Below are 128,966 nucleotides of genomic sequence, written 5' to 3' on the forward strand. Positions count from 1 at the left end.
TGAGTCAGTCAGTGAGAGTGAGTGAGTCAGTCAGTGAGAGTGAGTGAGTCAGTCAGTGAGAGTGAGTAAGTCAGTCAGTGAGAGTGAGTGAGTCAGCCAGTGAGTCAGCCAGTGAGTCAGCCAGTGACTCAGTCAGTGAGAGTGAACCAGTCAGTGAGAGTGAGTCAGTCAGTGAGAGTGAGTCAGTCAGTGAGAGTCAGTGAGTCAGTGAGAGTCAGTGAGTCAGTGAGAGTGAGTGAGTCAGTGAGAGTGAGTGAGTCAGTGAGAGTGAGTGAGTGAGTCAGTGAGAGTGAGTGAGTGAGTCAGTGAGAGTGAATGAGTCATTGAGAGTGAGTGAGTCAGTGAGAGTGAGTGAGTCAGTGAGAGTGAGTGAGTCAGTCAGTGAGAGTGAGTCAGTCAGTGAGTGTGAGTGAGTCAGTCAGTGAGAGAGAGAGAGAGAGAGAGAGTCAGTCAGTGAGAGTGAGTCAGTCAGTGAGAGTGAGTGAGTCAGTCAGTGAGAGTCAGTGAGTCAGTGAGAGTGAGTGAGTCAGTGAGAGTGAGTGAGTCAGTGAGAGTGAGTGAGTGAGTCAGTGAGAGTGAGTGAGTGAGTCAGTGAGAGTGAATGAGTCATTGAGAGTGAGTGAGTCAGTGAGAGTGAGTGAGTCAGTGAGAGTGAGTGAGTCAGTCAGTGAGAGTGAGTCAGTCAGTGAGTGTGAGTGAGTCAGTCAGTGAGAGAGAGAGAGAGAGAGTCAGTCAGTGAGAGTGAGTCAGTCAGTGAGAGTGAGTGAGTCAGTCAGTGAGAGTGAGTGAGTCAATCAGTGAGAGTGAGTCAGTCAGTTAGAGTGAGTGAGTCAGTGAGAGTGAGTCAGTCAGTGAGAGTGAGTGAGTCAGTGAGAGAGAGAGTGAGTCAGTGAGAGTGACTCAGTCAGTGAGAGTGAGTTTCAGTCAGTGAGAGTGAGTCTCAGTCAGTGAGAGTGAGTGAGTCAGTCAGTGAGAGTGAGTGAGTCAGTCAGTGAGAGTGAGTCAGTCAGTGAGAGTAAGTGAGTCAGTCAGTGAGAGTGAGTGAGTCAGTCAGTGAGAGTGAGTGAGTCAGTCAGTGAGAGTGAGTGAGTCAGCCAGTGAGTCAGCCAGTGAGTCATGCAGTGACTCAGTCAGTGAGAGTGAGCCAGTCAGTGAGAGTGAGTCAGTCAGTGAGAGTGAGTCAGTCAGTGAGTGAGAGTCACTGAGTCAGTGAGAGTCAGTGAGTCAGTTAGAGTGAGTGAGTCAGTGAGAGTGAGTGAGTCAGTGAGAGTGAGTGAGTGAGTCAGTGAGAGTGAGTGAGTGAGTCAGTGAGAGTGAGTAAATCATTGAGAGTGAGTGAGTCAGTGAGAGTGAGTGAGTCAGTGAGAGTGAGTGAGTCAGTCAGTGAGAGTTAGTGAGTCAGTCAGTGAGTGTGAGTGAGTCAGTCAGTGAGAGAGAGAGAGAGTCAGTCAGTGAGAGTGAGTCAGTCAGTGAGAGTGAGTGAGTCGGTCAGTGAGAGTGAGTGAGTCAGTCAGTGAGAGTGAGTCAATCAGTGAGAGTGAGTCAGTCAGTGAGAGTGAGTCAGTCAGTGAGAGTGAGTGAGTCAGTGAGAGAGAGTGAGTCAGTGAGAGTGAGTCAGTCAGTGAGAGTGAGCGAGTCAGTCAGTGAGAGTGAGTGAGTCAGTCAGTGAGAGTGAGTGAGTCAGTGAGAGTGAGTGAGTCAGTCAGGGAGACTGAGTCAGTCAGTGAGAGTGCGTGAGTCAGTCAGTGAGAGTGAGTGTCAGTCAGTGAGAGTGAGTGTCAGTCAGTGAGAGTGAGTGTCAGTCAGTGAGAGTGAGTCTCAGTCAGTGAGAGTGAGTGAGTCAGTCAGTGAGAGTAAGTGAGTCAGTCAGTGAGAGTGAGTGAGTCAGTCAGTGAGAGTGAGTGAGTCAGCCAGTGAGTCAGCCAGTGAGTCATGCAGTGACTCAGTCAGTGAGAGTGAGCCAGTCAGTGAGAGTGAGTCAGTCAGTGAGAGTGAGTCAGTCAGTGAGTGAGAGTCAGTGAGTCAGTGAGAGTCAGTGAGTCAGTTAGAGTGAGTGAGTCAGTGAGAGTGAGTGAGTCAGTGAGAGTGAGTGAGTCAGTGAGAGTGAGTGAGTGAGTCAGTGAGAGTGAGTAAATCATTGAGAGTGAGTGAGTCAGTGGGAGTGAGTGAGTCAGTGAGAGTGAGTGAGTCAGTCAGTGAGAGTGAGTGAGTCAGTCAGTGAGTGTGAGTGAGTCAGTCAGTGAGAGAGAGAGAGAGTCAGTCAGTGAGAGTGAGTGAGTCAGTCAGTGAGAGTGAGTGAGTCAGTCAGTGAGAGTGAGTCAATCAGTGAGAGTGAGTCAGTCAGTGAGAGTGAGTCAGTCAGTGAGAGTGAGTGAGTCAGTGAGAGAGAGTGAGTCAGTGAGAGTGAGTCAGTCAGTGAGAGTGAGCGAGTCAGTCAGTGAGAGTGAGTGAGTCAGTCAGTGAGAGTGAGTGAGTCAGTGAGAGTGAGTGAGTCAGTCAGGGAGACTGAGTCAGTCAGTGAGAGTGCGTGAGTCAGTTAGTGAGAGTGAGTGTCAGTCAGTGAGAGTGAGTGTCAGTCAGTGAGAGTTAGTGTCAGTCAGTGAGAGTGAGTCTCAGTCAGTGAGAGTGAGTCAGTCAGTCAGTGAGAGTGAGTGAGTCAGTCAGTGAGAGTGAGTGAGTCAGTCAGTGAGAGAGAGAGAGTCAGTCAGTGAGAGTGAGTCAGTCAGTGAGAGTGAGTGAGTCAGTCAGTGAGAGTGAGTGAGTCAGTCAGTGAGAGTGAGTCAGTCAGTGAGAGTGAGTCAGCCAGTGAGAGTGAGTGAATCAGTGAGAGAGAGAGTGAGTCAGTGAGAGTGAGTCAGTCAGTGAGAGTGAGCGAGTCAGTCAGTGAGAGTGAGTGAGTCAGTCAGTGAGAGTGAGTGAGTCAGTGAGAGTGAGTGAGTCAGTCAGAGAGACTGAGTCAGTCAGTGAGAGTGCATGAGTCAGTCAGTGAGAGTGAGTGTCAGTCAGTGAGAGTGAGTGTCAGTCAGTGAGAGTGAGTGTCAGTCAGTGAGAGTGAGTCTCAGTCAGTGAGAGTGAGTGAGTCAGTCAGTGAGAGTGAGTGAGTCAGTGAGAGTGAGTGAGTCAGTCAGTGAGAGTGAGTCAGTCAGTGAGAGTGAGTGAGTCAGTCAGTGAGAGTGAGTGTCAGTCAGTGAGAGTGAGTCTCAGTCAGTGAGAGTGAGTGAGTCAGTCAGTGAGAGTGAGTGAGTCAGTCAGTGAGAGTGAGTGAGTCAGTCAGTGAGAGTGAGTCAGTCAGTGAGAGTGAGTGAGTCAGTGAGAGAGAGAGTGAGTCAGTGAGAGTGAGTCAGTCAGTGAGAGTGAGCAAGTCAGTCAGTGAGAGTGAATGAGTCAGTCAGTGAGAGTGAGTGAGTCAGTGAGAGTGAGTGAGTCAGTCAGTGAGAGTTAGTGAGTCAGTCAGTGAGTGTGAGTGAGTCAGTCAGTGAGAGAGAGAGAGAGTCAGTCAGTGAGAGTGAGTCAGTCAGTGAGAGTGAGTGAGTCAGTCAGTGAGAGTGAGTGAGTCAGTCAGTGAGAGTGAGTCAATCAGTGAGAGTGAGTCAGTCAGTGAGAGTGAGTCAGTAAGTGAGAGTGAGTGAGTCAGTGAGAGAGAGAGTGAGTCAGTGAGAGTGAGTCAGTCAGTGAGAGTGAGCGAGTCAGTCAGGGAGACTGAGTCAGTCAGTGAGAGTGCGTGAGTCAGTCAGTGAGAGTGAGTGAGTCAGTGAGAGTGAGTGAGTCAGTGAGAGTGAGTGAGTGAGTCAGTGAGAGTGAGTAAATCATTGAGAGTGAGTGAGTCAGTGAGAGTGAGTGAGTCAGTGAGAGTGAGTGAGTGAGTCAGTGAGAGTGAGTGAGTCAGTCAGTGAGTGTGAGTGAGTCAGTCAGTGAGAGAGAGAGAGAGTCAGTCAGTGAGAGTGAGTCAGTCAGTGAGAGTGAGTGAGTCAGTCAGTGAGAGTGAGTGAGTCAGTCAGTGAGAGTGAGTCAATCAGTGAGAGTGAGTCAGTCAGTGAGAGTGAGTCAGTCAGTGAGAGTGAGTGAGTCAGTGAGAGAGAGTGAGTCAGTGAGAGTGAGTCAGTCAGTGAGAGTGAGCGAGTCAGTCAGTGAGAGTGAGTGAGTCAGTCAGTGAGAGTGAGTGAGTCAGTGAGAGTGAGTGAGTCAGTCAGGGAGACTGAGTCAGTCAGTGAGAGTGCGTGAGTCAGTCAGTGAGAGTGAGTGTCAGTCAGTGAGAGTGAGTGTCAGTCAGTGAGAGTTAGTGTCAGTCAGTGAGAGTGAGTCTCAGTCAGTGAGAGTGAGTGAGTCAGTCAGTGAGAGTGAGTGAGTCAGTCAGTGAGAGTGAGTGAGTCAGTCAGTGAGAGAGAGAGAGTCAGTCAATGAGAGTGAGTCAGTCAGTGAGTGAGAGTCAGTGAGTCAGTGAGAGTCAGTGAGTCAGTTAGAGTGAGTGAGTCAGTGAGAGTGAGTGAGTCAGTGAGAGTGAGTGAGTCAGTGAGAGTGAGTGAGTGAGTCAGTGAGAGTGAGTAAATCATTGAGAGTGAGTGAGTCAGTGAGAGTGAGTGAGTCAGTGAGAGTGAGTGTGTCAGTCAGTGAGAGTGAGTGTCAGTCAGTGAGAGTGAGTCTCAGTCAGTGAGAGTGAGTGAGTCAGTCAGTGAGAGTGAGTGAGTCAGTGAGAGTGAGTGAGTCAGTCAGTGAGAGTGAGTCAGTTAGTGAGAGTGAGTGAGTCAGTCAGTGAGAGTGAGTGTCAGTCAGTGAGAGTGAGTGTCAGTCAGTGAGAGTGAGTCTCAGTCAGTGAGAGTGAGTGAGTCAGTCAGTGAGAGTGAGTGAATCAGTCAGTGAGAGTGAGTGAGTCAGTCAGTGAGAGTGAGTGAGTCAGTCAGTGAGAGTGAGTCAGTCAGTGAGAGTGAGTCAGTCAGTGAGAGTGAGTCAGTCAGTGAGAGAGAGAGTGAGTCAGTGAGAGTGAGTCAGTCAGTGAAAGTGAGCAAGTCAGTCAGTGAGAGTGAATGAGTCAGTCAGTGAGAGTGAGTGAGTCAGTGAGAGTGAGTGAGTCAGTCAGGGAGACTGAGTCAGTCAGTGAGAGTGCGTGAGTCAGTCAGTGAGAGTGAGTGTCAGTCAGTGAGAGTGAGTGTCAGTCAGTGAGAGTGAGTGTCAGTCAGTGAGAGTGAGTCTCAGTCAGTGAGAGTGAGTGAGTCAGTCAGTGAGAGTGAGTGAGTCAATGAGAGTGAGTGAGTCAGTCAGTGAGAGTGAGTCAGTCAGTGAGAGTGAGTGAGTCAGTCAGTGAGAGTGAGTGTCAGTCAGTGAGAGTGAGTGTCAGTCAGTGAGAGTGAGTGTCAGTCAGTGAGAGTGAGTCTCAGTCAGTGAGAGTGAGTGAGTCAGTCAGTGAGAGTGAGTGAGTCAGTCAGTGAGAGTGAGTGAGTCAGTCAGTGAGAGTGAGTCAGTCAGTGAGAGTAAGTGAGTCAGTCAGTGAGAGTGAGTGAGTCAGTCAGTGAGAGTGAGTGAGTCAGTCAGTGAGAGTGAGTAAGTCAGTCAGTGAGAGTGAGTGAGTCAGCCAGTGAGTCAGTCAGTGAGAGTGAACCAGTCAGTGAGAGTGAGTCAGTCAGTGAGAGTGAGTCAGTCAGTGAGAGTGAGTGAGTCAGTGAGAGTGAGTGAGTCAGTGAGAGTGAGTGAGTCAGTGAGAGTGAGTGAGTCAGTGAGAGTGAGTGAGTTAGTCAGTGAGAGTGAATGAGTCATTGAGAGTGAGTGAGTCAGTGAGAGTGAGTGAGTCAGTGAGTGTGAGTGAGTCAGTCAGTGAGAGAGAGAGAGAGAGTCAGTCAGTGAGAGTGAGTCAGTCAGTGAGAGTGAGTGAGTCAGTCAGTGAGAGTGAGTGAGTCAATCAGTGAGAGTGAGTCAGTCAGTTAGAGTGAGTGAGTCAGTGAGAGTGAGTCAGTCAGTGAGAGTGAGTGAGTCAGTGAGAGAGAGAGTGAGTCAGTGAGAGTGACTCAGTCAGTGAGAGTGAGTTTCAGTCAGTGAGAGTGAGTCTCAGTCAGTGAGAGTGAGTGAGTCAGTCAGTGAGAGTGAGTGAGTCAGTCAGTGAGAGTGAGTCAGTCAGTGAGAGTAAGTGAGTCAGTCAGTGAGAGTGAGTGAGTCAGTCAGTGAGAGTGAGTGAGTCAGCCAGTGAGTCAGCCAGTGAGTCATGCAGTGACTCAGTCAGTGAGAGTGAGCCAGTCAGTGAGAGTGAGTCAGTCAGTGAGAGTGAGTCAGTCAGTGAGTGAGAGTCACTGAGTCAGTGAGAGTCAGTGAGTCAGTTAGAGTGAGTGAGTCAGTGAGAGTGAGTGAGTCAGTGAGAGTGAGTGAGTGAGTCAGTGAGAGTGAGTGAGTGAGTCAGTGAGAGTGAGTAAATCATTGAGAGTGAGTGAGTCAGTGAGAGTGAGTGAGTCAGTGAGAGTGAGTGAGTCAGTCAGTGAGAGTTAGTGAGTCAGTCAGTGAGTGTGAGTGAGTCAGTCAGTGAGAGAGAGAGAGTCAGTCAGTGAGAGTGAGTCAGTCAGTGAGAGTGAGTGAGTCAGTCAGTGAGAGTGAGTGAGTCAGTCAGTGAGAGTGAGTCAATCAGTGAGAGTGAGTCAGTCAGTGAGAGTGAGTCAGTAAGTGAGAGTGAGTGAGTCAGTGAGAGAGAGAGTGAGTCAGTGAGAGTGAGTCAGTCAGTGAGAGTGAGCGAGTCAGTCAGGGAGACTGAGTCAGTCAGTGAGAGTGCGTGAGTCAGTCAGTGAGAGTGAGTGTCAGTCAGTGAGAATGAGTGTCAGTCAGTGAGAGTGAGTCTCAGTCAGTGAGAGTGAGTGAGTCAGTCAGTGAGAGTGAGTGAGTCAATGAGAGTGAGTGAGTCAGTCAGTGAGAGTGAGTCAGTCAGTGAGAGTGAGTGAGTCAGTCAGTGAGAGTGAGTGTCAGTCAGTGAGAGTGAGTGTCAGTCAGTGATAGTGAGTCTAAGTCAGTGAGAGTGAGTGAGTCAGTCAGTGAGAGTGAGTGAGTCAGTCAGTGAGAGTGAGTGAGTCAGTCAGTGAGAGTGAGTCAGTCAGTGAGAGTAAGTGAGTCAGTCAGTGAGAGTGAGTGAGTCAGTCAGTGAGAGTGAGTGAGTCAGTCAGTGAGAGTGAGTAAGTCAGTCAGTGAGAGTGAGTGAGTCAGCCAGTGAGTCAGCCAGTGAGTCAGCCAGTGACTCAGTCAGTGAGAGTGAACCAGTCAGTGAGAGTGAGTCAGTCAGTGAGAGTGAGTCAGTCAGTGAGAGTCAGTGAGTCAGTGAGAGTCAGTGAGTCAGTGAGAGTGAGTGAGTCAGTGAGAGTGAGTGAGTCAGTGAGAGTGAGTGAGTGAGTCAGTGAGAGTGAGTGAGTGAGTCAGTGAGAGTGAATGAGTCATTGAGAGTGAGTGAGTCAGTGAGAGTGAGTGAGTCAGTGAGAGTGAGTGAGTCAGTCAGTGAGAGTGAGTCAGTCAGTGAGTGTGAGTGAGTCAGTCAGTGAGAGAGAGAGAGAGAGAGAGAGTCAGTCAGTGAGAGTGAGTCAGTCAGTGAGAGTGAGTGAGTCAGTCAGTGAGAGTGAGTGAGTCAATCAGTGAGAGTGAGTCAGTCAGTTAGAGTGAGTGAGTCAGTGAGAGTGAGTCAGTCAGTGAGAGTGAGTGAGTCAGTGAGAGAGAGAGTGAGTCAGTGAGAGTGACTCAGTCAGTGAGAGTGAGTTTCAGTCAGTGAGAGTGAGTCTCAGTCAGTGAGAGTGAGTGAGTCAGTCAGTGAGAGTGAGTGAGTCAGTCAGTGAGAGTGAGTGAGTCAGTCAGTGAGAGTGAGTCAGTCAGTGAGAGTAAGTGAGTCAGTCAGTGAGAGTGAGTGAGTCAGTCAGTGAGAGTGAGTGAGTCAGTCAGTGAGAGTGAGTGAGTCAGCCAGTGAGTCAGCCAGTGAGTCATGCAGTGACTCAGTCAGTGAGAGTGAGCCAGTCAGTGAGAGTGAGTCAGTCAGTGAGAGTGAGTCAGTCAGTGAGTGAGAGTCACTGAGTCAGTGAGAGTCAGTGAGTCAGTTAGAGTGAGTGAGTCAGTGAGAGTGAGTGAGTCAGTGAGAGTGAGTGAGTGAGTCAGTGAGAGTGAGTGAGTGAGTCAGTGAGAGTGAGTAAATCATTGAGAGTGAGTGAGTCAGTGAGAGTGAGTGAGTCAGTGAGAGTGAGTGAGTCAGTCAGTGAGAGTTAGTGAGTCAGTCAGTGAGTGTGAGTGAGTCAGTCAGTGAGAGAGAGAGAGAGTCAGTCAGTGAGAGTGAGTCAGTCAGTGAGAGTGAGTGAGTCGGTCAGTGAGAGTGAGTGAGTCAGTCAGTGAGAGTGAGTCAATCAGTGAGAGTGAGTCAGTCAGTGAGAGTGAGTCAGTCAGTGAGAGTGAGTGAGTCAGTGAGAGAGAGTGAGTCAGTGAGAGTGAGTCAGTCAGTGAGAGTGAGCGAGTCAGTCAGTGAGAGTGAGTGAGTCAGTCAGTGAGAGTGAGTGAGTCAGTGAGAGTGAGTGAGTCAGTCAGGGAGACTGAGTCAGTCAGTGAGAGTGCGTGAGTCAGTCAGTGAGAGTGAGTGTCAGTCAGTGAGAGTGAGTGTCAGTCAGTGAGAGTGAGTGTCAGTCAGTGAGAGTGAGTCTCAGTCAGTGAGAGTGAGTGAGTCAGTCAGTGAGAGTAAGTGAGTCAGTCAGTGAGAGTGAGTGAGTCAGTCAGTGAGAGTGAGTGAGTCAGCCAGTGAGTCAGCCAGTGAGTCATGCAGTGACTCAGTCAGTGAGAGTGAGCCAGTCAGTGAGAGTGAGTCAGTCAGTGAGAGTGAGTCAGTCAGTGAGTGAGAGTCAGTGAGTCAGTGAGAGTCAGTGAGTCAGTTAGAGTGAGTGAGTCAGTGAGAGTGAGTGAGTCAGTGAGAGTGAGTGAGTCAGTGAGAGTGAGTGAGTGAGTCAGTGAGAGTGAGTAAATCATTGAGAGTGAGTGAGTCAGTGGGAGTGAGTGAGTCAGTGAGAGTGAGTGAGTCAGTCAGTGAGAGTGAGTGAGTCAGTCAGTGAGTGTGAGTGAGTCAGTCAGTGAGAGAGAGAGAGAGTCAGTCAGTGAGAGTGAGTCAGTCAGTGAGAGTGAGTGAGTCAGTCAGTGAGAGTGAGTGAGTCAGTCAGTGAGAGTGAGTCAATCAGTGAGAGTGAGTCAGTCAGTGAGAGTGAGTCAGTCAGTGAGAGTGAGTGAGTCAGTGAGAGAGAGTGAGTCAGTGAGAGTGAGTCAGTCAGTGAGAGTGAGCGAGTCAGTCAGTGAGAGTGAGTGAGTCAGTCAGTGAGAGTGAGTGAGTCAGTGAGAGTGAGTGAGTCAGCCAGTGAGTCAGCCAGTGAGTCATGCAGTGACTCAGTCAGTGAGAGTGAGCCAGTCAGTGAGAGTGACTCAGTCAGTGAGAGTGAGTCAGTCAGTGAGTGAGAGTCAGTGAGTCAGTGAGAGTGAGTAAATCATTGAGAGTGAGTGAGTCAGTGAGAGTGAGTGAGTCAGTGAGAGTGAGTGTGTCAGTCAGTGAGAGTGAGTGTCAGTCAGTGAGAGTGCGTCTCAGTCAGTGAGAGTGAGTGAGTCAGTCAGTGAGAGTGAGTCAATTAGTGAGAGTGAGTGAGTCAGTCAGTGAGAGTGAGTGTCAGTCAGTGAGAGTGAGTGTCAGTCAGTGAGAGTGAGTCTCAGTCAGTGAGAGTGAGTGAGTCAGTCAGTGAGAGTGAGTGAATCAGTCAGTGAGAGTGAGTGAGTCAGTCAGTGAGAGTGAGTGAGTCAGTCAGTGAGAGTGAGTCAGTCAGTGAGAGTGAGTCAGTCAGTGAGAGTGAGTCAGTCAGTGAGAGAGAGAGTGAGTCAGTGAGAGTGAGTCAGTCAGTGAGAGTGAGCAAGTCAGTCAGTGAGAGTGAATGAGTCAGTCAGTGAGAGTGAGTGAGTCAGTGAGAGTGAGTGAGTCAGTCAGGGAGACTGAGTCAGTCAGTGAGAGTGCGTGAGTCAGTCAGTGAGAGTGAGTGTTAGTCAGTGAGAGTGAGAGTCAGTCAGTGAGAGTGAGTGTCAGTCAGTGAGAGTGAGTCTCAGTCAGTGAGAGTGAGTGAGTCAGTCAGTGAGAGTGAGTGAGTCAATGAGAGTGAGTGAGTCAGTCAGTGAGAGTGAGTCAGTCAGTGAGAGTGAGTGAGTCAGTCAGTGAGAGTGAGTGTCAGTCAGTGAGAGTGAGTGTCAGTCAGTGAGAGTGAGTGTCAGTCAGTGAGAGTGAGTCTCAGTCAGTGAGAGTGAGTGAGTCAGTCAGTGAGAGTGAGTGAGTCAGTCAGTGAGAGTGAGTGAGTCAGTCAGTGAGAGTGAGTCAGTCAGTGAGAGTAAGTGAGTCAGTCAGTGAGAGTGAGTGAGTCAGTCAGTGAGAGTGAGTGAGTCAGTCAGTGAGAGTGAGTAAGTCAGTCAGTGAGAGTGAGTGAGTCAGCCAGTGAGTCAGTCAGTGAGAGTGAACCAGTCAGTGAGAGTGAGTCAGTCAGTGAGAGTGAGTGAGTCAGTGAGAGTGAGTGAGTCAGTGAGAGTGAGTGAGTCAGTGAGAGTGAGTGAGTCAGTGAGAGTGAGTGAGTCAGTGAGAGTGAGTGAGTTAGTCAGTGAGAGTGAATGAGTCATTGAGAGTGAGTGAGTCAGTGAGAGTGAGTGAGTCAGTGAGTGTGAGTGAGTCAGTCAGTGAGAGAGAGAGAGAGAGTCAGTCAGTGAGAGTGAGTCAGTCAGTGAGAGTGAGTGAGTCAGTCAGTGAGAGTGAGTGAGTCAATCAGTGAGAGTGAGTCAGTCAGTTAGAGTGAGTGAGTCAGTGAGAGTGAGTCAGTCAGTGAGAGTGAGTGAGTCAGTGAGAGAGAGAGTGAGTCAGTGAGAGTGACTCAGTCAGTGAGAGTGAGTTTCAGTCAGTGAGAGTGAGTCTCAGTCAGTGAGAGTGAGTGAGTCAGTCAGTGAGAGTGAGTGAGTCAGTCAGTGAGAGTGAGTGAGTCAGTCAGTGAGAGTGAGTCAGTCAGTGAGAGTAAGTGAGTCAGTCAGTGAGAGTGAGTGAGTCAGTCAGTGAGAGTGAGTGAGTCAGTCAGTGAGAGTGAGTAAGTCAGTCAGTGAGAGTGAGTGAGTCAGCCAGTGAGTCAGTCAGTGAGAGTGAACCAGTCAGTGAGAGTGAGTCAGTCAGTGAGAGTGAGTCAGTCAGTGAGAGTGAGTGAGTCAGTGAGAGTGAGTGAGTCAGTGAGAGTGAGTGAGTCAGTGAGAGTGAGTGAGTTAGTCAGTGAGAGTGAATGAGTCATTGAGAGTGAGTGAGTCAGTGAGAGTGAGTGAGTCAGTGAGTGTGAGTGAGTCAGTCAGTGAGAGAGAGAGAGAGAGTCAGTCAGTGAGAGTGAGTCAGTCAGTGAGAGTGAGTGAGTCAGTCAGTGAGAGTGAGTGAGTCAATCAGTGAGAGTGAGTCAGTCAGTTAGAGTGAGTGAGTCAGTGAGAGTGAGTCAGTCAGTGAGAGTGAGTGAGTCAGTGAGAGAGAGAGTGAGTCAGTGAGAGTGACTCAGTCAGTGAGAGTGAGTTTCAGTCAGTGAGAGTGAGTCTCAGTCAGTGAGAGTGAGTCAGTCAGTCAGTGAGAGTGAGTGAGTCAGTCAGTGAGAGTGAGTGAGTCAGTCAGTGAGAGTGAGTCAGTCAGTGAGAGTAAGTGAGTCAGTCAGTGAGAGTGAGTGAGTCAGTCAGTGAGAGTGAGTGAGTCAGCCAGTGAGTCAGCCAGTGAGTCATGCAGTGACTCAGTCAGTGAGAGTGAGCCAGTCAGTGAGAGTGAGTCAGTCAGTGAGAGTGAGTCAGTCAGTGAGTGAGAGTCACTGAGTCAGTGAGAGTCAGTGAGTCAGTTAGAGTGAGTGAGTCAGTGAGAGTGAGTGAGTCAGTGAGAGTGAGTGAGTGAGTCAGTGAGAGTGAGTGAGTGAGTCAGTGAGAGTGAGTAAATCATTGAGAGTGAGTGAGTCAGTGAGAGTGAGTGAGTCAGTGAGAGTGAGTGAGTCAGTCAGTGAGAGTTAGTGAGTCAGTCAGTGAGTGTGAGTGAGTCAGTCAGTGAGAGAGAGAGAGTCAGTCAGTGAGAGTGAGTCAGTCAGTGAGAGTGAGTGAGTCAGTCAGTGAGAGTGAGTGAGTCAGTCAGTGAGAGTGAGTCAATCAGTGAGAGTGAGTCAGTCAGTGAGAGTGAGTCAGTAAGTGAGAGTGAGTGAGTCAGTGAGAGAGAGAGTGAGTCAGTGAGAGTGAGTCAGTCAGTGAGAGTGAGCGAGTCAGTCAGGGAGACTGAGTCAGTCAGTGAGAGTGCGTGAGTCAGTCAGTGAGAGTGAGTGTCAGTCAGTGAGAGTGAGTGTCAGTCAGTGAGAGTGAGTCTCAGTCAGTGAGAGTGAGTGAGTCAGTCAGTGAGAGTGAGTGAGTCAATGAGAGTGAGTGAGTCAGTCAGTGAGAGTGAGTCAGTCAGTGAGAGTGAGTGAGTCAGTCAGTGAGAGTGAGTGTCAGTCAGTGAGAGTGAGTGTCAGTCAGTGATAGTGAGTCTAAGTCAGTGAGAGTGAGTGAGTCAGTCAGTGAGAGTGAGTGAGTCAGTCAGTGAGAGTGAGTGAGTCAGTCAGTGAGAGTGAGTCAGTCAGTGAGAGTAAGTGAGTCAGTCAGTGAGAGTGAGTGAGTCAGTCAGTGAGAGTGAGTGAGTCAGTCAGTGAGAGTGAGTAAGTCAGTCAGTGAGAGTGAGTGAGTCAGCCAGTGAGTCAGCCAGTGAGTCAGCCAGTGACTCAGTCAGTGAGAGTGAACCAGTCAGTGAGAGTGAGTCAGTCAGTGAGAGTGAGTCAGTCAGTGAGAGTGAGCGAGTCAGTCAGGGAGACTGAGTCAGTCAGTGAGAGTGCGTGAGTCAGTCAGTGAGAGTGAGTGTCAGTCAGTGAGAGTGAGTGAGTCAGTGAGAGTGAGTGAGTCAGTGAGAGTGAGTGAGTGAGTCAGTGAGAGTGAGTGAGTGAGTCAGTGAGAGTGAATGAGTCATTGAGAGTGAGTGAGTCAGTGAGAGTGAGTGAGTCAGTGAGAGTGAGTGAGTCAGTCAGTGAGAGTGAGTCAGTCAGTGAGTGTGAGTGAGTCAGTCAGTGAGAGAGAGAGAGAGAGAGAGAGTCAGTCAGTGAGAGTGAGTCAGTCAGTGAGAGTGAGTGAGTCAGTCAGTGAGAGTCAGTGAGTCAGTGAGAGTGAGTGAGTCAGTGAGAGTGAGTGAGTCAGTGAGAGTGAGTGAGTGAGTCAGTGAGAGTGAGTGAGTGAGTCAGTGAGAGTGAATGAGTCATTGAGAGTGAGTGAGTCAGTGAGAGTGAGTGAGTCAGTGAGAGTGAGTGAGTCAGTCAGTGAGAGTGAGTCAGTCAGTGAGTGTGAGTGAGTCAGTCAGTGAGAGAGAGAGAGAGAGAGAGAGAGAGTCAGTCAGTGAGAGTGAGTCAGTCAGTGAGAGTGAGTGAGTCAGTCAGTGAGAGTGAGTGAGTCAATCAGTGAGAGTGAGTCAGTCAGTTAGAGTGAGTGAGTCAGTGAGAGTGAGTCAGTCAGTGAGAGTGAGTGAGTCAGTGAGAGAGAGAGTGAGTCAGTGAGAGTGACTCAGTCAGTGAGAGTGAGTTTCAGTCAGTGAGAGTGAGTCTCAGTCAGTGAGAGTGAGTGAGTCAGTCAGTGAGAGTGAGTGAGTCAGTCAGTGAGAGTGAGTGAGTCAGTCAGTGAGAGTGAGTCAGTCAGTGAGAGTAAGTGAGTCAGTCAGTGAGAGTGAGTGAGTCAGTCAGTGAGAGTGAGTGAGTCAGTCAGTGAGAGTGAGTGAGTCAGCCAGTGAGTCAGCCAGTGAGTCATGCAGTGACTCAGTCAGTGAGAGTGAGCCAGTCAGTGAGAGTGAGTCAGTCAGTGAGAGTGAGTCAGTCAGTGAGTGAGAGTCACTGAGTCAGTGAGAGTCAGTGAGTCAGTTAGAGTGAGTGAGTCAGTGAGAGTGAGTGAGTCAGTGAGAGTGAGTGAGTGAGTCAGTGAGAGTGAGTGAGTGAGTCAGTGAGAGTGAGTAAATCATTGAGAGTGAGTGAGTCAGTGAGAGTGAGTGAGTCAGTGAGAGTGAGTGAGTCAGTCAGTGAGAGTTAGTGAGTCAGTCAGTGAGTGTGAGTGAGTCAGTCAGTGAGAGAGAGAGAGAGTCAGTCAGTGAGAGTGAGTCAGTCAGTGAGAGTGAGTGAGTCGGTCAGTGAGAGTGAGTGAGTCAGTCAGTGAGAGTGAGTCAATCAGTGAGAGTGAGTCAGTCAGTGAGAGTGAGTCAGTCAGTGAGAGTGAGTGAGTCAGTGAGAGAGAGTGAGTCAGTGAGAGTGAGTCAGTCAGTGAGAGTGAGCGAGTCAGTCAGTGAGAGTGAGTGAGTCAGTCAGTGAGAGTGAGTGAGTCAGTGAGAGTGAGTGAGTCAGTCAGGGAGACTGAGTCAGTCAGTGAGAGTGCGTGAGTCAGTCAGTGAGAGTGAGTGTCAGTCAGTGAGAGTGAGTGTCAGTCAGTGAGAGTGAGTGTCAGTCAGTGAGAGTGAGTCTCAGTCAGTGAGAGTGAGTGAGTCAGTCAGTGAGAGTAAGTGAGTCAGTCAGTGAGAGTGAGTGAGTCAGTCAGTGAGAGTGAGTGAGTCAGCCAGTGAGTCAGCCAGTGAGTCATGCAGTGACTCAGTCAGTGAGAGTGAGCCAGTCAGTGAGAGTGAGTCAGTCAGTGAGAGTGAGTCAGTCAGTGAGTGAGAGTCAGTGAGTCAGTGAGAGTCAGTGAGTCAGTTAGAGTGAGTGAGTCAGTGAGAGTGAGTGAGTCAGTGAGAGTGAGTGAGTCAGTGAGAGTGAGTGAGTGAGTCAGTGAGAGTGAGTAAATCATTGAGAGTGAGTGAGTCAGTGGGAGTGAGTGAGTCAGTGAGAGTGAGTGAGTCAGTCAGTGAGAGTGAGTGAGTCAGTCAGTGAGTGTGAGTGAGTCAGTCAGTGAGAGAGAGAGAGAGTCAGTCAGTGAGAGTGAGTGAGTCAGTCAGTGAGAGTGAGTGAGTCAGTCAGTGAGAGTGAGTCAATCAGTGAGAGTGAGTCAGTCAGTGAGAGTGAGTCAGTCAGTGAGAGTGAGTGAGTCAGTGAGAGAGAGTGAGTCAGTGAGAGTGAGTCAGTCAGTGAGAGTGAGCGAGTCAGTCAGTGAGAGTGAGTGAGTCAGTCAGTGAGAGTGAGTGAGTCAGTGAGAGTGAGTGAGTCAGTCAGGGAGACTGAGTCAGTCAGTGAGAGTGCGTGAGTCAGTCAGTGAGAGTGAGTGTCAGTCAGTGAGAGTGAGTGTCAGTCAGTGAGAGTTAGTGTCAGTCAGTGAGAGTGAGTCTCAGTCAGTGAGAGTGAGTCAGTCAGTCAGTGAGAGTGAGTGAGTCAGTCAGTGAGAGTGAGTGAGTCAGTCAGTGAGAGAGAGAGAGTCAGTCAGTGAGAGTGAGTCAGTCAGTGAGAGTGAGTGAGTCAGTCAGTGAGAGTGAGTGAGTCAGTCAGTGAGAGTGAGTCAGTCAGTGAGAGTGAGTCAGCCAGTGAGAGTGAGTGAATCAGTGAGAGAGAGAGTGAGTCAGTGAGAGTGAGTCAGTCAGTGAGAGTGAGCGAGTCAGTCAGTGAGAGTGAGTGAGTCAGTCAGTGAGAGTGAGTGAGTCAGTGAGAGTGAGTGAGTCAGTCAGAGAGACTGAGTCAGTCAGTGAGAGTGCATGAGTCAGTCAGTGAGAGTGAGTGTCAGTCAGTGAGAGTGAGTGTCAGTCAGTGAGAGTGAGTGTCAGTCAGTGAGAGTGAGTCTCAGTCAGTGAGAGTGAGTGAGTCAGTCAGTGAGAGTGAGTGAGTCAGTGAGAGTGAGTGAGTCAGTCAGTGAGAGTGAGTCAGTCAGTGAGAGTGAGTGAGTCAGTCAGTGAGAGTGAGTGTCAGTCAGTGAGAGTGAGTCTCAGTCAGTGAGAGTGAGTGAGTCAGTCAGTGAGAGTGAGTGAGTCAGTCAGTGAGAGTGAGTGAGTCAGTCAGTGAGAGTGAGTCAGTCAGTGAGAGTGAGTGAGTCAGTGAGAGAGAGAGTGAGTCAGTGAGAGTGAGTCAGTCAGTGAGAGTGAGCAAGTCAGTCAGTGAGAGTGAATGAGTCAGTCAGTGAGAGTGAGTGAGTCAGTGAGAGTGAGTGAGTCAGTCAGTGAGAGTTAGTGAGTCAGTCAGTGAGTGTGAGTGAGTCAGTCAGTGAGAGAGAGAGAGAGTCAGTCAGTGAGAGTGAGTCAGTCAGTGAGAGTGAGTGAGTCAGTCAGTGAGAGTGAGTGAGTCAGTCAGTGAGAGTGAGTCAATCAGTGAGAGTGAGTCAGTCAGTGAGAGTGAGTCAGTAAGTGAGAGTGAGTGAGTCAGTGAGAGAGAGAGTGAGTCAGTGAGAGTGAGTCAGTCAGTGAGAGTGAGCGAGTCAGTCAGGGAGACTGAGTCAGTCAGTGAGAGTGCATGAGTCAGTCAGTGAGAGTGAGTGAGTCAGTGAGAGTGAGTGAGTCAGTGAGAGTGAGTGAGTGAGTCAGTGAGAGTGAGTAAATCATTGAGAGTGAGTGAGTCAGTGAGAGTGAGTGAGTCAGTGAGAGTGAGTGAGTGAGTCAGTGAGAGTGAGTGAGTGAGTCAGTGAGTGTGAGTGAGTCAGTCAGTGAGAGAGAGAGAGAGTCAGTCAGTGAGAGTGAGTCAGTCAGTGAGAGTGAGTGAGTCAGTCAGTGAGAGTGAGTGAGTCAGTCAGTGAGAGTGAGTCAATCAGTGAGAGTGAGTCAGTCAGTGAGAGTGAGTCAGTCAGTGAGAGTGAGTGAGTCAGTGAGAGAGAGTGAGTCAGTGAGAGTGAGTCAGTCAGTGAGAGTGAGCGAGTCAGTCAGTGAGAGTGAGTGAGTCAGTCAGTGAGAGTGAGTGAGTCAGTGAGAGTGAGTGAGTCAGTCAGGGAGACTGAGTCAGTCAGTGAGAGTGCGTGAGTCAGTCAGTGAGAGTGAGTGTCAGTCAGTGAGAGTGAGTGTCAGTCAGTGAGAGTTAGTGTCAGTCAGTGAGAGTGAGTCTCAGTCAGTGAGAGTGAGTGAGTCAGTCAGTGAGAGTGAGTGAGTCAGTCAGTGAGAGTGAGTGAGTCAGTCAGTGAGAGAGAGAGAGTCAGTCAGTGAGAGTGAGTCAGTCAGTGAGTGAGAGTCAGTGAGTCAGTGAGAGTCAGTGAGTCAGTTAGAGTGAGTGAGTCAGTGAGAGTGAGTGAGTCAGTGAGAGTGAGTGAGTCAGTGAGAGTGAGTGAGTGAGTCAGTGAGAGTGAGTAAATCATTGAGAGTGAGTGAGTCAGTGAGAGTGAGTGAGTCAGTGAGAGTGAGTGTGTCAGTCAGTGAGAGTGAGTGTCAGTCAGTGAGAGTGAGTCTCAGTCAGTGAGAGTGAGTGAGTCAGTCAGTGAGAGTGAGTGAGTCAGTGAGAGTGAGTGAGTCAGTCAGTGAGAGTGAGTCAGTTAGTGAGAGTGAGTGAGTCAGTCAGTGAGAGTGAGTGTCAGTCAGTGAGAGTGAGTGTCAGTCAGTGAGAGTGAGTCTCAGTCAGTGAGAGTGAGTGAGTCAGTCAGTGAGAGTGAGTGAATCAGTCAGTGAGAGTGAGTGAGTCAGTCAGTGAGAGTGAGTGAGTCAGTCAGTGAGAGTGAGTCAGTCAGTGAGAGTGAGTCAGTCAGTGAGAGTGAGTCAGTCAGTGAGAGAGAGAGTGAGTCAGTGAGAGTGAGTCAGTCAGTGAGAGTGAGCAAGTCAGTCAGTGAGAGTGAATGAGTCAGTCAGTGAGAGTGAGTGAGTCAGTGAGAGTGAGTGAGTCAGTCAGGGAGACTGAGTCAGTCAGTGAGAGTGCGTGAGTCAGTCAGTGAGAGTGAGTGTCAGTCAGTGAGAGTGAGTGTCAGTCAGTGAGAGTGAGTGTCAGTCAGTGAGAGTGAGTCTCAGTCAGTGAGAGTGAGTGAGTCAGTCAGTGAGAGTGAGTGAGTCAATGAGAGTGAGTGAGTCAGTCAGTGAGAGTGAGTCAGTCAGTGAGAGTGAGTGAGTCAGTCAGTGAGAGTGAGTGTCAGTCAGTGAGAGTGAGTGTCAGTCAGTGAGAGTGAGTGTCAGTCAGTGAGAGTGAGTCTCAGTCAGTGAGAGTGAGTGAGTCAGTCAGTGAGAGTGAGTGAGTCAGTCAGTGAGAGTGAGTGAGTCAGTCAGTGAGAGTGAGTCAGTCAGTGAGAGTAAGTGAGTCAGTCAGTGAGAGTGAGTGAGTCAGTCAGTGAGAGTGAGTGAGTCAGTCAGTGAGAGTGAGTAAGTCAGTCAGTGAGAGTGAGTGAGTCAGCCAGTGAGTCAGTCAGTGAGAGTGAACCAGTCAGTGAGAGTGAGTCAGTCAGTGAGAGTGAGTCAGTCAGTGAGAGTGAGTGAGTCAGTGAGAGTGAGTGAGTCAGTGAGAGTGAGTGAGTCAGTGAGAGTGAGTGAGTCAGTGAGAGTGAGTGAGTTAGTCAGTGAGAGTGAATGAGTCATTGAGAGTGAGTGAGTCAGTGAGAGTGAGTGAGTCAGTGAGTGTGAGTGAGTCAGTCAGTGAGAGAGAGAGAGAGAGTCAGTCAGTGAGAGTGAGTCAGTCAGTGAGAGTGAGTGAGTCAGTCAGTGAGAGTGAGTGAGTCAATCAGTGAGAGTGAGTCAGTCAGTTAGAGTGAGTGAGTCAGTGAGAGTGAGTCAGTCAGTGAGAGTGAGTGAGTCAGTGAGAGAGAGAGTGAGTCAGTGAGAGTGACTCAGTCAGTGAGAGTGAGTTTCAGTCAGTGAGAGTGAGTCTCAGTCAGTGAGAGTGAGTGAGTCAGTCAGTGAGAGTGAGTGAGTCAGTCAGTGAGAGTGAGTCAGTCAGTGAGAGTAAGTGAGTCAGTCAGTGAGAGTGAGTGAGTCAGTCAGTGAGAGTGAGTGAGTCAGCCAGTGAGTCAGCCAGTGAGTCATGCAGTGACTCAGTCAGTGAGAGTGAGCCAGTCAGTGAGAGTGAGTCAGTCAGTGAGAGTGAGTCAGTCAGTGAGTGAGAGTCACTGAGTCAGTGAGAGTCAGTGAGTCAGTTAGAGTGAGTGAGTCAGTGAGAGTGAGTGAGTCAGTGAGAGTGAGTGAGTGAGTCAGTGAGAGTGAGTGAGTGAGTCAGTGAGAGTGAGTAAATCATTGAGAGTGAGTGAGTCAGTGAGAGTGAGTGAGTCAGTGAGAGTGAGTGAGTCAGTCAGTGAGAGTTAGTGAGTCAGTCAGTGAGTGTGAGTGAGTCAGTCAGTGAGAGAGAGAGAGTCAGTCAGTGAGAGTGAGTCAGTCAGTGAGAGTGAGTGAGTCAGTCAGTGAGAGTGAGTGAGTCAGTCAGTGAGAGTGAGTCAATCAGTGAGAGTGAGTCAGTCAGTGAGAGTGAGTCAGTAAGTGAGAGTGAGTGAGTCAGTGAGAGAGAGAGTGAGTCAGTGAGAGTGAGTCAGTCAGTGAGAGTGAGCGAGTCAGTCAGGGAGACTGAGTCAGTCAGTGAGAGTGCGTGAGTCAGTCAGTGAGAGTGAGTGTCAGTCAGTGAGAATGAGTGTCAGTCAGTGAGAGTGAGTCTCAGTCAGTGAGAGTGAGTGAGTCAGTCAGTGAGAGTGAGTGAGTCAATGAGAGTGAGTGAGTCAGTCAGTGAGAGTGAGTGAGTCAGTGAGAGTGAGTGAGTCAGTCAGTGAGAGTTAGTGAGTCAGTCAGTGAGTGTGAGTGAGTCAGTCAGTGAGAGAGAGAGAGAGTCAGTCAGTGAGAGTGAGTCAGTCAGTGAGAGTGAGTGAGTCGGTCAGTGAGAGTGAGTGAGTCAGTCAGTGAGAGTGAGTCAATCAGTGAGAGTGAGTCAGTCAGTGAGAGTGAGTCAGTCAGTGAGAGTGAGTGAGTCAGTGAGAGAGAGTGAGTCAGTGAGAGTGAGTCAGTCAGTGAGAGTGAGCGAGTCAGTCAGTGAGAGTGAGTGAGTCAGTCAGTGAGAGTGAGTGAGTCAGTGAGAGTGAGTGAGTCAGTCAGGGAGACTGAGTCAGTCAGTGAGAGTGCGTGAGTCAGTCAGTGAGAGTGAGTGTCAGTCAGTGAGAGTGAGTGTCAGTCAGTGAGAGTGAGTGTCAGTCAGTGAGAGTGAGTCTCAGTCAGTGAGAGTGAGTGAGTCAGTCAGTGAGAGTAAGTGAGTCAGTCAGTGAGAGTGAGTGAGTCAGTCAGTGAGAGTGAGTGAGTCAGCCAGTGAGTCAGCCAGTGAGTCATGCAGTGACTCAGTCAGTGAGAGTGAGCCAGTCAGTGAGAGTGAGTCAGTCAGTGAGAGTGAGTCAGTCAGTGAGTGAGAGTCAGTGAGTCAGTGAGAGTCAGTGAGTCAGTTAGAGTGAGTGAGTCAGTGAGAGTGAGTGAGTCAGTGAGAGTGAGTGAGTCAGTGAGAGTGAGTGAGTGAGTCAGTGAGAGTGAGTAAATCATTGAGAGTGAGTGAGTCAGTGGGAGTGAGTGAGTCAGTGAGAGTGAGTGAGTCAGTCAGTGAGAGTGAGTGAGTCAGTCAGTGAGTGTGAGTGAGTCAGTCAGTGAGAGAGAGAGAGAGTCAGTCAGTGAGAGTGAGTCAGTCAGTGAGAGTGAGTGAGTCAGTCAGTGAGAGTGAGTGAGTCAGTCAGTGAGAGTGAGTCAATCAGTGAGAGTGAGTCAGTCAGTGAGAGTGAGTCAGTCAGTGAGAGTGAGTGAGTCAGTGAGAGAGAGTGAGTCAGTGAGAGTGAGTCAGTCAGTGAGAGTGAGCGAGTCAGTCAGTGAGAGTGAGTGAGTCAGTCAGTGAGAGTGAGTGAGTCAGTGAGAGTGAGTGAGTCAGCCAGTGAGTCAGCCAGTGAGTCATGCAGTGACTCAGTCAGTGAGAGTGAGCCAGTCAGTGAGAGTGAGTCAGTCAGTGAGAGTGAGTCAGTCAGTGAGTGAGAGTCAGTGAGTCAGTGAGAGTGAGTAAATCATTGAGAGTGAGTGAGTCAGTGAGAGTGAGTGAGTCAGTGAGAGTGAGTGTGTCAGTCAGTGAGAGTGAGTGTCAGTCAGTGAGAGTGAGTCTCAGTCAGTGAGAGTGAGTGAGTCAGTCAGTGAGAGTGAGTGAGTCAGTGAGAGTGAGTGAGTCAGTCAGTGAGAGTGAGTCAGTTAGTGAGAGTGAGTGAGTCAGTCAGTGAGAGTGAGTGTCAGTCAGTGAGAGTGAGTGTCAGTCAGTGAGAGTGAGTCTCAGTCAGTGAGAGTGAGTGAGTCAGTCAGTGAGAGTGAGTGAATCAGTCAGTGAGAGTGAGTGAGTCAGTCAGTGAGAGTGAGTGAGTCAGTCAGTGAGAGTGAGTCAGTCAGTGAGAGTGAGTCAGTCAGTGAGAGTGAGTCAGTCAGTGAGAGAGAGAGTGAGTCAGTGAGAGTGAGTCAGTCAGTGAGAGTGAGCAAGTCAGTCAGTGAGAGTGAATGAGTCAGTCAGTGAGAGTGAGTGAGTCAGTGAGAGTGAGTGAGTCAGTCAGGGAGACTGAGTCAGTCAGTGAGAGTGCGTGAGTCAGTCAGTGAGAGTGAGTGTCAGTCAGTGAGAGTGAGTGTCAGTCAGTGAGAGTGAGTGTCAGTCAGTGAGAGTGAGTCTCAGTCAGTGAGAGTGAGTGAGTCAGTCAGTGAGAGTGAGTGAGTCAATGAGAGTGAGTGAGTCAGTCAGTGAGAGTGAGTCAGTCAGTGAGAGTGAGTGAGTCAGTCAGTGAGAGTGAGTGTCAGTCAGTGAGAGTGAGTGTCAGTCAGTGAGAGTGAGTGTCAGTCAGTGAGAGTGAGTCTCAGTCAGTGAGAGTGAGTGAGTCAGTCAGTGAGAGTGAGTGAGTCAGTCAGTGAGAGTGAGTGAGTCAGTCAGTGAGAGTGAGTCAGTCAGTGAGAGTAAGTGAGTCAGTCAGTGAGAGTGAGTGAGTCAGTCAGTGAGAGTGAGTGAGTCAGTCAGTGAGAGTGAGTAAGTCAGTCAGTGAGAGTGAGTGAGTCAGCCAGTGAGTCAGTCAGTGAGAGTGAACCAGTCAGTGAGAGTGAGTCAGTCAGTGAGAGTGAGTCAGTCAGTGAGAGTGAGTGAGTCAGTGAGAGTGAGTGAGTCAGTGAGAGTGAGTGAGTCAGTGAGAGTGAGTGAGTTAGTCAGTGAGAGTGAATGAGTCATTGAGAGTGAGTGAGTCAGTGAGAGTGAGTGAGTCAGTGAGTGTGAGTGAGTCAGTCAGTGAGAGAGAGAGAGAGAGTCAGTCAGTGAGAGTGAGTCAGTCAGTGAGAGTGAGTGAGTCAGTCAGTGAGAGTGAGTGAGTCAATCAGTGAGAGTGAGTCAGTCAGTTAGAGTGAGTGAGTCAGTGAGAGTGAGTCAGTCAGTGAGAGTGAGTGAGTCAGTGAGAGAGAGAGTGAGTCAGTGAGAGTGACTCAGTCAGTGAGAGTGAGTTTCAGTCAGTGAGAGTGAGTCTCAGTCAGTGAGAGTGAGTGAGTCAGTCAGTGAGAGTGAGTGAGTCAGTCAGTGAGAGTGAGTGAGTCAGTCAGTGAGAGTGAGTCAGTCAGTGAGAGTAAGTGAGTCAGTCAGTGAGAGTGAGTGAGTCAGTCAGTGAGAGTGAGTGAGTCAGCCAGTGAGTCAGCCAGTGAGTCATGCAGTGACTCAGTCAGTGAGAGTGAGCCAGTCAGTGAGAGTGAGTCAGTCAGTGAGAGTGAGTCAGTCAGTGAGTGAGAGTCACTGAGTCAGTGAGAGTCAGTGAGTCAGTTAGAGTGAGTGAGTCAGTGAGAGTGAGTGAGTCAGTGAGAGTGAGTGAGTGAGTCAGTGAGAGTGAGTGAGTGAGTCAGTGAGAGTGAGTAAATCATTGAGAGTGAGTGAGTCAGTGAGAGTGAGTGAGTCAGTGAGAGTGAGTGAGTCAGTCAGTGAGAGTTAGTGAGTCAGTCAGTGAGTGTGAGTGAGTCAGTCAGTGAGAGAGAGAGAGTCAGTCAGTGAGAGTGAGTCAGTCAGTGAGAGTGAGTGAGTCAGTCAGTGAGAGTGAGTGAGTCAGTCAGTGAGAGTGAGTCAATCAGTGAGAGTGAGTCAGTCAGTGAGAGTGAGTCAGTAAGTGAGAGTGAGTGAGTCAGTGAGAGAGAGAGTGAGTCAGTGAGAGTGAGTCAGTCAGTGAGAGTGAGCGAGTCAGTCAGGGAGACTGAGTCAGTCAGTGAGAGTGCGTGAGTCAGTCAGTGAGAGTGAGTGTCAGTCAGTGAGAGTGAGTGTCAGTCAGTGAGAGTGAGTCTCAGTCAGTGAGAGTGAGTGAGTCAGTCAGTGAGAGTGAGTGAGTCAATGAGAGTGAGTGAGTCAGTCAGTGAGAGTGAGTCAGTCAGTGAGAGTGAGTGAGTCAGTCAGTGAGAGTGAGTGTCAGTCAGTGAGAGTGAGTGTCAGTCAGTGATAGTGAGTCTAAGTCAGTGAGAGTGAGTGAGTCAGTCAGTGAGAGTGAGTGAGTCAGTCAGTGAGAGTGAGTGAGTCAGTCAGTGAGAGTGAGTCAGTCAGTGAGAGTAAGTGAGTCAGTCAGTGAGAGTGAGTGAGTCAGTCAGTGAGAGTGAGTGAGTCAGTCAGTGAGAGTGAGTAAGTCAGTCAGTGAGAGTGAGTGAGTCAGCCAGTGAGTCAGCCAGTGAGTCAGCCAGTGACTCAGTCAGTGAGAGTGAACCAGTCAGTGAGAGTGAGTCAGTCAGTGAGAGTGAGTCAGTCAGTGAGAGTCAGTGAGTCAGTGAGAGTCAGTGAGTCAGTGAGAGTGAGTGAGTCAGTGAGAGTGAGTGAGTCAGTGAGAGTGAGTGAGTGAGTCAGTGAGAGTGAGTGAGTGAGTCAGTGAGAGTGAATGAGTCATTGAGAGTGAGTGAGTCAGTGAGAGTGAGTGAGTCAGTGAGAGTGAGTGAGTCAGTCAGTGAGAGTGAGTCAGTCAGTGAGTGTGAGTGAGTCAGTCAGTGAGAGAGAGAGAGAGAGAGAGAGTCAGTCAGTGAGAGTGAGTCAGTCAGTGAGAGTGAGTGAGTCAGTCAGTGAGAGTCAGTGAGTCAGTGAGAGTGAGTGAGTCAGTGAGAGTGAGTGAGTCAGTGAGAGTGAGTGAGTGAGTCAGTGAGAGTGAGTGAGTGAGTCAGTGAGAGTGAATGAGTCATTGAGAGTGAGTGAGTCAGTGAGAGTGAGTGAGTCAGTGAGAGTGAGTGAGTCAGTCAGTGAGAGTGAGTCAGTCAGTGAGTGTGAGTGAGTCAGTCAGTGAGAGAGAGAGAGAGAGAGTCAGTCAGTGAGAGTGAGTCAGTCAGTGAGAGTGAGTGAGTCAGTCAGTGAGAGTGAGTGAGTCAATCAGTGAGAGTGAGTCAGTCAGTTAGAGTGAGTGAGTCAGTGAGAGTGAGTCAGTCAGTGAGAGTGAGTGAGTCAGTGAGAGAGAGAGTGAGTCAGTGAGAGTGACTCAGTCAGTGAGAGTGAGTTTCAGTCAGTGAGAGTGAGTCTCAGTCAGTGAGAGTGAGTGAGTCAGTCAGTGAGAGTGAGTGAGTCAGTCAGTGAGAGTGAGTCAGTCAGTGAGAGTAAGTGAGTCAGTCAGTGAGAGTGAGTGAGTCAGTCAGTGAGAGTGAGTGAGTCAGTCAGTGAGAGTGAGTGAGTCAGCCAGTGAGTCAGCCAGTGAGTCATGCAGTGACTCAGTCAGTGAGAGTGAGCCAGTCAGTGAGAGTGAGTCAGTCAGTGAGAGTGAGTCAGTCAGTGAGTGAGAGTCACTGAGTCAGTGAGAGTCAGTGAGTCAGTTAGAGTGAGTGAGTCAGTGAGAGTGAGTGAGTCAGTGAGAGTGAGTGAGTGAGTCAGTGAGAGTGAGTGAGTGAGTCAGTGAGAGTGAGTAAATCATTGAGAGTGAGTGAGTCAGTGAGAGTGAGTGAGTCAGTGAGAGTGAGTGAGTCAGTCAGTGAGAGTTAGTGAGTCAGTCAGTGAGTGTGAGTGAGTCAGTCAGTGAGAGAGAGAGAGAGTCAGTCAGTGAGAGTGAGTCAGTCAGTGAGAGTGAGTGAGTCGGTCAGTGAGAGTGAGTGAGTCAGTCAGTGAGAGTGAGTCAATCAGTGAGAGTGAGTCAGTCAGTGAGAGTGAGTCAGTCAGTGAGAGTGAGTGAGTCAGTGAGAGAGAGTGAGTCAGTGAGAGTGAGTCAGTCAGTGAGAGTGAGCGAGTCAGTCAGTGAGAGTGAGTGAGTCAGTCAGTGAGAGTGAGTGAGTCAGTGAGAGTGAGTGAGTCAGTCAGGGAGACTGAGTCAGTCAGTGAGAGTGCGTGAGTCAGTCAGTGAGAGTGAGTGTCAGTCAGTGAGAGTGAGTGTCAGTCAGTGAGAGTGAGTGTCAGTCAGTGAGAGTGAGTCTCAGTCAGTGAGAGTGAGTGAGTCAGTCAGTGAGAGTAAGTGAGTCAGTCAGTGAGAGTGAGTGAGTCAGTCAGTGAGAGTGAGTGAGTCAGCCAGTGAGTCAGCCAGTGAGTCATGCAGTGACTCAGTCAGTGAGAGTGAGCCAGTCAGTGAGAGTGAGTCAGTCAGTGAGAGTGAGTCAGTCAGTGAGTGAGAGTCAGTGAGTCAGTGAGAGTCAGTGAGTCAGTTAGAGTGAGTGAGTCAGTGAGAGTGAGTGAGTCAGTGAGAGTGAGTGAGTCAGTGAGAGTGAGTGAGTGAGTCAGTGAGAGTGAGTAAATCATTGAGAGTGAGTGAGTCAGTGGGAGTGAGTGAGTCAGTGAGAGTGAGTGAGTCAGTCAGTGAGAGTGAGTGAGTCAGTCAGTGAGTGTGAGTGAGTCAGTCAGTGAGAGAGAGAGAGAGTCAGTCAGTGAGAGTGAGTGAGTCAGTCAGTGAGAGTGAGTGAGTCAGTCAGTGAGAGTGAGTCAATCAGTGAGAGTGAGTCAGTCAGTGAGAGTGAGTCAGTCAGTGAGAGTGAGTGAGTCAGTGAGAGAGAGTGAGTCAGTGAGAGTGAGTCAGTCAGTGAGAGTGAGCGAGTCAGTCAGTGAGAGTGAGTGAGTCAGTCAGTGAGAGTGAGTGAGTCAGTGAGAGTGAGTGAGTCAGTCAGGGAGACTGAGTCAGTCAGTGAGAGTGCGTGAGTCAGTTAGTGAGAGTGAGTGTCAGTCAGTGAGAGTGAGTGTCAGTCAGTGAGAGTTAGTGTCAGTCAGTGAGAGTGAGTCTCAGTCAGTGAGAGTGAGTCAGTCAGTCAGTGAGAGTGAGTGAGTCAGTCAGTGAGAGTAAGTGAGTCAGTCAGTGAGAGAGAGAGAGTCAGTCAGTGAGAGTGAGTCAGTCAGTGAGAGTGAGTGAGTCAGTCAGTGAGAGTGAGTGAGTCAGTCAGTGAGAGTGAGTCAGTCAGTGAGAGTGAGTCAGCCAGTGAGAGTGAGTGAATCAGTGAGAGAGAGAGTGAGTCAGTGAGAGTGAGTCAGTCAGTGAGAGTGAGCGAGTCAGTCAGTGAGAGTGAGTGAGTCAGTCAGTGAGAGTGAGTGAGTCAGTGAGAGTGAGTGAGTCAGTCAGAGAGACTGAGTCAGTCAGTGAGAGTGCATGAGTCAGTCAGTGAGAGTGAGTGTCAGTCAGTGAGAGTGAGTGTCAGTCAGTGAGAGTGAGTGTCAGTCAGTGAGAGTGAGTCTCAGTCAGTGAGAGTGAGTGAGTCAGTCAGTGAGAGTGAGTGAGTCAGTGAGAGTGAGTGAGTCAGTCAGTGAGAGTGAGTCAGTCAGTGAGAGTGAGTGAGTCAGTCAGTGAGAGTGAGTGTCAGTCAGTGAGAGTGAGTCTCAGTCAGTGAGAGTGAGTGAGTCAGTCAGTGAGAGTGAGTGAGTCAGTCAGTGAGAGTGAGTGAGTCAGTCAGTGAGAGTGAGTCAGTCAGTGAGAGTGAGTGAGTCAGTGAGAGAGAGAGTGAGTCAGTGAGAGTGAGTCAGTCAGTGAGAGTGAGCAAGTCAGTCAGTGAGAGTGAATGAGTCAGTCAGTGAGAGTGAGTGAGTCAGTGAGAGTGAGTGAGTCAGTCAGTGAGAGTTAGTGAGTCAGTCAGTGAGTGTGAGTGAGTCAGTCAGTGAGAGAGAGAGAGAGTCAGTCAGTGAGAGTGAGTCAGTCAGTGAGAGTGAGTGAGTCAGTCAGTGAGAGTGAGTGAGTCAGTCAGTGAGAGTGAGTCAATCAGTGAGAGTGAGTCAGTCAGTGAGAGTGAGTCAGTAAGTGAGAGTGAGTGAGTCAGTGAGAGAGAGAGTGAGTCAGTGAGAGTGAGTCAGTCAGTGAGAGTGAGCGAGTCAGTCAGGGAGACTGAGTCAGTCAGTGAGAGTGCGTGAGTCAGTCAGTGAGAGTGAGTGAGTCAGTGAGAGTGAGTGAGTCAGTGAGAGTGAGTGAGTGAGTCAGTGAGAGTGAGTAAATCATTGAGAGTGAGTGAGTCAGTGAGAGTGAGTGAGTCAGTGAGAGTGAGTGAGTGAGTCAGTGAGAGTGAGTGAGTCAGTCAGTGAGTGTGAGTGAGTCAGTCAGTGAGAGAGAGAGAGAGTCAGTCAGTGAGAGTGAGTCAGTCAGTGAGAGTGAGTGAGTCAGTCAGTGAGAGTGAGTGAGTCAGTCAGTGAGAGTGAGTCAATCAGTGAGAGTGAGTCAGTCAGTGAGAGTGAGTCAGTCAGTGAGAGTGAGTGAGTCAGTGAGAGAGAGTGAGTCAGTGAGAGTGAGTCAGTCAGTGAGAGTGAGCGAGTCAGTCAGTGAGAGTGAGTGAGTCAGTCAGTGAGAGTGAGTGAGTCAGTGAGAGTGAGTGAGTCAGTCAGGGAGACTGAGTCAGTCAGTGAGAGTGCGTGAGTCAGTCAGTGAGAGTGAGTGTCAGTCAGTGAGAGTGAGTGTCAGTCAGTGAGAGTTAGTGTCAGTCAGTGAGAGTGAGTCTCAGTCAGTGAGAGTGAGTGAGTCAGTCAGTGAGAGTGAGTGAGTCAGTCAGTGAGAGTGAGTGAGTCAGTCAGTGAGAGAGAGAGAGTCAGTCAGTGAGAGTGAGTCAGTCAGTGAGTGAGAGTCAGTGAGTCAGTGAGAGTCAGTGAGTCAGTTAGAGTGAGTGAGTCAGTGAGAGTGAGTGAGTCAGTGAGAGTGAGTGAGTCAGTGAGAGTGAGTGAGTGAGTCAGTGAGAGTGAGTAAATCATTGAGAGTGAGTGAGTCAGTGAGAGTGAGTGAGTCAGTGAGAGTGAGTGTGTCAGTCAGTGAGAGTGAGTGTCAGTCAGTGAGAGTGAGTCTCAGTCAGTGAGAGTGAGTGAGTCAGTCAGTGAGAGTGAGTGAGTCAGTGAGAGTGAGTGAGTCAGTCAGTGAGAGTGAGTCAGTTAGTGAGAGTGAGTGAGTCAGTCAGTGAGAGTGAGTGTCAGTCAGTGAGAGTGAGTGTCAGTCAGTGAGAGTGAGTCTCAGTCAGTGAGAGTGAGTGAGTCAGTCAGTGAGAGTGAGTGAATCAGTCAGTGAGAGTGAGTGAGTCAGTCAGTGAGAGTGAGTGAGTCAGTCAGTGAGAGTGAGTCAGTCAGTGAGAGTGAGTCAGTCAGTGAGAGTGAGTCAGTCAGTGAGAGAGAGAGTGAGTCAGTGAGAGTGAGTCAGTCAGTGAAAGTGAGCAAGTCAGTCAGTGAGAGTGAATGAGTCAGTCAGTGAGAGTGAGTGAGTCAGTGAGAGTGAGTGAGTCAGTCAGGGAGACTGAGTCAGTCAGTGAGAGTGCGTGAGTCAGTCAGTGAGAGTGAGTGTCAGTCAGTGAGAGTGAGTGTCAGTCAGTGAGAGTGAGTGTCAGTCAGTGAGAGTGAGTCTCAGTCAGTGAGAGTGAGTGAGTCAGTCAGTGAGAGTGAGTGAGTCAATGAGAGTGAGTGAGTCAGTCAGTGAGAGTGAGTCAGTCAGTGAGAGTGAGTGAGTCAGTCAGTGAGAGTGAGTGTCAGTCAGTGAGAGTGAGTGTCAGTCAGTGAGAGTGAGTGTCAGTCAGTGAGAGTGAGTCTCAGTCAGTGAGAGTGAGTGAGTCAGTCAGTGAGAGTGAGTGAGTCAGTCAGTGAGAGTGAGTGAGTCAGTCAGTGAGAGTGAGTCAGTCAGTGAGAGTAAGTGAGTCAGTCAGTGAGAGTGAGTGAGTCAGTCAGTGAGAGTGAGTGAGTCAGTCAGTGAGAGTGAGTAAGTCAGTCAGTGAGAGTGAGTGAGTCAGCCAGTGAGTCAGTCAGTGAGAGTGAACCAGTCAGTGAGAGTGAGTCAGTCAGTGAGAGTGAGTCAGTCAGTGAGAGTGAGTGAGTCAGTGAGAGTGAGTGAGTCAGTGAGAGTGAGTGAGTCAGTGAGAGTGAGTGAGTCAGTGAGAGTGAGTGAGTTAGTCAGTGAGAGTGAATGAGTCATTGAGAGTGAGTGAGTCAGTGAGAGTGAGTGAGTCAGTGAGTGTGAGTGAGTCAGTCAGTGAGAGAGAGAGAGAGAGTCAGTCAGTGAGAGTGAGTCAGTCAGTGAGAGTGAGTGAGTCAGTCAGTGAGAGTGAGTGAGTCAATCAGTGAGAGTGAGTCAGTCAGTTAGAGTGAGTGAGTCAGTGAGAGTGAGTCAGTCAGTGAGAGTGAGTGAGTCAGTGAGAGAGAGAGTGAGTCAGTGAGAGTGACTCAGTCAGTGAGAGTGAGTTTCAGTCAGTGAGAGTGAGTCTCAGTCAGTGAGAGTGAGTGAGTCAGTCAGTGAGAGTGAGTGAGTCAGTCAGTGAGAGTGAGTCAGTCAGTGAGAGTAAGTGAGTCAGTCAGTGAGAGTGAGTGAGTCAGTCAGTGAGAGTGAGTGAGTCAGCCAGTGAGTCAGCCAGTGAGTCATGCAGTGACTCAGTCAGTGAGAGTGAGCCAGTCAGTGAGAGTGAGTCAGTCAGTGAGAGTGAGTCAGTCAGTGAGTGAGAGTCACTGAGTCAGTGAGAGTCAGTGAGTCAGTTAGAGTGAGTGAGTCAGTGAGAGTGAGTGAGTCAGTGAGAGTGAGTGAGTGAGTCAGTGAGAGTGAGTGAGTGAGTCAGTGAGAGTGAGTAAATCATTGAGAGTGAGTGAGTCAGTGAGAGTGAGTGAGTCAGTGAGAGTGAGTGAGTCAGTCAGTGAGAGTTAGTGAGTCAGTCAGTGAGTGTGAGTGAGTCAGTCAGTGAGAGAGAGAGAGTCAGTCAGTGAGAGTGAGTCAGTCAGTGAGAGTGAGTGAGTCAGTCAGTGAGAGTGAGTGAGTCAGTCAGTGAGAGTGAGTCAATCAGTGAGAGTGAGTCAGTCAGTGAGAGTGAGTCAGTAAGTGAGAGTGAGTGAGTCAGTGAGAGAGAGAGTGAGTCAGTGAGAGTGAGTCAGTCAGTGAGAGTGAGCGAGTCAGTCAGGGAGACTGAGTCAGTCAGTGAGAGTGCGTGAGTCAGTCAGTGAGAGTGAGTGTCAGTCAGTGAGAATGAGTGTCAGTCAGTGAGAGTGAGTCTCAGTCAGTGAGAGTGAGTGAGTCAGTCAGTGAGAGTGAGTGAGTCAATGAGAGTGAGTGAGTCAGTCAGTGAGAGTGAGTCAGTCAGTGAGAGTGAGTGAGTCAGTCAGTGAGAGTGAGTGTCAGTCAGTGAGAGTGAGTGTCAGTCAGTGATAGTGAGTCTAAGTCAGTGAGAGTGAGTGAGTCAGTCAGTGAGAGTGAGTGAGTCAGTCAGTGAGAGTGAGTGAGTCAGTCAGTGAGAGTGAGTCAGTCAGTGAGAGTAAGTGAGTCAGTCAGTGAGAGTGAGTGAGTCAGTCAGTGAGAGTGAGTGAGTCAGTCAGTGAGAGTGAGTAAGTCAGTCAGTGAGAGTGAGTGAGTCAGCCAGTGAGTCAGCCAGTGAGTCAGCCAGTGACTCAGTCAGTGAGAGTGAACCAGTCAGTGAGAGTGAGTCAGTCAGTGAGAGTGAGTCAGTCAGTGAGAGTCAGTGAGTCAGTGAGAGTCAGTGAGTCAGTGAGAGTGAGTGAGTCAGTGAGAGTGAGTGAGTCAGTGAGAGTGAGTGAGTGAGTCAGTGAGAGTGAGTGAGTGAGTCAGTGAGAGTGAATGAGTCATTGAGAGTGAGTGAGTCAGTGAGAGTGAGTGAGTCAGTGAGAGTGAGTGAGTCAGTCAGTGAGAGTGAGTCAGTCAGTGAGTGTGAGTGAGTCAGTCAGTGAGAGAGAGAGAGAGAGAGAGAGTCAGTCAGTGAGAGTGAGTCAGTCAGTGAGAGTGAGTGAGTCAGTCAGTGAGAGTGAGTGAGTCAATCAGTGAGAGTGAGTCAGTCAGTTAGAGTGAGTGAGTCAGTGAGAGTGAGTCAGTCAGTGAGAGTGAGTGAGTCAGTGAGAGAGAGAGTGAGTCAGTGAGAGTGACTCAGTCAGTGAGAGTGAGTTTCAGTCAGTGAGAGTGAGTCTCAGTCAGTGAGAGTGAGTGAGTCAGTCAGTGAGAGTGAGTGAGTCAGTCAGTGAGAGTGAGTGAGTCAGTCAGTGAGAGTGAGTCAGTCAGTGAGAGTAAGTGAGTCAGTCAGTGAGAGTGAGTGAGTCAGTCAGTGAGAGTGAGTGAGTCAGTCAGTGAGAGTGAGTGAGTCAGCCAGTGAGTCAGCCAGTGAGTCATGCAGTGACTCAGTCAGTGAGAGTGAGCCAGTCAGTGAGAGTGAGTCAGTCAGTGAGAGTGAGTCAGTCAGTGAGTGAGAGTCACTGAGTCAGTGAGAGTCAGTGAGTCAGTTAGAGTGAGTGAGTCAGTGAGAGTGAGTGAGTCAGTGAGAGTGAGTGAGTGAGTCAGTGAGAGTGAGTGAGTGAGTCAGTGAGAGTGAGTAAATCATTGAGAGTGAGTGAGTCAGTGAGAGTGAGTGAGTCAGTGAGAGTGAGTGAGTCAGTCAGTGAGAGTTAGTGAGTCAGTCAGTGAGTGTGAGTGAGTCAGTCAGTGAGAGAGAGAGAGAGTCAGTCAGTGAGAGTGAGTCAGTCAGTGAGAGTGAGTGAGTCGGTCAGTGAGAGTGAGTGAGTCAGTCAGTGAGAGTGAGTCAATCAGTGAGAGTGAGTCAGTCAGTGAGAGTGAGTCAGTCAGTGAGAGTGAGTGAGTCAGTGAGAGAGAGTGAGTCAGTGAGAGTGAGTCAGTCAGTGAGAGTGAGCGAGTCAGTCAGTGAGAGTGAGTGAGTCAGTCAGTGAGAGTGAGTGAGTCAGTGAGAGTGAGTGAGTCAGTCAGGGAGACTGAGTCAGTCAGTGAGAGTGCGTGAGTCAGTCAGTGAGAGTGAGTGTCAGTCAGTGAGAGTGAGTGTCAGTCAGTGAGAGTGAGTGTCAGTCAGTGAGAGTGAGTCTCAGTCAGTGAGAGTGAGTGAGTCAGTCAGTGAGAGTAAGTGAGTCAGTCAGTGAGAGTGAGTGAGTCAGTCAGTGAGAGTGAGTGAGTCAGCCAGTGAGTCAGCCAGTGAGTCATGCAGTGACTCAGTCAGTGAGAGTGAGCCAGTCAGTGAGAGTGAGTCAGTCAGTGAGAGTGAGTCAGTCAGTGAGTGAGAGTCAGTGAGTCAGTGAGAGTCAGTGAGTCAGTTAGAGTGAGTGAGTCAGTGAGAGTGAGTGAGTCAGTGAGAGTGAGTGAGTCAGTGAGAGTGAGTGAGTGAGTCAGTGAGAGTGAGTAAATCATTGAGAGTGAGTGAGTCAGTGGGAGTGAGTGAGTCAGTGAGAGTGAGTGAGTCAGTCAGTGAGAGTGAGTGAGTCAGTCAGTGAGTGTGAGTGAGTCAGTCAGTGAGAGTGAGTGAGTCAGTCAGTGAGAGTGAGTCAATCAGTGAGAGTGAGTCAGTCAGTGAGAGTGAGTCAGTCAGTGAGAGTGAGTGAGTCAGTGAGAGAGAGTGAGTCAGTGAGAGTGAGTCAGTCAGTGAGAGTGAGCGAGTCAGTCAGTGAGAGTGAGTGAGTCAGTCAGTGAGAGTGAGTGAGTCAGTGAGAGTGAGTGAGTCAGCCAGTGAGTCAGCCAGTGAGTCATGCAGTGACTCAGTCAGTGAGAGTGAGCCAGTCAGTGAGAGTGACTCAGTCAGTGAGAGTGAGTCAGTCAGTGAGTGAGAGTCAGTGAGTCAGTGAGAGTGAGTAAATCATTGAGAGTGAGTGAGTCAGTGAGAGTGAGTGAGTCAGTGAGAGTGAGTGTGTCAGTCAGTGAGAGTGAGTGTCAGTCAGTGAGAGTGCGTCTCAGTCAGTGAGAGTGAGTGAGTCAGTCAGTGAGAGTGAGTCAATTAGTGAGAGTGAGTGAGTCAGTCAGTGAGAGTGAGTGTCAGTCAGTGAGAGTGAGTGTCAGTCAGTGAGAGTGAGTCTCAGTCAGTGAGAGTGAGTGAGTCAGTCAGTGAGAGTGAGTGAATCAGTCAGTGAGAGTGAGTGAGTCAGTCAGTGAGAGTGAGTGAGTCAGTCAGTGAGAGTGAGTCAGTCAGTGAGAGTGAGTCAGTCAGTGAGAGTGAGTCAGTCAGTGAGAGAGAGAGTGAGTCAGTGAGAGTGAGTCAGTCAGTGAGAGTGAGCAAGTCAGTCAGTGAGAGTGAATGAGTCAGTCAGTGAGAGTGAGTGAGTCAGTGAGAGTGAGTGAGTCAGTCAGGGAGACTGAGTCAGTCAGTGAGAGTGCGTGAGTCAGTCAGTGAGAGTGAGTGTTAGTCAGTGAGAGTGAGAGTCAGTCAGTGAGAGTGAGTGTCAGTCAGTGAGAGTGAGTCTCAGTCAGTGAGAGTGAGTGAGTCAGTCAGTGAGAGTGAGTGAGTCAATGAGAGTGAGTGAGTCAGTCAGTGAGAGTGAGTCAGTCAGTGAGAGTGAGTGAGTCAGTCAGTGAGAGTGAGTGTCAGTCAGTGAGAGTGAGTGTCAGTCAGTGAGAGTGAGTGTCAGTCAGTGAGAGTGAGTCTCAGTCAGTGAGAGTGAGTGAGTCAGTCAGTGAGAGTGAGTGAGTCAGTCAGTGAGAGTGAGTGAGTCAGTCAGTGAGAGTGAGTCAGTCAGTGAGAGTAAGTGAGTCAGTCAGTGAGAGTGAGTGAGTCAGTCAGTGAGAGTGAGTGAGTCAGTCAGTGAGAGTGAGTAAGTCAGTCAGTGAGAGTGAGTGAGTCAGCCAGTGAGTCAGTCAGTGAGAGTGAACCAGTCAGTGAGAGTGAGTCAGTCAGTGAGAGTGAGTGAGTCAGTGAGAGTGAGTGAGTCAGTGAGAGTGAGTGAGTCAGTGAGAGTGAGTGAGTCAGTGAGAGTGAGTGAGTCAGTGAGAGTGAGTGAGTTAGTCAGTGAGAGTGAATGAGTCATTGAGAGTGAGTGAGTCAGTGAGAGTGAGTGAGTCAGTGAGTGTGAGTGAGTCAGTCAGTGAGAGAGAGAGAGAGAGTCAGTCAGTGAGAGTGAGTCAGTCAGTGAGAGTGAGTGAGTCAGTCAGTGAGAGTGAGTGAGTCAATCAGTGAGAGTGAGTCAGTCAGTTAGAGTGAGTGAGTCAGTGAGAGTGAGTCAGTCAGTGAGAGTGAGTGAGTCAGTGAGAGAGAGAGTGAGTCAGTGAGAGTGACTCAGTCAGTGAGAGTGAGTTTCAGTCAGTGAGAGTGAGTCTCAGTCAGTGAGAGTGAGTGAGTCAGTCAGTGAGAGTGAGTGAGTCAGTCAGTGAGAGTGAGTGAGTCAGTCAGTGAGAGTGAGTCAGTCAGTGAGAGTAAGTGAGTCAGTCAGTGAGAGTGAGTGAGTCAGTCAGTGAGAGTGAGTGAGTCAGCCAGTGAGTCAGCCAGTGAGTCATGCAGTGACTCAGTCAGTGAGAGTGAGCCAGTCAGTGAGAGTGAGTCAGTCAGTGAGAGTGAGTCAGTCAGTGAGTGAGAGTCACTGAGTCAGTGAGAGTCAGTGAGTCAGTTAGAGTGAGTGAGTTAGTGAGAGTGAGTGAGTCAGTGAGAGTGAGTGAGTGAGTCAGTGAGAGTGAGTGAGTGAGTCAGTGAGAGTGAGTAAATCATTGAGAGTGAGTGAGTCAGTGAGAGTGAGTGAGTCAGTGAGAGTGAGTGAGTCAGTCAGTGAGAGTTAGTGAGTCAGTCAGTGAGTGTGAGTGAGTCAGTCAGTGAGAGAGAGAGAGTCAGTCAGTGAGAGTGAGTCAGTCAGTGAGAGTGAGTGAGTCAGTCAGTGAGAGTGAGTCAATCAGTGAGAGTGAGTCAGTCAGTGAGAGTGAGTCAGTAAGTGAGAGTGAGTGAGTCAGTGAGAGAGAGAGTGAGTCAGTGAGAGTGAGTCAGTCAGTGAGAGTGAGTCAGTCAGTGAGAGTGAGTCAGTCAGTGAGTGAGAGTCACTGAGTCAGTGAGAGTCAGTGAGTCAGTTAGAGTGAGTGAGTCAGTGAGAGTGAGTGAGTCAGTGAGAGTGAGTGAGTGAGTCAGTGAGAGTGAGTGAGTGAGTCAGTGAGAGTGAGTAAATCATTGAGAGTGAGTGAGTCAGTGAGAGTGAGTGAGTCAGTGAGAGTGAGTGAGTCAGTCAGTGAGAGTTAGTGAGTCAGTCAGTGAGTGTGAGTGAGTCAGTCAGTGAGAGAGAGAGAGTCAGTCAGTGAGAGTGAGTCAGTCAGTGAGAGTGAGTGAGTCAGTCAGTGAGAGTGAGTCAATCAGTGAGAGTGAGTCAGTCAGTGAGAGTGAGTCAGTAAGTGAGAGTGAGTGAGTCAGTGAGAGAGAGAGTGAGTCAGTGAGAGTGAGTCAGTCAGTGAGAGTGAGCGAGTCAGTCAGGGAGACTGAGTCAGTCAGTGAGAGTGCGTGAGTCAGTCAGTGAGAGTGAGTGTCAGTCAGTGAGAGTGAGTGTCAGTCAGTGAGAGTGAGTCTCAGTCAGTGAGAGTGAGTGAGTCAGTCAGTGAGAGTGAGTGAGTCAATGAGAGTGAGTGAGTCAGTCAGTGAGAGTGAGTCAGTCAGTGAGAGTGAGTGAGTCAGTCAGTGAGAGTGAGTGTCAGTCAGTGAGAGTGAGTGTCAGTCAGTGATAGTGAGTCTAAGTCAGTGAGAGTGAGTGAGTCAGTCAGTGAGAGTGAGTGAGTCAGTCAGTGAGAGTGAGTGAGTCAGTCAGTGAGAGTGAGTCAGTCAGTGAGAGTAAGTGAGTCAGTCAGTGAGAGTGAGTGAGTCAGTCAGTGAGAGTGAGTGAGTCAGTCAGTGAGAGTGAGTAAGTCAGTCAGTGAGAGTGAGTGAGTCAGCCAGTGAGTCAGCCAGTGAGTCAGCCAGTGACTCAGTCAGTGAGAGTGAACCAGTCAGTGAGAGTGAGTCAGTCAGTGAGAGTGAGTCAGTCAGTGAGATTCAGTGAGTCAGTGAGAGTCAGTGAGTCAGTGAGAGTAAGTGAGTCAGTGAGAGTGAGTGAGTCAGTGAGAGTGAGTGAGTGAGTCAGTGAGAGTGAGTGAGTGAGTCAGTGAGAGTGAATGAGTCATTGAGAGTGAGTGAGTCAGTGAGAGTGAGTGAGTCAGTGAGAGTGAGTGAGTCAGTCAGTGAGAGTGAGTCAGTCAGTGAGTGTGAGTGAGTCAGTCAGTGAGAGAGAGAGAGAGAGAGAGAGTCAGTCAGTGAGAGTGAGTCAGTCAGTGAGAGTGAGTGAGTCAGTCAGTGAGAGTGAGTGAGTCAATCAGTGAGAGTGAGTCAGTCAGTTAGAGTGAGTGAGTCAGTGAGAGTGAGTCAGTCAGTGAGAGTGAGTGAGTCAGTGAGAGAGAGAGTGAGTCAGTGAGAGTGACTCAGTCAGTGAGAGTGAGTTTCAGTCAGTGAGAGTGAGTCTCAGTCAGTGAGAGTGAGTGAGTCAGTCAGTGAGAGTGAGTGAGTCAGTCAGTGAGAGTGAGTGAGTCAGTCAGTGAGAGTGAGTCAGTCAGTGAGAGTAAGTGAGTCAGTCAGTGAGAGTGAGTGAGTCAGTCAGTGAGAGTGAGTGAGTCAGTCAGTGAGAGTGAGTGAGTCAGCCAGTGAGTCAGCCAGTGAGTCATGCAGTGACTCAGTCAGTGAGAGTGAGCCAGTCAGTGAGAGTGAGTCAGTCAGTGAGAGTGAGTCAGTCAGTGAGTGAGAGTCACTGAGTCAGTGAGAGTCAGTGAGTCAGTTAGAGTGAGTGAGTCAGTGAGAGTGAGTGAGTCAGTGAGAGTGAGTGAGTGAGTCAGTGAGAGTGAGTGAGTGAGTCAGTGAGAGTGAGTAAATCATTGAGAGTGAGTGAGTCAGTGAGAGTGAGTGAGTCAGTGAGAGTGAGTGAGTCAGTCAGTGAGAGTTAGTGAGTCAGTCAGTGAGTGTGAGTGAGTCAGTCAGTGAGAGAGAGAGAGAGTCAGTCAGTGAGAGTGAGTCAGTCAGTGAGAGTGAGTGAGTCGGTCAGTGAGAGTGAGTGAGTCAGTCAGTGAGAGTGAGTCAATCAGTGAGAGTGAGTCAGTCAGTGAGAGTGAGTCAGTCAGTGAGAGTGAGTGAGTCAGTGAGAGAGAGTGAGTCAGTGAGAGTGAGTCAGTCAGTGAGAGTGAGCGAGTCAGTCAGTGAGAGTGAGTGAGTCAGTCAGTGAGAGTGAGTGAGTCAGTGAGAGTGAGTGAGTCAGTCAGGGAGACTGAGTCAGTCAGTGAGAGTGCGTGAGTCAGTCAGTGAGAGTGAGTGTCAGTCAGTGAGAGTGAGTGTCAGTCAGTGAGAGTGAGTGTCAGTCAGTGAGAGTGAGTCTCAGTCAGTGAGAGTGAGTGAGTCAGTCAGTGAGAGTAAGTGAGTCAGTCAGTGAGAGTGAGTGAGTCAGTCAGTGAGAGTGAGTGAGTCAGCCAGTGAGTCAGCCAGTGAGTCATGCAGTGACTCAGTCAGTGAGAGTGAGCCAGTCAGTGAGAGTGAGTCAGTCAGTGAGAGTGAGTCAGTCAGTGAGTGAGAGTCAGTGAGTCAGTGAGAGTCAGTGAGTCAGTTAGAGTGAGTGAGTCAGTGAGAGTGAGTGAGTCAGTGAGAGTGAGTGAGTCAGTGAGAGTGAGTGAGTGAGTCAGTGAGAGTGAGTAAATCATTGAGAGTGAGTGAGTCAGTGGGAGTGAGTGAGTCAGTGAGAGTGAGTGAGTCAGTCAGTGAGAGTGAGTGAGTCAGTCAGTGAGTGTGAGTGAGTCAGTCAGTGAGAGAGAGAGAGAGTCAGTCAGTGAGAGTGAGTCAGTCAGTGAGAGTGAGTGAGTCAGTCAGTGAGAGTGAGTGAGTCAGTCAGTGAGAGTGAGTCAATCAGTGAGAGTGAGTCAGTCAGTGAGAGTGAGTCAGTCAGTGAGAGTGAGTGAGTCAGTGAGAGAGAGTGAGTCAGTGAGAGTGAGTCAGTCAGTGAGAGTGAGCGAGTCAGTCAGTGAGAGTGAGTGAGTCAGTCAGTGAGAGTGAGTGAGTCAGTGAGAGTGAGTGAGTCAGCCAGTGAGTCAGCCAGTGAGTCATGCAGTGACTCAGTCAGTGAGAGTGAGCCAGTCAGTGAGAGTGAGTCAGTCAGTGAGAGTGAGTCAGTCAGTGAGTGAGAGTCAGTGAGTCAGTGAGAGTGAGTAAATCATTGAGAGTGAGTGAGTCAGTGAGAGTGAGTGAGTCAGTGAGAGTGAGTGTGTCAGTCAGTGAGAGTGAGTGTCAGTCAGTGAGAGTGAGTCTCAGTCAGTGAGAGTGAGTGAGTCAGTCAGTGAGAGGGAGTGAGTCAGTGAGAGTGAGTGAGTCAGTCAGTGAGAGTGAGTCAGTTAGTGAGAGTGAGTGAGTCAGTCAGTGAGAGTGAGTGTCAGTCAGTGAGAGTGAGTGTCAGTCAGTGAGAGTGAGTCTCAGTCAGTGAGAGTGAGTGAGTCAGTCAGTGAGAGTAAGTGAGTCAGTCAGTGAGAGTGAGTGAGTCAGTCAGTGAGAGTGAGTGAGTCAGCCAGTGAGTCAGCCAGTGAGTCATGCAGTGACTCAGTCAGTGAGAGTGAGCCAGTCAGTGAGAGTGAGTCAGTCAGTGAGAGTGAGTCAGTCAGTGAGTGAGAGTCAGTGAGTCAGTGAGAGTCAGTGAGTCAGTTAGAGTGAGTGAGTCAGTGAGAGTGAGTGAGTCAGTGAGAGTGAGTGTCAGTCAGTGAGAGTGAGTGTCAGTCAGTGAGAGTGAGTCTCAGTCAGTGAGAGTGAGTGAGTCAGTCAGTGAGAGTAAGTGAGTCAGTCAGTGAGAGTGAGTGAGTCAGTCAGTGAGAGTGAGTGAGTCAGCCAGTGAGTCAGCCAGTGAGTCATGCAGTGACTCAGTCAGTGAGAGTGAGCCAGTCAGTGAGAGTGAGTCAGTCAGTGAGAGTGAGTCAGTCAGTGAGTGAGAGTCAGTGAGTCAGTGAGAGTCAGTGAGTCAGTTAGAGTGAGTGAGTCAGTGAGAGTGAGTGAGTCAGTGAGAGTGAGTGAGTCAGTGAGAGTGAGTGAGTGAGTCAGTGAGAGTGAGTAAATCATTGAGAGTGAGTGAGTCAGTGGGAGTGAGTGAGTCAGTGAGAGTGAGTGAGTCAGTCAGTGAGAGTGAGTGAGTCAGTCAGTGAGTGTGAGTGAGTCAGTCAGTGAGAGAGAGAGAGAGTCAGTCAGTGAGAGTGAGTCAGTCAGTGAGAGTGAGTGAGTCAGTCAGTGAGAGTGAGTGAGTCAGTCAGTGAGAGTGAGTCAATCAGTGAGAGTGAGTCAGTCAGTGAGAGTGAGTCAGTCAGTGAGAGTGAGTGAGTCAGTGAGAGAGAGTGAGTCAGTGAGAGTGAGTCAGTCAGTGAGAGTGAGCGAGTCAGTCAGTGAGAGTGAGTGAGTCAGTCAGTGAGAGTGAGTGAGTCAGTGAGAGTGAGTGAGTCAGCCAGTGAGTCAGCCAGTGAGTCATGCAGTGACTCAGTCAGTGAGAGTGAGCCAGTCAGTGAGAGTGAGTCAGTCAGTGAGAGTGAGTCAGTCAGTGAGTGAGAGTCAGTGAGTCAGTGAGAGTGAGTAAATCATTGAGAGTGAGTGAGTCAGTGAGAGTGAGTGAGTCAGTGAGAGTGAGTGTGTCAGTCAGTGAGAGTGAGTGTCAGTCAGTGAGAGTGAGTCTCAGTCAGTGAGAGTGAGTGAGTCAGTCAGTGAGAGTGAGTGAGTCAGTGAGAGTGAGTGAGTCAGTCAGTGAGAGTGAGTCAGTTAGTGAGAGTGAGTGAGTCAGTGAGAGTGAGTGTCAGTCAGTGAGAGTGAGTGTCAGTCAGTGAGAGTGAGTCTCAGTCAGTGAGAGTGAGTGAGTCAGTCAGTGAGAGTGAGTGAATCAGTCAGTGAGAGTGAGTGAGTCAGTCAGTGAGAGTGAGTGAGTCAGTCAGTGAGAGTGAGTCAGTCAGTGAGAGTGAGTCAGTCAGTGAGAGTGAGTCAGTCAGTGAGAGAGAGAGTGAGTCAGTGAGAGTGAGTCAGTCAGTGAGAGTGAGCAAGTCAGTCAGTGAGAGTGAATGAGTCAGTCAGTGAGAGTGAGTGAGTCAGTGAGAGTGAGTGAGTCAGTCAGGGAGACTGAGTCAGTCAGTGAGAGTGCGTGAGTCAGTCAGTGAGAGTGAGTGTCAGTCAGTGAGAGTGAGTGTCAGTCAGTGAGAGTGAGTGTCAGTCAGTGAGAGTGAGTCTCAGTCAGTGAGAGTGAGTGAGTCAGTCAGTGAGAGTGAGTGAGTCAATGAGAGTGAGTGAGTCAGTCAGTGAGAGTGAGTCAGTCAGTGAGAGTGAGTGAGTCAGTCAGTGAGAGTGAGTGTCAGTCAGTGAGAGTGAGTGTCAGTCAGTGAGAGTGAGTGTCAGTCAGTGAGAGTGAGTCTCAGTCAGTGAGAGTGAGTGAGTCAGTCAGTGAGAGTGAGTGAGTCAGTCAGTGAGAGTGAGTGAGTCAGTCAGTGAGAGTGAGTCAGTCAGTGAGAGTAAGTGAGTCAGTCAGTGAGAGTGAGTGAGTCAGTCAGTGAGAGTGAGTGAGTCAGTCAGTGAGAGTGAGTAAGTCAGTCAGTGAGAGTGAGTGAGTCAGCCAGTGAGTCAGTCAGTGAGAGTGAACCAGTCAGTGAGAGTGAGTCAGTCAGTGAGAGTGAGTCAGTCAGTGAGAGTGAGTGAGTCAGTGAGAGTGAGTGAGTCAGTGAGAGTGAGTGAGTCAGTGAGAGTGAGTGAGTTAGTCAGTGAGAGTGAATGAGTCATTGAGAGTGAGTGAGTCAGTGAGAGTGAGTGAGTCAGTGAGTGTGAGTGAGTCAGTCAGTGAGAGAGAGAGAGAGAGTCAGTCAGTGAGAGTGAGTCAGTCAGTGAGAGTGAGTGAGTCAGTCAGTGAGAGTGAGTGAGTCAATCAGTGAGAGTGAGTCAGTCAGTTAGAGTGAGTGAGTCAGTGAGAGTGAGTCAGTCAGTGAGAGTGAGTGAGTCAGTGAGAGAGAGAGTGAGTCAGTGAGAGTGACTCAGTCAGTGAGAGTGAGTTTCAGTCAGTGAGAGTGAGTCTCAGTCAGTGAGAGTGAGTCAGTCAGTCAGTGAGAGTGAGTGAGTCAGTCAGTGAGAGTGAGTGAGTCAGTCAGTGAGAGTGAGTCAGTCAGTGAGAGTAAGTGAGTCAGTCAGTGAGAGTGAGTGAGTCAGTCAGTGAGAGTGAGTGAGTCAGCCAGTGAGTCAGCCAGTGAGTCATGCAGTGACTCAGTCAGTGAGAGTGAGCCAGTCAGTGAGAGTGAGTCAGTCAGTGAGAGTGAGTCAGTCAGTGAGTGAGAGTCACTGAGTCAGTGAGAGTCAGTGAGTCAGTTAGAGTGAGTGAGTCAGTGAGAGTGAGTGAGTCAGTGAGAGTGAGTGAGTGAGTCAGTGAGAGTGAGTGAGTGAGTCAGTGAGAGTGAGTAAATCATTGAGAGTGAGTGAGTCAGTGAGAGTGAGTGAGTCAGTGAGAGTGAGTGAGTCAGTCAGTGAGAGTTAGTGAGTCAGTCAGTGAGTGTGAGTGAGTCAGTCAGTGAGAGAGAGAGAGTCAGTCAGTGAGAGTGAGTCAGTCAGTGAGAGTGAGTGAGTCAGTCAGTGAGAGTGAGTGAGTCAGTCAGTGAGAGTGAGTCAATCAGTGAGAGTGAGTCAGTCAGTGAGAGTGAGTCAGTAAGTGAGAGTGAGTGAGTCAGTGAGAGAGAGAGTGAGTCAGTGAGAGTGAGTCAGTCAGTGAGAGTGAGCGAGTCAGTCAGGGAGACTGAGTCAGTCAGTGAGAGTGCGTGAGTCAGTCAGTGAGAGTGAGTGTCAGTCAGTGAGAGTGAGTGTCAGTCAGTGAGAGTGAGTCTCAGTCAGTGAGAGTGAGTGAGTCAGTCAGTGAGAGTGAGTGAGTCAATGAGAGTGAGTGAGTCAGTCAGTGAGAGTGAGTCAGTCAGTGAGAGTGAGTGAGTCAGTCAGTGAGAGTGAGTGTCAGTCAGTGAGAGTGAGTGTCAGTCAGTGATAGTGAGTCTAAGTCAGTGAGAGTGAGTGAGTCAGTCAGTGAGAGTGAGTGAGTCAGTCAGTGAGAGTGAGTGAGTCAGTCAGTGAGAGTGAGTCAGTCAGTGAGAGTAAGTGAGTCAGTCAGTGAGAGTGAGTGAGTCAGTCAGTGAGAGTGAGTGAGTCAGTCAGTGAGAGTGAGTAAGTCAGTCAGTGAGAGTGAGTGAGTCAGCCAGTGAGTCAGCCAGTGAGTCAGCCAGTGACTCAGTCAGTGAGAGTGAACCAGTCAGTGAGAGTGAGTCAGTCAGTGAGAGTGAGTCAGTCAGTGAGAGTGAGCGAGTCAGTCAGGGAGACTGAGTCAGTCAGTGAGAGTGCGTGAGTCAGTCAGTGAGAGTGAGTGTCAGTCAGTGAGAGTGAGTGAGTCAGTGAGAGTGAGTGAGTCAGTGAGAGTGAGTGAGTGAGTCAGTGAGAGTGAGTGAGTGAGTCAGTGAGAGTGAATGAGTCATTGAGAGTGAGTGAGTCAGTGAGAGTGAGTGAGTCAGTGAGAGTGAGTGAGTCAGTCAGTGAGAGTGAGTCAGTCAGTGAGTGTGAGTGAGTCAGTCAGTGAGAGAGAGAGAGAGAGAGAGAGTCAGTCAGTGAGAGTGAGTCAGTCAGTGAGAGTGAGTGAGTCAGTCAGTGAGAGTCAGTGAGTCAGTGAGAGTGAGTGAGTCAGTGAGAGTGAGTGAGTCAGTGAGAGTGAGTGAGTGAGTCAGTGAGAGTGAGTGAGTGAGTCAGTGAGAGTGAATGAGTCATTGAGAGTGAGTGAGTCAGTGAGAGTGAGTGAGTCAGTGAGAGTGAGTGAGTCAGTCAGTGAGAGTGAGTCAGTCAGTGAGTGTGAGTGAGTCAGTCAGTGAGAGAGAGAGAGAGAGAGAGAGAGAGTCAGTCAGTGAGAGTGAGTCAGTCAGTGAGAGTGAGTGAGTCAGTCAGTGAGAGTGAGTGAGTCAATCAGTGAGAGTGAGTCAGTCAGTTAGAGTGAGTGAGTCAGTGAGAGTGAGTCAGTCAGTGAGAGTGAGTGAGTCAGTGAGAGAGAGAGTGAGTCAGTGAGAGTGACTCAGTCAGTGAGAGTGAGTTTCAGTCAGTGAGAGTGAGTCTCAGTCAGTGAGAGTGAGTGAGTCAGTCAGTGAGAGTGAGTGAGTCAGTCAGTGAGAGTGAGTGAGTCAGTCAGTGAGAGTGAGTCAGTCAGTGAGAGTAAGTGAGTCAGTCAGTGAGAGTGAGTGAGTCAGTCAGTGAGAGTGAGTGAGTCAGTCAGTGAGAGTGAGTGAGTCAGCCAGTGAGTCAGCCAGTGAGTCATGCAGTGACTCAGTCAGTGAGAGTGAGCCAGTCAGTGAGAGTGAGTCAGTCAGTGAGAGTGAGTCAGTCAGTGAGTGAGAGTCACTGAGTCAGTGAGAGTCAGTGAGTCAGTTAGAGTGAGTGAGTCAGTGAGAGTGAGTGAGTCAGTGAGAGTGAGTGAGTGAGTCAGTGAGAGTGAGTGAGTGAGTCAGTGAGAGTGAGTAAATCATTGAGAGTGAGTGAGTCAGTGAGAGTGAGTGAGTCAGTGAGAGTGAGTGAGTCAGTCAGTGAGAGTTAGTGAGTCAGTCAGTGAGTGTGAGTGAGTCAGTCAGTGAGAGAGAGAGAGAGTCAGTCAGTGAGAGTGAGTCAGTCAGTGAGAGTGAGTGAGTCGGTCAGTGAGAGTGAGTGAGTCAGTCAGTGAGAGTGAGTCAATCAGTGAGAGTGAGTCAGTCAGTGAGAGTGAGTCAGTCAGTGAGAGTGAGTGAGTCAGTGAGAGAGAGTGAGTCAGTGAGAGTGAGTCAGTCAGTGAGAGTGAGCGAGTCAGTCAGTGAGAGTGAGTGAGTCAGTCAGTGAGAGTGAGTGAGTCAGTGAGAGTGAGTGAGTCAGTCAGGGAGACTGAGTCAGTCAGTGAGAGTGCGTGAGTCAGTCAGTGAGAGTGAGTGTCAGTCAGTGAGAGTGAGTGTCAGTCAGTGAGAGTGAGTGTCAGTCAGTGAGAGTGAGTCTCAGTCAGTGAGAGTGAGTGAGTCAGTCAGTGAGAGTAAGTGAGTCAGTCAGTGAGAGTGAGTGAGTCAGTCAGTGAGAGTGAGTGAGTCAGCCAGTGAGTCAGCCAGTGAGTCATGCAGTGACTCAGTCAGTGAGAGTGAGCCAGTCAGTGAGAGTGAGTCAGTCAGTGAGAGTGAGTCAGTCAGTGAGTGAGAGTCAGTGAGTCAGTGAGAGTCAGTGAGTCAGTTAGAGTGAGTGAGTCAGTGAGAGTGAGTGAGTCAGTGAGAGTGAGTGAGTCAGTGAGAGTGAGTGAGTGAGTCAGTGAGAGTGAGTAAATCATTGAGAGTGAGTGAGTCAGTGGGAGTGAGTGAGTCAGTGAGAGTGAGTGAGTCAGTCAGTGAGAGTGAGTGAGTCAGTCAGTGAGTGTGAGTGAGTCAGTCAGTGAGAGAGAGAGAGAGTCAGTCAGTGAGAGTGAGTGAGTCAGTCAGTGAGAGTGAGTGAGTCAGTCAGTGAGAGTGAGTCAATCAGTGAGAGTGAGTCAGTCAGTGAGAGTGAGTCAGTCAGTGAGAGTGAGTGAGTCAGTGAGAGAGAGTGAGTCAGTGAGAGTGAGTCAGTCAGTGAGAGTGAGCGAGTCAGTCAGTGAGAGTGAGTGAGTCAGTCAGTGAGAGTGAGTGAGTCAGTGAGAGTGAGTGAGTCAGTCAGGGAGACTGAGTCAGTCAGTGAGAGTGCGTGAGTCAGTCAGTGAGAGTGAGTGTCAGTCAGTGAGAGTGAGTGTCAGTCAGTGAGAGTTAGTGTCAGTCAGTGAGAGTGAGTCTCAGTCAGTGAGAGTGAGTCAGTCAGTCAGTGAGAGTGAGTGAGTCAGTCAGTGAGAGTGAGTGAGTCAGTCAGTGAGAGAGAGAGAGTCAGTCAGTGAGAGTGAGTCAGTCAGTGAGAGTGAGTGAGTCAGTCAGTGAGAGTGAGTGAGTCAGTCAGTGAGAGTGAGTCAGTCAGTGAGAGTGAGTCAGCCAGTGAGAGTGAGTGAATCAGTGAGAGAGAGAGTGAGTCAGTGAGAGTGAGTCAGTCAGTGAGAGTGAGCGAGTCAGTCAGTGAGAGTGAGTGAGTCAGTCAGTGAGAGTGAGTGAGTCAGTGAGAGTGAGTGAGTCAGTCAGAGAGACTGAGTCAGTCAGTGAGAGTGCATGAGTCAGTCAGTGAGAGTGAGTGTCAGTCAGTGAGAGTGAGTGTCAGTCAGTGAGAGTGAGTGTCAGTCAGTGAGAGTGAGTCTCAGTCAGTGAGAGTGAGTGAGTCAGTCAGTGAGAGTGAGTGAGTCAGTGAGAGTGAGTGAGTCAGTCAGTGAGAGTGAGTCAGTCAGTGAGAGTGAGTGAGTCAGTCAGTGAGAGTGAGTGTCAGTCAGTGAGAGTGAGTCTCAGTCAGTGAGAGTGAGTGAGTCAGTCAGTGAGAGTGAGTGAGTCAGTCAGTGAGAGTGAGTGAGTCAGTCAGTGAGAGTGAGTCAGTCAGTGAGAGTGAGTGAGTCAGTGAGAGAGAGAGTGAGTCAGTGAGAGTGAGTCAGTCAGTGAGAGTGAGCAAGTCAGTCAGTGAGAGTGAATGAGTCAGTCAGTGAGAGTGAGTGAGTCAGTGAGAGTGAGTGAGTCAGTCAGTGAGAGTTAGTGAGTCAGTCAGTGAGTGTGAGTGAGTCAGTCAGTGAGAGAGAGAGAGAGTCAGTCAGTGAGAGTGAGTCAGTCAGTGAGAGTGAGTGAGTCAGTCAGTGAGAGTGAGTGAGTCAGTCAGTGAGAGTGAGTCAATCAGTGAGAGTGAGTCAGTCAGTGAGAGTGAGTCAGTAAGTGAGAGTGAGTGAGTCAGTGAGAGAGAGAGTGAGTCAGTGAGAGTGAGTCAGTCAGTGAGAGTGAGCGAGTCAGTCAGGGAGACTGAGTCAGTCAGTGAGAGTGCATGAGTCAGTCAGTGAGAGTGAGTGAGTCAGTGAGAGTGAGTGAGTCAGTGAGAGTGAGTGAGTGAGTCAGTGAGAGTGAGTAAATCATTGAGAGTGAGTGAGTCAGTGAGAGTGAGTGAGTCAGTGAGAGTGAGTGAGTGAGTCAGTGAGAGTGAGTGAGTGAGTCAGTGAGTGTGAGTGAGTCAGTCAGTGAGAGAGAGAGAGAGTCAGTCAGTGAGAGTGAGTCAGTCAGTGAGAGTGAGTGAGTCAGTCAGTGAGAGTGAGTGAGTCAGTCAGTGAGAGTGAGTCAATCAGTGAGAGTGAGTCAGTCAGTGAGAGTGAGTCAGTCAGTGAGAGTGAGTGAGTCAGTGAGAGAGAGTGAGTCAGTGAGAGTGAGTCAGTCAGTGAGAGTGAGCGAGTCAGTCAGTGAGAGTGAGTGAGTCAGTCAGTGAGAGTGAGTGAGTCAGTGAGAGTGAGTGAGTCAGTCAGGGAGACTGAGTCAGTCAGTGAGAGTGCGTGAGTCAGTCAGTGAGAGTGAGTGTCAGTCAGTGAGAGTGAGTGTCAGTCAGTGAGAGTTAGTGTCAGTCAGTGAGAGTGAGTCTCAGTCAGTGAGAGTGAGTGAGTCAGTCAGTGAGAGTGAGTGAGTCAGTCAGTGAGAGTGAGTGAGTCAGTCAGTGAGAGAGAGAGAGTCAGTCAGTGAGAGTGAGTCAGTCAGTGAGTGAGAGTCAGTGAGTCAGTGAGAGTCAGTGAGTCAGTTAGAGTGAGTGAGTCAGTGAGAGTGAGTGAGTCAGTGAGAGTGAGTGAGTCAGTGAGAGTGAGTGAGTGAGTCAGTGAGAGTGAGTAAATCATTGAGAGTGAGTGAGTCAGTGAGAGTGAGTGAGTCAGTGAGAGTGAGTGTGTCAGTCAGTGAGAGTGAGTGTCAGTCAGTGAGAGTGAGTCTCAGTCAGTGAGAGTGAGTGAGTCAGTCAGTGAGAGTGAGTGAGTCAGTGAGAGTGAGTGAGTCAGTCAGTGAGAGTGAGTCAGTTAGTGAGAGTGAGTGAGTCAGTCAGTGAGAGTGAGTGTCAGTCAGTGAGAGTGAGTGTCAGTCAGTGAGAGTGAGTCTCAGTCAGTGAGAGTGAGTGAGTCAGTCAGTGAGAGTGAGTGAATCAGTCAGTGAGAGTGAGTGAGTCAGTCAGTGAGAGTGAGTGAGTCAGTCAGTGAGAGTGAGTCAGTCAGTGAGAGTGAGTCAGTCAGTGAGAGTGAGTCAGTCAGTGAGAGAGAGAGTGAGTCAGTGAGAGTGAGTCAGTCAGTGAGAGTGAGCAAGTCAGTCAGTGAGAGTGAATGAGTCAGTCAGTGAGAGTGAGTGAGTCAGTGAGAGTGAGTGAGTCAGTCAGGGAGACTGAGTCAGTCAGTGAGAGTGCGTGAGTCAGTCAGTGAGAGTGAGTGTCAGTCAGTGAGAGTGAGTGTCAGTCAGTGAGAGTGAGTGTCAGTCAGTGAGAGTGAGTCTCAGTCAGTGAGAGTGAGTGAGTCAGTCAGTGAGAGTGAGTGAGTCAATGAGAGTGAGTGAGTCAGTCAGTGAGAGTGAGTCAGTCAGTGAGAGTGAGTGAGTCAGTCAGTGAGAGTGAGTGTCAGTCAGTGAGAGTGAGTGTCAGTCAGTGAGAGTGAGTGTCAGTCAGTGAGAGTGAGTCTCAGTCAGTGAGAGTGAGTGAGTCAGTCAGTGAGAGTGAGTGAGTCAGTCAGTGAGAGTGAGTGAGTCAGTCAGTGAGAGTGAGTCAGTCAGTGAGAGTAAGTGAGTCAGTCAGTGAGAGTGAGTGAGTCAGTCAGTGAGAGTGAGTGAGTCAGTCAGTGAGAGTGAGTAAGTCAGTCAGTGAGAGTGAGTGAGTCAGCCAGTGAGTCAGTCAGTGAGAGTGAACCAGTCAGTGAGAGTGAGTCAGTCAGTGAGAGTGAGTCAGTCAGTGAGAGTGAGTGAGTCAGTGAGAGTGAGTGAGTCAGTGAGAGTGAGTGAGTCAGTGAGAGTGAGTGAGTCAGTGAGAGTGAGTGAGTTAGTCAGTGAGAGTGAATGAGTCATTGAGAGTGAGTGAGTCAGTGAGAGTGAGTGAGTCAGTGAGTGTGAGTGAGTCAGTCAGTGAGAGAGAGAGAGAGAGTCAGTCAGTGAGAGTGAGTCAGTCAGTGAGAGTGAGTGAGTCAGTCAGTGAGAGTGAGTGAGTCAATCAGTGAGAGTGAGTCAGTCAGTTAGAGTGAGTGAGTCAGTGAGAGTGAGTCAGTCAGTGAGAGTGAGTGAGTCAGTGAGAGAGAGAGTGAGTCAGTGAGAGTGACTCAGTCAGTGAGAGTGAGTTTCAGTCAGTGAGAGTGAGTCTCAGTCAGTGAGAGTGAGTGAGTCAGTCAGTGAGAGTGAGTGAGTCAGTCAGTGAGAGTGAGTCAGTCAGTGAGAGTAAGTGAGTCAGTCAGTGAGAGTGAGTGAGTCAGTCAGTGAGAGTGAGTGAGTCAGCCAGTGAGTCAGCCAGTGAGTCATGCAGTGACTCAGTCAGTGAGAGTGAGCCAGTCAGTGAGAGTGAGTCAGTCAGTGAGAGTGAGTCAGTCAGTGAGTGAGAGTCACTGAGTCAGTGAGAGTCAGTGAGTCAGTTAGAGTGAGTGAGTCAGTGAGAGTGAGTGAGTCAGTGAGAGTGAGTGAGTGAGTCAGTGAGAGTGAGTGAGTGAGTCAGTGAGAGTGAGTAAATCATTGAGAGTGAGTGAGTCAGTGAGAGTGAGTGAGTCAGTGAGAGTGAGTGAGTCAGTCAGTGAGAGTTAGTGAGTCAGTCAGTGAGTGTGAGTGAGTCAGTCAGTGAGAGAGAGAGAGTCAGTCAGTGAGAGTGAGTCAGTCAGTGAGAGTGAGTGAGTCAGTCAGTGAGAGTGAGTGAGTCAGTCAGTGAGAGTGAGTCAATCAGTGAGAGTGAGTCAGTCAGTGAGAGTGAGTCAGTAAGTGAGAGTGAGTGAGTCAGTGAGAGAGAGAGTGAGTCAGTGAGAGTGAGTCAGTCAGTGAGAGTGAGCGAGTCAGTCAGGGAGACTGAGTCAGTCAGTGAGAGTGCGTGAGTCAGTCAGTGAGAGTGAGTGTCAGTCAGTGAGAATGAGTGTCAGTCAGTGAGAGTGAGTCTCAGTCAGTGAGAGTGAGTGAGTCAGTCAGTGAGAGTGAGTGAGTCAATGAGAGTGAGTGAGTCAGTCAGTGAGAGTGAGTGAGTCAGTGAGAGTGAGTGAGTCAGTCAGTGAGAGTTAGTGAGTCAGTCAGTGAGTGTGAGTGAGTCAGTCAGTGAGAGAGAGAGAGAGTCAGTCAGTGAGAGTGAGTCAGTCAGTGAGAGTGAGTGAGTCGGTCAGTGAGAGTGAGTGAGTCAGTCAGTGAGAGTGAGTCAATCAGTGAGAGTGAGTCAGTCAGTGAGAGTGAGTCAGTCAGTGAGAGTGAGTGAGTCAGTGAGAGAGAGTGAGTCAGTGAGAGTGAGTCAGTCAGTGAGAGTGAGCGAGTCAGTCAGTGAGAGTGAGTGAGTCAGTCAGTGAGAGTGAGTGAGTCAGTGAGAGTGAGTGAGTCAGTCAGGGAGACTGAGTCAGTCAGTGAGAGTGCGTGAGTCAGTCAGTGAGAGTGAGTGTCAGTCAGTGAGAGTGAGTGTCAGTCAGTGAGAGTGAGTGTCAGTCAGTGAGAGTGAGTCTCAGTCAGTGAGAGTGAGTGAGTCAGTCAGTGAGAGTAAGTGAGTCAGTCAGTGAGAGTGAGTGAGTCAGTCAGTGAGAGTGAGTGAGTCAGCCAGTGAGTCAGCCAGTGAGTCATGCAGTGACTCAGTCAGTGAGAGTGAGCCAGTCAGTGAGAGTGAGTCAGTCAGTGAGAGTGAGTCAGTCAGTGAGTGAGAGTCAGTGAGTCAGTGAGAGTCAGTGAGTCAGTTAGAGTGAGTGAGTCAGTGAGAGTGAGTGAGTCAGTGAGAGTGAGTGAGTCAGTGAGAGTGAGTGAGTGAGTCAGTGAGAGTGAGTAAATCATTGAGAGTGAGTGAGTCAGTGGGAGTGAGTGAGTCAGTGAGAGTGAGTGAGTCAGTCAGTGATAGTGAGTGAGTCAGTCAGTGAGTGTGAGTGAGTCAGTCAGTGAGAGAGAGAGAGAGTCAGTCAGTGAGAGTGAGTCAGTCAGTGAGAGTGAGTGAGTCAGTCAGTGAGAGTGAGTGAGTCAGTCAGTGAGAGTGAGTCAATCAGTGAGAGTGAGTCAGTCAGTGAGAGTGAGTCAGTCAGTGAGAGTGAGTGAGTCAGTGAGAGAGAGTGAGTCAGTGAGAGTGAGTCAGTCAGTGAGAGTGAGCGAGTCAGTCAGTGAGAGTGAGTGAGTCAGTCAGTGAGAGTGAGTGAGTCAGTGAGAGTGAGTGAGTCAGCCAGTGAGTCAGCCAGTGAGTCATGCAGTGACTCAGTCAGTGAGAGTGAGCCAGTCAGTGAGAGTGAGTCAGTCAGTGAGAGTGAGTCAGTCAGTGAGTGAGAGTCAGTGAGTCAGTGAGAGTGAGTAAATCATTGAGAGTGAGTGAGTCAGTGAGAGTGAGTGAGTCAGTGAGAGTGAGTGTGTCAGTCAGTGAGAGTGAGTGTCAGTCAGTGAGAGTGAGTCTCAGTCAGTGAGAGTGAGTGAGTCAGTCAGTGAGAGTGAGTGAGTCAGTGAGAGTGAGTGAGTCAGTCAGTGAGAGTGAGTCAGTTAGTGAGAGTGAGTGAGTCAGTCAGTGAGAGTGAGTGTCAGTCAGTGAGAGTGAGTGTCAGTCAGTGAGAGTGAGTCTCAGTCAGTGAGAGTGAGTGAGTCAGTCAGTGAGAGTGAGTGAATCAGTCAGTGAGAGTGAGTGAGTCAGTCAGTGAGAGTGAGTGAGTCAGTCAGTGAGAGTGAGTCAGTCAGTGAGAGTGAGTCAGTCAGTGAGAGTGAGTCAGTCAGTGAGAGAGAGAGTGAGTCAGTGAGAGTGAGTCAGTCAGTGAGAGTGAGCAAGTCAGTCAGTGAGAGTGAATGAGTCAGTCAGTGAGAGTGAGTGAGTCAGTGAGAGTGAGTGAGTCAGTCAGGGAGACTGAGTCAGTCAGTGAGAGTGCGTGAGTCAGTCAGTGAGAGTGAGTGTCAGTCAGTGAGAGTGAGTGTCAGTCAGTGAGAGTGAGTGTCAGTCAGTGAGAGTGAGTCTCAGTCAGTGAGAGTGAGTGAGTCAGTCAGTGAGAGTGAGTGAGTCAATGAGAGTGAGTGAGTCAGTCAGTGAGAGTGAGTCAGTCAGTGAGAGTGAGTGAGTCAGTCAGTGAGAGTGAGTGTCAGTCAGTGAGAGTGAGTGTCAGTCAGTGAGAGTGAGTGTCAGTCAGTGAGAGTGAGTCTCAGTCAGTGAGAGTGAGTGAGTCAGTCAGTGAGAGTGAGTGAGTCAGTCAGTGAGAGTGAGTGAGTCAGTCAGTGAGAGTGAGTCAGTCAGTGAGAGTAAGTGAGTCAGTCAGTGAGAGTGAGTGAGTCAGTCAGTGAGAGTGAGTGAGTCAGTCAGTGAGAGTGAGTAAGTCAGTCAGTGAGAGTGAGTGAGTCAGCCAGTGAGTCAGTCAGTGAGAGTGAACCAGTCAGTGAGAGTGAGTCAGTCAGTGAGAGTGAGTCAGTCAGTGAGAGTGAGTGAGTCAGTGAGAGTGAGTGAGTCAGTGAGAGTGAGTGAGTCAGTGAGAGTGAGTGAGTTAGTCAGTGAGAGTGAATGAGTCATTGAGAGTGAGTGAGTCAGTGAGAGTGAGTGAGTCAGTGAGTGTGAGTGAGTCAGTCAGTGAGAGAGAGAGAGAGAGTCAGTCAGTGAGAGTGAGTCAGTCAGTGAGAGTGAGTGAGTCAGTCAGTGAGAGTGAGTGAGTCAATCAGTGAGAGTGAGTCAGTCAGTTAGAGTGAGTGAGTCAGTGAGAGTGAGTCAGTCAGTGAGAGTGAGTGAGTCAGTGAGAGAGAGAGTGAGTCAGTGAGAGTGACTCAGTCAGTGAGAGTGAGTTTCAGTCAGTGAGAGTGAGTCTCAGTCAGTGAGAGTGAGTGAGTCAGTCAGTGAGAGTGAGTGAGTCAGTCAGTGAGAGTGAGTGAGTCAGTCAGTGAGAGTGAGTCAGTCAGTGAGAGTAAGTGAGTCAGTCAGTGAGAGTGAGTGAGTCAGTCAGTGAGAGTGAGTGAGTCAGCCAGTGAGTCAGCCAGTGAGTCATGCAGTGACTCAGTCAGTGAGAGTGAGCCAGTCAGTGAGAGTGAGTCAGTCAGTGAGAGTGAGTCAGTCAGTGAGTGAGAGTCACTGAGTCAGTGAGAGTCAGTGAGTCAGTTAGAGTGAGTGAGTCAGTGAGAGTGAGTGAGTCAGTGAGAGTGAGTGAGTGAGTCAGTGAGAGTAAGTGAGTGAGTCAGTGAGAGTGAGTAAATCATTGAGAGTGAGTGAGTCAGTGAGAGTGAGTGAGTCAGTGAGAGTGAGTGAGTCAGTCAGTGAGAGTTAGTGAGTCAGTCAGTGAGTGTGAGTGAGTCAGTCAGTGAGAGAGAGAGAGTCAGTCAGTGAGAGTGAGTCAGTCAGTGAGAGTGAGTGAGTCAGTCAGTGAGAGTGAGTGAGTCAGTCAGTGAGAGTGAGTCAATCAGTGAGAGTGAGTCAGTCAGTGAGAGTGAGTCAGTAAGTGAGAGTGAGTGAGTCAGTGAGAGAGAGAGTGAGTCAGTGAGAGTGAGTCAGTCAGTGAGAGTGAGCGAGTCAGTCAGGGAGACTGAGTCAGTCAGTGAGAGTGCGTGAGTCAGTCAGTGAGAGTGAGTGTCAGTCAGTGAGAGTGAGTGTCAGTCAGTGAGAGTGAGTCTCAGTCAGTGAGAGTGAGTGAGTCAGTCAGTGAGAGTGAGTGAGTCAATGAGAGTGAGTGAGTCAGTCAGTGAGAGTGAGTCAGTCAGTGAGAGTGAGTGAGTCAGTCAGTGAGAGTGAGTGTCAGTCAGTGAGAGTGAGTGTCAGTCAGTGATAGTGAGTCTAAGTCAGTGAGAGTGAGTGAGTCAGTCAGTGAGAGTGAGTGAGTCAGTCAGTGAGAGTGAGTGAGTCAGTCAGTGAGAGTGAGTCAGTCAGTGAGAGTAAGTGAGTCAGTCAGTGAGAGTGAGTGAGTCAGTCAGTGAGAGTGAGTGAGTCAGTCAGTGAGAGTGAGTAAGTCAGTCAGTGAGAGTGAGTGAGTCAGCCAGTGAGTCAGCCAGTGAGTCAGCCAGTGACTCAGTCAGTGAGAGTGAACCAGTCAGTGAGAGTGAGTCAGTCAGTGAGAGTGAGTCAGTCAGTGAGAGTCAGTGAGTCAGTGAGAGTCAGTGAGTCAGTGAGAGTGAGTGAGTCAGTGAGAGTGAGTGAGTCAGTGAGAGTGAGTGAGTGAGTCAGTGAGAGTGAGTGAGTGAGTCAGTGAGAGTGAATGAGTCATTGAGAGTGAGTGAGTCAGTGAGAGTGAGTGAGTCAGTGAGAGTGAGTGAGTCAGTCAGTGAGAGTGAGTCAGTCAGTGAGTGTGAGTGAGTCAGTCAGTGAGAGAGAGAGAGAGAGAGAGAGTCAGTCAGTGAGAGTGAGTCAGTCAGTGAGAGTGAGTGAGTCAGTCAGTGAGAGTCAGTGAGTCAGTGAGAGTGAGTGAGTCAGTGAGAGTGAGTGAGTCAGTGAGAGTGAGTGAGTGAGTCAGTGAGAGTGAGTGAGTGAGTCAGTGAGAGTGAATGAGTCATTGAGAGTGAGTGAGTCAGTGAGAGTGAGTGAGTCAGTGAGAGTGAGTGAGTCAGTCAGTGAGAGTGAGTCAGTCAGTGAGTGTGAGTGAGTCAGTCAGTGAGAGAGAGAGAGAGAGAGTCAGTCAGTGAGAGTGAGTCAGTCAGTGAGAGTGAGTGAGTCAGTCAGTGAGAGTGAGTGAGTCAATCAGTGAGAGTGAGTCAGTCAGTTAGAGTGAGTGAGTCAGTGAGAGTGAGTCAGTCAGTGAGAGTGAGTGAGTCAGTGAGAGAGAGAGTGAGTCAGTGAGAGTGACTCAGTCAGTGAGAGTGAGTTTCAGTCAGTGAGAGTGAGTCTCAGTCAGTGAGAGTGAGTGAGTCAGTCAGTGAGAGTGAGTGAGTCAGTCAGTGAGAGTGAGTGAGTCAGTCAGTGAGAGTGAGTCAGTCAGTGAGAGTAAGTGAGTCAGTCAGTGAGAGTGAGTGAGTCAGTCAGTGAGAGTGAGTGAGTCAGTCAGTGAGAGTGAGTGAGTCAGCCAGTGAGTCAGCCAGTGAGTCATGCAGTGACTCAGTCAGTGAGAGTGAGCCAGTCAGTGAGAGTGAGTCAGTCAGTGAGAGTGAGTCAGTCAGTGAGTGAGAGTCACTGAGTCAGTGAGAGTCAGTGAGTCAGTTAGAGTGAGTGAGTCAGTGAGAGTGAGTGAGTCAGTGAGAGTGAGTGAGTGAGTCAGTGAGAGTGAGTGAGTGAGTCAGTGAGAGTGAGTAAATCATTGAGAGTGAGTGAGTCAGTGAGAGTGAGTGAGTCAGTGAGAGTGAGTGAGTCAGTCAGTGAGAGTTAGTGAGTCAGTCAGTGAGTGTGAGTGAGTCAGTCAGTGAGAGAGAGAGAGAGTCAGTCAGTGAGAGTGAGTCAGTCAGTGAGAGTGAGTGAGTCGGTCAGTGAGAGTGAGTGAGTCAGTCAGTGAGAGTGAGTCAATCAGTGAGAGTGAGTCAGTCAGTGAGAGTGAGTCAGTCAGTGAGAGTGAGTGAGTCAGTGAGAGAGAGTGAGTCAGTGAGAGTGAGTCAGTCAGTGAGAGTGAGCGAGTCAGTCAGTGAGAGTGAGTGAGTCAGTCAGTGAGAGTGAGTGAGTCAGTGAGAGTGAGTGAGTCAGTCAGGGAGACTGAGTCAGTCAGTGAGAGTGCGTGAGTCAGTCAGTGAGAGTGAGTGTCAGTCAGTGAGAGTGAGTGTCAGTCAGTGAGAGTGAGTGTCAGTCAGTGAGAGTGAGTCTCAGTCAGTGAGAGTGAGTGAGTCAGTCAGTGAGAGTAAGTGAGTCAGTCAGTGAGAGTGAGTGAGTCAGTCAGTGAGAGTGAGTGAGTCAGCCAGTGAGTCAGCCAGTGAGTCATGCAGTGACTCAGTCAGTGAGAGTGAGCCAGTCAGTGAGAGTGAGTCAGTCAGTGAGAGTGAGTCAGTCAGTGAGTGAGAGTCAGTGAGTCAGTGAGAGTCAGTGAGTCAGTTAGAGTGAGTGAGTCAGTGAGAGTGAGTGAGTCAGTGAGAGTGAGTGAGTCAGTGAGAGTGAGTGAGTGAGTCAGTGAGAGTGAGTAAATCATTGAGAGTGAGTGAGTCAGTGGGAGTGAGTGAGTCAGTGAGAGTGAGTGAGTCAGTCAGTGAGAGTGAGTGAGTCAGTCAGTGAGTGTGAGTGAGTCAGTCAGTGAGAGAGAGAGAGAGTCAGTCAGTGAGAGTGAGTGAGTCAGTCAGTGAGAGTGAGTGAGTCAGTCAGTGAGAGTGAGTCAATCAGTGAGAGTGAGTCAGTCAGTGAGAGTGAGTCAGTCAGTGAGAGTGAGTGAGTCAGTGAGAGAGAGTGAGTCAGTGAGAGTGAGTCAGTCAGTGAGAGTGAGCGAGTCAGTCAGTGAGAGTGAGTGAGTCAGTCAGTGAGAGTGAGTGAGTCAGTGAGAGTGAGTGAGTCAGTCAGGGAGACTGAGTCAGTCAGTGAGAGTGCGTGAGTCAGTTAGTGAGAGTGAGTGTCAGTCAGTGAGAGTGAGTGTCAGTCAGTGAGAGTTAGTGTCAGTCAGTGAGAGTGAGTCTCAGTCAGTGAGAGTGAGTCAGTCAGTCAGTGAGAGTGAGTGAGTCAGTCAGTGAGAGTGAGTGAGTCAGTCAGTGAGAGAGAGAGAGTCAGTCAGTGAGAGTGAGTCAGTCAGTGAGAGTGAGTGAGTCAGTCAGTGAGAGTGAGTGAGTCAGTCAGTGAGAGTGAGTCAGTCAGTGAGAGTGAGTCAGCCAGTGAGAGTGAGTGAATCAGTGAGAGAGAGAGTGAGTCAGTGAGAGTGAGTCAGTCAGTGAGAGTGAGCGAGTCAGTCAGTGAGAGTGAGTGAGTCAGTCAGTGAGAGTGAGTGAGTCAGTGAGAGTGAGTGAGTCAGTCAGAGAGACTGAGTCAGTCAGTGAGAGTGCATGAGTCAGTCAGTGAGAGTGAGTGTCAGTCAGTGAGAGTGAGTGTCAGTCAGTGAGAGTGAGTGTCAGTCAGTGAGAGTGAGTCTCAGTCAGTGAGAGTGAGTGAGTCAGTCAGTGAGAGTGAGTGAGTCAGTGAGAGTGAGTGAGTCAGTCAGTGAGAGTGAGTCAGTCAGTGAGAGTGAGTGAGTCAGTCAGTGAGAGTGAGTGTCAGTCAGTGAGAGTGAGTCTCAGTCAGTGAGAGTGAGTGAGTCAGTCAGTGAGAGTGAGTGAGTCAGTCAGTGAGAGTGAGTGAGTCAGTCAGTGAGAGTGAGTCAGTCAGTGAGAGTGAGTGAGTCAGTGAGAGAGAGAGTGAGTCAGTGAGAGTGAGTCAGTCAGTGAGAGTGAGCAAGTCAGTCAGTGAGAGTGAATGAGTCAGTCAGTGAGAGTGAGTGAGTCAGTGAGAGTGAGTGAGTCAGTCAGTGAGAGTTAGTGAGTCAGTCAGTGAGTGTGAGTGAGTCAGTCAGTGAGAGAGAGAGAGAGTCAGTCAGTGAGAGTGAGTCAGTCAGTGAGAGTGAGTGAGTCAGTCAGTGAGAGTGAGTGAGTCAGTCAGTGAGAGTGAGTCAATCAGTGAGAGTGAGTCAGTCAGTGAGAGTGAGTCAGTAAGTGAGAGTGAGTGAGTCAGTGAGAGAGAGAGTGAGTCAGTGAGAGTGAGTCAGTCAGTGAGAGTGAGCGAGTCAGTCAGGGAGACTGAGTCAGTCAGTGAGAGTGCGTGAGTCAGTCAGTGAGAGTGAGTGAGTCAGTGAGAGTGAGTGAGTCAGTGAGAGTGAGTGAGTGAGTCAGTGAGAGTGAGTAAATCATTGAGAGTGAGTGAGTCAGTGAGAGTGAGTGAGTCAGTGAGAGTGAGTGAGTGAGTCAGTGAGAGTGAGTGAGTCAGTCAGTGAGTGTGAGTGAGTCAGTCAGTGAGAGAGAGAGAGAGTCAGTCAGTGAGAGTGAGTCAGTCAGTGAGAGTGAGTGAGTCAGTCAGTGAGAGTGAGTGAGTCAGTCAGTGAGAGTGAGTCAATCAGTGAGAGTGAGTCAGTCAGTGAGAGTGAGTCAGTCAGTGAGAGTGAGTGAGTCAGTGAGAGAGAGTGAGTCAGTGAGAGTGAGTCAGTCAGTGAGAGTGAGCGAGTCAGTCAGTGAGAGTGAGTGAGTCAGTCAGTGAGAGTGAGTGAGTCAGTGAGAGTGAGTGAGTCAGTCAGGGAGACTGAGTCAGTCAGTGAGAGTGCGTGAGTCAGTCAGTGAGAGTGAGTGTCAGTCAGTGAGAGTGAGTGTCAGTCAGTGAGAGTTAGTGTCAGTCAGTGAGAGTGAGTCTCAGTCAGTGAGAGTGAGTGAGTCAGTCAGTGAGAGTGAGTGAGTCAGTCAGTGAGAGTGAGTGAGTCAGTCAGTGAGAGAGAGAGAGTCAGTCAGTGAGAGTGAGTCAGTCAGTGAGTGAGAGTCAGTGAGTCAGTGAGAGTCAGTGAGTCAGTTAGAGTGAGTGAGTCAGTGAGAGTGAGTGAGTCAGTGAGAGTGAGTGAGTCAGTGAGAGTGAGTGAGTGAGTCAGTGAGAGTGAGTAAATCATTGAGAGTGAGTGAGTCAGTGAGAGTGAGTGAGTCAGTGAGAGTGAGTGTGTCAGTCAGTGAGAGTGAGTGTCAGTCAGTGAGAGTGAGTCTCAGTCAGTGAGAGTGAGTGAGTCAGTCAGTGAGAGTGAGTGAGTCAGTGAGAGTGAGTGAGTCAGTCAGTGAGAGTGAGTCAGTTAGTGAGAGTGAGTGAGTCAGTCAGTGAGAGTGAGTGTCAGTCAGTGAGAGTGAGTGTCAGTCAGTGAGAGTGAGTCTCAGTCAGTGAGAGTGAGTGAGTCAGTCAGTGAGAGTGAGTGAATCAGTCAGTGAGAGTGAGTGAGTCAGTCAGTGAGAGTGAGTGAGTCAGTCAGTGAGAGTGAGTCAGTCAGTGAGAGTGAGTCAGTCAGTGAGAGTGAGTCAGTCAGTGAGAGAGAGAGTGAGTCAGTGAGAGTGAGTCAGTCAGTGAAAGTGAGCAAGTCAGTCAGTGAGAGTGAATGAGTCAGTCAGTGAGAGTGAGTGAGTCAGTGAGAGTGAGTGAGTCAGTCAGGGAGACTGAGTCAGTCAGTGAGAGTGCGTGAGTCAGTCAGTGAGAGTGAGTGTCAGTCAGTGAGAGTGAGTGTCAGTCAGTGAGAGTGAGTGTCAGTCAGTGAGAGTGAGTCTCAGTCAGTGAGAGTGAGTGAGTCAGTCAGTGAGAGTGAGTGAGTCAATGAGAGTGAGTGAGTCAGTCAGTGAGAGTGAGTCAGTCAGTGAGAGTGAGTGAGTCAGTCAGTGAGAGTGAGTGTCAGTCAGTGAGAGTGAGTGTCAGTCAGTGAGAGTGAGTGTCAGTCAGTGAGAGTGAGTCTCAGTCAGTGAGAGTGAGTGAGTCAGTCAGTGAGAGTGAGTGAGTCAGTCAGTGAGAGTGAGTGAGTCAGTCAGTGAGAGTGAGTCAGTCAGTGAGAGTAAGTGAGTCAGTCAGTGAGAGTGAGTGAGTCAGTCAGTGAGAGTGAGTGAGTCAGTCAGTGAGAGTGAGTAAGTCAGTCAGTGAGAGTGAGTGAGTCAGCCAGTGAGTCAGTCAGTGAGAGTGAACCAGTCAGTGAGAGTGAGTCAGTCAGTGAGAGTGAGTCAGTCAGTGAGAGTGAGTGAGTCAGTGAGAGTGAGTGAGTCAGTGAGAGTGAGTGAGTCAGTGAGAGTGAGTGAGTCAGTGAGAGTGAGTGAGTTAGTCAGTGAGAGTGAATGAGTCATTGAGAGTGAGTGAGTCAGTGAGAGTGAGTGAGTCAGTGAGTGTGAGTGAGTCAGTCAGTGAGAGAGAGAGAGAGAGTCAGTCAGTGAGAGTGAGTCAGTCAGTGAGAGTGAGTGAGTCAGTCAGTGAGAGTGAGTGAGTCAATCAGTGAGAGTGAGTCAGTCAGTTAGAGTGAGTGAGTCAGTGAGAGTGAGTCAGTCAGTGAGAGTGAGTGAGTCAGTGAGAGAGAGAGTGAGTCAGTGAGAGTGACTCAGTCAGTGAGAGTGAGTTTCAGTCAGTGAGAGTGAGTCTCAGTCAGTGAGAGTGAGTGAGTCAGTCAGTGAGAGTGAGTGAGTCAGTCAGTGAGAGTGAGTCAGTCAGTGAGAGTAAGTGAGTCAGTCAGTGAGAGTGAGTGAGTCAGTCAGTGAGAGTGAGTGAGTCAGCCAGTGAGTCAGCCAGTGAGTCATGCAGTGACTCAGTCAGTGAGAGTGAGCCAGTCAGTGAGAGTGAGTCAGTCAGTGAGAGTGAGTCAGTCAGTGAGTGAGAGTCACTGAGTCAGTGAGAGTCAGTGAGTCAGTTAGAGTGAGTGAGTCAGTGAGAGTGAGTGAGTCAGTGAGAGTGAGTGAGTGAGTCAGTGAGAGTGAGTGAGTGAGTCAGTGAGAGTGAGTAAATCATTGAGAGTGAGTGAGTCAGTGAGAGTGAGTGAGTCAGTGAGAGTGAGTGAGTCAGTCAGTGAGAGTTAGTGAGTCAGTCAGTGAGTGTGAGTGAGTCAGTCAGTGAGAGAGAGAGAGTCAGTCAGTGAGAGTGAGTCAGTCAGTGAGAGTGAGTGAGTCAGTCAGTGAGAGTGAGTGAGTCAGTCAGTGAGAGTGAGTCAATCAGTGAGAGTGAGTCAGTCAGTGAGAGTGAGTCAGTAAGTGAGAGTGAGTGAGTCAGTGAGAGAGAGAGTGAGTCAGTGAGAGTGAGTCAGTCAGTGAGAGTGAGCGAGTCAGTCAGGGAGACTGAGTCAGTCAGTGAGAGTGCGTGAGTCAGTCAGTGAGAGTGAGTGTCAGTCAGTGAGAATGAGTGTCAGTCAGTGAGAGTGAGTCTCAGTCAGTGAGAGTGAGTGAGTCAGTCAGTGAGAGTGAGTGAGTCAATGAGAGTGAGTGAGTCAGTCAGTGAGAGTGAGTCAGTCAGTGAGAGTGAGTGAGTCAGTCAGTGAGAGTGAGTGTCAGTCAGTGAGAGTGAGTGTCAGTCAGTGATAGTGAGTCTAAGTCAGTGAGAGTGAGTGAGTCAGTCAGTGAGAGTGAGTGAGTCAGTCAGTGAGAGTGAGTCAGTCAGTGAGAGTAAGTGAGTCAGTCAGTGAGAGTGAGTGAGTCAGTCAGTGAGAGTGAGTGAGTCAGTCAGTGAGAGTGAGTAAGTCAGTCAGTGAGAGTGAGTGAGTCAGCCAGTGAGTCAGCCAGTGAGTCAGCCAGTGACTCAGTCAGTGAGAGTGAACCAGTCAGTGAGAGTGAGTCAGTCAGTGAGAGTGAGTCAGTCAGTGAGAGTCAGTGAGTCAGTGAGAGTCAGTGAGTCAGTGAGAGTGAGTGAGTCAGTGAGAGTGAGTGAGTCAGTGAGAGTGAGTGAGTGAGTCAGTGAGAGTGAGTGAGTGAGTCAGTGAGAGTGAATGAGTCATTGAGAGTGAGTGAGTCAGTGAGAGTGAGTGAGTCAGTGAGAGTGAGTGAGTCAGTCAGTGAGAGTGAGTCAGTCAGTGAGTGTGAGTGAGTCAGTCAGTGAGAGAGAGAGAGAGAGAGAGAGTCAGTCAGTGAGAGTGAGTCAGTCAGTGAGAGTGAGTGAGTCAGTCAGTGAGAGTGAGTGAGTCAATCAGTGAGAGTGAGTCAGTCAGTTAGAGTGAGTGAGTCAGTGAGAGTGAGTCAGTCAGTGAGAGTGAGTGAGTCAGTGAGAGAGAGAGTGAGTCAGTGAGAGTGACTCAGTCAGTGAGAGTGAGTTTCAGTCAGTGAGAGTGAGTCTCAGTCAGTGAGAGTGAGTGAGTCAGTCAGTGAGAGTGAGTGAGTCAGTCAGTGAGAGTGAGTGAGTCAGTCAGTGAGAGTGAGTCAGTCAGTGAGAGTAAGTGAGTCAGTCAGTGAGAGTGAGTGAGTCAGTCAGTGAGAGTGAGTGAGTCAGTCAGTGAGAGTGAGTGAGTCAGCCAGTGAGTCAGCCAGTGAGTCATGCAGTGACTCAGTCAGTGAGAGTGAGCCAGTCAGTGAGAGTGAGTCAGTCAGTGAGAGTGAGTCAGTCAGTGAGTGAGAGTCACTGAGTCAGTGAGAGTCAGTGAGTCAGTTAGAGTGAGTGAGTCAGTGAGAGTGAGTGAGTCAGTGAGAGTGAGTGAGTGAGTCAGTGAGAGTGAGTGAGTGAGTCAGTGAGAGTGAGTAAATCATTGAGAGTGAGTGAGTCAGTGAGAGTGAGTGAGTCAGTGAGAGTGAGTGAGTCAGTCAGTGAGAGTTAGTGAGTCAGTCAGTGAGTGTGAGTGAGTCAGTCAGTGAGAGAGAGAGAGAGTCAGTCAGTGAGAGTGAGTCAGTCAGTGAGAGTGAGTGAGTCGGTCAGTGAGAGTGAGTGAGTCAGTCAGTGAGAGTGAGTCAATCAGTGAGAGTGAGTCAGTCAGTGAGAGTGAGTCAGTCAGTGAGAGTGAGTGAGTCAGTGAGAGAGAGTGAGTCAGTGAGAGTGAGTCAGTCAGTGAGAGTGAGCGAGTCAGTCAGTGAGAGTGAGTGAGTCAGTCAGTGAGAGTGAGTGAGTCAGTGAGAGTGAGTGAGTCAGTCAGGGAGACTGAGTCAGTCAGTGAGAGTGCGTGAGTCAGTCAGTGAGAGTGAGTGTCAGTCAGTGAGAGTGAGTGTCAGTCAGTGAGAGTGAGTGTCAGTCAGTGAGAGTGAGTCTCAGTCAGTGAGAGTGAGTGAGTCAGTCAGTGAGAGTAAGTGAGTCAGTCAGTGAGAGTGAGTGAGTCAGTCAGTGAGAGTGAGTGAGTCAGCCAGTGAGTCAGCCAGTGAGTCATGCAGTGACTCAGTCAGTGAGAGTGAGCCAGTCAGTGAGAGTGAGTCAGTCAGTGAGAGTGAGTCAGTCAGTGAGTGAGAGTCAGTGAGTCAGTGAGAGTCAGTGAGTCAGTTAGAGTGAGTGAGTCAGTGAGAGTGAGTGAGTCAGTGAGAGTGAGTGAGTCAGTGAGAGTGAGTGAGTGAGTCAGTGAGAGTGAGTAAATCATTGAGAGTGAGTGAGTCAGTGGGAGTGAGTGAGTCAGTGAGAGTGAGTGAGTCAGTCAGTGAGAGTGAGTGAGTCAGTCAGTGAGTGTGAGTGAGTCAGTCAGTGAGAGAGAGAGAGAGTCAGTCAGTGAGAGTGAGTGAGTCAGTCAGTGAGAGTGAGTGAGTCAGTCAGTGAGAGTGAGTCAATCAGTGAGAGTGAGTCAGTCAGTGAGAGTGAGTCAGTCAGTGAGAGTGAGTGAGTCAGTGAGAGAGAGTGAGTCAGTGAGAGTGAGTCAGTCAGTGAGAGTGAGCGAGTCAGTCAGTGAGAGTGAGTGAGTCAGTCAGTGAGAGTGAGTGAGTCAGTGAGAGTGAGTGAGTCAGTCAGGGAGACTGAGTCAGTCAGTGAGAGTGCGTGAGTCAGTTAGTGAGAGTGAGTGTCAGTCAGTGAGAGTGAGTGTCAGTCAGTGAGAGTTAGTGTCAGTCAGTGAGAGTGAGTCTCAGTCAGTGAGAGTGAGTCAGTCAGTCAGTGAGAGTGAGTGAGTCAGTCAGTGAGAGTGAGTGAGTCAGTCAGTGAGAGAGAGAGAGTCAGTCAGTGAGAGTGAGTCAGTCAGTGAGAGTGAGTGAGTCAGTCAGTGAGAGTGAGTGAGTCAGTCAGTGAGAGTGAGTCAGTCAGTGAGAGTGAGTCAGCCAGTGAGAGTGAGTGAATCAGTGAGAGAGAGAGTGAGTCAGTGAGAGTGAGTCAGTCAGTGAGAGTGAGCGAGTCAGTCAGTGAGAGTGAGTGAGTCAGTCAGTGAGAGTGAGTGAGTCAGTGAGAGTGAGTGAGTCAGTCAGAGAGACTGAGTCAGTCAGTGAGAGTGCATGAGTCAGTGAGAGTGAGTGTCAGTCAGTGAGAGTGAGTGTCAGTCAGTGAGAGTGAGTGTCAGTCAGTGAGAGTGAGTCTCAGTCAGTGAGAGTGAGTGAGTCAGTCAGTGAGAGTGAGTGAGTCAGTGAGAGTGAGTGAGTCAGTCAGTGAGAGTGAGTCAGTCAGTGAGAGTGAGTGAGTCAGTCAGTGAGAGTGAGTGTCAGTCAGTGAGAGTGAGTCTCAGTCAGTGAGAGTGAGTGAGTCAGTCAGTGAGAGTGAGTGAGTCAGTCAGTGAGAGTGAGTGAGTCAGTCAGTGAGAGTGAGTCAGTCAGTGAGAGTGAGTGAGTCAGTGAGAGAGAGAGTGAGTCAGTGAGAGTGAGTCAGTCAGTGAGAGTGAGCAAGTCAGTCAGTGAGAGTGAATGAGTCAGTCAGTGAGAGTGAGTGAGTCAGTGAGAGTGAGTGAGTCAGTCAGTGAGAGTTAGTGAGTCAGTCAGTGAGTGTGAGTGAGTCAGTCAGTGAGAGAGAGAGAGAGTCAGTCAGTGAGAGTGAGTCAGTCAGTGAGAGTGAGTGAGTCAGTCAGTGAGAGTGAGTGAGTCAGTCAGTGAGAGTGAGTCAATCAGTGAGAGTGAGTCAGTCAGTGAGAGTGAGTCAGTAAGTGAGAGTGAGTGAGTCAGTGAGAGAGAGAGTGAGTCAGTGAGAGTGAGTCAGTCAGTGAGAGTGAGCGAGTCAGTCAGGGAGACTGAGTCAGTCAGTGAGAGTGCGTGAGTCAGTCAGTGAGAGTGAGTGAGTCAGTGAGAGTGAGTGAGTCAGTGAGAGTGAGTGAGTGAGTCAGTGAGAGTGAGTAAATCATTGAGAGTGAGTGAGTCAGTGAGAGTGAGTGAGTCAGTGAGAGTGAGTGAGTGAGTCAGTGAGAGTGAGTGAGTCAGTCAGTGAGTGTGAGTGAGTCAGTCAGTGAGAGAGAGAGAGAGTCAGTCAGTGAGAGTGAGTCAGTCAGTGAGAGTGAGTGAGTCAGTCAGTGAGAGTGAGTGAGTCAGTCAGTGAGAGTGAGTCAATCAGTGAGAGTGAGTCAGTCAGTGAGAGTGAGTCAGTCAGTGAGAGTGAGTGAGTCAGTGAGAGAGAGTGAGTCAGTGAGAGTGAGTCAGTCAGTGAGAGTGAGCGAGTCAGTCAGTGAGAGTGAGTGAGTCAGTCAGTGAGAGTGAGTGAGTCAGTGAGAGTGAGTGAGTCAGTCAGGGAGACTGAGTCAGTCAGTGAGAGTGCGTGAGTCAGTCAGTGAGAGTGAGTGTCAGTCAGTGAGAGTGAGTGTCAGTCAGTGAGAGTTAGTGTCAGTCAGTGAGAGTGAGTCTCAGTCAGTGAGAGTGAGTGAGTCAGTCAGTGAGAGTGAGTGAGTCAGTCAGTGAGAGTGAGTGAGTCAGTCAGTGAGAGAGAGAGAGTCAGTCAGTGAGAGTGAGTCAGTCAGTGAGTGAGAGTCAGTGAGTCAGTGAGAGTCAGTGAGTCAGTTAGAGTGAGTGAGTCAGTGAGAGTGAGTGAGTCAGTGAGAGTGAGTGAGTCAGTGAGAGTGAGTGAGTGAGTCAATGAGAGTGAGTGAGTCAGTCAGTGAGAGTGAGTCAGTCAGTGAGAGTGAGTGAGTCAGTCAGTGAGAGTGAGTGTCAGTCAGTGAGAGTGAGTGTCAGTCAGTGAGAGTGAGTGTCAGTCAGTGAGAGTGAGTCAGTCAGTGAGAGTGAGTGAGTCAGTGAGAGTGAGTGAGTCAGTCAGTGAGAGTGAGTGAGTCAATGAGAGTGAGTGAGTCAGTCAGTGAGAGTGAGTCAGTCAGTGAGAGTGAGTGAGTCAGTCAGTGAGAGTGAGTGTCAGTCAGTGAGAGTGAGTGTCAGTCAGTGAGAGTGAGTGTCAGTCAGTGAGAGTGAGTCTCAGTCAGTGAGAGTGAGTGAGTCAGTCAGTGAGAGTGAGTGAGTCAGTCAGTGAGAGTGAGTGAGTCAGTCAGTGAGAGTGAGTCAGTCAGTGAGAGTAAGTGAGTCAGTCAGTGAGAGTGAGTGAGTCAGTCAGTGAGAGTGAGTGAGTCAGTCAGTGAGAGTGAGTAAGTCAGTCAGTGAGAGTGAGTGAGTCAGCCAGTGAGTCAGTCAGTGAGAGTGAACCAGTCAGTGAGAGTGAGTCAGTCAGTGAGAGTGAGTCAGTCAGTGAGAGTGAGTGAGTCAGTGAGAGTGAGTGAGTCAGTGAGAGTGAGTGAGTCAGTGAGAGTGAGTGAGTCAGTGAGAGTGAGTGAGTTAGTCAGTGAGAGTGAATGAGTCATTGAGAGTGAGTGAGTCAGTGAGAGTGAGTGAGTCAGTGAGTGTGAGTGAGTCAGTCAGTGAGAGAGAGAGAGAGAGTCAGTCAGTGAGAGTGAGTCAGTCAGTGAGAGTGAGTGAGTCAGTCAGTGAGAGTGAGTGAGTCAATCAGTGAGAGTGAGTCAGTCAGTTAGAGTGAGTGAGTCAGTGAGAGTGAGTCAGTCAGTGAGAGTGAGTGAGTCAGTGAGAGAGAGAGTGAGTCAGTGAGAGTGACTCAGTCAGTGAGAGTGAGTTTCAGTCAGTGAGAGTGAGTCTCAGTCAGTGAGAGTGAGTGAGTCAGTCAGTGAGAGTGAGTGAGTCAGTCAGTGAGAGTGAGTCAGTCAGTGAGAGTAAGTGAGTCAGTCAGTGAGAGTGAGTGAGTCAGTCAGTGAGAGTGAGTGAGTCAGCCAGTGAGTCAGCCAGTGAGTCATGCAGTGACTCAGTCAGTGAGAGTGAGCCAGTCAGTGAGAGTGAGTCAGTCAGTGAGAGTGAGTCAGTCAGTGAGTGAGAGTCACTGAGTCAGTGAGAGTCAGTGAGTCAGTTAGAGTGAGTGAGTCAGTGAGAGTGAGTGAGTCAGTGAGAGTGAGTGAGTGAGTCAGTGAGAGTGAGTGAGTGAGTCAGTGAGAGTGAGTAAATCATTGAGAGTGAGTGAGTCAGTGAGAGTGAGTGAGTCAGTGAGAGTGAGTGAGTCAGTCAGTGAGAGTTAGTGAGTCAGTCAGTGAGTGTGAGTGAGTCAGTCAGTGAGAGAGAGAGAGTCAGTCAGTGAGAGTGAGTCAGTCAGTGAGAGTGAGTGAGTCAGTCAGTGAGAGTGAGTGAGTCAGTCAGTGAGAGTGAGTCAATCAGTGAGAGTGAGTCAGTCAGTGAGAGTGAGTCAGTAAGTGAGAGTGAGTGAGTCAGTGAGAGAGAGAGTGAGTCAGTGAGAGTGAGTCAGTCAGTGAGAGTGAGCGAGTCAGTCAGGGAGACTGAGTCAGTCAGTGAGAGTGCGTGAGTCAGTCAGTGAGAGTGAGTGTCAGTCAGTGAGAATGAGTGTCAGTCAGTGAGAGTGAGTCTCAGTCAGTGAGAGTGAGTGAGTCAGTCAGTGAGAGTGAGTGAGTCAATGAGAGTGAGTGAGTCAGTCAGTGAGAGTGAGTCAGTCAGTGAGAGTGAGTGAGTCAGTCAGTGAGAGTGAGTGTCAGTCAGTGAGAGTGAGTGTCAGTCAGTGATAGTGAGTCTAAGTCAGTGAGAGTGAGTGAGTCAGTCAGTGAGAGTGAGTGAGTCAGTCAGTGAGAGTGAGTGAGTCAGTCAGTGAGAGTGAGTCAGTCAGTGAGAGTAAGTGAGTCAGTCAGTGAGAGTGAGTGAGTCAGTCAGTGAGAGTGAGTGAGTCAGTCAGTGAGAGTGAGTAAGTCAGTCAGTGAGAGTGAGTGAGTCAGCCAGTGAGTCAGCCAGTGAGTCAGCCAGTGACTCAGTCAGTGAGAGTGAACCAGTCAGTGAGAGTGAGTCAGTCAGTGAGAGTGAGTCAGTCAGTGAGAGTCAGTGAGTCAGTGAGAGTCAGTGAGTCAGTGAGAGTGAGTGAGTCAGTGAGAGTGAGTGAGTCAGTGAGAGTGAGTGAGTGAGTCAGTGAGAGTGAGTGAGTGAGTCAGTGAGAGTGAATGAGTCATTGAGAGTGAGTGAGTCAGTGAGAGTGAGTGAGTCAGTGAGAGTGAGTGAGTCAGTCAGTGAGAGTGAGTCAGTCAGTGAGTGTGAGTGAGTCAGTCAGTGAGAGAGAGAGAGAGAGAGAGAGTCAGTCAGTGAGAGTGAGTCAGTCAGTGAGAGTGAGTGAGTCAGTCAGTGAGAGTGAGTGAGTCAATCAGTGAGAGTGAGTCAGTCAGTTAGAGTGAGTGAGTCAGTGAGAGTGAGTCAGTCAGTGAGAGTGAGTGAGTCAGTGAGAGAGAGAGTGAGTCAGTGAGAGTGACTCAGTCAGTGAGAGTGAGTTTCAGTCAGTGAGAGTGAGTCTCAGTCAGTGAGAGTGAGTGAGTCAGTCAGTGAGAGTGAGTGAGTCAGTCAGTGAGAGTGAGTGAGTCAGTCAGTGAGAGTGAGTCAGTCAGTGAGAGTAAGTGAGTCAGTCAGTGAGAGTGAGTGAGTCAGTCAGTGAGAGTGAGTGAGTCAGTCAGTGAGAGTGAGTGAGTCAGCCAGTGAGTCAGCCAGTGAGTCATGCAGTGACTCAGTCAGTGAGAGTGAGCCAGTCAGTGAGAGTGAGTCAGTCAGTGAGAGTGAGTCAGTCAGTGAGTGAGAGTCACTGAGTCAGTGAGAGTCAGTGAGTCAGTTAGAGTGAGTGAGTCAGTGAGAGTGAGTGAGTCAGTGAGAGTGAGTGAGTGAGTCAGTGAGAGTGAGTGAGTGAGTCAGTGAGAGTGAGTAAATCATTGAGAGTGAGTGAGTCAGTGAGAGTGAGTGAGTCAGTGAGAGTGAGTGAGTCAGTCAGCGAGAGTTAGTGAGTCAGTCAGTGAGTGTGAGTGAGTCAGTCAGTGAGAGAGAGAGAGAGTCAGTCAGTGAGAGTGAGTCAGTCAGTGAGAGTGAGTGAGTCGGTCAGTGAGAGTGAGTGAGTCAGTCAGTGAGAGTGAGTCAATCAGTGAGAGTGAGTCAGTCAGTGAGAGTGAGTCAGTCAGTGAGAGTGAGTGAGTCAGTGAGAGAGAGTGAGTCAGTGAGAGTGAGTCAGTCAGTGAGAGTGAGCGAGTCAGTCAGTGAGAGTGAGTGAGTCAGTCAGTGAGAGTGAGTGAGTCAGTGAGAGTGAGTGAGTCAGTCAGGGAGACTGAGTCAGTCAGTGAGAGTGCGTGAGTCAGTCAGTGAGAGTGAGTGTCAGTCAGTGAGAGTGAGTGTCAGTCAGTGAGAGTGAGTGTCAGTCAGTGAGAGTGAGTCTCAGTCAGTGAGAGTGAGTGAGTCAGTCAGTGAGAGTAAGTGAGTCAGTCAGTGAGAGTGAGTGAGTCAGTCAGTGAGAGTGAGTGAGTCAGCCAGTGAGTCAGCCAGTGAGTCATGCAGTGACTCAGTCAGTGAGAGTGAGCCAGTCAGTGAGAGTGAGTCAGTCAGTGAGAGTGAGTCAGTCAGTGAGTGAGAGTCAGTGAGTCAGTGAGAGTCAGTGAGTCAGTTAGAGTGAGTGAGTCAGTGAGAGTGAGTGAGTCAGTGAGAGTGAGTGAGTCAGTGAGAGTGAGTGAGTGAGTCAGTGAGAGTGAGTAAATCATTGAGAGTGAGTGAGTCAGTGGGAGTGAGTGAGTCAGTGAGAGTGAGTGAGTCAGTCAGTGAGAGTGAGTGAGTCAGTCAGTGAGTGTGAGTGAGTCAGTCAGTGAGAGAGAGAGAGAGTCAGTCAGTGAGAGTGAGTCAGTCAGTGAGAGTGAGTGAGTCAGTCAGTGAGAGTGAGTGAGTCAGTCAGTGAGAGTGAGTCAATCAGTGAGAGTGAGTCAGTCAGTGAGAGTGAGTCAGTCAGTGAGAGTGAGTGAGTCAGTGAGAGAGAGTGAGTCAGTGAGAGTGAGTCAGTCAGTGAGAGTGAGCGAGTCAGTCAGTGAGAGTGAGTGAGTCAGTCAGTGAGAGTGAGTGAGTCAGTGAGAGTGAGTGAGTCAGTCAGGGAGACTGAGTCAGTCAGTGAGAGTGCGTTAGTCAGTCAGTGAGAGTGAGTGTCAGTCAGTGAGAGTGAGTGTCAGTCAGTGAGAGTTAGTGTCAGTCAGTGAGAGTGAGTCTCAGTCAGTGAGAGTGAGTCAGTCAGTCAGTGAGAGTGAGTGAGTCAGTCAGTGAGAGTGAGTGAGTCAGTCAGTGAGAGAGAGAGAGTCAGTCAGTGAGAGTGAGTCAGTCAGTGAGAGTGAGTGAGTCAGTCAGTGAGAGTGAGTGAGTCAGTCAGTGAGAGTGAGTCAGTCAGTGAGAGTGAGTCAGCCAGTGAGAGTGAGTGAATCAGTGAGAGAGAGAGTGAGTCAGTGAGAGTGAGTCAGTCAGTGAGAGTGAGCGAGTCAGTCAGTGAGAGTGAGTGAGTCAGTCAGTGAGAGTGAGTGAGTCAGTGAGAGTGAGTGAGTCAGTCAGAGAGACTGAGTCAGTCAGTGAGAGTGCATGAGTCAGTCAGTGAGAGTGAGTGTCAGTCAGTGAGAGTGAGTGTCAGTCAGTGAGAGTGAGTGTCAGTCAGTGAGAGTGAGTCTCAGTCAGTGAGAGTGAGTGAGTCAGTCAGTGAGAGTGAGTGAGTCAGTGAGAGTGAGTGAGTCAGTCAGTGAGAGTGAGTCAGTCAGTGAGAGTGAGTGAGTCAGTCAGTGAGAGTGAGTCAGTCAGTGAGAGTGAGTCTCAGTCAGTGAGAGTGAGTGAGTCAGTCAGTGAGAGTGAGTGAGTCAGTCAGTGAGAGTGAGTGAGTCAGTCAGTGAGAGTGAGTCAGTCAGTGAGAGTGAGTGAGTCAGTGAGAGAGAGAGTGAGTCAGTGAGAGTGAGTCAGTCAGTGAGAGTGAGCAAGTCAGTCAGTGAGAGTGAATGAGTCAGTCAGTGAGAGTGAGTGAGTCAGTGAGAGTGAGTGAGTCAGTCAGGGAGACTGAGTCAGTCAGTGAGAGTGCGTGAGTCAGTCAGTGAGAGTGAGTATCAGTCAGTGAGAGTGAGCGTCAGTCAGTGAGAGTGAGTGTCAGTCAGTGAGAGTGAGTCTCAGTCAGTGAGAGTGAGTGAGTCAGTCAGTGAGAGTGAGTGAGTCAATGAGAGTGAGTGAGTCAGTCAGTGAGAGTGAGTCAGTCAGTGAGAGTGAGTGAGTCAGTCAGTGAGAGTGAGTGTCAGTCAGTGAGAGTGAGTGTCAGTCAGTGAGAGTGAGTGTCAGTCAGTGAGAGTGAGTGTCAGTCAGTGAGAGTTAGTGTCAGTCAGTGAGAGTGAGTCTCAGTCAGTGAGAGTGAGTGAGTCAGTCAGTGAGAGTGAGTGAGTCAGTCAGTGAGAGTGAGGGAGTCAGTCAGTGAGAGAGAGAGAGAGTCAGTCAGTGAGAGTGAGTCAGTCAGTGAGAGTGAGTGAGTCAGTCAGTGAGAGTGAGTCAGTCAGTGAGAGTGAGTCAGCCAGTGAGAGTGAGTGAATCAGTGAGAGAGAGAGAGAGTCAGTGAGAGTGAGTCAGTCAGTGAGAGTGAACGAGTCAGTCAGTGAGAGTGAGTGAGTCAGTCAGTGAGAGTGAGTGAGTCAGTGAGAGTGAGTGAGTCAGTCAGAGAGACTGAGTCAGTCAGTGAGAGTGCGTGAGTCAGTCAGTGAGAGTGAGTGTCAGTCAGTGAGAGTGAGTGTCAGTCAGTGAGAGTGAGTGTCAGTCAGTGAGAGTGAGTCTCAGTCAGTGAGAGTGAGTGAGTCAGTCAGTGAGAGTGAGTGAGTCAGTGAGAGTGAGTGAGTCAGTCAGTGAGAGTGAGTCAGTCAGTGAGAGTGAGTGAGTCAGTCAGTGAGAGTGAGTGTCAGTCAGTGAGAGTGAGTCTCAGTCAGTGAGAGTGAGTGAGTCAGTCAGTGAGAGTGAGTGAGTCAGTCAGTGAGAGTGAGTCAGTCAGTGAGAGTGAGTGAGTCAGTGAGAGAGAGAGTGAGTAAGTGAGAGTGAGTCAGTCAGTGAGAGTGAGCAAGTCAGTCAGTGAGAGTGAATGAGTCAGTCAGTGAGAGTGAGTGAGTCAGTGAGAGTGAGTGAGTCAGTCAGGGAGACTGAGTCAGTCAGTGAGAGTGCATGAGTCAGTCAGTGAGAGTGAGTGTCAGTCAGTGAGAGTGAGTGTCAGTCAGTGAGAGTGAGTGAGTCAGTGAGAGAGAGTGAGTCAGTGAGAGTGAGTCAGTCAGTGAGAGTGAGCGAGTCAGTCAGTGAGAGTGAGTGAGTCAGTCAGTGAGAGTGAGTGAGTCAGTGAGAGTGAGTGAGTCAGTCAGGGAGACTGAGTCAGTCAGTGAGAGTGCGTGAGTCAGTCAGTGAGAGTGAGTGTCAGTCAGTGAGAGTGAGTGTCAGTCAGTGAGAGTGAGTGTCAGTCAGTGAGAGTGAGTCTCAGTCAGTGAGAGTGAGTGAGTCAGTCAGTGAGAGTAAGTGAGTCAGTCAGTGAGAGTGAGTGAGTCAGTCAGTGAGAGTGAGTGAGTCAGCCAGTGAGTCAGCCAGTGAGTCATGCAGTGACTCAGTCAGTGAGAGTGAGCCAGTCAGTGAGAGTGAGTCAGTCAGTGAGAGTGAGTCAGTCAGTGAGTGAGAGTCAGTGAGTCAGTGAGAGTCAGTGAGTCAGTTAGAGTGAGTGAGTCAGTGAGAGTGAGTGAGTCAGTGAGAGTGAGTGAGTCAGTGAGAGTGAGTGAGTGAGTCAGTGAGAGTGAGTAAATCATTGAGAGTGAGTGAGTCAGTGGGAGTGAGTGAGTCAGTGAGAGTGAGTGAGTCAGTCAGTGAGAGTGAGTGAGTCAGTCAGTGAGTGTGAGTGAGTCAGTCAGTGAGAGAGAGAGAGAGTCAGTCAGTGAGAGTGAGTCAGTCAGTGAGAGTGAGTGAGTCAGTCAGTGAGAGTGAGTGAGTCAGTCAGTGAGAGTGAGTCAATCAGTGAGAGTGAGTCAGTCAGTGAGAGTGAGTCAGTCAGTGAGAGTGAGTGAGTCAGTGAGAGAGAGTGAGTCAGTGAGAGTGAGTCAGTCAGTGAGAGTGAGCGAGTCAGTCAGTGAGAGTGAGTGAGTCAGTCAGTGAGAGTGAGTGAGTCAGTGAGAGTGAGTGAGTCAGCCAGTGAGTCAGCCAGTGAGTCATGCAGTGACTCAGTCAGTGAGAGTGAGCCAGTCAGTGAGAGTGACTCAGTCAGTGAGAGTGAGTCAGTCAGTGAGTGAGAGTCAGTGAGTCAGTGAGAGTGAGTAAATCATTGAGAGTGAGTGAGTCAGTGAGAGTGAGTGAGTCAGTGAGAGTGAGTGTGTCAGTCAGTGAGAGTGAGTGTCAGTCAGTGAGAGTGAGTCTCAGTCAGTGAGAGTGAGTGAGTCAGTCAGTGAGAGTGAGTCAATTAGTGAGAGTGAGTGAGTCAGTCAGTGAGAGTGAGTGTCAGTCAGTGAGAGTGAGTGTCAGTCAGTGAGAGTGAGTCTCAGTCAGTGAGAGTGAGTGAGTCAGTCAGTGAGAGTGAGTGAATCAGTCAGTGAGAGTGAGTGAGTCAGTCAGTGAGAGTGAGTGAGTCAGTCAGTGAGAGTGAGTCAGTCAGTGAGAGTGAGTCAGTCAGTGAGAGTGAGTCAGTCAGTGAGAGAGAGAGTGAGTCAGTGAGAGTGAGTCAGTCAGTGAGAGTGAGCAAGTCAGTCAGTGAGAGTGAATGAGTCAGTCAGTGAGAGTGAGTGAGTCAGTGAGAGTGAGTGAGTCAGTCAGGGAGACTGAGTCAGTCAGTGAGAGTGCGTGAGTCAGTCAGTGAGAGTGAGTGTTAGTCAGTGAGAGTGAGTGTCAGTCAGTGAGAGTGAGTGTCAGTCAGTGAGAGTGAGTCTCAGTCAGTGAGAGTGAGTGAGTCAGTCAGTGAGAGTGAGTGAGTCAATGAGAGTGAGTGAGTCAGTCAGTGAGAGTGAGTCAGTCAGTGAGAGTGAGTGAGTCAGTCAGTGAGAGTGAGTGTCAGTCAGTGAGAGTGAGTGTCAGTCAGTGAGAGTGAGTGTCAGTCAGTGAGAGTGAGTCTCAGTCAGTGAGAGTGAGTGAGTCAGTCAGTGAGAGTGAGTGAGTCAGTCAGTGAGAGTGAGTGAGTCAGTCAGTGAGAGTGAGTCAGTCAGTGAGAGTGCGTGAGTCAGTCAGTGAGAGTGAGTATCAGTCAGTGAGAGTGAGCGTCAGTCAGTGAGAGTGAGTGTCAGTCAGTGAGAGTGAGTCTCAGTCAGTGAGAGTGAGTGAGTCAGTCAGTGAGAGTGAGTGAGTCAATGAGAGTGAGTGAGTCAGTCAGTGAGAGTGAGTCAGTCAGTGAGAGTGAGTGAGTCAGTCAGTGAGAGTGAGTGTCAGTCAGTGAGAGTGAGTGTCAGTCAGTGAGAGTGAGTGTCAGTCAGTGAGAGTGAGTGTCAGTCAGTGAGAGTTAGTGTCAGTCAGTGAGAGTGAGTCTCAGTCAGTGAGAGTGAGTGAGTCAGTCAGTGAGAGTGAGTGAGTCAGTCAGTGAGAGTGAGGGAGTCAGTCAGTGAGAGAGAGAGAGAGTCAGTCAGTGAGAGTGAGTCAGTCAGTGAGAGTGAGTGAGTCAGTCAGTGAGAGTGAGTCAGTCAGTGAGAGTGAGTCAGCCAGTGAGAGTGAGTGAATCAGTGAGAGAGAGAGAGAGTCAGTGAGAGTGAGTCAGTCAGTGAGAGTGAACGAGTCAGTCAGTGAGAGTGAGTGAGTCAGTCAGTGAGAGTGAGTGAGTCAGTGAGAGTGAGTGAGTCAGTCAGAGAGACTGAGTCAGTCAGTGAGAGTGCGTGAGTCAGTCAGTGAGAGTGAGTGTCAGTCAGTGAGAGTGAGTGTCAGTCAGTGAGAGTGAGTGTCAGTCAGTGAGAGTGAGTCTCAGTCAGTGAGAGTGAGTGAGTCAGTCAGTGAGAGTGAGTGAGTCAGTGAGAGTGAGTGAGTCAGTCAGTGAGAGTGAGTCAGTCAGTGAGAGTGAGTGAGTCAGTCAGTGAGAGTGAGTGTCAGTCAGTGAGAGTGAGTCTCAGTCAGTGAGAGTGAGTGAGTCAGTCAGTGAGAGTGAGTGAGTCAGTCAGTGAGAGTGAGTCAGTCAGTGAGAGTGAGTGAGTCAGTGAGAGAGAGAGTGAGTAAGTGAGAGTGAGTCAGTCAGTGAGAGTGAGCAAGTCAGTCAGTGAGAGTGAATGAGTCAGTCAGTGAGAGTGAGTGAGTCAGTGAGAGTGAGTGAGTCAGTCAGGGAGACTGAGTCAGTCAGTGAGAGTGCATGAGTCAGTCAGTGAGAGTGAGTGTCAGTCAGTGAGAGTGAGTGTCAGTCAGTGAGAGTGAGTGAGTCAGTGAGAGAGAGTGAGTCAGTGAGAGTGAGTCAGTCAGTGAGAGTGAGCGAGTCAGTCAGTGAGAGTGAGTGAGTCAGTCAGTGAGAGTGAGTGAGTCAGTGAGAGTGAGTGAGTCAGTCAGGGAGACTGAGTCAGTCAGTGAGAGTGCGTGAGTCAGTCAGTGAGAGTGAGTGTCAGTCAGTGAGAGTGAGTGTCAGTCAGTGAGAGTGAGTGTCAGTCAGTGAGAGTGAGTCTCAGTCAGTGAGAGTGAGTGAGTCAGTCAGTGAGAGTAAGTGAGTCAGTCAGTGAGAGTGAGTGAGTCAGTCAGTGAGAGTGAGTGAGTCAGCCAGTGAGTCAGCCAGTGAGTCATGCAGTGACTCAGTCAGTGAGAGTGAGCCAGTCAGTGAGAGTGAGTCAGTCAGTGAGAGTGAGTCAGTCAGTGAGTGAGAGTCAGTGAGTCAGTGAGAGTCAGTGAGTCAGTTAGAGTGAGTGAGTCAGTGAGAGTGAGTGAGTCAGTGAGAGTGAGTGAGTCAGTGAGAGTGAGTGAGTGAGTCAGTGAGAGTGAGTAAATCATTGAGAGTGAGTGAGTCAGTGGGAGTGAGTGAGTCAGTGAGAGTGAGTGAGTCAGTCAGTGAGAGTGAGTGAGTCAGTCAGTGAGTGTGAGTGAGTCAGTCAGTGAGAGAGAGAGAGAGTCAGTCAGTGAGAGTGAGTCAGTCAGTGAGAGTGAGTGAGTCAGTCAGTGAGAGTGAGTGAGTCAGTCAGTGAGAGTGAGTCAATCAGTGAGAGTGAGTCAGTCAGTGAGAGTGAGTCAGTCAGTGAGAGTGAGTGAGTCAGTGAGAGAGAGTGAGTCAGTGAGAGTGAGTCAGTCAGTGAGAGTGAGCGAGTCAGTCAGTGAGAGTGAGTGAGTCAGTCAGTGAGAGTGAGTGAGTCAGTGAGAGAGAGTGAGTCAGTGAGAGTGAGTCAGTCAGTGAGAGTGAGTCAGTAAGTGAGAGTGAGTGAGTCAGTGAGAGAGAGAGTGAGTCAGTGAGAGTGAGTCAGTCAGTGAGAGTGAGCGAGTCAGTCAGGGAGACTGAGTCAGTCAGTGAGAGTGCGTGAGTCAGTCAGTGAGAGTGAGTGTCAGTCAGTGAGAGTGAGTGTCAGTCAGTGAGAGTGAGTCTCAGTCAGTGAGAGTGAGTGAGTCAGTCAGTGAGAGTGAGTGAGTCAATGAGAGTGAGTGAGTCAGTCAGTGAGAGTGAGTCAGTCAGTGAGAGTGAGTGAGTCAGTCAGTGAGAGTGAGTGTCAGTCAGTGAGAGTGAGTGTCAGTCAGTGATAGTGAGTCTAAGTCAGTGAGAGTGAGTGAGTCAGTCAGTGAGAGTGAGTGAGTCAGTCAGTGAGAGTGAGTGAGTCAGTCAGTGAGAGTGAGTCAGTCAGTGAGAGTAAGTGAGTCAGTCAGTGAGAGTGAGTGAGTCAGTCAGTGAGAGTGAGTGAGTCAGTCAGTGAGAGTGAGTAAGTCAGTCAGTGAGAGTGAGTGAGTCAGCCAGTGAGTCAGCCAGTGAGTCAGCCAGTGACTCAGTCAGTGAGAGTGAACCAGTCAGTGAGAGTGAGTCAGTCAGTGAGAGTGAGTCAGTCAGTGAGAGTGAGCGAGTCAGTCAGGGAGACTGAGTCAGTCAGTGAGAGTGCGTGAGTCAGTCAGTGAGAGTGAGTGTCAGTCAGTGAGAGTGAGTGAGTCAGTGAGAGTGAGTGAGTCAGTGAGAGTGAGTGAGTGAGTCAGTGAGAGTGAGTGAGTGAGTCAGTGAGAGTGAATGAGTCATTGAGAGTGAGTGAGTCAGTGAGAGTGAGTGAGTCAGTGAGAGTGAGTGAGTCAGTCAGTGAGAGTGAGTCAGTCAGTGAGTGTGAGTGAGTCAGTCAGTGAGAGAGAGAGAGAGAGAGAGAGTCAGTCAGTGAGAGTGAGTCAGTCAGTGAGAGTGAGTGAGTCAGTCAGTGAGAGTCAGTGAGTCAGTGAGAGTGAGTGAGTCAGTGAGAGTGAGTGAGTCAGTGAGAGTGAGTGAGTGAGTCAGTGAGAGTGAGTGAGTGAGTCAGTGAGAGTGAATGAGTCATTGAGAGTGAGTGAGTCAGTGAGAGTGAGTGAGTCAGTGAGAGTGAGTGAGTCAGTCAGTGAGAGTGAGTCAGTCAGTGAGTGTGAGTGAGTCAGTCAGTGAGAGAGAGAGAGAGAGAGAGTCAGTCAGTGAGAGTGAGTCAGTCAGTGAGAGTGAGTGAGTCAGTCAGTGAGAGTGAGTGAGTCAATCAGTGAGAGTGAGTCAGTCAGTTAGAGTGAGTGAGTCAGTGAGAGTGAGTCAGTCAGTGAGAGTGAGTGAGTCAGTGAGAGAGAGAGTGAGTCAGTGAGAGTGACTCAGTCAGTGAGAGTGAGTTTCAGTCAGTGAGAGTGAGTCTCAGTCAGTGAGAGTGAGTGAGTCAGTCAGTGAGAGTGAGTGAGTCAGTCAGTGAGAGTGAGTGAGTCAGTCAGTGAGAGTGAGTCAGTCAGTGAGAGTAAGTGAGTCAGTCAGTGAGAGTGAGTGAGTCAGTCAGTGAGAGTGAGTGAGTCAGTCAGTGAGAGTGAGTGAGTCAGCCAGTGAGTCAGCCAGTGAGTCATGCAGTGACTCAGTCAGTGAGAGTGAGCCAGTCAGTGAGAGTGAGTCAGTCAGTGAGAGTGAGTCAGTCAGTGAGTGAGAGTCACTGAGTCAGTGAGAGTCAGTGAGTCAGTTAGAGTGAGTGAGTCAGTGAGAGTGAGTGAGTCAGTGAGAGTGAGTGAGTGAGTCAGTGAGAGTGAGTGAGTGAGTCAGTGAGAGTGAGTAAATCATTGAGAGTGAGTGAGTCAGTGAGAGTGAGTGAGTCAGTGAGAGTGAGTGAGTCAGTCAGTGAGAGTTAGTGAGTCAGTCAGTGAGTGTGAGTGAGTCAGTCAGTGAGAGAGAGAGAGAGTCAGTCAGTGAGAGTGAGTCAGTCAGTGAGAGTGAGTGAGTCGGTCAGTGAGAGTGAGTGAGTCAGTCAGTGAGAGTGAGTCAATCAGTGAGAGTGAGTCAGTCAGTGAGAGTGAGTCAGTCAGTGAGAGTGAGTGAGTCAGTGAGAGAGAGTGAGTCAGTGAGAGTGAGTCAGTCAGTGAGAGTGAGCGAGTCAGTCAGTGAGAGTGAGTGAGTCAGTCAGTGAGAGTGAGTGAGTCAGTGAGAGTGAGTGAGTCGGTCAGGGAGACTGAGTCAGTCAGTGAGAGTGCGTGAGTCAGTCAGTGAGAGTGAGTGTCAGTCAGTGAGAGTGAGTGTCAGTCAGTGAGAGTGAGTGTCAGTCAGTGAGAGTGAGTCTCAGTCAGTGAGAGTGAGTGAGTCAGTCAGTGAGAGTAAGTGAGTCAGTCAGTGAGAGTGAGTGAGTCAGTCAGTGAGAGTGAGTGAGTCAGCCAGTGAGTCAGCCAGTGAGTCATGCAGTGACTCAGTCAGTGAGAGTGAGCCAGTCAGTGAGAGTGAGTCAGTCAGTGAGAGTGAGTCAGTCAGTGAGTGAGAGTCAGTGAGTCAGTGAGAGTCAGTGAGTCAGTTAGAGTGAGTGAGTCAGTGAGAGTGAGTGAGTCAGTGAGAGTGAGTGAGTCAGTGAGAGTGAGTGAGTGAGTCAGTGAGAGTGAGTAAATCATTGAGAGTGAGTGAGTCAGTGGGAGTGAGTGAGTCAGTGAGAGTGAGTGAGTCAGTCAGTGAGAGTGAGTGAGTCAGTCAGTGAGTGTGAGTGAGTCAGTCAGTGAGAGAGAGAGAGAGTCAGTCAGTGAGAGTGAGTGAGTCAGTCAGTGAGAGTGAGTGAGTCAGTCAGTGAGAGTGAGTCAATCAGTGAGAGTGAGTCAGTCAGTGAGAGTGAGTCAGTCAGTGAGAGTGAGTGAGTCAGTGAGAGAGAGTGAGTCAGTGAGAGTGAGTCAGTCAGTGAGAGTGAGCGAGTCAGTCAGTGAGAGTGAGTGAGTCAGTCAGTGAGAGTGAGTGAGTCAGTGAGAGTGAGTGAGTCAGTCAGGGAGACTGAGTCAGTCAGTGAGAGTGCGTGAGTCAGTCAGTGAGAGTGAGTGTCAGTCAGTGAGAGTGAGTGTCAGTCAGTGAGAGTTAGTGTCAGTCAGTGAGAGTGAGTCTCAGTCAGTGAGAGTGAGTCAGTCAGTCAGTGAGAGTGAGTGAGTCAGTCAGTGAGAGTGAGTGAGTCAGTCAGTGAGAGAGAGAGAGTCAGTCAGTGAGAGTGAGTCAGTCAGTGAGAGTGAGTGAGTCAGTCAGTGAGAGTGAGTGAGTCAGTCAGTGAGAGTGAGTGAGTCAGTCAGTGAGAGTGAGTCAGTCAGTGAGAGTGAGTCAGTCAGTGAGAGTGAGTCAGCCAGTGAGAGTGAGTGAATCAGTGAGAGAGAGAGTGAGTCAGTGAGAGTGAGTCAGTCAGTGAGAGTGAGTGAGTCAGTCAGTGAGAGTGAGTGAGTCAGTGAGAGTGAGTGAGTCAGTCAGAGAGACTGAGTCAGTCAGTGAGAGTGCATGAGTCAGTCAGTGAGAGTGAGTGTCAGTCAGTGAGAGTGAGTGTCAGTCAGTGAGAGTGAGTGTCAGTCAGTGAGAGTGAGTCTCAGTCAGTGAGAGTGAGTGAGTCAGTCAGTGAGAGTGAGTGAGTCAGTGAGAGTGAGTGAGTCAGTCAGTGAGAGTGAGTCAGTCAGTGAGAGTGAGTGAGTCAGTCAGTGAGAGTGAGTGTCAGTCAGTGAGAGTGAGTCTCAGTCAGTGAGAGTGAGTGAGTCAGTCAGTGAGAGTGAGTGAGTCAGTCAGTGAGAGTGAGTGAGTCAGTCAGTGAGAGTGAGTCAGTCAGTGAGAGTGAGTGAGTCAGTGAGAGAGAGAGTGAGTCAGTGAGAGTGAGTCAGTCAGTGAGAGTGAGCAAGTCAGTCAGTGAGAGTGAATGAGTCAGTCAGTGAGAGTGAGTGAGTCAGTGAGAGTGAGTGAGTCAGTCAGTGAGAGTTAGTGAGTCAGTCAGTGAGTGTGAGTGAGTCAGTCAGTGAGAGAGAGAGAGAGTCAGTCAGTGAGAGTGAGTCAGTCAGTGAGAGTGAGTGAGTCAGTCAGTGAGAGTGAGTGAGTCAGTCAGTGAGAGTGAGTCAATCAGTGAGAGTGAGTCAGTCAGTGAGAGTGAGTCAGTAAGTGAGAGTGAGTGAGTCAGTGAGAGAGAGAGTGAGTCAGTGAGAGTGAGTCAGTCAGTGAGAGTGAGCGAGTCAGTCAGGGAGACTGAGTCAGTCAGTGAGAGTGCATGAGTCAGTCAGTGAGAGTGAGTGAGTCAGTGAGAGTGAGTGAGTCAGTGAGAGTGAGTGAGTGAGTCAGTGAGAGTGAGTAAATCATTGAGAGTGAGTGAGTCAGTGAGAGTGAGTGAGTCAGTGAGAGTGAGTGAGTGAGTCAGTGAGAGTGAGTGAGTGAGTCAGTGAGTGTGAGTGAGTCAGTCAGTGAGAGAGAGAGAGAGTCAGTCAGTGAGAGTGAGTCAGTCAGTGAGAGTGAGTGAGTCAGTCAGTGAGAGTGAGTGAGTCAGTCAGTGAGAGTGAGTCAATCAGTGAGAGTGAGTCAGTCAGTGAGAGTGAGTCAGTCAGTGAGAGTGAGTGAGTCAGTGAGAGAGAGTGAGTCAGTGAGAGTGAGTCAGTCAGTGAGAGTGAGCGAGTCAGTCAGTGAGAGTGAGTGAGTCAGTCAGTGAGAGTGAGTGAGTCAGTGAGAGTGAGTGAGTCAGTCAGGGAGACTGAGTCAGTCAGTGAGAGTGCGTGAGTCAGTCAGTGAGAGTGAGTGTCAGTCAGTGAGAGTGAGTGTCAGTCAGTGAGAGTTAGTGTCAGTCAGTGAGAGTGAGTCTCAGTCAGTGAGAGTGAGTGAGTCAGTCAGTGAGAGTGAGTGAGTCAGTCAGTGAGAGTGAGTGAGTCAGTCAGTGAGAGAGAGAGAGTCAGTCAGTGAGAGTGAGTCAGTCAGTGAGTGAGAGTCAGTGAGTCAGTGAGAGTCAGTGAGTCAGTTAGAGTGAGTGAGTCAGTGAGAGTGAGTGAGTCAGTGAGAGTGAGTGAGTCAGTGAGAGTGAGTGAGTGAGTCAGTGAGAGTGAGTAAATCATTGAGAGTGAGTGAGTCAGTGAGAGTGAGTGAGTCAGTGAGAGTGAGTGTGTCAGTCAGTGAGAGTGAGTGTCAGTCAGTGAGAGTGAGTCTCAGTCAGTGAGAGTGAGTGAGTCAGTCAGTGAGAGTGAGTGAGTCAGTGAGAGTGAGTGAGTCAGTCAGTGAGAGTGAGTCAGTTAGTGAGAGTGAGTGAGTCAGTCAGTGAGAGTGAGTGTCAGTCAGTGAGAGTGAGTGTCAGTCAGTGAGAGTGAGTCTCAGTCAGTGAGAGTGAGTGAGTCAGTCAGTGAGAGTGAGTGAATCAGTCAGTGAGAGTGAGTGAGTCAGTCAGTGAGAGTGAGTGAGTCAGTCAGTGAGAGTGAGTCAGTCAGTGAGAGTGAGTCAGTCAGTGAGAGTGAGTCAGTCAGTGAGAGAGAGAGTGAGTCAGTGAGAGTGAGTCAGTCAGTGAGAGTGAGCAAGTCAGTCAGTGAGAGTGAATGAGTCAGTCAGTGAGAGTGAGTGAGTCAGTGAGAGTGAGTGAGTCAGTCAGGGAGACTGAGTCAGTCAGTGAGAGTGCGTGAGTCAGTCAGTGAGAGTGAGTGTCAGTCAGTGAGAGTGAGTGTCAGTCAGTGAGAGTGAGTGTCAGTCAGTGAGAGTGAGTCTCAGTCAGTGAGAGTGAGTGAGTCAGTCAGTGAGAGTGAGTGAGTCAATGAGAGTGAGTGAGTCAGTCAGTGAGAGTGAGTCAGTCAGTGAGAGTGAGTGAGTCAGTCAGTGAGAGTGAGTGTCAGTCAGTGAGAGTGAGTGTCAGTCAGTGAGAGTGAGTGTCAGTCAGTGAGAGTGAGTCTCAGTCAGTGAGAGTGAGTGAGTCAGTCAGTGAGAGTGAGTGAGTCAGTCAGTGAGAGTGAGTGAGTCAGTCAGTGAGAGTGAGTCAGTCAGTGAGAGTAAGTGAGTCAGTCAGTGAGAGTGAGTGAGTCAGTCAGTGAGAGTGAGTGAGTCAGTCAGTGAGAGTGAGTAAGTCAGTCAGTGAGAGTGAGTGAGTCAGCCAGTGAGTCAGTCAGTGAGAGTGAACCAGTCAGTGAGAGTGAGTCAGTCAGTGAGAGTGAGTCAGTCAGTGAGAGTGAGTGAGTCAGTGAGAGTGAGTGAGTCAGTGAGAGTGAGTGAGTCAGTGAGAGTGAGTGAGTCAGTGAGAGTGAGTGAGTTAGTCAGTGAGAGTGAATGAGTCATTGAGAGTGAGTGAGTCAGTGAGAGTGAGTGAGTCAGTGAGTGTGAGTGAGTCAGTCAGTGAGAGAGAGAGAGAGAGTCAGTCAGTGAGAGTGAGTCAGTCAGTGAGAGTGAGTGAGTCAGTCAGTGAGAGTGAGTGAGTCAATCAGTGAGAGTGAGTCAGTCAGTTAGAGTGAGTGAGTCAGTGAGAGTGAGTCAGTCAGTGAGAGTGAGTGAGTCAGTGAGAGAGAGAGTGAGTCAGTGAGAGTGACTCAGTCAGTGAGAGTGAGTTTCAGTCAGTGAGAGTGAGTCTCAGTCAGTGAGAGTGAGTGAGTCAGTCAGTGAGAGTGAGTGAGTCAGTCAGTGAGAGTGAGTCAGTCAGTGAGAGTAAGTGAGTCAGTCAGTGAGAGTGAGTGAGTCAGTCAGTGAGAGTGAGTGAGTCAGCCAGTGAGTCAGCCAGTGAGTCATGCAGTGACTCAGTCAGTGAGAGTGAGCCAGTCAGTGAGAGTGAGTCAGTCAGTGAGAGTGAGTCAGTCAGTGAGTGAGAGTCACTGAGTCAGTGAGAGTCAGTGAGTCAGTTAGAGTGAGTGAGTCAGTGAGAGTGAGTGAGTCAGTGAGAGTGAGTGAGTGAGTCAGTGAGAGTGAGTGAGTGAGTCAGTGAGAGTGAGTAAATCATTGAGAGTGAGTGAGTCAGTGAGAGTGAGTGAGTCAGTGAGAGTGAGTGAGTCAGTCAGTGAGAGTTAGTGAGTCAGTCAGTGAGTGTGAGTGAGTCAGTCAGTGAGAGAGAGAGAGTCAGTCAGTGAGAGTGAGTCAGTCAGTGAGAGTGAGTGAGTCAGTCAGTGAGAGTGAGTGAGTCAGTCAGTGAGAGTGAGTCAATCAGTGAGAGTGAGTCAGTCAGTGAGAGTGAGTCAGTAAGTGAGAGTGAGTGAGTCAGTGAGAGAGAGAGTGAGTCAGTGAGAGTGAGTCAGTCAGTGAGAGTGAGCGAGTCAGTCAGGGAGACTGAGTCAGTCAGTGAGAGTGCGTGAGTCAGTCAGTGAGAGTGAGTGTCAGTCAGTGAGAATGAGTGTCAGTCAGTGAGAGTGAGTCTCAGTCAGTGAGAGTGAGTGAGTCAGTCAGTGAGAGTGAGTGAGTCAATGAGAGTGAGTGAGTCAGTCAGTGAGAGTGAGTGAGTCAGTGAGAGTGAGTGAGTCAGTCAGTGAGAGTTAGTGAGTCAGTCAGTGAGTGTGAGTGAGTCAGTCAGTGAGAGAGAGAGAGAGTCAGTCAGTGAGAGTGAGTCAGTCAGTGAGAGTGAGTGAGTCGGTCAGTGAGAGTGAGTGAGTCAGTCAGTGAGAGTGAGTCAATCAGTGAGAGTGAGTCAGTCAGTGAGAGTGAGTCAGTCAGTGAGAGTGAGTGAGTCAGTGAGAGAGAGTGAGTCAGTGAGAGTGAGTCAGTCAGTGAGAGTGAGCGAGTCAGTCAGTGAGAGTGAGTGAGTCAGTCAGTGAGAGTGAGTGAGTCAGTGAGAGTGAGTGAGTCAGTCAGGGAGACTGAGTCAGTCAGTGAGAGTGCGTGAGTCAGTCAGTGAGAGTGAGTGTCAGTCAGTGAGAGTGAGTGTCAGTCAGTGAGAGTGAGTGTCAGTCAGTGAGAGTGAGTCTCAGTCAGTGAGAGTGAGTGAGTCAGTCAGTGAGAGTAAGTGAGTCAGTCAGTGAGAGTGAGTGAGTCAGTCAGTGAGAGTGAGTGAGTCAGCCAGTGAGTCAGCCAGTGAGTCATGCAGTGACTCAGTCAGTGAGAGTGAGCCAGTCAGTGAGAGTGAGTCAGTCAGTGAGAGTGAGTCAGTCAGTGAGTGAGAGTCAGTGAGTCAGTGAGAGTCAGTGAGTCAGTTAGAGTGAGTGAGTCAGTGAGAGTGAGTGAGTCAGTGAGAGTGAGTGAGTCAGTGAGAGTGAGTGAGTGAGTCAGTGAGAGTGAGTAAATCATTGAGAGTGAGTGAGTCAGTGGGAGTGAGTGAGTCAGTGAGAGTGAGTGAGTCAGTCAGTGAGAGTGAGTGAGTCAGTCAGTGAGTGTGAGTGAGTGAGTCAGTGAGAGAGAGAGAGAGTCAGTCAGTGAGAGTGAGTCAGTCAGTGAGAGTGAGTGAGTCAGTCAGTGAGAGTGAGTGAGTCAGTCAGTGAGAGTGAGTCAATCAGTGAGAGTGAGTCAGTCAGTGAGAGTGAGTCAGTCAGTGAGAGTGAGTGAGTCAGTGAGAGAGAGTGAGTCAGTGAGAGTGAGTCAGTCAGTGAGAGTGAGCGAGTCAGTCAGTGAGAGTGAGTGAGTCAGTCAGTGAGAGTGAGTGAGTCAGTGAGAGTGAGTGAGTCAGCCAGTGAGTCAGCCAGTGAGTCATGCAGTGACTCAGTCAGTGAGAGTGAGCCAGTCAGTGAGAGTGAGTCAGTCAGTGAGAGTGAGTCAGTCAGTGAGTGAGAGTCAGTGAGTCAGTGAGAGTGAGTAAATCATTGAGAGTGAGTGAGTCAGTGAGAGTGAGTGAGTCAGTGAGAGTGAGTGTGTCAGTCAGTGAGAGTGAGTGTCAGTCAGTGAGAGTGAGTCTCAGTCAGTGAGAGTGAGTGAGTCAGTCAGTGAGAGTGAGTGAGTCAGTGAGAGTGAGTGAGTCAGTCAGTGAGAGTGAGTCAGTTAGTGAGAGTGAGTGAGTCAGTCAGTGAGAGTGAGTGTCAGTCAGTGAGAGTGAGTGTCAGTCAGTGAGAGTGAGTCTCAGTCAGTGAGAGTGAGTGAGTCAGTCAGTGAGAGTGAGTGAATCAGTCAGTGAGAGTGAGTGAGTCAGTCAGTGAGAGTGAGTGAGTCAGTCAGTGAGAGTGAGTCAGTCAGTGAGAGTGAGTCAGTCAGTGAGAGTGAGTCAGTCAGTGAGAGAGAGAGTGAGTCAGTGAGAGTGAGTCAGTCAGTGAGAGTGAGCAAGTCAGTCAGTGAGAGTGAATGAGTCAGTCAGTGAGAGTGAGTGAGTCAGTGAGAGTGAGTGAGTCAGTCAGGGAGACTGAGTCAGTCAGTGAGAGTGCGTGAGTCAGTCAGTGAGAGTGAGTGTCAGTCAGTGAGAGTGAGTGTCAGTCAGTGAGAGTGAGTGTCAGTCAGTGAGAGTGAGTCTCAGTCAGTGAGAGTGAGTGAGTCAGTCAGTGAGAGTGAGTGAGTCAATGAGAGTGAGTGAGTCAGTCAGTGAGAGTGAGTCAGTCAGTGAGAGTGAGTGAGTCAGTCAGTGAGAGTGAGTGTCAGTCAGTGAGAGTGAGTGTCAGTCAGTGAGAGTGAGTGTCAGTCAGTGAGAGTGAGTCTCAGTCAGTGAGAGTGAGTGAGTCAGTCAGTGAGAGTGAGTGAGTCAGTCAGTGAGAGTGAGTGAGTCAGTCAGTGAGAGTGAGTCAGTCAGTGAGAGTAAGTGAGTCAGTCAGTGAGAGTGAGTGAGTCAGTCAGTGAGAGTGAGTGAGTCAGTCAGTGAGAGTGAGTAAGTCAGTCAGTGAGAGTGAGTGAGTCAGCCAGTGAGTCAGTCAGTGAGAGTGAACCAGTCAGTGAGAGTGAGTCAGTCAGTGAGAGTGAGTCAGTCAGTGAGAGTGAGTGAGTCAGTGAGAGTGAGTGAGTCAGTGAGAGTGAGTGAGTCAGTGAGAGTGAGTGAGTTAGTCAGTGAGAGTGAATGAGTCATTGAGAGTGAGTGAGTCAGTGAGAGTGAGTGAGTCAGTGAGTGTGAGTGAGTCAGTCAGTGAGAGAGAGAGAGAGAGTCAGTCAGTGAGAGTGAGTCAGTCAGTGAGAGTGAGTGAGTCAGTCAGTGAGAGTGAGTGAGTCAATCAGTGAGAGTGAGTCAGTCAGTTAGAGTGAGTGAGTCAGTGAGAGTGAGTCAGTCAGTGAGAGTGAGTGAGTCAGTGAGAGAGAGAGTGAGTCAGTGAGAGTGACTCAGTCAGAGAGAGTGAGTTTCAGTCAGTGAGAGTGAGTCTCAGTCAGTGAGAGTGAGTGAGTCAGTCAGTGAGAGTGAGTGAGTCAGTCAGTGAGAGTGAGTGAGTCAGTCAGTGAGAGTGAGTCAGTCAGTGAGAGTAAGTGAGTCAGTCAGTGAGAGTGAGTGAGTCAGTCAGTGAGAGTGAGTGAGTCAGCCAGTGAGTCAGCCAGTGAGTCATGCAGTGACTCAGTCAGTGAGAGTGAGCCAGTCAGTGAGAGTGAGTCAGTCAGTGAGAGTGAGTCAGTCAGTGAGTGAGAGTCACTGAGTCAGTGAGAGTCAGTGAGTCAGTTAGAGTGAGTGAGTCAGTGAGAGTGAGTGAGTCAGTGAGAGTGAGTGAGTGAGTCAGTGAGAGTGAGTGAGTGAGTCAGTGAGAGTGAGTAAATCATTGAGAGTGAGTGAGTCAGTGAGAGTGAGTGAGTCAGTGAGAGTGAGTGAGTCAGTCAGTGAGAGTTAGTGAGTCAGTCAGTGAGTGTGAGTGAGTCAGTCAGTGAGAGAGAGAGAGTCAGTCAGTGAGAGTGAGTCAGTCAGTGAGAGTGAGTGAGTCAGTCAGTGAGAGTGAGTGAGTCAGTCAGTGAGAGTGAGTCAATCAGTGAGAGTGAGTCAGTCAGTGAGAGTGAGTCAGTAAGTGAGAGTGAGTGAGTCAGTGAGAGAGAGAGTGAGTCAGTGAGAGTGAGTCAGTCAGTGAGAGTGAGCGAGTCAGTCAGGGAGACTGAGTCAGTCAGTGAGAGTGCGTGAGTCAGTCAGTGAGAGTGAGTGTCAGTCAGTGAGAGTGAGTGTCAGTCAGTGAGAGTGAGTCTCAGTCAGTGAGAGTGAGTGAGTCAGTCAGTGAGAGTGAGTGAGTCAATGAGAGTGAGTGAGTCAGTCAGTGAGAGTGAGTCAGTCAGTGAGAGTGAGTGAGTCAGTCAGTGAGAGTGAGTGTCAGTCAGTGAGAGTGAGTGTCAGTCAGTGATAGTGAGTCTAAGTCAGTGAGAGTGAGTGAGTCAGTCAGTGAGAGTGAGTGAGTCAGTCAGTGAGAGTGAGTGAGTCAGTCAGTGAGAGTGAGTCAGTCAGTGAGAGTAAGTGAGTCAGTCAGTGAGAGTGAGTGAGTCAGTCAGTGAGAGTGAGTGAGTCAGTCAGTGAGAGTGAGTAAGTCAGTCAGTGAGAGTGAGTGAGTCAGCCAGTGAGTCAGCCAGTGAGTCAGCCAGTGACTCAGTCAGTGAGAGTGAACCAGTCAGTGAGAGTGAGTCAGTCAGTGAGAGTGAGTCAGTCAGTGAGAGTCAGTGAGTCAGTGAGAGTCAGTGAGTCAGTGAGAGTGAGTGAGTCAGTGAGAGTGAGTGAGTCAGTGAGAGTGAGTGAGTGAGTCAGTGAGAGTGAGTGAGTGAGTCAGTGAGAGTGAATGAGTCATTGAGAGTGAGTGAGTCAGTGAGAGTGAGTGAGTCAGTGAGAGTGAGTGAGTCAGTCAGTGAGAGTGAGTCAGTCAGTGAGTCAGTCAGTGAGAGAGAGAGAGAGAGAGAGAGTCAGTCAGTGAGAGTGAGTCAGTCAGTGAGAGTGAGTGAGTCAGTCAGTGAGAGTGAGTGAGTCAGTGAGAGTGAGTGAGTCAGTGAGAGTGAGTGAGTCAGTGAGAGTGAGTGAGTGAGTCAGTGAGAGTGAGTGAGTGAGTCAGTGAGAGTGAATGAGTCATTGAGAGTGAGTGAGTCAGTGAGAGTGAGTGAGTCAGTGAGAGTGAGTGAGTCAGTCAGTGAGAGTGAGTCAGTCAGTGAGTGTGAGTGAGTCAGTCAGTGAGAGAGAGAGAGAGAGAGTCAGTCAGTGAGAGTGAGTCAGTCAGTGAGAGTGAGTGAGTCAGTCAGTGAGAGTGAGTGAGTCAATCAGTGAGAGTGAGTCAGTCAGTTAGAGTGAGTGAGTCAGTGAGAGTGAGTCAGTCAGTGAGAGTGAGTGAGTCAGTGAGAGAGAGAGTGAGTCAGTGAGAGTGACTCAGTCAGTGAGAGTGAGTTTCAGTCAGTGAGAGTGAGTCTCAGTCAGTGAGAGTGAGTGAGTCAGTCAGTGAGAGTGAGTGAGTCAGTCAGTGAGAGTGAGTGAGTCAGTCAGTGAGAGTGAGTCAGTCAGTGAGAGTAAGTGAGTCAGTCAGTGAGAGTGAGTGAGTCAGTCAGTGAGAGTGAGTGAGTCAGTCAGTGAGAGTGAGTGAGTCAGCCAGTGAGTCAGCCAGTGAGTCATGCAGTGACTCAGTCAGTGAGAGTGAGCCAGTCAGTGAGAGTGAGTCAGTCAGTGAGAGTGAGTCAGTCAGTGAGTGAGAGTCACTGAGTCAGTGAGAGTCAGTGAGTCAGTTAGAGTGAGTGAGTCAGTGAGAGTGAGTGAGTCAGTGAGAGTGAGTGAGTGAGTCAGTGAGAGTGAGTGAGTGAGTCAGTGAGAGTGAGTAAATCATTGAGAGTGAGTGAGTCAGTGAGAGTGAGTGAGTCAGTGAGAGTGAGTGAGTCAGTCAGTGAGAGTTAGTGAGTCAGTCAGTGAGTGTGAGTGAGTCAGTCAGTGAGAGAGAGAGAGAGTCAGTCAGTGAGAGTGAGTCAGTCAGTGAGAGTGAGTGAGTCGGTCAGTGAGAGTGAGTGAGTCAGTCAGTGAGAGTGAGTCAATCAGTGAGAGTGAGTCAGTCAGTGAGAGTGAGTCAGTCAGTGAGAGTGAGTGAGTCAGTGAGAGAGAGTGAGTCAGTGAGAGTGAGTCAGTCAGTGAGAGTGAGCGAGTCAGTCAGTGAGAGTGAGTGAGTCAGTCAGTGAGAGTGAGTGAGTCAGTGAGAGTGAGTGAGTCAGTCAGGGAGACTGAGTCAGTCAGTGAGAGTGCGTGAGTCAGTCAGTGAGAGTGAGTGTCAGTCAGTGAGAGTGAGTGTCAGTCAGTGAGAGTGAGTGTCAGTCAGTGAGAGTGAGTCTCAGTCAGTGAGAGTGAGTGAGTCAGTCAGTGAGAGTAAGTGAGTCAGTCAGTGAGAGTGAGTGAGTCAGTCAGTGAGAGTGAGTGAGTCAGCCAGTGAGTCAGCCAGTGAGTCATGCAGTGACTCAGTCAGTGAGAGTGAGCCAGTCAGTGAGAGTGAGTCAGTCAGTGAGAGTGAGTCAGTCAGTGAGTGAGAGTCAGTGAGTCAGTGAGAGTCAGTGAGTCAGTTAGAGTGAGTGAGTCAGTGAGAGTGAGTGAGTCAGTGAGAGTGAGTGAGTCAGTGAGAGTGAGTGAGTGAGTCAGTGAGAGTGAGTAAATCATTGAGAGTGAGTGAGTCAGTGGGAGTGAGTGAGTCAGTGAGAGTGAGTGAGTCAGTCAGTGAGAGTGAGTGAGTCAGTCAGTGAGTGTGAGTGAGTCAGTCAGTGAGAGAGAGAGAGAGTCAGTCAGTGAGAGTGAGTGAGTCAGTCAGTGAGAGTGAGTGAGTCAGTCAGTGAGAGTGAGTCAATCAGTGAGAGTGAGTCAGTCAGTGAGAGTGAGTCAGTCAGTGAGAGTGAGTGAGTCAGTGAGAGAGAGTGAGTCAGTGAGAGTGAGTCAGTCAGTGAGAGTGAGCGAGTCAGTCAGTGAGAGTGAGTGAGTCAGTCAGTGAGAGTGAGTGAGTCAGTGAGAGTGAGTGAGTCAGTCAGGGAGACTGAGTCAGTCAGTGAGAGTGCGTGAGTCAGTTAGTGAGAGTGAGTGTCAGTCAGTGAGAGTGAGTGTCAGTCAGTGAGAGTTAGTGTCAGTCAGTGAGAGTGAGTCTCAGTCAGTGAGAGTGAGTCAGTCAGTCAGTGAGAGTGAGTGAGTCAGTCAGTGAGAGTGAGTGAGTCAGTCAGTGAGAGTGAGTCAGTCAGTGAGAGTGAGTGAGTCAGTCAGTGAGAGTGAGTGAGTCAGTCAGTGAGAGTGAGTCAGTCAGTGAGAGTGAGTCAGCCAGTGAGAGTGAGTGAATCAGTGAGAGTGAGTGAATCAGTGAGAGAGAGAGTGAGTCAGTGAGAGTGAGTCAGTCAGTGAGAGTGAGCGAGTCAGTCAGTGAGAGTGAGTGAGTCAGTGAGAGAGAGAGTGAGTCAGTGAGAGTGAGTCAGTCAGTGAGAGTGAGCGAGTCAGTCAGTGAGAGTGAGTGAGTCAGTGAGAGTGAGTGAGTCAGTCAGTGAGAGTGAGTCAGTCAGTGAGAGTGAGTGAGTCAGTCAGTGAGAGTGAGTGTCAGTCAGTGAGAGTGAGTCTCAGTCAGTGAGAGTGAGTGAGTCAGTCAGTGAGAGTGAGTGAGTCAGTCAGTGAGAGTGAGTGAGTCAGTCAGTGAGAGTGAGTCAGTCAGTGAGAGTGAGTGAGTCAGTGAGAGAGAGAGTGAGTCAGTGAGAGTGAGTCAGTCAGTGAGAGTGAGCAAGTCAGTCAGTGAGAGTGAATGAGTCAGTCAGTGAGAGTGAGTGAGTCAGTGAGAGTGAGTGAGTCAGTCAGTGAGAGTTAGTGAGTCAGTCAGTGAGTGTGAGTGAGTCAGTCAGTGAGAGAGAGAGAGAGTCAGTCAGTGAGAGTGAGTCAGTCAGTGAGAGTGAGTGAGTCAGTCAGTGAGAGTGAGTGAGTCAGTCAGTGAGAGTGAGTCAATCAGTGAGAGTGAGTCAGTCAGTGAGAGTGAGTCAGTAAGTGAGAGTGAGTGAGTCAGTGAGAGAGAGAGTGAGTCAGTGAGAGTGAGTCAGTCAGTGAGAGTGAGCGAGTCAGTCAGGGAGACTGAGTCAGTCAGTGAGAGTGCGTGAGTCAGTCAGTGAGAGTGAGTGAGTCAGTGAGAGTGAGTGAGTCAGTGAGAGTGAGTGAGTGAGTCAGTGAGAGTGAGTAAATCATTGAGAGTGAGTGAGTCAGTGAGAGTGAGTGAGTCAGTGAGAGTGAGTGAGTGAGTCAGTGAGAGTGAGTGAGTCAGTCAGTGAGTGTGAGTGAGTCAGTCAGTGAGAGAGAGAGAGAGTCAGTCAGTGAGAGTGAGTCAGTCAGTGAGAGTGAGTGAGTCAGTCAGTGAGAGTGAGTGAGTCAGTCAGTGAGAGTGAGTCAATCAGTGAGAGTGAGTCAGTCAGTGAGAGTGAGTCAGTCAGTGAGAGTGAGTGAGTCAGTGAGAGAGAGTGAGTCAGTGAGAGTGAGTCAGTCAGTGAGAGTGAGCGAGTCAGTCAGTGAGAGTGAGTGAGTCAGTCAGTGAGAGTGAGTGAGTCAGTGAGAGTGAGTGAGTCAGTCAGGGAGACTGAGTCAGTCAGTGAGAGTGCGTGAGTCAGTCAGTGAGAGTGAGTGTCAGTCAGTGAGAGTGAGTGTCAGTCAGTGAGAGTTAGTGTCAGTCAGTGAGAGTGAGTCTCAGTCAGTGAGAGTGAGTGAGTCAGTCAGTGAGAGTGAGTGAGTCAGTCAGTGAGAGTGAGTGAGTCAGTCAGTGAGAGAGAGAGAGTCAGTCAGTGAGAGTGAGTCAGTCAGTGAGTGAGAGTCAGTGAGTCAGTGAGAGTCAGTGAGTCAGTTAGAGTGAGTGAGTCAGTGAGAGTGAGTGAGTCAGTGAGAGTGAGTGAGTCAGTGAGAGTGAGTGAGTGAGTCAGTGAGAGTGAGTAAATCATTGAGAGTGAGTGAGTCAGTGAGAGTGAGTGAGTCAGTGAGAGTGAGTGTGTCAGTCAGTGAGAGTGAGTGTCAGTCAGTGAGAGTGAGTCTCAGTCAGTGAGAGTGAGTGAGTCAGTCAGTGAGAGTGAGTGAGTCAGTGAGAGTGAGTGAGTCAGTCAGTGAGAGTGAGTCAGTTAGTGAGAGTGAGTGAGTCAGTCAGTGAGAGTGAGTGTCAGTCAGTGAGAGTGAGTGTCAGTCAGTGAGAGTGAGTCTCAGTCAGTGAGAGTGAGTGAGTCAGTCAGTGAGAGTGAGTGAATCAGTCAGTGAGAGTGAGTGAGTCAGTCAGTGAGAGTGAGTGAGTCAGTCAGTGAGAGTGAGTCAGTCAGTGAGAGTGAGTCAGTCAGTGAGAGTGAGTCAGTCAGTGAGAGAGAGAGTGAGTCAGTGAGAGTGAGTCAGTCAGTGAAAGTGAGCAAGTCAGTCAGTGAGAGTGAATGAGTCAGTCAGTGAGAGTGAGTGAGTCAGTGAGAGTGAGTGAGTCAGTCAGGGAGACTGAGTCAGTCAGTGAGAGTGCGTGAGTCAGTCAGTGAGAGTGAGTGTCAGTCAGTGAGAGTGAGTGTCAGTCAGTGAGAGTGAGTGTCAGTCAGTGAGAGTGAGTCTCAGTCAGTGAGAGTGAGTGAGTCAGTCAGTGAGAGTGAGTGAGTCAATGAGAGTGAGTGAGTCAGTCAGTGAGAGTGAGTCAGTCAGTGAGAGTGAGTGAGTCAGTCAGTGAGAGTGAGTGTCAGTCAGTGAGAGTGAGTGTCAGTCAGTGAGAGTGAGTGTCAGTCAGTGAGAGTGAGTCTCAGTCAGTGAGAGTGAGTGAGTCAGTCAGTGAGAGTGAGTGAGTCAGTCAGTGAGAGTGAGTGAGTCAGTCAGTGAGAGTGAGTCAGTCAGTGAGAGTAAGTGAGTCAGTCAGTGAGAGTGAGTGAGTCAGTCAGTGAGAGTGAGTGAGTCAGTCAGTGAGAGTGAGTAAGTCAGTCAGTGAGAGTGAGTGAGTCAGCCAGTGAGTCAGTCAGTGAGAGTGAACCAGTCAGTGAGAGTGAGTCAGTCAGTGAGAGTGAGTCAGTCAGTGAGAGTGAGTGAGTCAGTGAGAGTAGGTGAGTCAGTGAGAGTGAGTGAGTCAGTGAGAGTGAGTGAGTCAGTGAGAGTGAGTGAGTTAGTCAGTGAGAGTGAATGAGTCATTGAGAGTGAGTGAGTCAGTGAGAGTGAGTGAGTCAGTGAGTGTGAGTGAGTCAGTCAGTGAGAGAGAGAGAGAGAGTCAGTCAGTGAGAGTGAGTCAGTCAGTGAGAGTGAGTGAGTCAGTCAGTGAGAGTGAGTGAGTCAATCAGTGAGAGTGAGTCAGTCAGTTAGAGTGAGTGAGTCAGTGAGAGTGAGTCAGTCAGTGAGAGTGAGTGAGTCAGTGAGAGAGAGAGTGAGTCAGTGAGAGTGACTCAGTCAGTGAGAGTGAGTTTCAGTCAGTGAGAGTGAGTCTCAGTCAGTGAGAGTGAGTGAGTCAGTCAGTGAGAGTGAGTGAGTCAGTCAGTGAGAGTGAGTCAGTCAGTGAGAGTAAGTGAGTCAGTCAGTGAGAGTGAGTGAGTCAGTCAGTGAGAGTGAGTGAGTCAGCCAGTGAGTCAGCCAGTGAGTCATGCAGTGACTCAGTCAGTGAGAGTGAGCCAGTCAGTGAGAGTGAGTCAGTCAGTGAGAGTGAGTCAGTCAGTGAGTGAGAGTCACTGAGTCAGTGAGAGTCAGTGAGTCAGTTAGAGTGAGTGAGTCAGTGAGAGTGAGTGAGTCAGTGAGAGTGAGTGAGTGAGTCAGTGAGAGTGAGTGAGTGAGTCAGTGAGAGTGAGTAAATCATTGAGAGTGAGTGAGTCAGTGAGAGTGAGTGAGTCAGTGAGAGTGAGTGAGTCAGTCAGTGAGAGTTAGTGAGTCAGTCAGTGAGTGTGAGTGAGTCAGTCAGTGAGAGAGAGAGAGTCAGTCAGTGAGAGTGAGTCAGTCAGTGAGAGTGAGTGAGTCAGTCAGTGAGAGTGAGTGAGTCAGTCAGTGAGAGTGAGTCAATCAGTGAGAGTGAGTCAGTCAGTGAGAGTGAGTCAGTAAGTGAGAGTGAGTGAGTCAGTGAGAGAGAGAGTGAGTCAGTGAGAGTGAGTCAGTCAGTGAGAGTGAGCGAGTCAGTCAGGGAGACTGAGTCAGTCAGTGAGAGTGCGTGAGTCAGTCAGTGAGAGTGAGTGTCAGTCAGTGAGAATGAGTGTCAGTCAGTGAGAGTGAGTCTCAGTCAGTGAGAGTGAGTGAGTCAGTCAGTGAGAGTGAGTGAGTCAATGAGAGTGAGTGAGTCAGTCAGTGAGAGTGAGTCAGTCAGTGAGAGTGAGTGAGTCAGTCAGTGAGAGTGAGTGTCAGTCAGTGAGAGTGAGTGTCAGTCAGTGATAGTGAGTCTAAGTCAGTGAGAGTGAGTGAGTCAGTCAGTGAGAGTGAGTGAGTCAGTCAGTGAGAGTGAGTGAGTCAGTCAGTGAGAGTGAGTCAGTCAGTGAGAGTAAGTGAGTCAGTCAGTGAGAGTGAGTGAGTCAGTCAGTGAGAGTGAGTGAGTCAGTCAGTGAGAGTGAGTAAGTCAGTCAGTGAGAGTGAGTGAGTCAGCCAGTGAGTCAGCCAGTGAGTCAGCCAGTGACTCAGTCAGTGAGAGTGAACCAGTCAGTGAGAGTGAGTCAGTCAGTGAGAGTGAGTCAGTCAGTGAGAGTCAGTGAGTCAGTGAGAGTCAGTGAGTCAGTGAGAGTGAGTGAGTCAGTGAGAGTGAGTGAGTCAGTGAGAGTGAGTGAGTGAGTCAGTGAGAGTGAGTGAGTGAGTCAGTGAGAGTGAATGAGTCATTGAGAGTGAGTGAGTCAGTGAGAGTGAGTGAGTCAGTGAGAGTGAGTGAGTCAGTCAGTGAGAGTGAGTCAGTCAGTGAGTGTGAGTGAGTCAGTCAGTGAGAGAGAGAGAGAGAGAGAGAGTCAGTCAGTGAGAGTGAGTCAGTCAGTGAGAGTGAGTGAGTCAGTCAGTGAGAGTGAGTGAGTCAATCAGTGAGAGTGAGTCAGTCAGTTAGAGTGAGTGAGTCAGTGAGAGTGAGTCAGTCAGTGAGAGTGAGTGAGTCAGTGAGAGAGAGAGTGAGTCAGTGAGAGTGACTCAGTCAGTGAGAGTGAGTTTCAGTCAGTGAGAGTGAGTCTCAGTCAGTGAGAGTGAGTGAGTCAGTCAGTGAGAGTGAGTGAGTCAGTCAGTGAGAGTGAGTGAGTCAGTCAGTGAGAGTGAGTCAGTCAGTGAGAGTAAGTGAGTCAGTCAGTGAGAGTGAGTGAGTCAGTCAGTGAGAGTGAGTGAGTCAGTCAGTGAGAGTGAGTGAGTCAGCCAGTGAGTCAGCCAGTGAGTCATGCAGTGACTCAGTCAGTGAGAGTGAGCCAGTCAGTGAGAGTGAGTCAGTCAGTGAGAGTGAGTCAGTCAGTGAGTGAGAGTCACTGAGTCAGTGAGAGTCAGTGAGTCAGTTAGAGTGAGTGAGTCAGTGAGAGTGAGTGAGTCAGTGAGAGTGAGTGAGTGAGTCAGTGAGAGTGAGTGAGTGAGTCAGTGAGAGTGAGTAAATCATTGAGAGTGAGTGAGTCAGTGAGAGTGAGTGAGTCAGTGAGAGTGAGTGAGTCAGTCAGTGAGAGTTAGTGAGTCAGTCAGTGAGTGTGAGTGAGTCAGTCAGTGAGAGAGAGAGAGAGTCAGTCAGTGAGAGTGAGTCAGTCAGTGAGAGTGAGTGAGTCGGTCAGTGAGAGTGAGTGAGTCAGTCAGTGAGAGTGAGTCAATCAGTGAGAGTGAGTCAGTCAGTGAGAGTGAGTCAGTCAGTGAGAGTGAGTGAGTCAGTGAGAGAGAGTGAGTCAGTGAGAGTGAGTCAGTCAGTGAGAGTGAGCGAGTCAGTCAGTGAGAGTGAGTGAGTCAGTCAGTGAGAGTGAGTGAGTCAGTGAGAGTGAGTGAGTCAGTCAGGGAGACTGAGTCAGTCAGTGAGAGTGCGTGAGTCAGTCAGTGAGAGTGAGTGTCAGTCAGTGAGAGTGAGTGTCAGTCAGTGAGAGTGAGTGTCAGTCAGTGAGAGTGAGTCTCAGTCAGTGAGAGTGAGTGAGTCAGTCAGTGAGAGTAAGTGAGTCAGTCAGTGAGAGTGAGTGAGTCAGTCAGTGAGAGTGAGTGAGTCAGCCAGTGAGTCAGCCAGTGAGTCATGCAGTGACTCAGTCAGTGAGAGTGAGCCAGTCAGTGAGAGTGAGTCAGTCAGTGAGAGTGAGTCAGTCAGTGAGTGAGAGTCAGTGAGTCAGTGAGAGTCAGTGAGTCAGTTAGAGTGAGTGAGTCAGTGAGAGTGAGTGAGTCAGTGAGAGTGAGTGAGTCAGTGAGAGTGAGTGAGTGAGTCAGTGAGAGTGAGTAAATCATTGAGAGTGAGTGAGTCAGTGGGAGTGAGTGAGTCAGTGAGAGTGAGTGAGTCAGTCAGTGAGAGTGAGTGAGTCAGTCAGTGAGTGTGAGTGAGTCAGTCAGTGAGAGAGAGAGAGAGTCAGTCAGTGAGAGTGAGTGAGTCAGTCAGTGAGAGTGAGTGAGTCAGTCAGTGAGAGTGAGTCAATCAGTGAGAGTGAGTCAGTCAGTGAGAGTGAGTCAGTCAGTGAGAGTGAGTGAGTCAGTGAGAGAGAGTGAGTCAGTGAGAGTGAGTCAGTCAGTGAGAGTGAGCGAGTCAGTCAGTGAGAGTGAGTGAGTCAGTCAGTGAGAGTGAGTGAGTCAGTGAGAGTGAGTGAGTCAGTCAGGGAGACTGAGTCAGTCAGTGAGAGTGCGTGAGTCAGTTAGTGAGAGTGAGTGTCAGTCAGTGAGAGTGAGTGTCAGTCAGTGAGAGTTAGTGTCAGTCAGTGAGAGTGAGTCTCAGTCAGTGAGAGTGAGTCAGTCAGTCAGTGAGAGTGAGTGAGTCAGTCAGTGAGAGTGAGTGAGTCAGTCAGTGAGAGAGAGAGAGTCAGTCAGTGAGAGTGAGTCAGTCAGTGAGAGTGAGTGAGTCAGTCAGTGAGAGTGAGTGAGTCAGTCAGTGAGAGTGAGTCAGTCAGTGAGAGTGAGTCAGCCAGTGAGAGTGAGTGAATCAGTGAGAGAGAGAGTGAGTCAGTGAGAGTGAGTCAGTCAGTGAGAGTGAGCGAGTCAGTCAGTGAGAGTGAGTGAGTCAGTCAGTGAGAGTGAGTGAGTCAGTGAGAGTGAGTGAGTCAGTCAGAGAGACTGAGTCAGTCAGTGAGAGTGCATGAGTCAGTGAGAGTGAGTGTCAGTCAGTGAGAGTGAGTGTCAGTCAGTGAGAGTGAGTGTCAGTCAGTGAGAGTGAGTCTCAGTCAGTGAGAGTGAGTGAGTCAGTCAGTGAGAGTGAGTGAGTCAGTGAGAGTGAGTGAGTCAGTCAGTGAGAGTGAGTCAGTCAGTGAGAGTGAGTGAGTCAGTCAGTGAGAGTGAGTGTCAGTCAGTGAGAGTGAGTCTCAGTCAGTGAGAGTGAGTGAGTCAGTCAGTGAGAGTGAGTGAGTCAGTCAGTGAGAGTGAGTGAGTCAGTCAGTGAGAGTGAGTCAGTCAGTGAGAGTGAGTGAGTCAGTGAGAGAGAGAGTGAGTCAGTGAGAGTGAGTCAGTCAGTGAGAGTGAGCAAGTCAGTCAGTGAGAGTGAATGAGTCAGTCAGTGAGAGTGAGTGAGTCAGTGAGAGTGAGTGAGTCAGTCAGTGAGAGTTAGTGAGTCAGTCAGTGAGTGTGAGTGAGTCAGTCAGTGAGAGAGAGAGAGAGTCAGTCAGTGAGAGTGAGTCAGTCAGTGAGAGTGAGTGAGTCAGTCAGTGAGAGTGAGTGAGTCAGTCAGTGAGAGTGAGTCAATCAGTGAGAGTGAGTCAGTCAGTGAGAGTGAGTCAGTAAGTGAGAGTGAGTGAGTCAGTGAGAGAGAGAGTGAGTCAGTGAGAGTGAGTCAGTCAGTGAGAGTGAGCGAGTCAGTCAGGGAGACTGAGTCAGTCAGTGAGAGTGCGTGAGTCAGTCAGTGAGAGTGAGTGAGTCAGTGAGAGTGAGTGAGTCAGTGAGAGTGAGTGAGTGAGTCAGTGAGAGTGAGTAAATCATTGAGAGTGAGTGAGTCAGTGAGAGTGAGTGAGTCAGTGAGAGTGAGTGAGTGAGTCAGTGAGAGTGAGTGAGTCAGTCAGTGAGTGTGAGTGAGTCAGTCAGTGAGAGAGAGAGAGAGTCAGTCAGTGAGAGTGAGTCAGTCAGTGAGAGTGAGTGAGTCAGTCAGTGAGAGTGAGTGAGTCAGTCAGTGAGAGTGAGTCAATCAGTGAGAGTGAGTCAGTCAGTGAGAGTGAGTCAGTCAGTGAGAGTGAGTGAGTCAGTGAGAGAGAGTGAGTCAGTGAGAGTGAGTCAGTCAGTGAGAGTGAGCGAGTCAGTCAGTGAGAGTGAGTGAGTCAGTCAGTGAGAGTGAGTGAGTCAGTGAGAGTGAGTGAGTCAGTCAGGGAGACTGAGTCAGTCAGTGAGAGTGCGTGAGTCAGTCAGTGAGAGTGAGTGTCAGTCAGTGAGAGTGAGTGTCAGTCAGTGAGAGTTAGTGTCAGTCAGTGAGAGTGAGTCTCAGTCAGTGAGAGTGAGTGAGTCAGTCAGTGAGAGTGAGTGAGTCAGTCAGTGAGAGTGAGTGAGTCAGTCAGTGAGAGAGAGAGAGTCAGTCAGTGAGAGTGAGTCAGTCAGTGAGTGAGAGTCAGTGAGTCAGTGAGAGTCAGTGAGTCAGTTAGAGTGAGTGAGTCAGTGAGAGTGAGTGAGTCAGTGAGAGTGAGTGAGTCAGTGAGAGTGAGTGAGTGAGTCAGTGAGAGTGAGTAAATCATTGAGAGTGAGTGAGTCAGTGAGAGTGAGTGAGTCAGTGAGAGTGAGTGTGTCAGTCAGTGAGAGTGAGTGTCAGTCAGTGAGAGTGAGTCTCAGTCAGTGAGAGTGAGTGAGTCAGTCAGTGAGAGTGAGTGAGTCAGTGAGAGTGAGTGAGTCAGTCAGTGAGAGTGAGTCAGTTAGTGAGAGTGAGTGAGTCAGTCAGTGAGAGTGAGTGTCAGTCAGTGAGAGTGAGTGTCAGTCAGTGAGAGTGAGTCTCAGTCAGTGAGAGTGAGTGAGTCAGTCAGTGAGAGTGAGTGAATCAGTCAGTGAGAGTGAGTGAGTCAGTCAGTGAGAGTGAGTGAGTCAGTCAGTGAGAGTGAGTCAGTCAGTGAGAGTGAGTCAGTCAGTGAGAGTGAGTCAGTCAGTGAGAGAGAGAGTGAGTCAGTGAGAGTGAGTCAGTCAGTGAAAGTGAGCAAGTCAGTCAGTGAGAGTGAATGAGTCAGTCAGTGAGAGTGAGTGAGTCAGTGAGAGTGAGTGAGTCAGTCAGGGAGACTGAGTCAGTCAGTGAGAGTGCGTGAGTCAGTCAGTGAGAGTGAGTGTCAGTCAGTGAGAGTGAGTGTCAGTCAGTGAGAGTGAGTGTCAGTCAGTGAGAGTGAGTCTCAGTCAGTGAGAGTGAGTGAGTCAGTCAGTGAGAGTGAGTGAGTCAATGAGAGTGAGTGAGTCAGTCAGTGAGAGTGAGTCAGTCAGTGAGAGTGAGTGAGTCAGTCAGTGAGAGTGAGTGTCAGTCAGTGAGAGTGAGTGTCAGTCAGTGAGAGTGAGTGTCAGTCAGTGAGAGTGAGTCTCAGTCAGTGAGAGTGAGTGAGTCAGTCAGTGAGAGTGAGTGAGTCAGTCAGTGAGAGTGAGTGAGTCAGTCAGTGAGAGTGAGTCAGTCAGTGAGAGTAAGTGAGTCAGTCAGTGAGAGTGAGTGAGTCAGTCAGTGAGAGTGAGTGAGTCAGTCAGTGAGAGTGAGTAAGTCAGTCAGTGAGAGTGAGTGAGTCAGCCAGTGAGTCAGTCAGTGAGAGTGAACCAGTCAGTGAGAGTGAGTCAGTCAGTGAGAGTGAGTCAGTCAGTGAGAGTGAGTGAGTCAGTGAGAGTGAGTGAGTCAGTGAGAGTGAGTGAGTCAGTGAGAGTGAGTGAGTCAGTGAGAGTGAGTGAGTTAGTCAGTGAGAGTGAATGAGTCATTGAGAGTGAGTGAGTCAGTGAGAGTGAGTGAGTCAGTGAGTGTGAGTGAGTCAGTCAGTGAGAGAGAGAGAGAGAGTCAGTCAGTGAGAGTGAGTCAGTCAGTGAGAGTGAGTGAGTCAGTCAGTGAGAGTGAGTGAGTCAATCAGTGAGAGTGAGTCAGTCAGTTAGAGTGAGTGAGTCAGTGAGAGTGAGTCAGTCAGTGAGAGTGAGTGAGTCAGTGAGAGAGAGAGTGAGTCAGTGAGAGTGACTCAGTCAGTGAGAGTGAGTTTCAGTCAGTGAGAGTGAGTCTCAGTCAGTGAGAGTGAGTGAGTCAGTCAGTGAGAGTGAGTGAGTCAGTCAGTGAGAGTGAGTCAGTCAGTGAGAGTAAGTGAGTCAGTCAGTGAGAGTGAGTGAGTCAGTCAGTGAGAGTGAGTGAGTCAGCCAGTGAGTCAGCCAGTGAGTCATGCAGTGACTCAGTCAGTGAGAGTGAGCCAGTCAGTGAGAGTGAGTCAGTCAGTGAGAGTGAGTCAGTCAGTGAGTGAGAGTCACTGAGTCAGTGAGAGTCAGTGAGTCAGTTAGAGTGAGTGAGTCAGTGAGAGTGAGTGAGTCAGTGAGAGTGAGTGAGTGAGTCAGTGAGAGTGAGTGAGTGAGTCAGTGAGAGTGAGTAAATCATTGAGAGTGAGTGAGTCAGTGAGAGTGAGTGAGTCAGTGAGAGTGAGTGAGTCAGTCAGTGAGAGTTAGTGAGTCAGTCAGTGAGTGTGAGTGAGTCAGTCAGTGAGAGAGAGAGAGTCAGTCAGTGAGAGTGAGTCAGTCAGTGAGAGTGAGTGAGTCAGTCAGTGAGAGTGAGTGAGTCAGTCAGTGAGAGTGAGTCAATCAGTGAGAGTGAGTCAGTCAGTGAGAGTGAGTCAGTAAGTGAGAGTGAGTGAGTCAGTGAGAGAGAGAGTGAGTCAGTGAGAGTGAGTCAGTCAGTGAGAGTGAGCGAGTCAGTCAGGGAGACTGAGTCAGTCAGTGAGAGTGCGTGAGTCAGTCAGTGAGAGTGAGTGTCAGTCAGTGAGAATGAGTGTCAGTCAGTGAGAGTGAGTCTCAGTCAGTGAGAGTGAGTGAGTCAGTCAGTGAGAGTGAGTGAGTCAATGAGAGTGAGTGAGTCAGTCAGTGAGAGTGAGTCAGTCAGTGAGAGTGAGTGAGTCAGTCAGTGAGAGTGAGTGTCAGTCAGTGAGAGTGAGTGTCAGTCAGTGATAGTGAGTCTAAGTCAGTGAGAGTGAGTGAGTCAGTCAGTGAGAGTGAGTGAGTCAGTCAGTGAGAGTGAGTGAGTCAGTCAGTGAGAGTGAGTCAGTCAGTGAGAGTAAGTGAGTCAGTCAGTGAGAGTGAGTGAGTCAGTCAGTGAGAGTGAGTGAGTCAGTCAGTGAGAGTGAGTAAGTCAGTCAGTGAGAGTGAGTGAGTCAGCCAGTGAGTCAGCCAGTGAGTCAGCCAGTGACTCAGTCAGTGAGAGTGAACCAGTCAGTGAGAGTGAGTCAGTCAGTGAGAGTGAGTCAGTCAGTGAGAGTCAGTGAGTCAGTGAGAGTCAGTGAGTCAGTGAGAGTGAGTGAGTCAGTGAGAGTGAGTGAGTCAGTGAGAGTGAGTGAGTGAGTCAGTGAGAGTGAGTGAGTGAGTCAGTGAGAGTGAATGAGTCATTGAGAGTGAGTGAGTCAGTGAGAGTGAGTGAGTCAGTGAGAGTGAGTGAGTCAGTCAGTGAGAGTGAGTCAGTCAGTGAGTGTGAGTGAGTCAGTCAGTGAGAGAGAGAGAGAGAGAGAGAGTCAGTCAGTGAGAGTGAGTCAGTCAGTGAGAGTGAGTGAGTCAGTCAGTGAGAGTGAGTGAGTCAATCAGTGAGAGTGAGTCAGTCAGTTAGAGTGAGTGAGTCAGTGAGAGTGAGTCAGTCAGTGAGAGTGAGTGAGTCAGTGAGAGAGAGAGTGAGTCAGTGAGAGTGACTCAGTCAGTGAGAGTGAGTTTCAGTCAGTGAGAGTGAGTCTCAGTCAGTGAGAGTGAGTGAGTCAGTCAGTGAGAGTGAGTGAGTCAGTCAGTGAGAGTGAGTGAGTCAGTCAGTGAGAGTGAGTCAGTCAGTGAGAGTAAGTGAGTCAGTCAGTGAGAGTGAGTGAGTCAGTCAGTGAGAGTGAGTGAGTCAGTCAGTGAGAGTGAGTGAGTCAGCCAGTGAGTCAGCCAGTGAGTCATGCAGTGACTCAGTCAGTGAGAGTGAGCCAGTCAGTGAGAGTGAGTCAGTCAGTGAGAGTGAGTCAGTCAGTGAGTGAGAGTCACTGAGTCAGTGAGAGTCAGTGAGTCAGTTAGAGTGAGTGAGTCAGTGAGAGTGAGTGAGTCAGTGAGAGTGAGTGAGTGAGTCAGTGAGAGTGAGTGAGTGAGTCAGTGAGAGTGAGTAAATCATTGAGAGTGAGTGAGTCAGTGAGAGTGAGTGAGTCAGTGAGAGTGAGTGAGTCAGTCAGTGAGAGTTAGTGAGTCAGTCAGTGAGTGTGAGTGAGTCAGTCAGTGAGAGAGAGAGAGAGTCAGTCAGTGAGAGTGAGTCAGTCAGTGAGAGTGAGTGAGTCGGTCAGTGAGAGTGAGTGAGTCAGTCAGTGAGAGTGAGTCAATCAGTGAGAGTGAGTCAGTCAGTGAGAGTGAGTCAGTCAGTGAGAGTGAGTGAGTCAGTGAGAGAGAGTGAGTCAGTGAGAGTGAGTCAGTCAGTGAGAGTGAGCGAGTCAGTCAGTGAGAGTGAGTGAGTCAGTCAGTGAGAGTGAGTGAGTCAGTGAGAGTGAGTGAGTCAGTCAGGGAGACTGAGTCAGTCAGTGAGAGTGCGTGAGTCAGTCAGTGAGAGTGAGTGTCAGTCAGTGAGAGTGAGTGTCAGTCAGTGAGAGTGAGTGTCAGTCAGTGAGAGTGAGTCTCAGTCAGTGAGAGTGAGTGAGTCAGTCAGTGAGAGTAAGTGAGTCAGTCAGTGAGAGTGAGTGAGTCAGTCAGTGAGAGTGAGTGAGTCAGCCAGTGAGTCAGCCAGTGAGTCATGCAGTGACTCAGTCAGTGAGAGTGAGCCAGTCAGTGAGAGTGAGTCAGTCAGTGAGAGTGAGTCAGTCAGTGAGTGAGAGTCAGTGAGTCAGTGAGAGTCAGTGAGTCAGTTAGAGTGAGTGAGTCAGTGAGAGTGAGTGAGTCAGTGAGAGTGAGTGAGTCAGTGAGAGTGAGTGAGTGAGTCAGTGAGAGTGAGTAAATCATTGAGAGTGAGTGAGTCAGTGGGAGTGAGTGAGTCAGTGAGAGTGAGTGAGTCAGTCAGTGAGAGTGAGTGAGTCAGTCAGTGAGTGTGAGTGAGTCAGTCAGTGAGAGAGAGAGAGAGTCAGTCAGTGAGAGTGAGTCAGTCAGTGAGAGTGAGTGAGTCAGTCAGTGAGAGTGAGTGAGTCAGTCAGTGAGAGTGAGTCAATCAGTGAGAGTGAGTCAGTCAGTGAGAGTGAGTCAGTCAGTGAGAGTGAGTGAGTCAGTGAGAGAGAGTGAGTCAGTGAGAGTGAGTCAGTCAGTGAGAGTGAGCGAGTCAGTCAGTGAGAGTGAGTGAGTCAGTCAGTGAGAGTGAGTGAGTCAGTGAGAGTGAGTGAGTCAGTCAGGGAGACTGAGTCAGTCAGTGAGAGTGCGTTAGTCAGTCAGTGAGAGTGAGTGTCAGTCAGTGAGAGTGAGTGTCAGTCAGTGAGAGTTAGTGTCAGTCAGTGAGAGTGAGTCTCAGTCAGTGAGAGTGAGTCAGTCAGTCAGTGAGAGTGAGTGAGTCAGTCAGTGAGAGTGAGTGAGTCAGTCAGTGAGAGAGAGAGAGTCAGTCAGTGAGAGTGAGTCAGTCAGTGAGAGTGAGTGAGTCAGTCAGTGAGAGTGAGTGAGTCAGTCAGTGAGAGTGAGTCAGTCAGTGAGAGTGAGTCAGCCAGTGAGAGTGAGTGAATCAGTGAGAGAGAGAGTGAGTCAGTGAGAGTGAGTCAGTCAGTGAGAGTGAGCGAGTCAGTCAGTGAGAGTGAGTGAGTCAGTCAGTGAGAGTGAGTGAGTCAGTGAGAGTGAGTGAGTCAGTCAGAGAGACTGAGTCAGTCAGTGAGAGTGCATGAGTCAGTCAGTGAGAGTGAGTGTCAGTCAGTGAGAGTGAGTGTCAGTCAGTGAGAGTGAGTGTCAGTCAGTGAGAGTGAGTCTCAGTCAGTGAGAGTGAGTGAGTCAGTCAGTGAGAGTGAGTGAGTCAGTGAGAGTGAGTGAGTCAGTCAGTGAGAGTGAGTCAGTCAGTGAGAGTGAGTGAGTCAGTCAGTGAGAGTGAGTCAGTCAGTGAGAGTGAGTCTCAGTCAGTGAGAGTGAGTGAGTCAGTCAGTGAGAGTGAGTGAGTCAGTCAGTGAGAGTGAGTGAGTCAGTCAGTGAGAGTGAGTCAGTCAGTGAGAGTGAGTGAGTCAGTGAGAGAGAGAGTGAGTCAGTGAGAGTGAGTCAGTCAGTGAGAGTGAGCAAGTCAGTCAGTGAGAGTGAATGAGTCAGTCAGTGAGAGTGAGTGAGTCAGTGAGAGTGAGTGAGTCAGTCAGGGAGACTGAGTCAGTCAGTGAGAGTGCGTGAGTCAGTCAGTGAGAGTGAGTATCAGTCAGTGAGAGTGAGCGTCAGTCAGTGAGAGTGAGTGTCAGTCAGTGAGAGTGAGTCTCAGTCAGTGAGAGTGAGTGAGTCAGTCAGTGAGAGTGAGTGAGTCAATGAGAGTGAGTGAGTCAGTCAGTGAGAGTGAGTCAGTCAGTGAGAGTGAGTGAGTCAGTCAGTGAGAGTGAGTGTCAGTCAGTGAGAGTGAGTGTCAGTCAGTGAGAGTGAGTGTCAGTCAGTGAGAGTGAGTGTCAGTCAGTGAGAGTTAGTGTCAGTCAGTGAGAGTGAGTCTCAGTCAGTGAGAGTGAGTGAGTCAGTCAGTGAGAGTGAGTGAGTCAGTCAGTGAGAGTGAGGGAGTCAGTCAGTGAGAGAGAGAGAGAGTCAGTCAGTGAGAGTGAGTCAGTCAGTGAGAGTGAGTGAGTCAGTCAGTGAGAGTGAGTCAGTCAGTGAGAGTGAGTCAGCCAGTGAGAGTGAGTGAATCAGTGAGAGAGAGAGAGAGTCAGTGAGAGTGAGTCAGTCAGTGAGAGTGAACGAGTCAGTCAGTGAGAGTGAGTGAGTCAGTCAGTGAGAGTGAGTGAGTCAGTGAGAGTGAGTGAGTCAGTCAGAGAGACTGAGTCAGTCAGTGAGAGTGCGTGAGTCAGTCAGTGAGAGTGAGTGTCAGTCAGTGAGAGTGAGTGTCAGTCAGTGAGAGTGAGTGTCAGTCAGTGAGAGTGAGTCTCAGTCAGTGAGAGTGAGTGAGTCAGTCAGTGAGAGTGAGTGAGTCAGTGAGAGTGAGTGAGTCAGTCAGTGAGAGTGAGTCAGTCAGTGAGAGTGAGTGAGTCAGTCAGTGAGAGTGAGTGTCAGTCAGTGAGAGTGAGTCTCAGTCAGTGAGAGTGAGTGAGTCAGTCAGTGAGAGTGAGTGAGTCAGTCAGTGAGAGTGAGTCAGTCAGTGAGAGTGAGTGAGTCAGTGAGAGAGAGAGTGAGTAAGTGAGAGTGAGTCAGTCAGTGAGAGTGAGCAAGTCAGTCAGTGAGAGTGAATGAGTCAGTCAGTGAGAGTGAGTGAGTCAGTGAGAGTGAGTGAGTCAGTCAGGGAGACTGAGTCAGTCAGTGAGAGTGCATGAGTCAGTCAGTGAGAGTGAGTGTCAGTCAGTGAGAGTGAGTGTCAGTCAGTGAGAGTGAGTGAGTCAGTGAGAGAGAGTGAGTCAGTGAGAGTGAGTCAGTCAGTGAGAGTGAGCGAGTCAGTCAGTGAGAGTGAGTGAGTCAGTCAGTGAGAGTGAGTGAGTCAGTGAGAGTGAGTGAGTCAGTCAGGGAGACTGAGTCAGTCAGTGAGAGTGCGTGAGTCAGTCAGTGAGAGTGAGTGTCAGTCAGTGAGAGTGAGTGTCAGTCAGTGAGAGTGAGTGTCAGTCAGTGAGAGTGAGTCTCAGTCAGTGAGAGTGAGTGAGTCAGTCAGTGAGAGTAAGTGAGTCAGTCAGTGAGAGTGAGTGAGTCAGTCAGTGAGAGTGAGTGAGTCAGCCAGTGAGTCAGCCAGTGAGTCATGCAGTGACTCAGTCAGTGAGAGTGAGCCAGTCAGTGAGAGTGAGTCAGTCAGTGAGAGTGAGTCAGTCAGTGAGTGAGAGTCAGTGAGTCAGTGAGAGTCAGTGAGTCAGTTAGAGTGAGTGAGTCAGTGAGAGTGAGTGAGTCAGTGAGAGTGAGTGAGTCAGTGAGAGTGAGTGAGTGAGTCAGTGAGAGTGAGTAAATCATTGAGAGTGAGTGAGTCAGTGGGAGTGAGTGAGTCAGTGAGAGTGAGTGAGTCAGTCAGTGAGAGTGAGTGAGTCAGTCAGTGAGTGTGAGTGAGTCAGTCAGTGAGAGAGAGAGAGAGTCAGTCAGTGAGAGTGAGTCAGTCAGTGAGAGTGAGTGAGTCAGTCAGTGAGAGTGAGTGAGTCAGTCAGTGAGAGTGAGTCAATCAGTGAGAGTGAGTCAGTCAGTGAGAGTGAGTCAGTCAGTGAGAGTGAGTGAGTCAGTGAGAGAGAGTGAGTCAGTGAGAGTGAGTCAGTCAGTGAGAGTGAGCGAGTCAGTCAGTGAGAGTGAGTGAGTCAGTCAGTGAGAGTGAGTGAGTCAGTGAGAGTGAGTGAGTCAGCCAGTGAGTCAGCCAGTGAGTCATGCAGTGACTCAGTCAGTGAGAGTGAGCCAGTCAGTGAGAGTGACTCAGTCAGTGAGAGTGAGTCAGTCAGTGAGTGAGAGTCAGTGAGTCAGTGAGAGTGAGTAAATCATTGAGAGTGAGTGAGTCAGTGAGAGTGAGTGAGTCAGTGAGAGTGAGTGTGTCAGTCAGTGAGAGTGAGTGTCAGTCAGTGAGAGTGAGTCTCAGTCAGTGAGAGTGAGTGAGTCAGTCAGTGAGAGTGAGTCAATTAGTGAGAGTGAGTGAGTCAGTCAGTGAGAGTGAGTGTCAGTCAGTGAGAGTGAGTGTCAGTCAGTGAGAGTGAGTCTCAGTCAGTGAGAGTGAGTGAGTCAGTCAGTGAGAGTGAGTGAATCAGTCAGTGAGAGTGAGTGAGTCAGTCAGTGAGAGTGAGTGAGTCAGTCAGTGAGAGTGAGTCAGTCAGTGAGAGTGAGTCAGTCAGTGAGAGTGAGTCAGTCAGTGAGAGAGAGAGTGAGTCAGTGAGAGTGAGTCAGTCAGTGAGAGTGAGCAAGTCAGTCAGTGAGAGTGAATGAGTCAGTCAGTGAGAGTGAGTGAGTCAGTGAGAGTGAGTGAGTCAGTCAGGGAGACTGAGTCAGTCAGTGAGAGTGCGTGAGTCAGTCAGTGAGAGTGAGTGTTAGTCAGTGAGAGTGAGTGTCAGTCAGTGAGAGTGAGTGTCAGTCAGTGAGAGTGAGTCTCAGTCAGTGAGAGTGAGTGAGTCAGTCAGTGAGAGTGAGTGAGTCAATGAGAGTGAGTGAGTCAGTCAGTGAGAGTGAGTCAGTCAGTGAGAGTGAGTGAGTCAGTCAGTGAGAGTGAGTGTCAGTCAGTGAGAGTGAGTGTCAGTCAGTGAGAGTGAGTGTCAGTCAGTGAGAGTGAGTCTCAGTCAGTGAGAGTGAGTGAGTCAGTCAGTGAGAGTGAGTGAGTCAGTCAGTGAGAGTGAGTGAGTCAGTCAGTGAGAGTGAGTCAGTCAGTGAGAGTGCGTGAGTCAGTCAGTGAGAGTGAGTATCAGTCAGTGAGAGTGAGCGTCAGTCAGTGAGAGTGAGTGTCAGTCAGTGAGAGTGAGTCTCAGTCAGTGAGAGTGAGTGAGTCAGTCAGTGAGAGTGAGTGAGTCAATGAGAGTGAGTGAGTCAGTCAGTGAGAGTGAGTCAGTCAGTGAGAGTGAGTGAGTCAGTCAGTGAGAGTGAGTGTCAGTCAGTGAGAGTGAGTGTCAGTCAGTGAGAGTGAGTGTCAGTCAGTGAGAGTGAGTGTCAGTCAGTGAGAGTTAGTGTCAGTCAGTGAGAGTGAGTCTCAGTCAGTGAGAGTGAGTGAGTCAGTCAGTGAGAGTGAGTGAGTCAGTCAGTGAGAGTGAGGGAGTCAGTCAGTGAGAGAGAGAGAGAGTCAGTCAGTGAGAGTGAGTCAGTCAGTGAGAGTGAGTGAGTCAGTCAGTGAGAGTGAGTCAGTCAGTGAGAGTGAGTCAGCCAGTGAGAGTGAGTGAATCAGTGAGAGAGAGAGAGAGTCAGTGAGAGTGAGTCAGTCAGTGAGAGTGAACGAGTCAGTCAGTGAGAGTGAGTGAGTCAGTCAGTGAGAGTGAGTGAGTCAGTGAGAGTGAGTGAGTCAGTCAGAGAGACTGAGTCAGTCAGTGAGAGTGCGTGAGTCAGTCAGTGAGAGTGAGTGTCAGTCAGTGAGAGTGAGTGTCAGTCAGTGAGAGTGAGTGTCAGTCAGTGAGAGTGAGTCTCAGTCAGTGAGAGTGAGTGAGTCAGTCAGTGAGAGTGAGTGAGTCAGTGAGAGTGAGTGAGTCAGTCAGTGAGAGTGAGTCAGTCAGTGAGAGTGAGTGAGTCAGTCAGTGAGAGTGAGTGTCAGTCAGTGAGAGTGAGTCTCAGTCAGTGAGAGTGAGTGAGTCAGTCAGTGAGAGTGAGTGAGTCAGTCAGTGAGAGTGAGTCAGTCAGTGAGAGTGAGTGAGTCAGTGAGAGAGAGAGTGAGTAAGTGAGAGTGAGTCAGTCAGTGAGAGTGAGCAAGTCAGTCAGTGAGAGTGAATGAGTCAGTCAGTGAGAGTGAGTGAGTCAGTGAGAGTGAGTGAGTCAGTCAGGGAGACTGAGTCAGTCAGTGAGAGTGCATGAGTCAGTCAGTGAGAGTGAGTGTCAGTCAGTGAGAGTGAGTGTCAGTCAGTGAGAGTGAGTGAGTCAGTGAGAGAGAGTGAGTCAGTGAGAGTGAGTCAGTCAGTGAGAGTGAGCGAGTCAGTCAGTGAGAGTGAGTGAGTCAGTCAGTGAGAGTGAGTGAGTCAGTGAGAGTGAGTGAGTCAGTCAGGGAGACTGAGTCAGTCAGTGAGAGTGCGTGAGTCAGTCAGTGAGAGTGAGTGTCAGTCAGTGAGAGTGAGTGTCAGTCAGTGAGAGTGAGTGTCAGTCAGTGAGAGTGAGTCTCAGTCAGTGAGAGTGAGTGAGTCAGTCAGTGAGAGTAAGTGAGTCAGTCAGTGAGAGTGAGTGAGTCAGTCAGTGAGAGTGAGTGAGTCAGCCAGTGAGTCAGCCAGTGAGTCATGCAGTGACTCAGTCAGTGAGAGTGAGCCAGTCAGTGAGAGTGAGTCAGTCAGTGAGAGTGAGTCAGTCAGTGAGTGAGAGTCAGTGAGTCAGTGAGAGTCAGTGAGTCAGTTAGAGTGAGTGAGTCAGTGAGAGTGAGTGAGTCAGTGAGAGTGAGTGAGTCAGTGAGAGTGAGTGAGTGAGTCAGTGAGAGTGAGTAAATCATTGAGAGTGAGTGAGTCAGTGGGAGTGAGTGAGTCAGTGAGAGTGAGTGAGTCAGTCAGTGAGAGTGAGTGAGTCAGTCAGTGAGTGTGAGTGAGTCAGTCAGTGAGAGAGAGAGAGAGTCAGTCAGTGAGAGTGAGTCAGTCAGTGAGAGTGAGTGAGTCAGTCAGTGAGAGTGAGTGAGTCAGTCAGTGAGAGTGAGTCAATCAGTGAGAGTGAGTCAGTCAGTGAGAGTGAGTCAGTCAGTGAGAGTGAGTGAGTCAGTGAGAGAGAGTGAGTCAGTGAGAGTGAGTCAGTCAGTGAGAGTGAGCGAGTCAGTCAGTGAGAGTGAGTGAGTCAGTCAGTGAGAGTGAGTGAGTCAGTGAGAGTGAGTGAGTCAGCCAGTGAGTCAGCCAGTGAGTCATGCAGTGACTCAGTCAGTGAGAGTGAGCCAGTCAGTGAGAGTGACTCAGTCAGTGAGAGTGAGTCAGTCAGTGAGTGAGAGTCAGTGAGTCAGTGAGAGTGAGTAAATCATTGAGAGTGAGTGAGTCAGTGAGAGTGAGTGAGTCAGTGAGAGTGAGTGTGTCAGTCAGTGAGAGTGAGTGTCAGTCAGTGAGAGTGAGTCTCAGTCAGTGAGAGTGAGTGAGTCAGTCAGTGAGAGTGAGTCAATTAGTGAGAGTGAGTGAGTCAGTCAGTGAGAGTGAGTGTCAGTCAGTGAGAGTGAGTGTCAGTCAGTGAGAGTGAGTCTCAGTCAGTGAGAGTGAGTGAGTCAGTCAGTGAGAGTGAGTGAATCAGTCAGTGAGAGTGAGTGAGTCAGTCAGTGAGAGTGAGTGAGTCAGTCAGTGAGAGTGAGTCAGTCAGTGAGAGTGAGTCAGTCAGTGAGAGTGAGTCAGTCAGTGAGAGAGAGAGTGAGTCAGTGAGAGTGAGTCAGTCAGTGAGAGTGAGCAAGTCAGTCAGTGAGAGTGAATGAGTCAGTCAGTGAGAGTGAGTGAGTCAGTGAGAGTGAGTGAGTCAGTCAGGGAGACTGAGTCAGTCAGTGAGAGTGCGTGAGTCAGTCAGTGAGAGTGAGTGTTAGTCAGTGAGAGTGAGTGTCAGTCAGTGAGAGTGAGTGTCAGTCAGTGAGAGTGAGTCTCAGTCAGTGAGAGTGAGTGAGTCAGTCAGTGAGAGTGAGTGAGTCAATGAGAGTGAGTGAGTCAGTCAGTGAGAGTGAGTCAGTCAGTGAGAGTGAGTGAGTCAGTCAGTGAGAGTGAGTGTCAGTCAGTGAGAGTGAGTGTCAGTCAGTGAGAGTGAGTGTCAGTCAGTGAGAGTGAGTCTCAGTCAGTGAGAGTGAGTGAGTCAGTCAGTGAGAGTGAGTGAGTCAGTCAGTGAGAGTGAGTGAGTCAGTCAGTGAGAGTGAGTCAGTCAGTGAGAGTAAGTGAGTCAGTCAGTGAGAGTGAGTGAGTCAGTCAGTGAGAGTGAGTGAGTCAGTCAGTGAGAGTGAGTAAGTCAGTCAGTGAGAGTGAGTGAGTCAGCCAGTGAGTCAGTCAGTGAGAGTGAACCAGTCAGTGAGAGTGAGTCAGTCAGTGAGAGTGAGTCAGTCAGTGAGAGTGAGTGAGTCAGTGAGAGTGAGTGAGTCAGTGAGAGTGAGTGAGTCAGTGAGAGTGAGTGAGTCAGTGAGAGTGAGTGAGTTAGTCAGTGAGAGTGAATGAGTCATTGAGAGTGAGTGAGTCAGTGAGAGTGAGTGAGTCAGTGAGTGTGAGTGAGTCAGTCAGTGAGAGAGAGAGAGAGAGTCAGTCAGTGAGAGTGAGTCAGTCAGTGAGAGTGAGTGAGTCAGTCAGTGAGAGTGAGTGAGTCAATCAGTGAGAGTGAGTCAGTCAGTTAGAGTGAGTGAGTCAGTGAGAGTGAGTCAGTCAGTGAGAGTGAGTGAGTCAGTGAGAGAGAGAGTGAGTCAGTGAGAGTGACTCAGTCAGTGAGAGTGAGTTTCAGTCAGTGAGAGTGAGTCTCAGTCAGTGAGAGTGAGTGAGTCAGTCAGTGAGAGTGAGTGAGTCAGTCAGTGAGAGTGAGTGAGTCAGTCAGTGAGAGTGAGTCAGTCAGTGAGAGTAAGTGAGTCAGTCAGTGAGAGTGAGTGAGTCAGTCAGTGAGAGTGAGTGAGTCAGCCAGTGAGTCAGCCAGTGAGTCATGCAGTGACTCAGTCAGTGAGAGTGAGCCAGTCAGTGAGAGTGAGTCAGTCAGTGAGAGTGAGTCAGTCAGTGAGTGAGAGTCACTGAGTCAGTGAGAGTCAGTGAGTCAGTTAGAGTGAGTGAGTCAGTGAGAGTGAGTGAGTCAGTGAGAGTGAGTGAGTGAGTCAGTGAGAGTGAGTGAGTGAGTCAGTGAGAGTGAGTAAATCATTGAGAGTGAGTGAGTCAGTGAGAGTGAGTGAGTCAGTGAGAGTGAGTGAGTCAGTCAGTGAGAGTTAGTGAGTCAGTCAGTGAGTGTGAGTGAGTCAGTCAGTGAGAGAGAGAGAGTCAGTCAGTGAGAGTGAGTCAGTCAGTGAGAGTGAGTGAGTCAGTCAGTGAGAGTGAGTCAGTCAGTGAGAGTGAGTGAGTCAGTCAGTGAGAGTGAGTGAGTCAGTCAGTGAGAGTGAGTCAATCAGTGAGAGTGAGTCAGTCAGTGAGAGTGAGTCAGTAAGTGAGAGTGAGTGAGTCAGTGAGAGAGAGAGTGAGTCAGTGAGAGTGAGTCAGTCAGTGAGAGTGAGCGAGTCAGTCAGGGAGACTGAGTCAGTCAGTGAGAGTGCGTGAGTCAGTCAGTGAGAGTGAGTGTCAGTCAGTGAGAGTGAGTGTCAGTCAGTGAGAGTGAGTCTCAGTCAGTGAGAGTGAGTGAGTCAGTCAGTGAGAGTGAGTGAGTCAATGAGAGTGAGTGAGTCAGTCAGTGAGAGTGAGTCAGTCAGTGAGAGTGAGTGAGTCAGTCAGTGAGAGTGAGTGTCAGTCAGTGAGAGTGAGTGTCAGTCAGTGATAGTGAGTCTAAGTCAGTGAGAGTGAGTGAGTCAGTCAGTGAGAGTGAGTGAGTCAGTCAGTGAGAGTGAGTGAGTCAGTCAGTGAGAGTGAGTCAGTCAGTGAGAGTAAGTGAGTCAGTCAGTGAGAGTGAGTGAGTCAGTCAGTGAGAGTGAGTGAGTCAGTCAGTGAGAGTGAGTAAGTCAGTCAGTGAGAGTGAGTGAGTCAGCCAGTGAGTCAGCCAGTGAGTCAGCCAGTGACTCAGTCAGTGAGAGTGAACCAGTCAGTGAGAGTGAGTCAGTCAGTGAGAGTGAGTCAGTCAGTGAGATTCAGTGAGTCAGTGAGAGTCAGTGAGTCAGTGAGAGTGAGTGAGTCAGTGAGAGTGAGTGAGTCAGTGAGAGTGAGTGAGTGAGTCAGTGAGAGTGAGTGAGTGAGTCAGTGAGAGTGAATGAGTCATTGAGAGTGAGTGAGTCAGTGAGAGTGAGTGAGTCAGTGAGAGTGAGTGAGTCAGTCAGTGAGAGTGAGTCAGTCAGTGAGTGTGAGTGAGTCAGTCAGTGAGAGAGAGAGAGAGAGAGAGAGTCAGTCAGTGAGAGTGAGTCAGTCAGTGAGAGTGAGTGAGTCAGTCAGTGAGAGTGAGTGAGTCAATCAGTGAGAGTGAGTCAGTCAGTTAGAGTGAGTGAGTCAGTGAGAGTGAGTCAGTCAGTGAGAGTGAGTGAGTCAGTGAGAGAGAGAGTGAGTCAGTGAGAGTGACTCAGTCAGTGAGAGTGAGTTTCAGTCAGTGAGAGTGAGTCTCAGTCAGTGAGAGTGAGTGAGTCAGTCAGTGAGAGTGAGTGAGTCAGTCAGTGAGAGTGAGTGAGTCAGTCAGTGAGAGTGAGTCAGTCAGTGAGAGTAAGTGAGTCAGTCAGTGAGAGTGAGTGAGTCAGTCAGTGAGAGTGAGTGAGTCAGTCAGTGAGAGTGAGTGAGTCAGCCAGTGAGTCAGCCAGTGAGTCATGCAGTGACTCAGTCAGTGAGAGTGAGCCAGTCAGTGAGAGTGAGTCAGTCAGTGAGAGTGAGTCAGTCAGTGAGTGAGAGTCACTGAGTCAGTGAGAGTCAGTGAGTCAGTTAGAGTGAGTGAGTCAGTGAGAGTGAGTGAGTCAGTGAGAGTGAGTGAGTGAGTCAGTGAGAGTGAGTGAGTGAGTCAGTGAGAGTGAGTAAATCATTGAGAGTGAGTGAGTCAGTGAGAGTGAGTGAGTCAGTGAGAGTGAGTGAGTCAGTCAGTGAGAGTTAGTGAGTCAGTCAGTGAGTGTGAGTGAGTCAGTCAGTGAGAGAGAGAGAGAGTCAGTCAGTGAGAGTGAGTCAGTCAGTGAGAGTGAGTGAGTCGGTCAGTGAGAGTGAGTGAGTCAGTCAGTGAGAGTGAGTCAATCAGTGAGAGTGAGTCAGTCAGTGAGAGTGAGTCAGTCAGTGAGAGTGAGTGAGTCAGTGAGAGAGAGTGAGTCAGTGAGAGTGAGTCAGTCAGTGAGAGTGAGCGAGTCAGTCAGTGAGAGTGAGTGAGTCAGTCAGTGAGAGTGAGTGAGTCAGTGAGAGTGAGTGAGTCAGTCAGGGAGACTGAGTCAGTCAGTGAGAGTGCGTGAGTCAGTCAGTGAGAGTGAGTGTCAGTCAGTGAGAGTGAGTGTCAGTCAGTGAGAGTGAGTGTCAGTCAGTGAGAGTGAGTCTCAGTCAGTGAGAGTGAGTGAGTCAGTCAGTGAGAGTAAGTGAGTCAGTCAGTGAGAGTGAGTGAGTCAGTCAGTGAGAGTGAGTGAGTCAGCCAGTGAGTCAGCCAGTGAGTCATGCAGTGACTCAGTCAGTGAGAGTGAGCCAGTCAGTGAGAGTGAGTCAGTCAGTGAGAGTGAGTCAGTCAGTGAGTGAGAGTCAGTGAGTCAGTGAGAGTCAGTGAGTCAGTTAGAGTGAGTGAGTCAGTGAGAGTGAGTGAGTCTGTGAGAGTGAGTGAGTCAGTGAGAGTGAGTGAGTGAGTCAGTGAGAGTGAGTAAATCATTGAGAGTGAGTGAGTCAGTGGGAGTGAGTGAGTCAGTGAGAGTGAGTGAGTCAGTCAGTGAGAGTGAGTGAGTCAGTCAGTGAGTGTGAGTGAGTCAGTCAGTGAGAGAGAGAGAGAGTCAGTCAGTGAGAGTGAGTCAGTCAGTGAGAGTGAGTGAGTCAGTCAGTGAGAGTGAGTGAGTCAGTCAGTGAGAGTGAGTCAATCAGTGAGAGTGAGTCAGTCAGTGAGAGTGAGTCAGTCAGTGAGAGTGAGTGAGTCAGTGAGAGAGAGTGAGTCAGTGAGAGTGAGTCAGTCAGTGAGAGTGAGCGAGTCAGTCAGTGAGAGTGAGTGAGTCAGTCAGTGAGAGTGAGTGAGTCAGTGAGAGTGAGTGAGTCAGCCAGTGAGTCAGCCAGTGAGTCATGCAGTGACTCAGTCAGTGAGAGTGAGCCAGTCAGTGAGAGTGAGTCAGTCAGTGAGAGTGAGTCAGTCAGTGAGTGAGAGTCAGTGAGTCAGTGAGAGTGAGTAAATCATTGAGAGTGAGTGAGTCAGTGAGAGTGAGTGAGTCAGTGAGAGTGAGTGTGTCAGTCAGTGAGAGTGAGTGTCAGTCAGTGAGAGTGAGTCTCAGTCAGTGAGAGTGAGTGAGTCAGTCAGTGAGAGTGAGTGAGTCAGTGAGAGTGAGTGAGTCAGTCAGTGAGAGTGAGTCAGTTAGTGAGAGTGAGTGAGTCAGTCAGTGAGAGTGAGTGTCAGTCAGTGAGAGTGAGTGTCAGTCAGTGAGAGTGAGTCTCAGTCAGTGAGAGTGAGTGAGTCAGTCAGTGAGAGTGAGTGAATCAGTCAGTGAGAGTGAGTGAGTCAGTCAGTGAGAGTGAGTGAGTCAGTCAGTGAGAGTGAGTCAGTCAGTGAGAGTGAGTCAGTCAGTGAGAGTGAGTCAGTCAGTGAGAGAGAGAGTGAGTCAGTGAGAGTGAGTCAGTCAGTGAGAGTGAGCAAGTCAGTCAGTGAGAGTGAATGAGTCAGTCAGTGAGAGTGAGTGAGTCAGTGAGAGTGAGTGAGTCAGTCAGGGAGACTGAGTCAGTCAGTGAGAGTGCGTGAGTCAGTCAGTGAGAGTGAGTGTCAGTCAGTGAGATTGAGTGTCAGTCAGTGAGAGTGAGTGTCAGTCAGTGAGAGTGAGTCTCAGTCAGTGAGAGTGAGTGAGTCAGTCAGTGAGAGTGAGTGAGTCAATGAGAGTGAGTGAGTCAGTCAGTGAGAGTGAGTCAGTCAGTGAGAGTGAGTGAGTCAGTCAGTGAGAGTGAGTGTCAGTCAGTGAGAGTGAGTGTCAGTCAGTGAGAGTGAGTGTCAGTCAGTGAGAGTGAGTCTCAGTCAGTGAGAGTGAGTGAGTCAGTCAGTGAGAGTGAGTGAGTCAGTCAGTGAGAGTGAGTGAGTCAGTCAGTGAGAGTGAGTCAGTCAGTGAGAGTAAGTGAGTCAGTCAGTGAGAGTGAGTGAGTCAGTCAGTGAGAGTGAGTGAGTCAGTCAGTGAGAGTGAGTAAGTCAGTCAGTGAGAGTGAGTGAGTCAGCCAGTGAGTCAGTCAGTGAGAGTGAACCAGTCAGTGAGAGTGAGTCAGTCAGTGAGAGTGAGTCAGTCAGTGAGAGTGAGTGAGTCAGTGAGAGTGAGTGAGTCAGTGAGAGTGAGTGAGTCAGTGAGAGTGAGTGAGTTAGTCAGTGAGAGTGAATGAGTCATTGAGAGTGAGTGAGTCAGTGAGAGTGAGTGAGTCAGTGAGTGTGAGTGAGTCAGTCAGTGAGTGAGAGAGAGAGAGTCAGTCAGTGAGAGTGAGTCAGTCAGTGAGAGTGAGTGAGTCAGTCAGTGAGAGTGAGTGAGTCAATCAGTGAGAGTGAGTCAGTCAGTTAGAGTGAGTGAGTCAGTGAGAGTGAGTCAGTCAGTGAGAGTGAGTGAGTCAGTGAGAGAGAGAGTGAGTCAGTGAGAGTGACTCAGTCAGTGAGAGTGAGTTTCAGTCAGTGAGAGTGAGTCTCAGTCAGTGAGAGTGAGTGAGTCAGTCAGTGAGAGTGAGTGAGTCAGTCAGTGAGAGTGAGTGAGTCAGTCAGTGAGAGTGAGTCAGTCAGTGAGAGTAAGTGAGTCAGTCAGTGAGAGTGAGTGAGTCAGTCAGTGAGAGTGAGTGAGTCAGCCAGTGAGTCAGCCAGTGAGTCATGCAGTGACTCAGTCAGTGAGAGTGAGCCAGTCAGTGAGAGTGAGTCAGTCAGTGAGAGTGAGTCAGTCAGTGAGTGAGAGTCACTGAGTCAGTGAGAGTCAGTGAGTCAGTTAGAGTGAGTGAGTCAGTGAGAGTGAGTGAGTCAGTGAGAGTGAGTGAGTGAGTCAGTGAGAGTGAGTGAGTGAGTCAGTGAGAGTGAGTAAATCATTGAGAGTGAGTGAGTCAGTGAGAGTGAGTGAGTCAGTGAGAGTGAGTGAGTCAGTCAGTGAGAGTTAGTGAGTCAGTCAGTGAGTGTGAGTGAGTCAGTCAGTGAGAGAGAGAGAGTCAGTCAGTGAGAGTGAGTCAGTCAGTGAGAGTGAGTGAGTCAGTCAGTGAGAGTGAGTGAGTCAGTCAGTGAGAGTGAGTCAATCAGTGAGAGTGAGTCAGTCAGTGAGAGTGAGTCAGTAAGTGAGAGTGAGTGAGTCAGTGAGAGAGAGAGTGAGTCAGTGAGAGTGAGTCAGTCAGTGAGAGTGAGCGAGTCAGTCAGGGAGACTGAGTCAGTCAGTGAGAGTGCGTGAGTCAGTCAGTGAGAGTGAGTGTCAGTCAGTGAGAGTGAGTGTCAGTCAGTGAGAGTGAGTCTCAGTCAGTGAGAGTGAGTGAGTCAGTCAGTGAGAGTGAGTGAGTCAATGAGAGTGAGTGAGTCAGTCAGTGAGAGTGAGTCAGTCAGTGAGAGTGAGTGAGTCAGTCAGTGAGAGTGAGTGTCAGTCAGTGAGAGTGAGTGTCAGTCAGTGATAGTGAGTCTAAGTCAGTGAGAGTGAGTGAGTCAGTCAGTGAGAGTGAGTGAGTCAGTCAGTGAGAGTGAGTGAGTCAGTCAGTGAGAGTGAGTCAGTCAGTGAGAGTAAGTGAGTCAGTCAGTGAGAGTGAGTGAGTCAGTCAGTGAGAGTGAGTGAGTCAGTCAGTGAGAGTGAGTAAGTCAGTCAGTGAGAGTGAGTGAGTCAGCCAGTGAGTCAGCCAGTGAGTCAGCCAGTGACTCAGTCAGTGAGAGTGAACCAGTCAGTGAGAGTGAGTCAGTCAGTGAGAGTGAGTCAGTCAGTGAGAGTCAGTGAGTCAGTGAGAGTCAGTGAGTCAGTGAGAGTGAGTGAGTCAGTGAGAGTGAGTGAGTCAGTGAGAGTGAGTGAGTGAGTCAGTGAGAGTGAGTGAGTGAGTCAGTGAGAGTGAATGAGTCATTGAGAGTGAGTGAGTCAGTGAGAGTGAGTGAGTCAGTGAGAGTGAGTGAGTCAGTCAGTGAGAGTGAGTCAGTCAGTGAGTGTGAGTGAGTCAGTCAGTGAGAGAGAGAGAGAGAGAGAGAGTCAGTCAGTGAGAGTGAGTCAGTCAGTGAGAGTGAGTGAGTCAGTCAGTGAGAGTGAGTGAGTCAATCAGTGAGAGTGAGTCAGTCAGTTAGAGTGAGTGAGTCAGTGAGAGTGAGTCAGTCAGTGAGAGTGAGTGAGTCAGTGAGAGAGAGAGTGAGTCAGTGAGAGTGACTCAGTCAGTGAGAGTGAGTTTCAGTCAGTGAGAGTGAGTCTCAGTCAGTGAGAGTGAGTGAGTCAGTCAGTGAGAGTGAGTGAGTCAGTCAGTGAGAGTGAGTGAGTCAGTCAGTGAGAGTGAGTCAGTCAGTGAGAGTAAGTGAGTCAGTCAGTGAGAGTGAGTGAGTCAGTCAGTGAGAGTGAGTGAGTCAGTCAGTGAGAGTGAGTGAGTCAGCCAGTGAGTCAGCCAGTGAGTCATGCAGTGACTCAGTCAGTGAGAGTGAGCCAGTCAGTGAGAGTGAGTCAGTCAGTGAGAGTGAGTCAGTCAGTGAGTGAGAGTCACTGAGTCAGTGAGAGTCAGTGAGTCAGTTAGAGTGAGTGAGTCAGTGAGAGTGAGTGAGTCAGTGAGAGTGAGTGAGTGAGTCAGTGAGAGTGAGTGAGTGAGTCAGTGAGAGTGAGTAAATCATTGAGAGTGAGTGAGTCAGTGAGAGTGAGTGAGTCAGTGAGAGTGAGTGAGTCAGTCAGTGAGAGTTAGTGAGTCAGTCAGTGAGTGTGAGTGAGTCAGTCAGTGAGAGAGAGAGAGAGTCAGTCAGTGAGAGTGAGTCAGTCAGTGAGAGTGAGTGAGTCGGTCAGTGAGAGTGAGTGAGTCAGTCAGTGAGAGTGAGTCAATCAGTGAGAGTGAGTCAGTCAGTGAGAGTGAGTCAGTCAGTGAGAGTGAGTGAGTCAGTGAGAGAGAGTGAGTCAGTGAGAGTGAGTCAGTCAGTGAGAGTGAGCGAGTCAGTCAGTGAGAGTGAGTGAGTCAGTCAGTGAGAGTGAGTGAGTCAGTGAGAGTGAGTGAGTCAGTCAGGGAGACTGAGTCAGTCAGTGAGAGTGCGTGAGTCAGTCAGTGAGAGTGAGTGTCAGTCAGTGAGAGTGAGTGTCAGTCAGTGAGAGTGAGTGTCAGTCAGTGAGAGTGAGTCTCAGTCAGTGAGAGTGAGTGAGTCAGTCAGTGAGAGTAAGTGAGTCAGTCAGTGAGAGTGAGTGAGTCAGTCAGTGAGAGTGAGTGAGTCAGCCAGTGAGTCAGCCAGTGAGTCATGCAGTGACTCAGTCAGTGAGAGTGAGCCAGTCAGTGAGAGTGAGTCAGTCAGTGAGAGTGAGTCAGTCAGTGAGTGAGAGTCAGTGAGTCAGTGAGAGTCAGTGAGTCAGTTAGAGTGAGTGAGTCAGTGAGAGTGAGTGAGTCAGTGAGAGTGAGTGAGTCAGTGAGAGTGAGTGAGTGAGTCAGTGAGAGTGAGTAAATCATTGAGAGTGAGTGAGTCAGTGGGAGTGAGTGAGTCAGTGAGAGTGAGTGAGTCAGTCAGTGAGAGTGAGTGAGTCAGTCAGTGAGAGTGAGTGAGTCAGTCAGTGAGAGAGAGAGAGAGTCAGTCAGTGAGAGTGAGTGAGTCAGTCAGTGAGAGTGAGTGAGTCAGTCAGTGAGAGTGAGTCAATCAGTGAGAGTGAGTCAGTCAGTGAGAGTGAGTCAGTCAGTGAGAGTGAGTGAGTCAGTGAGAGAGAGTGAGTCAGTGAGAGTGAGTCAGTCAGTGAGAGTGAGCGAGTCAGTCAGTGAGAGTGAGTGAGTCAGTCAGTGAGAGTGAGTGAGTCAGTGAGAGTGAGTGAGTCAGTCAGGGAGACTGAGTCAGTCAGTGAGAGTGCGTGAGTCAGTCAGTGAGAGTGAGTGTCAGTCAGTGAGAGTGAGTGTCAGTCAGTGAGAGTGAGTGTCAGTCAGTGAGAGTTAGTGTCAGTCAGTGAGAGTGAGTCTCAGTCAGTGAGAGTGAGTGAGTCAGTCAGTGAGAGTGAGTGAGTCAGTCAGTGAGAGTGAGTGAGTCAGTCAGTGAGAGAGAGAGAGTCAGTCAGTGAGAGTGAGTCAGTCAGTGAGAGTGAGTGAGTCAGTCAGTGAGAGTGAGTGAGTCAGTCAGTGAGAGTGAGTCAGTCAGTGAGAGTGAGTCAGCCAGTGAGAGTGAGTGAATCAGTGAGAGAGAGAGTGAGTCAGTGAGAGTGAGTCAGTCAGTGAGAGTGAGCGAGTCAGTCAGTGAGAGTGAGTGAGTCAGTCAGTGAGAGTGAGTGAGTCAGTGAGAGTGAGTGAGTCAGTCAGAGAGACTGAGTCAGTCAGTGAGAGTGCATGAGTCAGTCAGTGAGAGTGAGTGTCAGTCAGTGAGAGTGAGTGTCAGTCAGTGAGAGTGAGTGTCAGTCAGTGAGAGTGAGTCTCAGTCAGTGAGAGTGAGTGAGTCAGTCAGTGAGAGTGAGTGAGTCAGTGAGAGTGAGTGAGTCAGTCAGTGAGAGTGAGTCAGTCAGTGAGAGTGAGTAAGTCAGTCAGTGAGAGTGAGTGTCAGTCAGTGAGAGTGAGTCTCAGTCAGTGAGAGTGAGTGAGTCAGTCAGTGAGAGTGAGTGAGTCAGTCAGTGAGAGTGAGTGAGTCAGTCAGTGAGAGTGAGTCAGTCAGTGAGAGTGAGTGAGTCAGTGAGAGAGAGAGTGAGTCAGTGAGAGTGAGTCAGTCAGTGAGAGTGAGCAAGTCAGTCAGTGAGAGTGAATGAGTCAGTCAGTGAGAGTGAGTGAGTCAGTGAGAGTGAGTGAGTCAGTCAGTGAGAGTTAGTGAGTCAGTCAGTGAGTGTGAGTGAGTCAGTCAGTGAGAGAGAGAGAGAGTCAGTCAGTGAGAGTGAGTCAGTCAGTGAGAGTGAGTGAGTCAGTCAGTGAGAGTGAGTGAGTCAGTCAGTGAGAGTGAGTCAATCAGTGAGAGTGAGTCAGTCAGTGAGAGTGAGTCAGTAAGTGAGAGTGAGTGAGTCAGTGAGAGAGAGAGTGAGTCAGTGAGAGTGAGTCAGTCAGTGAGAGTGAGCGAGTCAGTCAGGGAGACTGAGTCAGTCAGTGAGAGTGCGTGAGTCAGTCAGTGAGAGTGAGTGAGTCAGTGAGAGTGAGTGAGTCAGTGAGAGTGAGTGAGTGAGTCAGTGAGAGTGAGTAAATCATTGAGAGTGAGTGAGTCAGTGAGAGTGAGTGAGTCAGTGAGAGTGAGTGAGTGAGTCAGTGAGAGTGAGTGAGTCAGTCAGTGAGTGTGAGTGAGTCAGTCAGTGAGAGAGAGAGAGAGTCAGTCAGTGAGAGTGAGTCAGTCAGTGAGAGTGAGTGAGTCAGTCAGTGAGAGTGAGTGAGTCAGTCAGTGAGAGTGAGTCAATCAGTGAGAGTGAGTCAGTCAGTGAGAGTGAGTCAGTCAGTGAGAGTGAGTGAGTCAGTGAGAGAGAGTGAGTCAGTGAGAGTGAGTCAGTCAGTGAGAGTGAGCGAGTCAGTCAGTGAGAGTGAGTGAGTCAGTCAGTGAGAGTGAGTGAGTCAGTGAGAGTGAGTGAGTCAGTCAGGGAGACTGAGTCAGTCAGTGAGAGTGCGTGAGTCAGTCAGTGAGAGTGAGTGTCAGTCAGTGAGAGTGAGTGTCAGTCACCGAGAGTTAGTGTCAGTCAGTGAGAGTGAGTCTCAGTCAGTGAGAGTGAGTGAGTCAGTCAGTGAGAGTGAGTGAGTCAGTCAGTGAGAGTGAGTGAGTCAGTCAGTGAGAGAGAGAGAGTCAGTCAGTGAGAGTGAGTCAGTCAGTGAGTGAGAGTCAGTGAGTCAGTGAGAGTCAGTGAGTCAGTTAGAGTGAGTGAGTCAGTGAGAGTGAGTGAGTCAGTGAGAGTGAGTGAGTCAGTGAGAGTGAGTGAGTGAGTCAGTGAGAGTGAGTAAATCATTGAGAGTGAGTGAGTCAGTGAGAGTGAGTGAGTCAGTGAGAGTGAGTGTGTCAGTCAGTGAGAGTGAGTGTCAGTCAGTGAGAGTGAGTCTCAGTCAGTGAGAGTGAGTGAGTCAGTCAGTGAGAGTGAGTGAGTCAGTGAGAGTGAGTGAGTCAGTCAGTGAGAGTGAGTCAGTTAGTGAGAGTGAGTGAGTCAGTCAGTGAGAGTGAGTGTCAGTCAGTGAGAGTGAGTGTCAGTCAGTGAGAGTGAGTCTCAGTCAGTGAGAGTGAGTGAGTCAGTCAGTGAGAGTGAGTGAATCAGTCAGTGAGAGTGAGTGAGTCAGTCAGTGAGAGTGAGTGAGTCAGTCAGTGAGAGTGAGTCAGTCAGTGAGAGTGAGTCAGTCAGTGAGAGTGAGTCAGTCAGTGAGAGAGAGAGTGAGTCAGTGAGAGTGAGTCAGTCAGTGAGAGTGAGCAAGTCAGTCAGTGAGAGTGAATGAGTCAGTCAGTGAGAGTGAGTGAGTCAGTGAGAGTGAGTGAGTCAGTCAGGGAGACTGAGTCAGTCAGTGAGAGTGCGTGAGTCAGTCAGTGAGAGTGAGTGTCAGTCAGTGAGAGTGAGTGTCAGTCAGTGAGAGTGAGTGTCAGTCAGTGAGAGTGAGTCTCAGTCAGTGAGAGTGAGTGAGTCAGTCAGTGAGAGTGAGTGAGTCAATGAGAGTGAGTGAGTCAGTCAGTGAGAGTGAGTCAGTCAGTGAGAGTGAGTGAGTCAGTCAGTGAGAGTGAGTGTCAGTCAGTGAGAGTGAGTGTCAGTCAGTGAGAGTGAGTGTCAGTCAGTGAGAGTGAGTCTCAGTCAGTGAGAGTGAGTGAGTCAGTCAGTGAGAGTGAGTGAGTCAGTCAGTGAGAGTGAGTGAGTCAGTCAGTGAGAGTGAGTCAGTCAGTGAGAGTAAGTGAGTCAGTCAGTGAGAGTGAGTGAGTCAGTCAGTGAGAGTGAGTGAGTCAGTCAGTGAGAGTGAGTAAGTCAGTCAGTGAGAGTGAGTGAGTCAGCCAGTGAGTCAGTCAGTGAGAGTGAACCAGTCAGTGAGAGTGAGTCAGTCAGTGAGAGTGAGTCAGTCAGTGAGAGTGAGTGAGTCAGTGAGAGTGAGTGAGTCAGTGAGAGTGAGTGAGTCAGTGAGAGTGAGTGAGTCAGTGAGAGTGAGTGAGTTAGTCAGTGAGAGTGAATGAGTCATTGAGAGTGAGTGAGTCAGTGAGAGTGAGTGAGTCAGTGAGTGTGAGTGAGTCAGTCAGTGAGAGAGAGAGAGAGAGTCAGTCAGTGAGAGTGAGTCAGTCAGTGAGAGTGAGTGAGTCAGTCAGTGAGAGTGAGTGAGTCAATCAGTGAGAGTGAGTCAGTCAGTTAGAGTGAGTGAGTCAGTGAGAGTGAGTCAGTCAGTGAGAGTGAGTGAGTCAGTGAGAGAGAGAGTGAGTCAGTGAGAGTGACTCAGTCAGTGAGAGTGAGTTTCAGTCAGTGAGAGTGAGTCTCAGTCAGTGAGAGTGAGTGAGTCAGTCAGTGAGAGTGAGTGAGTCAGTCAGTGAGAGTGAGTCAGTCAGTGAGAGTAAGTGAGTCAGTCAGTGAGAGTGAGTGAGTCAGTCAGTGAGAGTGAGTGAGTCAGCCAGTGAGTCAGCCAGTGAGTCATGCAGTGACTCAGTCAGTGAGAGTGAGCCAGTCAGTGAGAGTGAGTCAGTCAGTGAGAGTGAGTCAGTCAGTGAGTGAGAGTCACTGAGTCAGTGAGAGTCAGTGAGTCAGTTAGAGTGAGTGAGTCAGTGAGAGTGAGTGAGTCAGTGAGAGTGAGTGAGTGAGTCAGTGAGAGTGAGTGAGTGAGTCAGTGAGAGTGAGTAAATCATTGAGAGTGAGTGAGTCAGTGAGAGTGAGTGAGTCAGTGAGAGTGAGTGAGTCAGTCAGTGAGAGTTAGTGAGTCAGTCAGTGAGTGTGAGTGAGTCAGTCAGTGAGAGAGAGAGAGTCAGTCAGTGAGAGTGAGTCAGTCAGTGAGAGTGAGTTAGTCAGTCAGTGAGAGTGAGTGAGTCAGTCAGTGAGAGTGAGTCAATCAGTGAGAGTGAGTCAGTCAGTGAGAGTGAGTCAGTAAGTGAGAGTGAGTGAGTCAGTGAGAGAGAGAGTGAGTCAGTGAGAGTGAGTCAGTCAGTGAGAGTGAGCGAGTCAGTCAAGGAGACTGAGTCAGTCAGTGAGAGTGCGTGAGTCAGTCAGTGAGAGTGAGTGTCAGTCAGTGAGAATGAGTGTCAGTCAGTGAGAGTGAGTCTCAGTCAGTGAGAGTGAGTGAGTCAGTCAGTGAGAGTGAGTGAGTCAATGAGAGTGAGTGAGTCAGTCAGTGAGAGTGAGTCAGTCAGTGAGAGTGAGTGAGTCAGTCAGTGAGAGTGAGTGTCAGTCAGTGAGAGTGAGTGTCAGTCAGTGATAGTGAGTCTAAGTCAGTGAGAGTGAGTGAGTCAGTCAGTGAGAGTGAGTGAGTCAGTCAGTGAGAGTGAGTGAGTCAGTCAGTGAGAGTGAGTCAGTCAGTGAGAGTAAGTGAGTCAGTCAGTGAGAGTGAGTGAGTCAGTCAGTGAGAGAGAGAGAGTCAGTCAGTGAGAGTGAGTCAGTCAGTGAGTGAGAGTCAGTGAGTCAGTGAGAGTCAGTGAGTCAGTTAGAGTGAGTGAGTCAGTGAGAGTGAGTGAGTCAGTGAGAGTGAGTGAGTCAGTGAGAGTGAGTGAGTGAGTCAGTGAGAGTGAGTAAATCATTGAGAGTGAGTGAGTCAGTGAGAGTGAGTGAGTCAGTGAGAGTGAGTGTGTCAGTCAGTGAGAGTGAGTGTCAGTCAGTGAGAGTGAGTCTCAGTCAGTGAGAGTGAGTGAGTCAGTCAGTGAGAGTGAGTGAGTCAGTGAGAGTGAGTGAGTCAGTCAGTGAGAGTGAGTCAGTTAGTGAGAGTGAGTGAGTCAGTCAGTGAGAGTGAGTGTCAGTCAGTGAGAGTGAGTGTCAGTCAGTGAGAGTGAGTCTCAGTCAGTGAGAGTGAGTGAGTCAGTCAGTGAGAGTGAGTGAATCAGTCAGTGAGAGTGAGTGAGTCAGTCAGTGAGAGTGAGTGAGTCAGTCAGTGAGAGTGAGTCAGTCAGTGAGAGTGAGTCAGTCAGTGAGAGTGAGTCAGTCAGTGAGAGAGAGAGTGAGTCAGTGAGAGTGAGTCAGTCAGTGAGAGTGAGCAAGTCAGTCAGTGAGAGTGAATGAGTCAGTCAGTGAGAGTGAGTGAGTCAGTGAGAGTGAGTGAGTCAGTCAGGGAGACTGAGTCAGTCAGTGAGAGTGCGTGAGTCAGTCAGTGAGAGTGAGTGTCAGTCAGTGAGAGTGAGTGTCAGTCAGTGAGAGTGAGTGTCAGTCAGTGAGAGTGAGTCTCAGTCAGTGAGAGTGAGTGAGTCAGTCAGTGAGAGTGAGTGAGTCAATGAGAGTGAGTGAGTCAGTCAGTGAGAGTGAGTCAGTCAGTGAGAGTGAGTGAGTCAGTCAGTGAGAGTGAGTGTCAGTCAGTGAGAGTGAGTGTCAGTCAGTGAGAGTGAGTGTCAGTCAGTGAGAGTGAGTCTCAGTCAGTGAGAGTGAGTGAGTCAGTCAGTGAGAGTGAGTGAGTCAGTCAGTGAGAGTGAGTGAGTCAGTCAGTGAGAGTGAGTCAGTCAGTGAGAGTAAGTGAGTCAGTCAGTGAGAGTGAGTGAGTCAGTCAGTGAGAGTGAGTGAGTCAGTCAGTGAGAGTGAGTAAGTCAGTCAGTGAGAGTGAGTGAGTCAGCCAGTGAGTCAGTCAGTGAGAGTGAACCAGTCAGTGAGAGTGAGTCAGTCAGTGAGAGTGAGTCAGTCAGTGAGAGTGAGTGAGTCAGTGAGAGTGAGTGAGTCAGTGAGAGTGAGTGAGTCAGTGAGAGTGAGTGAGTCAGTGAGAGTGAGTGAGTTAGTCAGTGAGAGTGAATGAGTCATTGAGAGTGAGTGAGTCAGTGAGAGTGAGTGAGTCAGTGAGTGTGAGTGAGTCAGTCAGTGAGAGAGAGAGAGAGAGTCAGTCAGTGAGAGTGAGTCAGTCAGTGAGAGTGAGTGAGTCAGTCAGTGAGAGTGAGTGAGTCAATCAGTGAGAGTGAGTCAGTCAGTTAGAGTGAGTGAGTCAGTGAGAGTGAGTCAGTCAGTGAGAGTGAGTGAGTCAGTGAGAGAGAGAGTGAGTCAGTGAGAGTGACTCAGTCAGTGAGAGTGAGTTTCAGTCAGTGAGAGTGAGTCTCAGTCAGTGAGAGTGAGTGAGTCAGTCAGTGAGAGTGAGTGAGTCAGTCAGTGAGAGTGAGTCAGTCAGTGAGAGTAAGTGAGTCAGTCAGTGAGAGTGAGTGAGTCAGTCAGTGAGAGTGAGTGAGTCAGCCAGTGAGTCAGCCAGTGAGTCATGCAGTGACTCAGTCAGTGAGAGTGAGCCAGTCAGTGAGAGTGAGTCAGTCAGTGAGAGTGAGTCAGTCAGTGAGTGAGAGTCACTGAGTCAGTGAGAGTCAGTGAGTCAGTTAGAGTGAGTGAGTCAGTGAGAGTGAGTGAGTCAGTGAGAGTGAGTGAGTGAGTCAGTGAGAGTGAGTGAGTGAGTCAGTGAGAGTGAGTAAATCATTGAGAGTGAGTGAGTCAGTGAGAGTGAGTGAGTCAGTGAGAGTGAGTGAGTCAGTCAGTGAGAGTTAGTGAGTCAGTCAGTGAGTGTGAGTGAGTCAGTCAGTGAGAGAGAGAGAGTCAGTCAGTGAGAGTGAGTCAGTCAGTGAGAGTGAGTTAGTCAGTCAGTGAGAGTGAGTGAGTCAGTCAGTGAGAGTGAGTCAATCAGTGAGAGTGAGTCAGTCAGTGAGAGTGAGTCAGTAAGTGAGAGTGAGTGAGTCAGTGAGAGAGAGAGTGAGTCAGTGAGAGTGAGTCAGTCAGTGAGAGTGAGCGAGTCAGTCAAGGAGACTGAGTCAGTCAGTGAGAGTGCGTGAGTCAGTCAGTGAGAGTGAGTGTCAGTCAGTGAGAATGAGTGTCAGTCAGTGAGAGTGAGTCTCAGTCAGTGAGAGTGAGTGAGTCAGTCAGTGAGAGTGAGTGAGTCAATGAGAGTGAGTGAGTCAGTCAGTGAGAGTGAGTCAGTCAGTGAGAGTGAGTGAGTCAGTCAGTGAGAGTGAGTGTCAGTCAGTGAGAGTGAGTGTCAGTCAGTGATAGTGAGTCTAAGTCAGTGAGAGTGAGTGAGTCAGTCAGTGAGAGTGAGTGAGTCAGTCAGTGAGAGTGAGTGAGTCAGTCAGTGAGAGTGAGTCAGTCAGTGAGAGTAAGTGAGTCAGTCAGTGAGAGTGAGTGAGTCAGTCAGTGAGAGTGAGTGAGTCAGTCAGTGAGAGTGAGTAAGTCAGTCAGTGAGAGTGAGTGAGTCAGCCAGTGAGTCAGCCAGTGAGTCAGCCAGTGACTCAGTCAGTGAGAGTGAACCAGTCAGTGAGAGTGAGTCAGTCAGTGAGAGTGAGTCAGTCAGTGAGAGTCAGTGAGTCAGTGAGAGTCAGTGAGTCAGTGAGAGTGAGTGAGTCAGTGAGAGTGAGTGAGTCAGTGAGAGTGAGTGAGTGAGTCAGTGAGAGTGAGTGAGTGAGTCAGTGAGAGTGAATGAGTCATTGAGAGTGAGTGAGTCAGTGAGAGTGAGTGAGTCAGTGAGAGTGAGTGAGTCAGTCAGTGAGAGTGAGTCAGTCAGTGAGTGTGAGTGAGTCAGTCAGTGAGAGAGAGAGAGAGAGAGAGAGTCAGTCAGTGAGAGTGAGTCAGTCAGTGAGAGTGAGTGAGTCAGTCAGTGAGAGTGAGTGAGTCAATCAGTGAGAGTGAGTCAGTCAGTTAGAGTGAGTGAGTCAGTGAGAGTGAGTCAGTCAGTGAGAGTGAGTGAGTCAGTGAGAGAGAGAGTGAGTCAGTGAGAGTGACTCAGTCAGTGAGAGTGAGTTTCAGTCAGTGAGAGTGAGTCTCAGTCAGTGAGAGTGAGTGAGTCAGTCAGTGAGAGTGAGTGAGTCAGTCAGTGAGAGTGAGTGAGTCAGTCAGTGAGAGTGAGTCAGTCAGTGAGAGTAAGTGAGTCAGTCAGTGAGAGTGAGTGAGTCAGTCAGTGAGAGTGAGTGAGTCAGTCAGTGAGAGTGAGTGAGTCAGCCAGTGAGTCAGCCAGTGAGTCATGCAGTGACTCAGTCAGTGAGAGTGAGCCAGTCAGTGAGAGTGAGTCAGTCAGTGAGAGTGAGTCAGTCAGTGAGTGAGAGTCACTGAGTCAGTGAGAGTCAGTGAGTCAGTTAGAGTGAGTGAGTCAGTGAGAGTGAGTGAGTCAGTGAGAGTGAGTGAGTGAGTCAGTGAGAGTGAGTGAGTGAGTCAGTGAGAGTGAGTAAATCATTGAGAGTGAGTGAGTCAGTGAGAGTGAGTGAGTCAGTGAGAGTGAGTGAGTCAGTCAGTGAGAGTTAGTGAGTCAGTCAGTGAGTGTGAGTGAGTCAGTCAGTGAGAGAGAGAGAGAGTCAGTCAGTGAGAGTGAGTCAGTCAGTGAGAGTGAGTCGGTCAGTGAGAGTGAGTGAGTCAGTCAGTGAGAGTGAGTCAATCAGTGAGAGTGAGTCAGTCAGTGAGAGTGAGTCAGTCAGTGAGAGTGAGTGAGTCAGTGAGAGAGAGTGAGTCAGTGAGAGTGAGTCAGTCAGTGAGAGTGAGCGAGTCAGTCAGTGAGAGTGAGTGAGTCAGTCAGTGAGAGTGAGTGAGTCAGTGAGAGTGAGTGAGTCAGTCAGGGAGACTGAGTCAGTCAGTGAGAGTGCGTGAGTCAGTCAGTGAGAGTGAGTGTCAGTCAGTGAGAGTGAGTGTCAGTCAGTGAGAGTGAGTGTCAGTCAGTGAGAGTGAGTCTCAGTCAGTGAGAGTGAGTGAGTCAGTCAGTGAGAGTAAGTGAGTCAGTCAGTGAGAGTGAGTGAGTCAGTCAGTGAGAGTGAGTGAGTCAGCCAGTGAGTCAGCCAGTGAGTCATGCAGTGACTCAGTCAGTGAGAGTGAGCCAGTCAGTGAGAGTGAGTCAGTCAGTGAGAGTGAGTCAGTCAGTGAGTGAGAGTCAGTGAGTCAGTGAGAGTCAGTGAGTCAGTTAGAGTGAGTGAGTCAGTGAGAGTGAGTGAGTCAGTGAGAGTGAGTGAGTCAGTGAGAGTGAGTGAGTGAGTCAGTGAGAGTGAGTAAATCATTGAGAGTGAGTGAGTCAGTGGGAGTGAGTGAGTCAGTGAGAGTGAGTGAGTCAGTCAGTGAGAGTGAGTGAGTCAGTCAGTGAGTGTGAGTGAGTCAGTCAGTGAGAGAGAGAGAGAGTCAGTCAGTGAGAGTGAGTCAGTCAGTGAGAGTGAGTGAGTCAGTCAGTGAGAGTGAGTGAGTCAGTCAGTGAGAGTGAGTCAATCAGTGAGAGTGAGTCAGTCAGTGAGAGTGAGTCAGTCAGTGAGAGTGAGTGAGTCAGTGAGAGAGAGTGAGTCAGTGAGAGTGAGTCAGTCAGTGAGAGTGAGCGAGTCAGTCAGTGAGAGTGAGTGAGTCAGTCAGTGAGAGTGAGTGAGTCAGTGAGAGTGAGTGAGTCAGTCAGGGAGACTGAGTCAGTCAGTGAGAGTGCGTGAGTCAGTCAGTGAGAGTGAGTGTCAGTCAGTGAGAGTGAGTGTCAGTCAGTGAGAGTTAGTGTCAGTCAGTGAGAGTGAGTCTCAGTCAGTGAGAGTGAGTCAGTCAGTCAGTGAGAGTGAGTGAGTCAGTCAGTGAGAGTGAGTGAGTCAGTCAGTGAGAGAGAGAGAGTCAGTCAGTGAGAGTGAGTCAGTCAGTGAGAGTGAGTGAGTCAGTCAGTGAGAGTGAGTGAGTCAGTCAGTGAGAGTGAGTCAGTCAGTGAGAGTGAGTCAGCCAGTGAGAGTGAGTGAATCAGTGAGAGAGAGAGTGAGTCAGTGAGAGTGAGTCAGTCAGTGAGAGTGAGCGAGTCAGTCAGTGAGAGTGAGTGAGTCAGTCAGTGAGAGTGAGTGAGTCAGTGAGAGTGAGTGAGTCAGTCAGAGAGACTGAGTCAGTCAGTGAGAGTGCATGAGTCAGTCAGTGAGAGTGAGTGTCAGTCAGTGAGAGTGAGTGTCAGTCAGTGAGAGTGAGTGTCAGTCAGTGAGAGTGAGTCTCAGTCAGTGAGAGTGAGTGAGTCAGTCAGTGAGAGTGAGTGAGTCAGTGAGAGTGAGTGAGTCAGTCAGTGAGAGTGAGTCAGTCAGTGAGAGTGAGTGAGTCAGTCAGTGAGAGTGAGTCAGTCAGTGAGAGTGAGTCTCAGTCAGTGAGAGTGAGTGAGTCAGTCAGTGAGAGTGAGTGAGTCAGTCAGTGAGAGTGAGTGAGTCAGTCAGTGAGAGTGAGTCAGTCAGTGAGAGTGAGTGAGTCAGTGAGAGAGAGAGTGAGTCAGTGAGAGTGAGTCAGTCAGTGAGAGTGAGCAAGTCAGTCAGTGAGAGTGAATGAGTCAGTCAGTGAGAGTGAGTGAGTCAGTGAGAGTGAGTGAGTCAGTCAGGGAGACTGAGTCAGTCAGTGAGAGTGCGTGAGTCAGTCAGTGAGAGTGAGTATCAGTCAGTGAGAGTGAGCGTCAGTCAGTGAGAGTGAGTGTCAGTCAGTGAGAGTGAGTCTCAGTCAGTGAGAGTGAGTGAGTCAGTCAGTGAGAGTGAGTGAGTCAATGAGAGTGAGTGAGTCAGTCAGTGAGAGTGAGTCAGTCAGTGAGAGTGAGTGAGTCAGTCAGTGAGAGTGAGTGTCAGTCAGTGAGAGTGAGTGTCAGTCAGTGAGAGTGAGTGTCAGTCAGTGAGAGTGAGTGTCAGTCAGTGAGAGTTAGTGTCAGTCAGTGAGAGTGAGTCTCAGTCAGTGAGAGTGAGTGAGTCAGTCAGTGAGAGTGAGTGAGTCAGTCAGTGAGAGTGAGGGAGTCAGTCAGTGAGAGAGAGAGAGAGTCAGTCAGTGAGAGTGAGTCAGTCAGTGAGAGTGAGTCAGTCAGTCAG

The sequence above is a fragment of the Triturus cristatus genome, chromosome 1_1 (genome assembly GCF_964204655.1).
Source record: "Triturus cristatus chromosome 1_1, aTriCri1.1, whole genome shotgun sequence".
NCBI classification, from domain to species: Eukaryota; Metazoa; Chordata; class Amphibia; order Caudata; family Salamandridae; genus Triturus; species Triturus cristatus.